The 137486-nt window shown below is 53.0% G+C and overlaps 5 protein-coding genes across 30 annotated transcripts; 2 read left to right on the top strand and 3 right to left on the bottom strand.

Moving 5' to 3' along the window:
• Positions 1–16459: 16459 nt before the first annotated feature.
• On the top strand, positions 16460–49132 carry SCAMP2 (secretory carrier membrane protein 2). Of its 4 annotated transcripts, XM_021940739.2 has the most exons (10): positions 16460–16766; positions 37535–37603; positions 38065–38163; positions 38694–38822; positions 40003–40120; positions 40699–40824; positions 41503–41662; positions 43435–43536; positions 47304–47424; positions 47680–49132. In XM_021940739.2, exons 1-10 carry the CDS (start codon positions 16710–16712, stop codon positions 47812–47814), a joined length of 1116 nt encoding a protein of 371 aa, XP_021796431.2. In that variant the 5' UTR covers positions 16460–16709; the 3' UTR covers positions 47815–49132. The 4 variants fall into 4 exon arrangements, with proteins under 4 accessions (XP_021796431.2, XP_021796430.2, XP_009208908.2 ...); XM_021940738.2 differs by lacking the exon at positions 38694–38822; XM_009210644.2 differs by lacking the exons at positions 38694–38822; positions 43435–43536.
• A 540-nt stretch (positions 49133–49672) lies between these two features.
• Positions 49673–56713, top strand: ULK3 (unc-51 like kinase 3). 10 transcript variants are annotated; one of them, XM_009210640.1, is made up of 17 exons: positions 49741–49861; positions 50189–50328; positions 50443–50583; positions 50669–50789; positions 51356–51460; positions 52222–52365; positions 52549–52631; positions 53150–53305; positions 53491–53596; positions 53807–53847; positions 54114–54216; positions 54356–54420; positions 54521–54599; positions 54673–54713; positions 55068–55115; positions 55397–55463; positions 55589–56713. In XM_009210640.1, the coding sequence occupies exons 4-17, from the start codon at positions 50696–50698 to the stop codon at positions 55603–55605; spliced, it is 1149 nt and encodes a 382-aa protein (XP_009208904.1). In that variant the 5' UTR covers positions 49741–49861; positions 50189–50328; positions 50443–50583; positions 50669–50695; the 3' UTR covers positions 55606–56713. The 10 variants fall into 10 exon arrangements, 9 of the variants coding, with proteins under 9 accessions (XP_003901261.1, XP_003901263.1, XP_009208906.1 ...); XM_003901212.3 differs by lacking the exon at positions 50189–50328 and having other exon boundaries at positions 49673–49861; XM_003901214.3 differs by lacking the exon at positions 50189–50328 and having other exon boundaries at positions 49709–49861; positions 50746–50789.
• A 4660-nt stretch (positions 56714–61373) lies between these two features.
• On the bottom strand, positions 61374–66598 carry CPLX3 (complexin 3). 4 transcript variants are annotated; one of them, XR_002523126.2, is made up of 5 exons: positions 66278–66561; positions 65034–65121; positions 64675–64866; positions 63393–63411; positions 62926–63043 (listed from the first exon to the last, which is right to left on the bottom strand). XR_002523126.2 is itself a non-coding variant. In XM_009210638.1 (3 exons), the coding sequence occupies exons 1-3, from the start codon at positions 66439–66441 to the stop codon at positions 62819–62821; spliced, it is 477 nt and encodes a 158-aa protein (XP_009208902.1). In that variant the 5' UTR covers positions 66442–66598; the 3' UTR covers positions 61374–62818. The 4 variants fall into 4 exon arrangements, 2 of the variants coding, with proteins under 2 accessions (XP_009208902.1, XP_021796427.1); XR_002523125.2 differs by lacking the exons at positions 62926–63043; positions 63393–63411 and adding an exon at positions 63468–64544; XM_009210638.1 differs by lacking the exons at positions 63393–63411; positions 64675–64866 and having other exon boundaries at positions 61374–63043; positions 66278–66598.
• Positions 66599–66602: 4 nt separating this feature from the next.
• Positions 66603–80925, bottom strand: LMAN1L (lectin, mannose binding 1 like). 9 transcript variants are annotated; one of them, XM_031668470.1, is made up of 13 exons: positions 79966–80925; positions 76685–76839; positions 76462–76569; positions 76307–76365; positions 74190–74289; positions 73744–73864; positions 72914–72968; positions 72245–72378; positions 71787–71938; positions 70392–70459; positions 69427–69550; positions 68655–68782; positions 67382–67664 (listed from the first exon to the last, which is right to left on the bottom strand). In XM_031668470.1, exons 1-13 carry the CDS (start codon positions 80177–80179, stop codon positions 67535–67537), a joined length of 1548 nt encoding a protein of 515 aa, XP_031524330.1. In that variant the 5' UTR covers positions 80180–80925; the 3' UTR covers positions 67382–67534. The 9 variants fall into 9 exon arrangements, with proteins under 9 accessions (XP_021796419.1, XP_021796418.1, XP_021796417.1 ...); XM_021940729.2 differs by lacking the exon at positions 79966–80925 and adding an exon at positions 75501–75653 and having other exon boundaries at positions 72245–72365; positions 72913–72968; positions 76685–78217; XM_021940728.2 differs by lacking the exon at positions 79966–80925 and adding an exon at positions 75501–75653 and having other exon boundaries at positions 67382–67667; positions 72245–72365; positions 72913–72968; positions 76685–78217.
• An 8745-nt stretch (positions 80926–89670) lies between these two features.
• On the bottom strand, positions 89671–111481 carry CSK (C-terminal Src kinase). Of its 3 annotated transcripts, XM_021940723.2 has the most exons (14): positions 111395–111481; positions 110846–110898; positions 94589–94668; positions 94173–94286; positions 93963–94075; positions 93409–93628; positions 92377–92470; positions 92134–92199; positions 91956–92055; positions 91776–91866; positions 91276–91349; positions 90981–91176; positions 90787–90873; positions 89671–90538 (listed from the first exon to the last, which is right to left on the bottom strand). In XM_021940723.2, the coding sequence occupies exons 3-14, from the start codon at positions 94601–94603 to the stop codon at positions 90356–90358; spliced, it is 1353 nt and encodes a 450-aa protein (XP_021796415.1). In that variant the 5' UTR covers positions 94604–94668; positions 110846–110898; positions 111395–111481; the 3' UTR covers positions 89671–90355. The 3 variants fall into 3 exon arrangements, with proteins under 3 accessions (XP_021796415.1, XP_003901257.1, XP_017816263.1); XM_003901208.4 differs by having other exon boundaries at positions 110846–111481; XM_017960774.3 differs by lacking the exons at positions 110846–110898; positions 111395–111481 and adding an exon at positions 105239–105400.
• Positions 111482–137486: the final 26005 nt, after the last annotated feature.

Raw genomic sequence — 137486 nt, forward strand, 5'->3', positions numbered from 1 at the left:
TGACATCCAGACCTCCTCAGTCAACAGCCTCCTAGGAGGAGGGCAGTCAGTGGCTCAGGCCTGTAATCCTAGCACTTTAGCAAGCCGAGGCAGAAGGATTGCTTGAGGCCAGGAGCACAGCAGTCAAAGCTCCGGGGAACCCAGAATGAGGAGTTATAGTCCTGACTCTACTCTCATCACCCTTGCAATACCCTGATTCCCACAGCCTCTACCACATGTGCCCAGGGGAAAGAGGGGTTGTTGTTTTCCCTGTAATCCTCTGCCCAGGTGTGGGTATCTGTCTCACCTCCCCTGGGGTCCTCTGGCTCAGATAATTCAGCCTGCATTTCAAAGGAAGCTTTACCATGCACTAAGGAATAATAAATGGATAATACAAGACTCATGAAACAATGTACTCAATACCTGCTGCTTTGGAATACCACTCCCCTCATCTCCACTCTCCCAGTGATATGATTTGGCTCTGTGTCCCCACCCAAATCTCATCTTGAATTGTAATCCCCACATGTTGAGGGAGGGACCTGGTGGGAGGTGATTGGATCATGGGGGTAGTTTCCCCCATGCTGTTCTCATGATAGTGAGTGAGTTCTTCGGAGAGCTGATGGTGTTAAAATGTGGCACTTTCTCGCTGTCACTCTCTCCTGCTGCCATCTAAGACATGCCTTGCTTCCCCTTTGCCTTCTGTCATGATTATAAGCTCCTGAGGCCTCCCCAGCCATGTAGAACTGTGAGTCAATTAAACCTTTCTTTTTTTTTTTTTCTTTTTGAGAAGGAGTCTTGCTCCGTTGTCCAGGCTAGAGTGCAGGGGCGTGATCTCAGCTCACTGCAATCTCCGTTTCCCAGGTTCAAGTGATTCTCCTGCCTCAGCCTCCTAAGTAGCTGAGTGCACACACCATGTCCGGCTAATTTTTGTATTTTTAGTAGAGGTGAGGTTTCACCATTTTTCCCAGGCTGGTCTCAAACTCCTGACCTCAGGTGATCCACCCGCCTTGGCCTCCCAAAGTGCTGGGATTACCGACATGAGCCACCACGTCAGGCCAAACCTCCTTTTTTTTTTTTTTTTTGAGATGGAGTCTCACTCTTACCCAGACTAGAGTGCATTGGCACGATCTTGGCTCACTGCAACCTCCACCTCCTAGGTTCAAGTGATTCTCCTGTCTCAGCCTCCCAAATAGCTGGGACTACAGGCACGTGCCACCATGCCTGGCTAATTTTTGTATTTTTAGTAGAGACGGGGTTTCACCACGTTGGCCAGGCTGGTCTCAAACTCCTGACCTCAGGTGATCCACCCACCTCAGCCTCCAAAAGTGCTGGGATTACAGGCGTGAGCCACCGTGTCTGGCCCAAACCTCCTTTCTTTATAAATTACCCAGTCTCAGGTGGTATCTTTTTAGCAGTATGAAAACAAACGAATACACCAAGCAATAGGAACCTTCTCAGATAAGAATGAGGGATTAATGAGGCCCAAGGACTTCTTGGAGCACTCCCCACTACCACTACCACAGAAAACATAGTCAGGGTTACTTGCTCATAGTATCCCTGCAAAGTGAAGGAAGAACTTAGATTGTTGGGAGATACAGACCTCCCCCCAACCCCATGCCACCCTCCTCCAATACAGAAAAACTTATCTGTAAGGGAAACTAGGGTGTTTGGAGAACCTAGAATCTTCTACTTCTTCCCTCTTGCTGGTCTATCTTGAGAAAAGCGATTTTATCTGAGGAATGTGCATCCTTTTATACAATCAGGCCCTGAGAGACATTGATATGGAGGACAGACCCTTCTTAGGTGCCTGTCTGGCCCGCAAGTATGGAGATAAAGGAAAACTTTTGAGTCCCTTCAAGGGAGATTCGGGAACCTAGCTAGCCCTGCACCCAGCAATTAGGGAAGTAAATGAATAACCCACTAAGGAAGAAGGTAATAATAACTTAAACAGCCATCCAAGTAAGCCAGAGTCACAAGATGTTTAGTTCCCTATAAAAACTGAAGATAGGGGCCGGGCGCAGTGGCTCACTCCTGTAATCCCAGCACTTTGGGAGGTCGAGGCAGGTGGATCACGAGGTCAGGAGATCGAGACCATCTTGGCTAACACGGTGAAACCCCGTCCTTACTAAAAATACAAAAAATTAGCTGGGCGTGGTGGCGGGCATCTGTAGTCCCAGCTACTTGGGAGGCTGAGGCAGGACAATGGCGTGAACCCGGGAGGCGGAGCTTGCAATGAGTGGAGATTGTGCCACTGTACTCCAGCCTGGGTGACAGAGTGAGATTCTGTCTCAATAACAACAAAAAAGCTACAGATAGGGTGCACCGGCTCAGGCCTGTAATCCTAGCACTTTAGGAGGCAGAGGCAGAAGGACTGCTTGAGGCCAGGAGTTCAAGACCAAACTGGCCAACATAGCAAGATCCTATTACTATTAAAAAAAAAAAACTGGGCCGGGCACGGTGGCTCAAGCCTGTAATCCCAGCACTTTGGGAGGCCAAGATGGGCGGATCACGAGGTCAGGAGATCGAGACCATCCCGGCTAACACGGTGAAACCCCATCTCTACTAAAAAATACAAAAAAACTAGCCGGGCGAGGTGGCGGGTGCCTGTAGTCCCAGCTACTTGGGAGGCTGTGGCAGGAGAATGGCGTAAACCCGGGAGGCGGAGCTTGCAGTGAGTGGAGATTGTGCCACTGCACTCCACCCTGGGCGACAGAGCAAGACTCCGTCTCAAAAAAAAAAAAAACAAAAAAACCTGAAGATAATATCTTGGCCAGGTGCAGTGGCTTACACCTGTAATTCTAGCACTTTGGGAGGCCAAAGCAGGAGGGTAACTTGTGTCCAGGAATTCGAGACCAGCCTGGGCAACATAGCAAGACCCTGTCTCTAAACATACTTTAAAAATTAGCTGAGTGTGGTAGCACATGCCGGTAGTCCCAGCTACTCTGGAGGCTGAGGTGGGAGGATTGCTTGAGCCTGGAAAGTCGAGGCTGCAGTGAACTGTGATTGTACCACTGCACTCCAGCCTGGGCGACAGAGTGAGACTCCATCTCTAAAAACAAATAACACCTTGACTTGTCTTCTGGTTTTGTTTTTTTTTTCAGAGATGGGTTCTCTCTGTGTCATCCAGGCCTACTGCAGCCTCGAACTCCTGGGCTCAAGCTATCCTTTCATCTCAACCTCCTGAGTAGCTAGGACTATAAGCACATGCCACCACACCTGGCTAATTTTAAAATTTTTTGTAAAGACAGGGGTGTTGCTATGTTGCCTAGGCTGGTCTTGAACTCCTGGGCTCAAGCTGTTCTCCTGCCTCAGTCTCCCAAAGTGCTGGGATTCCAGACTCCTACCAGATGGAAAATGCCCACTGCTGTCACATTGACCTCAGATAAGGGGGAACTGAAGACTGACCTCTGACCACCATCCTTTGTTCCAAATTATCCCTGAGGGGTGTGGAGAGAGTCATACTCATGGGCCAAACCTTAGCATTCCTTTCTGCTGACCCCAAGTTTTTAGACAAAGCCTTGCTTACTTAGCCAATTACAAATCAAACAATCTCTGAATCCACGTGAGCCCCCGCTTCAAGATATCCCACCTTTTTGGGGCAAACCAATGTGTAACCTCTATGTATTGATTTATAATTTTGCTTTCCTGAAATGTGCCCCTGCTTTTAAAAACCCTTGCTTGTAAGCCATTGTGGAGCTCAGGTCTTAAGCCTTAGCTGCCTGGTTCTCCTTGCTTTGGCACCTGCAATAAATTATCTCACTTTCTCTTGCTGGAAGTCCTGGTGTCACTGTTTGGCATTTTTGTTTTGTTTTGTTTTTTCTTTGAGACGGAGTCTTGCTCTGTTGCCCAGACTGGAGTGCAGTGGCACAATGACAGCTCACTGCAGCCTCTACTTCCAAGACTCAAGTGATCCTCCCACCTCAGCCTCTCGATTAGCTGGGATTATAGGCACATGCCACCACGCCCTGCTAATTTTTTTATTTTTTATTTTAAGAGATTGGGTCTGACTATGTGGCCAGGCTGGTCTCGAACTCCTGGCCTCAAGTGATCCTCCTACCTCAGCCACCCAAGGTGCTGGGAGTATAGGCATGAGCCACTGTGCCTGGCCAGTGTTTGGCTTTTTCTGTACACTAGGAAAGCAGACCCGAGGTCAATTCGGTAACAACATTAAAATGAGACAGCAACCACATTCTACTCCCTTCCTTTTGAGCTATTTATTTATCTCTTGAAACTGCTTGCTATGCCACAACTAGGTATAAATTAACCTAATAATGCCACAATGGACACTGTAACCCATACCCTACAGCTTAACAATGTATCGCCAATCACTAATCAGTGCTATTTCAGTAAACCAATGAGAATTCCTGACGAAAGACTGTATCAGCCCACTCCTTGTCCCTGCCTTTTACCTTTAAAAACATACTTGTGGCCGGGCGCGGTGGCTCAAGCCTGTAATCCCAGCACTTTGGGAGGCCGAGACGGGTGGATCACGAGGTCAGGAGATCGAGACCATCCTGGCTAACACAGTGAAACCCCGTCTCTACTAAAAATACAAAAACTTAGCCGGGCGAGGTGGCGGGCGCCTGTAGTCCCAGCTACTCGGGAGGCTGAGGCAGGAGAATGGCGTAAACCCGGGAGGCGGAGCTTGCAGTGAGCTGAGATCTGGCCACTGCACTCCAGCCTGGGTGACAGAGCGAGACTCCGTCTCAAAAAAAAAAAATACTTGTGGCTGGGCATGGTGGCTCCTGCCTGTAATCTCAGCATTTTGGGAGGCCAAGGCAGGAGGATTACCAGGTCGGGAGTGCAAGACTAGCCTGGCCAACATGGTGAAACCCTGTCTCTACTAAACATACAAAAAATAATTAGCCGGGCATGGTGGTGCATGCCTGTAGTCCCAGCTACTCAGGAAGCTGAGGCAGGAGAATCGCTTGAACCCGGGAGGTGGAGGTTTCAGTGAGCTGAGATTGCACCACTGCACCCTAGCCTGGGTGACAGAGCAAGACTCTATCTCGAAAAAAACAAACAAAATAAAAACACTTGTAACAAAGGCCTAACAGAGCTCATATCCGAGGTTACTTGGGTCTGAGTCTAAGTCTTGTGGACAGTTGTCTCACTGTGAATCAAGCAACTTTAATTTTGTGACTCAGCCTCTTTCTTTTAGATTAGCAATCTCTAGTAGAACTGATCACACTCTATTATCTAGTGACAATACGCTTTCCTCACTCTCTTCCCTTCTAGACCATATGTCTAAATCAGCTTCACATTTCTGCCAGTACCCAGCTTAGGGTTCAAGCTATAATAGCAGCATTTTTTTTTGAGACAGTCTCCCAGACTGGAGTGCAGTGGCAAGGTCACAGCTCACTGTAACCTCCACTCCTGAGCTCAAGTGATCTTCCCATCTTAGCCTCCTGAGTAGCTGGCACTACAGGCACACACCACCATGCTTGGCTAATTTTTGTATTTTTTATAGAGGCGGGGTTTTGCCACATAGCCCAGCTGGTCTTGAATTCCTGAGCCCAAGGAGTCCACTGGCCTCAGCCTCCCAAAGTGCTGGGATTACAGGTGTAAACCACCACACCTGGCTGCAGCTAACTTTTATTGTTAGATAGTGGCAGGAGGCAGGCAAATCCTAGGCAGACAGGGACAGATCCCCAGTGAAAACCAACCTTCAAACCAGAGACAGTTTAAAGCCTGAAAGCCAAGCTACAAGTCCTGGGTAAATCCATGGACTGGATCGAGAACTTCTCTTCCTGTTTGGTGCATTTTCCTCTGATTGATCCCCACCCCTCACCTATTTTACATATACCTACCCTTCCCTAATTGGTTTCTTACACTGTCGTGCCTACCTTTGGGTGATGACTTTGTTTTAGCCTGTTTTGCATATTCACAAAGCCAATCAGCATGTACTCCCCCATTCTGAGCCCATAAAAGCCCCAGACCCAGCCACATTGAGTGAGAGACTATCCAACTTCAGGTGGGGGAATGCCTCACATCCTCCTCTCCACTGAGATCTGTTTTGTCACTCAGTAAAGCTCTTTGTCCCCCTCATCATTCAATTGTCAATGTAACCTCATTCTTCGTGGACGTAGGACAAGAACTTGGGACTACCAAATGTGGGTAAAAAGAGGCTATAACACTGGTCCTCTGCCTTACACTGGCTGAGGTCAGGTGCCTCATGTGATGGGAAGCAGTAGCAGGGCCAAGCCAGTACTGGAGCCATAGGCTGGAGTGGGGCAACAGGACTGACAGAGCTGTTAACACACCCGCTGCTGTCCATCAGGCTGCAAACAGTGGGACCAAAAGAACTATTAGCATGCTGTAATACCTACTCTGGGGCTCTGGGGTCATAGGCATCCCTGTTCATACACCACCACTTTCCCCTCAGTGCAACACACTTGGTCCAGCCGCAAGCCCTGCATGGAACCCACTCCTGTGTCTGTGCTTGGTGTGGTGGCCAGACCCCACACTTGCTTACACCTCCTCCCTCCAGGGGCTGAATGCAGGGATCTGCATTGGAGTGGAAGCCAGGCGTGGCTCAGGCGTGACCTGAGCAGATGGGGCATCTCCTGCAGCAAGCCTGGGCCTGAGCAAGGCCCAGGCAAGGGTGTCGCCAGCTGGAGCTGAGGATGACAAAATTCCTGCCTCAGTTATACACTGGGTAAGGCCAGAGTTCAGTCCTCAGTTCTCCCTTATCTGGGGTCTATGTGACTGCAGTGGATGTTTTCCATCTGCTAGGGGTCTGGGTTTCTGGAACACAACTCAAGGGCATGTGTCAGCCAGGTGCAGTAGCTCACGCCTGTAATCTCAGCACTTTGGGAGGCTGAGGTGGGCAGATCACTAGAGCTCAGGAGTTCAAGACCAGCCTGGGCTACATGGCAAAACCCCATCTCTACAAAAAAATACAACAATTAACTGGACATGGTGGCACATGCCTGTAGTCCTAGCTACTCAAGAAGCTGAGGTGGGAGTTTAGCCTGAGCCCAGGAAGGTTGAGACTGCAGTGAGCCAGGTCGCTGCCACTGCACTCCAGCCTGGATGACAAAGCAGACCCTATCTCAAACAACAACAACAATAACAAAAACAAAAACAAAAAACAAGAAACCAAGGCTGGGCACGGTGGCTCATGCCAGTAATCCCTGTAATCCCAGCACTTTGGGAGGCTGAGGCTGACAGACCACTTGAGGTCAGGAGTTTGAGACCAGTCTGACCAACATGGTGAAACCCCATCTCTATGAAAATACAAAAAAAAATAACTGGGCATGGTGGTACGTGCCTGCAATTCCAGCTACTTGGGTGGTTGAGGCAGGAGAATCACTTGAACCCAGGAGGCAGAGGCTGCAGTGAGCTGAGATCATGCCATCGCACTCTAGCCTGGGCGACAGAATGAGACTCCATCTCAAAAAAAAAAGAAAGCTTTGAGATAGCTGAACACATGGTCCCTGGAGGTCACTGGAGGGTAGTCCTCCAGACAGGGCATGGAAACACAACACCCCTTCCCATGGGCCTTGCTCCATTCATCTCTTCCATCTGGCTGTTTACCTGTATCATTTGCAATGTCTTTTGTTGACCTAAAGAGAAAAGAAACTTAGACAAATTTATTTTATTTATTTATTTATTTTTTTTTTTTTGAGATGGAGTCTCGCTCTGTCGCCCAGGCTGGAGTGCAGTGGCCAGATCTCAGCTCACTGCAAGCTCCACCTTTTGGGTTCACGCCATTCTCCTGCCTCAGCCTCCCGAGTAGCTGGGACTACCGGCGCCCGCCACCTCGCCCGGCTAGTTTTTTTTGTATTTTTTAGTAGAGACGGGGTTTCACCAGGTTAGACAGGATGGTCTCGATCTCCTGACCTTGTGATCCGCCCATCTCGGCCTCCCAAAGTGCTGGGATTACAGGCTTGAGCCACCGCGCCCAGCCGACAAATTTAATACAAGTAGTGTTTATTTGGGCTAAATTTGAGGCCTGTGATCAGGAGCATGGATTCAAGTTGCCCTTAATATATGCTCTAATTAGCAACAGTTACTAATGGTTTTTTGTTTGTTTGTTTGTTTTTTCTTTCTCTCTCTTTTTTTTTTTTTTTTTTTTTGAGACAGAGTCTCACTTTGTTGCCCAGGCTGGAGTGCAGTGACACGATCACGGCTTACTGCAAGCTCCGCCTCCTGGGTTCACACCATTCTCCTGCGTCAGCCTCCCAAGTAGCTGGAACTACAGGTGCCCGCCACCACGTCCGGCTAATTTTTGTATTTTTAGTAGAGACAGGGTTTCACCGTGGTCTCGATCTCCTGACCTCGTGATCTGCCTGCCTTGGCCTCCCAAAGTGCTGGGATTACAGGCGTGAGCCACTGCACTCAGCCTTTTTTTTTTTTCTTTTTCTTGAGACAGAGTCTTACCGTGTTGCCCAGGCTGGAGTGCAGTGGCGCCATCTCAGCTCACTGCAACCTCCGCCTTCCAGGTTCAAGTGATCCTCCTGCCTCAGCCACACTAGTAGTTGGGATTACAGGCATATGCCATCATGCCCAGCTAATTTTTGTATTTTTAGTAGAGACGGGGTTTTGCCCTGTTGGCGAGGCTGATCTCGAACTCCTGAACTCAAATGATCTACCTGCCTCAGCCTCCCAAAGTGCAGGGATTACAGGCATGAGCCACTGTGCCCAGCCACTAATGGGTTTTTAAAGGAAAAGAAGAGGCAGTTCCTATGTTGTTTACCAATAATTTGCATTAGGCCGGGCATGGTGGCTCACGCCTGTAATCCCAGCACTTTGGTAGGCCAAGGTGAGTGGATCACCTGAGGTCAGAAGTTTAAGACCAGCCTGGCCAACATAGAAAAACCCTGTCTCTACTAAAAATACAAAAGTTAGCCAGGCATGGTGGCATGTGCCTGTAATCCCAGCTACTTGGGAGGCTGAGGCAGGTGAATTGCTTGAACCCGGGAAGTGGAGGTTGCAGTGAGCCAAGATTGCACCATTGCACTCCAGCCTGGGTGACAGAATGAGACTCTGTCTCAAAAAAAAAAAAAAAGAAAATTGTTTTAAAATGACATAAGCTATTGATTGGCTGTACATTGCTCGCTGTATCACAAATTTCAGAAACTTGAAGACAATGGTACAAAAATGCCTTCAACAATGGCCCCAGGCATGTGTCCAGCACCTGACTGAAGTCCCACACTCATCTCTCTCTGGGCCTGATAAATTTTGCATACTTCACATAGCTTACAGTGCTCTGAGGTATTTTTCTTTTTTCACTTTAATAATAAACAGTTAAATGTTAGTTTCTCTGAGTTCTCTGAGCTCAGATAAATTAATTAATTAGTCAGACTTATGGGAGTAGCCATAGGAATCCTGATTTATAACCAGTCGGTTAGAAGAGACAGGTCACAACCTGGGGCTTGGAATTGGCATCTGAAGTCGTGTGGCAGCCTTGTAGGACCTTGTGAGATCTTGAAGCTGTCCTCACAGGGTTAACAAGAATTCTGGACATAAAAAACAAATATATTTAAAATTAAGCATTAATCAGTCTGGGCCAGGTGCAGTGGCTCACGCCTGTAATCCCAGCACTTTGGGAGGCCAAGGTGGGTGGATCATGAGGTCAAGAGATTGAGACCATCCTGGCCAACATGGTGAAACCCTGTCTCTACTAAAAATATAAAAATTAGCTGAGCGTGGTGTTGCACGCCTGTAGTCCCAGCTACTTGGGAGGCTGAGGCAGGAGAATCACTTGAACCCGGGAGGCAGAGGTTGCAGTGAGCTGAGTTCGCACTACTGCACTCCAGCCTGGCAACAGAGCAAGACTCAGTCTCAAAATAAATAAATAAATAAATACATACATAAATAAATAAATAAAGTAAAATAAAATTAAGCATTACTCAGGCTACACTTAGGGCCACCTCCTTGTAACCAAAAGTCACTGCAGCCCTAGATACTGACCGTCTGCATCCACACTGTTCCTATAAATAGGATGTCTGATATTAGAATCAATATAAAGTTTTGATAATGAAAGCCCGCCTCTGTCGCCCAGGTTGGGAGGCAGTGGCCGGATCTCAGCTCAATGCAAGCCCGGGCCCAGGTTTACGCCATTCTCCTGCCTCAGCCTCCGGAGTAGCTGGGACTACAGGCTCTCGCCACCTCGGGCTCGCTGTTTTGTATTTTTAGCGGGAAATTACCGGGTTAGTTGTGATGTTCGATCTCGCGATCCACTGCTCGTTCTCAGTTAGATTACATGCGGAGCCAATACCGCCTAGCTTTGTTTAAGAATTGCTTAAGATGGGCCGGGCGCGGTGGCTCACGCCTGTAATCCCAGCACTTTGGGAAGTCGAGGAGGGCGGATCACGAGGTCAGGAGATGGAGACCAACCTGGCTAACACGGTGAAACCCCGTCTCTACTAAAAATACAAAAACAGTAGCGGGGCATGGTGGCAGGCGCCTGTAGTCCCAGCTACTTGGGAGGCTGAGGCAGGACAATGGCGTGAACCCGGGATGCGGAGCTTGCAGTGAGCCGAGGTAGCGCCGCTGCACTCCAGCCTGGGCGTCTCAAAAAAAAAAAAAAAAATTGCTTAAGATGTTTTTCAGATCTTTAATTCCGGGGGAACAAGTGATGCCAAGCAGTTTAAAGACTCCTGACCAGGTTCAGTGGCTCACGCACTTTGGGAGGCTGAGGAAGGAGGAACGCTTGAGCCCAGGAGCTTGAGACCAGCCTGGGCAACATGGCGGAACCCCATCTCTGCAAAAATTAGCCATGCATGGTGGGCGTTCTCTTGTGGTCCCAGCTACTCAGGAGGCTGAGGTGGGAGGATCGCTTGAGCTTGGGAGGTTGAAGCTGCAGATTGCAGCCTAGGCCAGAGAGCAAGAAATACCCTGTCTCAAACAAACAAACAAACAAACAAACAAACAAAAAACCCAAGCTGGGCGCGGTGGCTCACACCTGTAATCCCAGCACTTTGGGAGGCTGAGGCAGGCGGATCATCACCTGAGGTCAGGAGTTCAAGACCAACCTGGCAGGCCGGACGCGGTGGCTCAAGCCTGTAATCCCAGCACTTTGGGAGGCCGAGACGGGCGGATCACGAGGTCAGGAGATCGAGACCATCCTGGCTAACACGGCGAAACCCCGTCTCTACTAAAAAATACAAAAAAAACTAGCCGGGCGAGGTGGCAGGCGCCTGTAGTCCCAGCTACTCGGGAGGCTGAGGCAGGAGAATGGCGTAAACACGGGAGGCGGAGCTTGCAGTGAGCTGAGATCTGGCCACTGCACTCCAGCCTGGGCGACAGAGCGAGACTCCGTCTCCAAAACAAAAAAAACAAAAAAACAAAAAGACCAACCTGGCCATCATGATGAAACCGCATCTGTGCTAAAAGTACAAAAAATAGCCAGGCACGGGGGCAGGCGCCTGTAATCCCAGCTACTCGGGAGGCTGAGACAGGAGAATTGCTTGAACCCGAGGGAGACAGAGGTTGCAATGAGTCGAGATCGCACCCCTGAGCGCCAGAGTGAGACTCCATCTAAAAAAAAAAAAAAAATCCCTAACCCTAAACACTTTGGGAAAATATATTTGGGGTTTTCTCCCATCCCCTCTTTAGGTTCCCCTACGATTAAACAAACCTTTTTCTTTGCTGCAACCCGGTGCCTTAGCGTATTGATTTGCACATCTGGCAATGAAGTTACTGCAGTTACAATCTGACACTATCTCCAGGTAGAAAGTGTTGGAATTAAATTAAATTGAAGGACACCCAGTTAGTATCTGCTGCAGAATTGCTTGATGTGTGGAGAAACAACCCACACACATCAGGTGTCAGAAGTATTATGCTGAATGACTGTTGAGGGAGTCTGTAGTTGTGAGGGAGAAAAAACACTGCTTTTTTCATCAGTTCTCAAGATAACCCTGTGAGATTGTAACCGCCTGACGGCTTCACCTTGCCTGCTGCCTAGACAGAGCAATGTATCAAGACAGAGGAATTACAATGGAGAAAGAGTAAATTCATGCAGAGCCAGCTGTGGAGAAAACCGGAGTTTTATTATTACCCCAATCAGTCTTCCTGAGCATTCGGGGATCAGAGTTTTTATTTTATTTATTTATTTGTTTGTTTATTTTTGAGACATTGTCTTGTATTGTTGCCTGGGCTAGAGTGCAATGGCGTGATCTCGGCTCACTGCAACCTCCACCTCCCGGGTTCAACCGATTTCCCTGCCTCAGTCTCCAGAGTAGCTGGGATTACAGGCACTCGCCACCACGCCTGGCTAATTTTTTGTATTTTTAGTAGAGACAGGGTTTCACTATGTTAGCCAGGCTGGTCTTGAACTCCTGACCTTGTGATCCACCCGCCTTGGCCTCTCAAAGTGCTGGGATTATAGGCGTGAGCCACCGCACCTGGCCTATTTATTTATTTATTTTAGATGGAGTCTCGCTCTGTCTCCCATGCTGGAGTGCAATGGCGCGATCTCAGCTCACTGCAACCTCCACCTCCCGGGTTCAAGCAATTATCTACCTCAGCCTCCCGAGTAGCTGTGATTACAGGCACTTGCCACCACGCCCAGCAATTTTTTTTTCTTTTTTTTTTTTTTTTTAGTAGAGATGAGATTTCACCATCTTGGCCAGGCTGGTCTTGAACTCCTGACCTCATGATCTACCCGCCTCGGCCTCCCAAAATGCTGGGATTACAGGTGTGAGCCACTGCACCCAGCCTCAGAGATCAGAGTTTTTAAAGATAATCTGGCTGGTAGGGGCTAGACAAGTAGGGAGTGCTGATTGGTCAGGTTGGAGATGGAATGATAGGGGGTCGAAATGAGTTTTTCTTGCTGTCTTCTGTTCCTGAGTGGGATGGCAGAACTGGCTGAGCTACATTACTGTCGGGGGTGGTGTCAGCTGATCCATCGAGTGCAGGGTCTGCAAAATATCTCAAGCACTGATCTTAGGTTTTACAATAGTGATGTTATCCTCAGAAGCAATCTGGGGAGGTTTAGACTTGCAGCTGGAGGCTGCATGGTCTCTAAACTGTAATTTCTGATCTCGTAGCTAATTTGTTAGTCCAGAAAGGCAGACTGGTCTCCAGGCAAGAAGGGTTTTTTTTTTTTTTTTTTTTTTTTTTTTGGGTGGGGGAGGGCTATTATCAATTTTGTTTCAGAGTTAAACTATAAATTCCTTCCCAAGGTTAGTTCAGCCTACACCTAGGAATGAACAAGGACCGCTTAAAGGTCAGAAGCAAGATGGAGTAGGTTAGGTCTAATCTCTTCCACTGTCATAATTTCCTCAGTTATAATTTTTGCAAAGGTGGTTTCAAGATCAAGATGAGAAAAATGGGTCTTGGAGAGGTAAAATAACTGGTCCAAAAGCAAATAGCTGCATTCTCTATATCTCCTCTCTTGTAGCATAAATGAATGATGTCTCTCTTATAGGGAATTAGACAGATAGGTGGGCAGCCACCACATTGGTTATAATTAAGTTCTTCTTTCTTCACCAGCCCAGCATTGTACTTGGCTGCAGCAGACCCAGAGAGGCAGGACAGCCCTGTGGGGTGTGGACTGTTTTCCTGTGAGGCTGCAGATAGCAAAGATCTGTCTGCTGCCCTTGGAGGGGTGGCCATAGAGGCTTGGGGACAGGCAGTTTCTAAGGGGATACAAAATGGATCCTTCCCCATCCTCCCACTTGCGTGCAGTCATTTCCTGAAGTAAAGCTGAGCTAAACCCTAAAGGATAGTCAGGATTTAGACAGGGGAAAGGAAGGTGAAAGAAACTGATGACCAGGTGCAGTGGTGTGTACCTGTAGGCCCAGTACTTTGGGAGGCCGAAGTGGGAGGATCAGTTGAAGCCAGGAATTCAACACCAGCTTGGGCAACAAAGCCATACTCTGTCTCTAAACAACAAACAAACAAACAAAATGAATGGATGAGGAAAACAGTAAAATAGTTACTAAATGTGTATCATGCATGTGGGCTGGGCACAGTGGCTCACACCTGTAATCCCAGCACTTTGGGAGGCTGAGGCAAGCAGATCATTTGAAATCAGGAGTTCAAGACCGACCTGGCCAACATGGTGAAACCCAGTCTCTACTAAAATTCCAAAAAAAAAATAAATAAAATAAAATAAAATAAATTAACAGTGTGGTGGTGCATGCTTGTAATCCCAGCTACTTGGGAAGCTGAAGCAGCAGAATCGCTTGGACCTGGGAGGCGGAGGTTGCAGTGAGCTGAGATCATGCCACCATACTCCAGCCTGGGTGACAGAACGAGACTTTGTCTCAAAAACAAACAAACAAAAAACAAAGCAAAACGCAAACCCACAAAAAAAAATAAATGTGTATCATGTGCTTTATACTATGTTAGTGACAGAAACACAACAGTGAGCAAAACAGACCTTAACCCTACCCTCATAGAGCTTCCAGTCTAGTGGAGGATACAGGCATAAAGAACCACCTATACTAGTATTAATTACAATCTGCAATAGGTATTGTGAAGGAAAAGTACAGGGCAATAGGAGAGCTTACGTTGGGTGTGAGGTGATGATGTAACCAAGAGAGCGAAGGGAAGCTACCCCTGAAGAAAGACATCTGAACTTGCATTTGAAGGTAAGGAGAGGTTAACCAGAGGATGATAGTGGGGCATGGGTTAAGTGATTACCAGGTAGAGGGAACACATGTGCAAAGGCCCTGAGACACGAGGGCACAAGGAAGGTTTGAGGAATTGAAAAGTACTTGCATGGATGGAACATCAGGGGTTGGGCACCAGAATGGGCCAGAAGGAGAGAAAGGTAGGGACAGATCCTTTAGGACCCTGAAGACAAACTAAGAATTTGGGCGTTTATGAATTTTTTTTTTTTTTTTTTTTTGAGACAGAGTTTCATTCTTTTTGTCCAGGCTGGAGTGCAATGTTGCAATCTTAGCTCACTGCAACCTCCGCCTCCCAGGTTCAAGCAATTCTCCTGCCTCAGCCTCCCAAGTAGCTGGGATTACAGGTGTGCACCACCACACCCGGCTAATTTTGTATTTTTAGTAGAGATGAGGTTTCACCATGTTGGCCAGGCTGGTCTCGAACTCTTGACCTCAGGTGATCTGCCTGCCTTGGCCTCCCAAAGCGCTGGGACTACAGGCATGAGCCACCTTGCCTGGTCTGATTTTTTTTTTTTTTTTTTTTTTTTAACTGAGACAGGGTCTCACTCTATCACTCGGAGTATAGTGGTACAATGATGGCTCACTGCAGCTTCGACCTCCTGAGCTCAAGCAGTCCTCCTGCAGCCTCCCAAGTAGCTGGGAGGACAGGTGCAGGCCACCATGCCTAGCTAATTATGTGTTTGTGTGATATATATGTGTGTGTGTGTGTGTGTTGTGTGTGTGTGTGTGTGTATATATATATATATATTTTTTTTTAGAGACAGGGTCTTGATATGTTGCCTAGGCTGGTCTCAAACTCCTGGCTTCAAGTGATCCTCCTACCTCTGCCTCCCAAAGTGCTGGAATTACAGGCATGAGCCACACACCTGGCCCGTTATGGAAATTAATTGAAAAATTTTAACAAAATTTTGTGACAATTTTGCCCCCTTTAAACAGATCTTTGATTACAGCATGAGGAACAATACACCAATTAACAGCACTCTATGAGTCCAGGGTAAAAATGACAGTGGCTGGGATTCGGTGACAGCAGAGATGAATACCAGAGAGATCCAAATAAATAAGGTGGATTTGGCCAGGCAGTGGCTCATGAGTATAATCCTAGCATTTTAGGAAGCCAAAGCGGGAGGACCACTTCAGCCCAGGTGTTTGAGACGAGCCTAACATAGTGAGATCCTTATTTCTACAAAAAAAAAAAATCCATAAATTAGCTGGGTATGGTGGCGACCAGCTGTAGTCCCAGCTACTCAGGAGGCTGAGGTGGGAGGATTGCTTGAGCCCAGGAGCTCGAGGCTGCAGTGACCCATCATGGCGCCACTGCACTCCAGCCTGGGAGACCGTGAGACCCTGTCGCAAAAAAAGAAAAAAGAAAAAAGAAAAAAAAGCGGAGTTGTGGAGAGTGAAGCAGCCACCTCCCCCATGATTGAGGCTCTGTCGCTGAATTCCTTCATTCACTTAATAAATGCTTGATGGCCAGGTTCAAGTCCCAACTCAGGTCCCGAAGCTGATGGACCCAGGAACCCTCGTTCCTAAAACGATGAAATGACATCAGAGGGCGAGCAGCCCTAAAAGAAGCAGGCTCAGCTCTGGTGGAGGACTGCTGGATGATCCTGGCACTTCTCTCTCCCGGAGCACGTTCTGCAGAGGAGGCGCTTTCCTAGTTCTCCCAAGGCCTCTGGCCTCACCTGTCACCCCTGTCCTCTGGCGGGGAATCAGTTTGGACTTCTTCCCAAACTTGGTCTACAGGGAAGTGAAGGGGCCGTTTCCTGTCCCACTTTTGAGAGTTCGCTGTAGAAACATAAAATTGGAAGGTGTCAGATTGATAGGCAGTGGGGAAGGACTCCGGCCACGCCTCTGGCTCCGCAGACCCTCCAGGCAGCCGAGATCGCTGAATCCCCGGCAGAGCGAAGATGTGGACGGAAGCCAAAAGCCCACCCGCCGCACTATTGTGGGCAGGGCGGGGGGGGGAGGGCCGGAGCGGACATCGGTGACGTCATAGGGTCACGCCCCTCGGGGAGGGCACCGCGCCTGCGCCAGAACCGCTGCCTCGCTCCCGGAAGTGGAGGGTCTACACGAAGCGCCGCTGGGTCTGGGTGCCCGGAGGCAGCAGCGTTCGCGGAGTTCGCCCGCCGGCCTCCGATCGCCATGTCGGCTTTCGACACCAACCCCTTCGCGGACCCAGTGGATGTAAACCCCTTCCAGGTAAACCCCCCTCCCGCCACCCAGCTCTCAGATTTCCCTAGGGCCCACGGCCGCCGCCCGGGCCTCTTTTCGCCAGAGCCGGGAGACGTGGCGTAGGAGGGACGGGTCATCTGCCCAATGGGAGAGCGGGCTTTGAGGCCTGGCCTATCGTAACTCGTGGGGGGCGCGACTAGCAACAGGTGGAACTGCAGAGGAGGCGGGGCGCTGAAGTCTTGGAGAGAGTGGGGTCTTCTAGCACCCGGAGACTGGGCTGTGCTAGGGAAGGGGACTGGAGCAGGCACGGTCGGACCCTTAGGGAAGTCCCCTAGCGTCAGGGGGAAGCGAAATGTGGCTATCACATTCCCTCATTCTTGGATAGACACCTGTCCTGAGTCACCTTAGAAGAGGGGATGACAGCAATATATGAGGAGGTGGTGAAGCCTGTGGTGGGGTGGAAAAATGTGGGAAAAGCCCAGGACACCTGCCACCGCTCCACCACCTGCCAAACTAGTGTATACAGTACAGGAGAGCCCCTGAGATTTGTCAGGGAAAGAAGGCTGGGAGAGGGTGGGAAGGTAGCCCAAGTTGAAAAATGTCCTTGATAAGAATTCCGCATTTTGGCCATGGGTCTAGTTTGGAGTGGATTTTGACCAGATAGGAGAGTCTGGGTTAGGGAGGGAGGAGAGGTGCGCGGGGCTCTGAAAAAGTCTGGACCAGGGAACGTTTGTCTGATGGACCTATGTGTGGTGGCAACATAGTTGAGATGCACTGACCTGTGAGCTGGCTTTTCTTTTTTTTTTTTTTGAGACGGAGTCTCGCTCTGTTGCCCAGGCTGGAGTGCAGTGGCCGGATCTCAGCTCACTGCAAGCTCCGCCTCCCAGCTTCACACCATTCTCCTGCCTCAGCCTCCCGAGTAACTGGGATTACAGGTGCCCGCCACCTCACTCGGCTAATTTTTTTTGTATTTTGAGTAGAGACGGGGTTTCACCGTGTTAGCCAGGATGGTCTCGATCTCCTGACCTTGTGATCCGCCCGTCTCGGCCTCCCAAAGTGCTGGGATTACAGGCTTGAGCCACCGCACCCAGCCTACAGATGGGGTTTCACTGTGTTAGTCAGGATGGTCTCCATCTCCTGACCTTGTGATCCGCCCGCCTCGGCCTCTCAAAGTGCGGGGATTACAGACGTGAGCCACCTTTTTTTTTTTTTTTTTTTTTTGAGACAGAGTTTCGCTCTTGTTGCCAGGCTGGAGTGTAATGGCGCGATCTTGGCTCACTGCAACCTCTGCCTCCTGGGTTCAAGCGATTCTCCTGCCTCAGCCTCCTGAGTAGCTGGGATTACAGGCATGCACCACCACGCCGGGCTAATTTTGTATTTTTAGTAGAGACGGGGTTTCTCCACGTTGGTCAGGCTAGTCTCGAACTCCCGACCTCAGGTGATCCGCCTGCCTTGGCCTCCCAAAGTGATGGGATTACAGGCGTGAGCCACCGCGCCTGGCCCTCTTTCTTTCATTTTTAAGACAGGGTCTCACTCTGTTGCCCAGGCTGTATCGCAGTGGAGGTCATGGCAGCCTTGACCTCCAGGATTCAAATAATCTTCCCACCTCAGTCTCCTGAGTAGCTGGGACTACACGCATGTGCCACTGGGCCTTACTCCTTTTAAAAAAAATTTTTGTAGAGAAGGGGTCTCACTGTGTTGCCCAAGCTGGTCTCGAAATCCTGGTCTCAAGCAATCCCCCGGCGCCAGCCTCTCAAAGTGCTGTGATTACAGGCATGAGCCACAGGACAGTCTTCCTACTTAAAGCCCACACCTTTCTGCCTTTGAGCTGAGAGCACAGGGATGATCTTTTTCTACCATGAGGGGCTGAACTGTTAGCTCCAGAGCTCCTATGCCTCTTGTTTCACATCTGCTCAAAACCTGTTCTAGGGAAGCTTGTTTGTGCTGACTGGTGAATGATGAGCCCTGATGTTCTGCTCTGTCAGGATGTCATCGGCACGTTAACTCACCCTGCTTGTCCTTTATTTTGGTCACTGGCAGCTTTTAAGTTTCCTGCAGGTGTCAGAGAAGTCCTTGAAGTAATCCTTCCTGCCATTCACAGCATGAGTTTTCCCACTTTGAATTGCTTCAAGGGTCAGAGCAAAATCAAAGGAGACTTGAACTAAATAATTATACGCTGTTAGGAGAGTGAAAATGTTTCGCTTCTTTCTTGGTCTCAAGGTGTCTTAGCCAACAGGAGCCCTCAGGGCAAATTCTGATAGCTTGTTCCTTAGAACATCAGGAAATTCTGAACATTCCTCTTGTAGCTTAATGTTTCTTGACAGAGCCTTTGCAAGGACCTTGTCTCTTATGTAAGGCAAACGGTCATCTCTATTCATCGAATAAAGAAAGATTTGCATTTTTTTTTCTGCCAATGTCTTCTGGTAACAGACTTTAATTACAAAACTGCTGTATACTGGGGTTTGGGTTTTAGTAGGATCTTGTAGCCTTATGGTGTATGCCATATGTGATGATTTTCCATTTTTTATGTGTTTTTTTTGGTCCTGTCAGAATCAGAAATAAAAAGTCTGATGCTGTCTGACAGAGAGGAAGTCAGTTGTCTAAAGATGCAGAGAGCTTTGCTCTAGTGCTAGCAGAGGGCAAGATAGTTCTACCCTGTATTAATAGCTGCTTGACAGTCTTAAACCTCATCTCTGGCTCCAAAAATGACTGTGCAAACTGTGGTAGAAGTAACTTCTGCATTCTAGCAAGACAGTCTGTCCATCAGGAAGCCCCAGGAAATGGCATGACAGGAAGCAGCTGTGGTCCTGTCAGCCACATCTGGTGGGGAGTCCTGGGTGGGAAGGAGAGAGCTGGCTGGCTGGCTGCGATTTGCTCCTCCTCATCCTGGGCTGGGCTTTTCCTCTTGGCACACAGTGGTATGGGGAGAAACAGCTTTGGATGTGAGGCCTCTGAGTCTTCTCCTGGTCAGAGCTACCCGCCCTTTCCTTGAGATGGTGGTGTCTGCTTACCCGCCCTTTCCTTGAGATGGTGGTGTCTGCATTCCCAGGGCTGGGATGTTGGGAGGTGCAGCCCTTGGGTGCCTGGGTGTGAGCCCAGCTTCATTTACTCAGGGTGTTGGCACCAAGCTCAGGAGAGAGCAGGTGGAAAAGCGATAGACTCAGAAACTGTCACACCTAGTCACACTCCAGAACAGTCGTTTTTATTTCCGTCATGCAGTGTAATGGTGGATTGCAAAAATATACCTGGTGTTTAGAGTCCATGGTTGACTGTTAGAGCTGAGAACATTCTTAGAACTCTATTCTAACCTCTTCAGTTTAGAGATGAGGAAACCAAGACCTCAATGAGGATGGTATGTGCCAGAATCATCAGCTATTTAGCAGCTGGAAGGGGCTGACCTGGGTCTCATTCCCAGGACAGGGCTGTTTTAAAGGTTTTGAAGCTCAGACGTTGGTGTTAAACTGCACTGGGACTATTTTAGGCTGGCTAAGGAAAGAATGGAATGTAGCATCATCCTGTTGTCACCATTCTTGAGAGTACTGGGAGTGGTGAAAGTAACAAATTAGTATTAGCTAAGCTACCTTTTTTCTCCAGTGTGAGGGGATGGAATAATACAGATCTTGTGCTTTTGTTTTTTAAATGTTTTATTTTTTATTATTGTTTGTTTGTTTTATTTTATTTTTTCCACTGGAGAAAATTCTTGGGCTTTTTAAGACAGTTCTTTAAAGCAATGCCAGTCCTGAAAGGTGCTCAGGGTTCTATGGTCAAATAGGTTTGGGTTTGCTACCTATTTCATTTTTGTTTGTTTGTTTATTTATTTATTTATTTATTTATTTATTTTTTTTTTTTGAGACGGAGTCTCGCTCTGTCGCCCGGGCTGGAGTGCAGTGGCCGGATCTCAGCTCACTGCAAGCTCCGCCTCCCGGGTCTACGCCATTCTCCTGCCTCAGCCTCCCCAGTAGCTGGGACTACAGGCACCCGCCACCTCGCCCGGCTAGTTTTTTGTATTTTTTTAGTAGAGACGGGGTTTCACCGTGTTAGCCAGGCTAGTCTCGATCTCCTGACCTCGTGATCCGCCCGTCTCGGCCTCCCAAAGTGCTGGGATTACAGGCTTGAGCCACCGCGCCCAGCCCCTCTTTATTTTTTTTTGAGATGGTGTTTCACTCTTTTCGCCCAGGCTGGAGTGCAATGGTGCGATCTTGGCTCACTGCAACCTCCACATCCTGGGTTCAAGCGATTCTCCTGCCTCAGCCTCCCAACTAGGTGGGATTACAGGCACCCACCACCACACTCAGAATTTTTGTATTTTTACTAGAGACAGGGTTTCACCATGTTGGCCAGGCTGGTCACGAACTCCTGACCTCAGGTGATCCACCCGCCTCAGCCTCCCAAAGTGCTAGGATTACAGGCATGAGCCACTGTGCCCAGCCTATTTGTTTTTTCAAAGATTCACAAAGATTGGCCAGGCACGGTGGCTCATGCCTGTAATCTCAGCACTTTGGGAGGCCAGGGCAGGTGGATCACTTGAGGTCATGAGTTTGAGAATGGCCTGGGCAACATGGCAAAACCCCATCTCTACAAAAAATACAAAAAATTAGCCGGATGTGGTGGCATGCACTTGTGGGCTTAGCTACTCGGGAGGCTGCGACAGGGGGATCACTTGAGCCTGGGAGGTGGAGGTTGCAGTGAGCTGAGGAGTGCCATTGCATGCCAGCCTGGGTAATAGAGTGAAACTCTGTCTCAAACAAAGAAACCAAAATAAAGATTCACAAGGCTTGTTAGTTTGTTGAAGACTGAGAAATCCTACAAAAAGACATTGGCTCAGCTTTATTTGACCCAACATTTCTCACAGTTATTCGACCATGGAATCTGTTTTCTGCTCACTCGTTATATCCTTTGAAACTCCAGTGCACCATTTAGTTGACTTCCTCATCCAAGGTTCTTTATTAAGTGCCTGCTTCCACCCTGCACTGTGGGCGTGGGCTTTTATGACCTCTTCCTTGCATGTGGTTATAATTGGGATGATTAGAAAACTTCCTGCACAGAAAGAGCTGTGAATGGGAAGTTAAGATATGAGTGTGCCACAGGGGTTTGCCCACCTCCTAGGAGGAAGCAGGAAACTGCAAGCCAAGTGCTGTTGATTTCACAGCCTCCACTGGCACACCCTAATTCCTCTGTTGGTTATGGTGGCTGCTCTGTACCCTCTGAGTATTTCGGTCTCTGCTTCTGAATGATCCAGGGTGTCTGCTCCCAAAAGTTTCTCATTAAGTCCTGTCAGGTGATGAAGGGGTGGAAAGCTAAAGGGAGGCATTGTACCATCCATTTTTCAGCAGAAATCAGACCACCCAGGCAAGTGCTAGGGCTGCTTTCCCACTTGGCACTTTTGCCAGATTATCCCAGGCAGACAGCATTGATCTCAAGGAGAGGAAGTGGAATAGGTGGTGGCATTGAACAGAGAAAACCTTTCAGTATTTGTAAGTTGCCAAGTCACACAATATCACTTTCACACATTGCCTCATTGCAGTTAAAAGATAATCTCGGTGTTGTGGCTGCCTCCCAAGGATTTGAAATACTTCTCTCCTGTGGGAGGAGAAAGTGGCAGCAGAAACGTGATTTGGGTGTGAACAAAAGTTGCTTGAATTTCCCTGTGCAGACACTGGGACCTTCGCAGAGAGGGTCGGTCCCAGCTTGACTGTAACTTTGGGAATTCTTGGAACCACCAGATGGACCTGGTAGAACTTTACTGTGTAACAGCTCATTGTCTCAAGAAATTTGAAAATGGCAAGGTTCTTACAGCTTCACTGTGACTGCAGACAGCTGCCCAGACGGGAGGATTCCTGCCTTTATTGTTGGCACCTGGACCAGGCTGGGTGTTAAAACTTGGGTTAGAGAGACAGATGAACTTTGACTCTTCTGTTAAGTCTTCTTGGAAACACTTGGGGTAGGATAATCTTGTGTTCAGAGAAATGGTAATATTTAACTAGGACAAACAAGGGGTACTTGCTACTCATTGAGAGAAGAGTGCTGTGCACATTTGCAAGCTGTGACCCATCCAGCAAGTGCTGCTTTGAGATGTTCACGTTAGTGCACATCACTAAGGTTGTGCTGCTCCGCAGGCCTGTGCAGGAGACCATGGTAAATGAGCATAGTATGTGGTCAATGGCTTCTGGCAGGAGAGCTAAGAAATACTCACTGAGGCCGGGGAGCGGTGGCTCATGCCTGTAATCCCAGCACTTTGGGAGGCTGAGGCGGGCGGATCACAAGGTCAGGAGTTCAAGACCAGCCTGACCAATATGGTGAAACCCCATCTCTACTAAAAATACAAAAGTTAGCCAGGCATAGTGGCGGGCGCCTGTAGTTCCAGCTACTTGGGAGGCTGAGGCAGGAGAATCACTTGAACCCAGGGGACAGAGGTTGCAGTGAGCCAAGATTGCACCACTGCGCTCCAGCCTGTGCGACAGAGCGAGACTCCATCTCAAAAAAAAAAAAAGAAAGAAAGAAAGAAAAGAAGTGCTCACTGAGAGTGACAGCACATCACGAGTGGGATCAAGGCAGTGTCCAAAGGAGCTGGGAGGGCTCTCAGGAGGAAGGGCAGAGCCCTATGGCACAGAGGGCTTGGGCTGAACACAGAAAGCCTGGCAGTTGGGAAAACAGGGTTATTCATTTATTTTTTGAGACGGAGTCTCACTCTGTCACCCAGGCTGGAGTGCCGTGGCACGATCTCAGATCACTGCAACCTCTGCCTCCTGGGTTCATGAGATTCTCCTGCCTCGGCCTCCTGAGTAGCTGGGATTACAAGTGTGCACCAGCATGCCTGGCTAATTTTTGTATTTTTAGTAGAGATGGGATTTCACCACGTTGGTCAGGCTGGTCTCAAACTCCTGATCTCAGGTGATTCACCCACCTCGGCCTCCCGGAATGCTAGGATTACAGGTGTGAGCCACCACGTCTGGCCAGAAAACAGTATTTTTGGGTGAAGGACTGCCAAGAACCAAAAGTCACTCCTGCTTGCTTTCATCCCTGCACTCCTGTGTCGACCCTCACCCCTGCACCCCAAGGCACATCCTCACTCTTAGATCTTATGGTCTCTTGGAGAGTCATGAGCCTGGAATGCATCTGCTGCTTGTGACTGACATGCTTGTTTGGCCAGTCTCTTGAAATTCTCTCCATCCTTGGCCTCTTTTATCCTGGTAATTCTCACCTTCCTCAGCCTGTTTTCACTTCCTGTCTTGTACATTTAGGAGTATTCCAGAGTTCTTTTTTTGTTTTTATTCATGCTATTGGAAGTTCAGAAGTTAAACTTTCTCTTTCTTTCTTTTTTTTTCCTTTTCTTTTGAGACGGAGTCTCGCTCTGTCACCCGGGCTGGAGTGCAGTGGCACGATCTCTGCTCACTGCAAGCTCCGCCTCCTGGGTTCACACCATTCTCCTGCCTCAGCCTCCCAAGTAGCTGAGACTACAGGCGCCTGCCAACACGCCCACCTAATTTTTTGTATTTTTAGTAGAGACGGGGTTTCACCGTGTTAGCCAGGATGGTCTTGATCTCTTGACCTCGTGATCTGCCCGCCTCGGCCTCCCAAAGTGCCGGGATTACAGGCGTGAGCCACACACCCGCTTTTCTTTTTTTTTTTTTTTTGAGACAGAGTCTCACTGTGTTGCCCAGGCTGAAGTGCAGTGGCACAATCATGGCTCACTGCAGCCTCCATCTCCCAGGCTCCAGCAATCCTCCCATCTCAGCCTCACAAGTAGCTGGGACTACAAGCAAACGCCATCATGCCTGGCTTTTTTTTTTTTTTTTTGGAGAGATGAGGTCTCACTTTGTTGCCCAGGGTAGTCCTGAACTCCTGGACTCAAGCAATCCTGCCTCACCCTCCCAAAGTGCTGGGATTACCCTGTTCTCACTTTATACCTTCATTTCTATGGCTTCAGAATAGCATCCACATTCCAGTGATTCCAGGTCTAGATCTCTAGTTCTCAGCTTCCTCCTGAGCCTCAAGCCACTATTTCCAACTCACACCTGCACCTTCCCAATCCTTCCAACCAGAAATATTCCACAGCTATCTCCAACCTGACTCAATATCTTCTCAGATCCTCTCTCTACCCCACTACACCCACCCTTGAAAAACCTGTTCCTCCTCTCCCACAATCACTTATTTTGGGCACTCCTTTCTTTCTTTCTTTTTTTTTTTTGAGACAGAGTCTTGCTCTGTCGCCCAGGCTGGAGTGCAGTGGCACTATCTTGGCTCACTGCAACCTCTGCCCCCCCGGTTTAAGCGATTCTCCTGCCTTACGAGTAGCGGGGAATACAGGCTCATGCCGCCATACCTGGCTAATTTTCGTTTTTGTTTTTATTTTTGTTTTTGTTTTTTTTTGAGACGGTGTCTCGCTCTGTTGCCCAGGCTGGAGTGCAGTGGCACGATCTCCGCTCACTGCAAGCTCTGCCTCCCGGGTTCATGACATTCTCCTGCCTCAGCCTCTCAAGTAGCTGGGACTACAGGCGCCCACCACCACGTCCAGCTAATTTTTTGTATTTTTAGTAGAGACAGGGTTTCACCATGTTAGCCAGGATGGTCTCGATCTCCTGACCTCGTGATCTGCCCACCTCAGCCTTCCAAAGTGCTGGGATTACAGGCGTGAGCCACCGCGCCTGGCCATGCCCGGCTACTTTTTGTATTTTCAGTAGAGACGAGGTTTCATTATGTTGGCCAGGCTGGTCTCAAACTCCTGACCTCAGGTGATCCACCTGCCTTGGCCTCCCAAAGTGCTGGGATTACAGGCATGAGCCACTGTGCCTGGCCTCAACTCTGTTATTTCCCTTCCCTTCCCTGCCCTATAGTCTTTCCATTCCCAGGCCAACCCAAAGAGTTGCTGAGCCCATGGCATTGACGTGAGGAAGGTCTCTGAAGCCCTTCTTGTTCCTCTTCTCCATCCCTAGCTGCTGTCCCCCAATTTGGTCCTCCCTTCACCCATGTTGACAGTTGTGTCCTAGCCAGTCTTTCCACTGTTGTCCTCCCATGCTGTTGCACTCCCTTCACTGCTGTTTGATCATGGCACCCCTGCCTGCAAATCTCTAGTTTTTCCCCGTTGCCTGTAGAGCCACATCCAAAGTCCTACAGTCTGGCCCCACCCTTTTCAGACTGGTTCACTGATACTCCAGACTTCTCTCCACACACCCCTCTACAGCCTCCATAACCTTCTCTCATCTTCTGAACACATGCAAGCTGTTTTTAAAGATTCTCGGCCGGGTGCGGTGGCTCAAGCCTGTAATCCCAGCACTTTGGGAGGCTGAGGCGGGCGGATCACGAGGTCAGGAGATCGAGACCATCCTGGCTAATACGCTGAAACCCCGTCTCCACTAAAAATATAAAAAATTAGCTGGGTGTGGTGACATGCACCTGTAATCCTAGTTACTCAGGAGGCTGAGGCAGAAGAATCACTTGAACCCGGGAGGCGGATGTTGCAGTGAGCGGAGATCGCACCACTGCACTCCAGGCTGGGCGACAGAGCGAGACTCCATCTCAAAAAAAAAAAAATATATATATATATATATTTTATATATATATATAAAATATATATTTTTTATATAGAGACATCCACTCTGTCGCCCAGGCTGGAGTGCAGTGGCCGGATCTCAGCACACTGCAAGCTCCGCCTCCCGGGTTTACACCTTTCTCCTGCCTCAGCCTCCTGAGTAGCTGGGACTACAGGCGCCCGCCACCTCACCCGGCTAGTTTTTTGTGTTTTAGTAGAGATGGGGTTTCACTGTGTTAGCCAGGATGGTCTCGATCTCCTGACCTCGTGATCCGCCCGTCTCGGCCTCCCAAAGTGCTGGGATTACAGGCTTGAGCCACCGCGCCCGGCCAATATATATATATATATTAAATAAATAAAGATTCTGTGGTTTTGCAAATGTGGTTCTTGCCTTCCTCTTTACTGTTTGCTAAGTTTCTTTCATCTCTCAAGATCCAACTCAGATTCCAGCTCAGTAGAGCCTTTCCTGACTCTCCCAGACAGCTTAATTGCTCTCTCCTCTATGATCACATTGTGTCTGCCCTCACCCTGTCACAGTGCCGATCATGTGCCATCACCTCTTGCCCTGGTTTCTGTGTGATTCTCTGTACTATTGCTTCTCGAAGGCAGGAATCAAGGCTTTTTCTTGGTTTCCCTAGCCCAGTGCTTGGCATGGAATGGTTTGTGTATGGAGAGACTACACAGAGGTGGGAGGAGATAGTAACTGTCCCATTTTGAGGGTAGACTCCTTTAGAGGAGTGGTGCCGGGTCCTGGAAGGCCTTGAATCCCAGGCCAGGTGACTCAGACTTGCTTTTCTGGATGGTTCCACACATCGCAGCTAGTGGCAGGGAGCGAGGCCTGAGACTGTACCTTGCTCACTGACTGCTTTTTTTTCTTTCTTTCTTTTTTTGGAGATGGGGTCTGTCTCTGTCCCCCAGGCCAGGGTGCAGTAGCACAATCATGACTCACTACAGCCTCGACCTCCTGGACTCAGGCAGTCCTCCTGCCTCAGCCTCTGGTATAGCTGGTACCACAGGTACCCACCACCACACCTGACTGATTTTTTTTTTTTTTTTTTGAGATGGAGTCTCGCTCTGTTGCCCAGGCTGGAGTGCAATGGCGTGATCTCGACTCACTACAACCTCCCCGCCTCTCGGGTTCAGGTGATTCTCTTGCCTCAGCTTCCTGAGTAGCTGGGATTACAGGTGCCTGCCACCAACACCTGGCTAATTTTTGTATTTTTAGTAGAGACTGGGTTTCACCATGCTGGCCAGGCTGGTCTCAAACTCCCAACCTCAGGCGATCCCCCCACCTCAGCCTCCCAAAGTGCTGGGATTACAGGTATGAGCCACTGCGCCTGGCCTAATTTTTGTATTCTCTGTAGAGACGGGGTTTCACCAAGATGCCCAGGCTGGTCTCAACTCCCGGGCTCAAGCGATTCTCTCGCCTCAGCCTCTTAGAGTGCTGGGATTACAGTCATGAGCCACTGTGCCCAGCCTATTTTTTGTTTCTTTCTCTGTTTAAAAATATGCTTGTGTGTGTGTGTGTGTGTGTGTGTGTGCGCGCGCGCGCATGTGTGTGTGTATGGTGTATTTTTGTTTTGTTTTGTTTTTTCTTTTTTTTTTTGAGATGGAGTCTCACCCTGTCACCCAGGCTGGAGTGCAATGGCACGATCTCAGCTCACTGCAACCTCTACCTCCCGGGTTCTAATGGTTCTCCTGCCTCAACCTCCCGAGTAGCTGGGATTATGTATGTGTGTTTTTAAAATCAAAATAACATGATCACATTATAGAAAATTTAGAAAACAGAAAATAAGTCTTCCATATTTCTACCAGTCATTTACAACCATTGTTATTTATTTATTTATTTATTTTGAGACGGAGTCTCGCTCTGTCGCCCAGGCTGGAGTGCAGGGGCTGAATCTCAGCTCACTGCAAGCTCTGCCTCCCGGGTTTACGCCATTCTCCTGCCTCAGCCTCCCGAGTAGCTGGGACTACAGGTACCTGCCACCTCGCCCGGCTAGTTTTTTGTTTTTTTTAGGAGAGATGGGGTTTCACCGTGTTAGCCAGGGTGGTCTCGATCTCCTGACCTCGTGATCCGCCTGTCTCGGCCTCCCAAAGTGCTGGGATTACAGGCTTGAGCCACCGTGCCCGGCCTTATTTATTTATTTATTGAGATGGAGTCTCACTCTGTCTTCCAGACTGGAGTGCAGTGGTGTGATCTCGGCTCACTGCAGCCTCCGCCTCCTGGGTTCAAGTGATTCTCCTGCCTCAGCCTCCCGAGTAGCTGGAATTAGAGGCACATACTACCATGCCTGGCTAATTTTTGTATTTTTAGTAGGGAGGGATTTCACCCTGTTGGCCAGGGTGGTCTTGAACTCCTGATCTCAAGTGATCTGCCCACCTTGGCCTCCCAAAGTGCTGGAATTATAGGTGTGAGCCATCGCGCCTGGCCTGTATTTTTTTTTTTTTTGAGACAGAGTCTCACTCTGTCACCCAGGCTGGAGTGCAGTGATATGATCTCGACTCACTGCAACCTCCACCTCCCGGGTTCAAGCGATTCTCCTGCCTCAGCCTCCAAAGTAGCTGGGATTACAGGTGCATGCCACCACACCTGACTAATTTTTGTATCTTTTTTTTTTTTTTTTTTTAGTAGAGACAGGGGTTCTCACCACGTTGGCCAGGCTGGTCTCAAACTCCTGGTCTCAAACTCCTGACCTCAAGTGATCCGCCCGCCTTGGCCTCCCAAAGTGTTGAGATTATAGGCATGAGATACCGGGCCTGGCCCATAATTTGGTATTGATGTAACAAAGCCCCTTTCCTTCCCTTTCCCTTTCCCTTTCCCTTTCCCTTCTTTCCCTTCTTTCCCTTCTTTCCCTTCCCTTTCCCTTCCCTTCCTTTTTTTTTCGAGACAGACTCTCGCTCTGTCGCCCAGGCTGGAGGGCAGTGGCGCTATCTCAGCTCATTGCAAGCTCTGCCTCCTGGGTTCACACCATTCTCCCACCTCAGCCTCCAGAGTAGCTGAGACTACAGGCACCTGCCACCACGCCCGGCTAATTTTGCTTTTGTATTTTTAGTAGAGACGAGGTTTAACCGTTAGCCAGGATGGTCTCAATCTCCTGACCCCGTGATCCGCCCGCCTCGGCCTCCCAAAGTGCTGCGATTATAGGCGTGAGCCACCACGCCCGGCCAGAAAACCTTTTCTGTATTGCTGCACCATCTTCATAGCTGTGATTCTTAGTGGCGGTGTGGGCCTTCAAGGAGATGTGTACCAAAATATACCTGTGCTCTCTGTCATTGGATGTTTGTGTCCTGCTTTTTTCTCCTATTGTAAGTCCTGGTCCTATGAATATCATTGCAGGCACAGCATTTTACATGTTTTTGTGATATTTTCTTAGGACAGATTCTCAGGTACCAGGTCAGAGAGCACCAAGGTCAACCGTGGCTCTTTGTGCACTGGGACCCAGCTAGCCACTCTGGAGATGATTGCTTTTTCTTGCTCTGTCACACTCAGCCTCATCTCCAAAGCCCGTAGGACTTCACAGAGGTTCCAGAGTGTTGCTGACTCTCTGCCTCTCAGCGTGACTCTGAATTTTAAATTTTTTTTTTTTTTGAGACGGAGTCTTTGCTCTGTCGCCCAGGCTGGAGTGCAGTGGTGCCCACTCGGCTCACTACAAGCTCCGCCTCCTGGGTTTACGCCATTCTCCTGCCTCAGCCGGGCGAGGTGGCGGGCGCCTGTAGTCGCCAGCTACCTCGGGAGGCTGGTTTTTTGTACTTTTAGTAGAGACGGGGTTTCACCGTGTCAGCCAGGATGGTCTCGATCTCCTGACCTTGTGATCCGCCCGTCTCGGCCTCCCAAAGTGCTGGGATTACAGGCGTGAGCCACCGCGCCCGGCCTGAATTTTTAATTTTTAAAAATTTTTTATTTATTTATTTTCCCCTGAGTCGAGTCTCGCTCTGTTGTCGAGGCTGGAGTGCACCAGCACGATCTTGGCTCACTGCAACCTCTGCCTCCCGGGTTCAAGTGATTCTCCTGCCGCAGCCTCCGGAGTAGCTGGGATTACAGGCACCCGCCACCATGTCTGGCTAATTTTTGTATTTTTAGGAGAGACGGGGTTTCACCTTGTTAGCCAGACTGGTCTTGCACTCCTGACCTCAGTTGATCCACCTGCCTCGGCCTCCCAAAGTGCTGGGATTACAGGCATGAGCCACCATGCCTGGCCAAAATTTATTTATTATTATTATTGTTTATTATTTTTTTGAGACAGAGTCTTGCTCTGCTGCCCAGGCTGCAGTGTGGTGCCGTGCTGCGATCTCGGCTTACTGCAACCTCATCCTCCTAGGTTCCAGCGATTCTCCTGCCTTAGCTTCCCAAGTAGCTGGGACTATAGGCGTGCAACACCACACCTGACTAATTTTTTTTTTTTTTTTTGAGATGGAGTCTTGCTCTGTCTCCCAGGCTGGAGTGCAATGGCACAATCTCAGCTCACTGCAACCTCCGCCTCCCGGGTTCAAGCGATTCTCCTGCCTCAGCCTCCCAAATAGATGGGATTACAGGCACCTGCCACCATGCCCAGCTAATTTTGTATTTTTAGTAGAGACGGGGTTTTGCCATCTTGGCCAGGCTGGTCTCGAACTCCTGACCTCAGGTGACCCACCTGCCTCGGCCTCCCAAAGTGCTGGGATTACAGGCGTGAGCCACCACGCCTGGCCAATTTTTGTAATTTTAATAGAGGCGGGGTTTCACCATGTTGGCCATGTTGGCTGGTCTAGAACTCGTGGTTTCAAGTGATCCTCCTGCCTTGGCCTGCCAAAGTGCTGCGATTACAGGTGTGAGCCACCACACCCGGCCAATTTTTGTATTTTTAATAGACATGGGGTTTTACCATGTTGGCCATGTTGGCTGGTCTGGAACTCCTGTTCTCAGGTGATCTGCCTGCCTTGGCCTCCCAAAGTGCTAGGATTACAGGCCTGAGCCACCATGCCAGGCCTAAACTTATTTTTTATTTTTAATATTAAAAAAAAGAGACAGGGTCTCGCTGTGTTGCCCAGGCTGATCTCAAACTGGATTCAAGCCACCCTTTCACCTCAGCCTCCCAAAGTCCTGGATTACAGGCTTGAGCCACCGTGCCCAGCTGGCCCTGAATTTTTTTTAGTGCATGAGATGATATTTATTTAATGTGTTTTTTGGAGCCTGAAATAAACCTCACACTGGGAGCCTGGGTAGAATACGGGAAGGGAAGGCAAGGAAAAGTCACAGAGAGCTCAGACAGCCAGCACCTGTGAAAAGCATAGAAAGAGGTTTCCAAACCAGTGACAAGTGTGGTTTTCAATTAGCTGGGCGTGGTGGTACGCACCTGTAATCCTAGCTACTCCAGAGGCCGAGGCATGAGAATCGATTGAATCTGGGAGGTGGAGATTGTAGTGAGCAGAGATTGCGCCACTGCACTCCAGCCTGGGCAACAGAGCGAGACTCCGTCTCAAAAAAAAAAAGGTGTGGTTTTCATGGCCCTTCCTGGCAGAGCTGCAGCCTAACTCTGCCTTCCTCTCTTCCCTCACTGCCTTTACCCTCCAGCTATGAGGAACTGCCCCACTGTCCTGCAGTGGTGGGGAGCCTTACTGATCTGGGCCTTTGCTCTCTGTCTTCCTTCTGCAACCTGGCCTTTCTTGAAGCCCACTGAGGTGTCTCCCCTTTTTCCTGTTTTTGCTCTGCACCTTGCTGTGGTCCCCAGCACCCCCTCAGGGGGTGTCCACTTGTCTCAGATACCAGATTGTGGACTCCAGAAGGGTGAGAGCTGTGTCTTATTCACTGTCGTATGTTCCTCACACTATAGCTGGTTGCTGAATGAAAATAACTAAGGTTAAGAGCCTTTTATTTGTTATAAATTCAGTAAAGGGCATTAGCCATTCTGAGTGGCACTGCAAGGGGTTTTAGGTTACTCCTCCTTGTAGGTGAAACTTAGCCCTCACCATCCTAGGGCCGGGCACAGTGGCTCATGCCTGTAATCCCAGCACTTTGGGAGGCCGAGGCGGGCAGATCACAAGGTCAGGCAATCGAGACCATCCTGGCTAACACGGTGAAATCCCGTCTCTACTAAAAATACAAAAAAATTAGCTGGGCGTGGTGGTGGACGCCTGTATTTCCAGCAACTTGGGAGGCTGAGGCAGGAGAATGGCATGAACCTGGAAGGCGGAGCTTGCAGTGAGCCGAGTTCGCGCCACTGCACTCCAGCCTGGGTGACAGAGTGAGACTCCATCTCAAAAAAAATAATACTAATAAATAAATAAGAGCCAGTTAGTTGATGCTCAGTTAGTGGGAAAGAAAGTTTATGCTGTTGATTTCCTATTTGTAACTTGGAGTAAAAGCTCATGGTGCTCATTTAGGCCAGTCAGCGTGATCCTTATTCAAAAGACTGTGCATATGTCTTACCAAAAGTGTTCCTCAAGAACCAGCTCTATGGCTGGGCGTGGTGGCTCACGCCTGTAATCCCAGCACTTTGGGAGGCCAAGGCTGGCAGATCACAAGGTCAGGAGATCGAGACCATCCTGGCTAACACGGTGAAACCCCGTCTCTACTAAAAATACAAAAAAATTAGCTTGGTGTGGTGGTGGACGCCTGTAGTCCTAGCTACTTGGGAGGCTGAGGCAGGAGAATGGCGTGAACCCGGGAGGCGGAGCTTGCAGCAAGCCAAGATCGCACCACTGCACTCCAACCTGGGCAACAGAGCAAGACTCTGTCTCAAAACAAACAAACAAACAAACAAACAAAAAAACCCAGCTCTTTGAAGGAAAGAAGAAAGCAAGGAAACAAGTGGAAGCCCTTGTCAGTGTCTTCCTGGAGTGGGGTTCATTCATTCAGCCACATATTCACTGAGTGCCTTCAATTTGTCAGGCTCCGTACCAGGCTTCGAGATGCTTTGCCCACTCAACTTTACCATCTTGTGTCCCTGGAGACAGACTTGGATTCACTGACTACTACCCCTGAGATCTTAAGACAAGCTACTTCCCCTCTCTGAGCTTGAGCTTTTTCAGCTGCAAAATATAAATATTCCTCCCTCGTAAGGCTGTTGTGAGGGTTAAATGAGGAGCTGTATTGTAGCTTTTCTCAGCCAGGGTCCCGAGCTGAGCCACACAACAGAAAAGCTGATTGGAGTGACTCTCTCAGCTCTCTCAAGTACAGAGTATAACTAGTACCATCCTAGATAACAGGAGAGAAGTAAAGCCATTGTAAATAGTGGATTAGGGGGTCATAAGTCTCTCGAAGAACCAGGTCAAGGAAGGCCAGTACAACCTTCTTTTCTGACAGCTCGACATAGTGGCCAGTTTTAGGGCAAGTAGAATTTCACAGTAGCATCATTGTGTGGTGAGTTTGGCACACTGTAGACACTAAGTAAATGTCAGCTTCCTTCTCCAGTCCCTCCTCCTCCCTCCCTTTCTTGCCAGGACTCAGCTTCTCTTAAAGCCATGCACATCTTTCAGAAAGAGCCTAGGTTTTCTTAAATGGGAAAATATCCACTTGTCTCAGTGTTTTAGGTCACTCTTCCTAGGCAACGTGCTTCCAGGCCCTTGGGCTACTGCTGTGATGCAGGTGCCTCCTGTTTGCTGTGCCCTGGCACTTGGGCAGTGCTTCCTAGAGAAGGGGGAAGCCCTACAGCATGCTGCATGTCTTCTCAAACCACTGAGCTGCTGTGCTGCCGCAGGCCCTTCACCAAGCACCAGGGAACTAAAGTATGAACTAGACACAGATGCACATGGCTGCAGGGAGTTTCTAGCTTACTAATGGAGATCAGATTTGTTTATGAGGAGCCCAGTGAGGGGTGCCAGGCCATGTCTTTAAGATTTTAGGAAAAGGGGGAGGATCAGAGTGAACAGGGCAGTCACCCTATCATCCCCATCATAGTCCCCTGCTGTCCGCCATTCATAAAGGAAATGGCATCTCTTTGTGGGCCTGGAGGTCACCTGTTAAACATGTGCACCTTGGCCAGATGTCTGTATGCTAGCACCTGAAAGTGCTACCAGAGCGGCCCCTTTTCTTCTGTCCTCTGGTGACTCAAGACTCGAGGAGCCAGTTCTGTGGATGGTAGATCCGATTTCAGTGACTTCAGCGGTGGCTAGGTTCTGCTGAGTCTGAAAGGGGAACAGATACCAAGCCCCAAATCTTCCTTGCAGGAAGCCAGATGATTCTAGTAGTAAACCACTGGTCCTTCAGGCATGAAATAACCTCAGGGCCAATTCCTCAGCAACACAGAGCCTCCTGAACTTCACCTGGTCACTTCGTCCAAGTTGCAGGAGCCATCAGGGCAGAGTTGGTGTTCAGCAGGAAGGACACAGCCAGTCTGTCACAGAGGAGGTTGGAAGGGGTGGAGGCTATAGTATGAGGCACGTCCAGACACAGTGAGTTCTGGCTGTATGCCTGGGGACAGTCAGTCATACCCTCTATGAACTGGTGACTCAGGTGGGAAGATAAGAGGTAGTATCTGTGATAAAACCAGAGAATATTCAATGCTGACCCTCAGCTCTATGAATGTTTAGAGTAAGGAGAGAGCTCCCATTTTGGGTCTTTGGATCACGGTGAATATCAGTTTCTACATCTGTAAACTGAGGGGGTCACTCTGTGGATGCATCTCATATTAGCATTGTATTTAAGAATTGGATCTGGACAAGGTGAGGTGGCTCACGTTTGTAATCCTAGCGCTTTGGGAGCCCAAGGTGGGAGGATCACTTGAGCCTAGGTATTCAAAACCAGCCTGGGCAACAAGGCAAGACCCCATCTCTACAAAAAAAAAAGCTTTAAAAATCAGCCAGGCGGCCGGGCGCGGTGGCTCAAGCCTGTAATCCCAGCACTTTGGGAGGCCGAGACGGGTGGATCACGAGGTCAGGAGATCAAGACCATCCTGGCTAACACGGTGAAACCCCGTCTCTACAAAAAAAAAAAAAAAAAAAATCAGCCAGGCCTGGTGGCTCATGTGTGTAGTCCCAGCTACTCAGGAGGCTGAGGTGGGAGGACTGCTTGAGCCCAGGAGTTTGAGGCTACCATGAGCTATGACTGCACCACTACACTCTAGCCTGGGCAACAGAGTGAGACCCTGTCTCTTTTTTTTTTGAGACGGAGTCTCGCTCTGTCGCCCAGGCTGGAGTGCAGTGGCCGGATCTCAGCTCACTGCAAGCTCCGCCTCCTGGGTCTACGCCATTCTCCTGCCTCAGCCTCCCGAGTAGCTGGGACTACAGGCGCCCGCCACCTCGCCCGGCTAGTTTTTTGTCTTTTTAGTAGAGACGGGGTTTCACCGTGTTAGCCAGGATGGTCTCGATCTCCTCACCTCGTGATCCGCCCGTCTCGGCCTCCCAAAGTGCTGGGATTACGGGCTTCAGCCACCGCGCCCGGCCGAGACCCTGTCTCTTAAAAAAAAAAAAGAGAGAAAGAAAAGAACTGGAGTCCAGGTGCAGTCTTGCCCAACATGGTGAAACCCCATCTCTACTAAAAATACAAAAATTAGCTGGGCGTGGTGGCAGGCACCTGTAATCCCAGCTACTCAGGAGGCTGAGGAACGAGAATAGCTTGAGCCCAGAAGGCGGAGGCTGCAGTGAGCTGAGATCGCGCCACTGCACTTCAGCCTGGGCGACAGAGCGAGACTCCGTCTTAAAAAAAAAAAAAAAAAAAAAAAAGAACTGGCTGTACAGAGGCTTCCGGTGGAGGTGAGGCTGGGCCTGAAGTATGGGAGCATCTGGTTTAATAATTAGGGGTGTGGGGTGAGGTGTGGAACCCAAGCAGTGTCTCCACAGGCAGGAACAGCCCTGAATTTGGCCACCCTCAGGGCTGTTCCTCATGGAGCCCAGGCATGGCTGTGAAGCTGGACCTGAGCCCTGCATCTGTTACCAGGAAGGGGAGGGTGCGGAGGAGCTCTCCTGGGGGCGGGACAGGATGAAGACAACTGCCCCAGGCCAGCAGAGGCGCAGGAAAGAGGATGGCAGAGCCCTATGCAGAGATCAGATGGGAAAAGGAGACAAGGTTGTGTTCTGAGGACATTCTTGGATTTTATGAAAAGACTTTAAAAAATCCCCAAAACCCAAAAACAACATTTTCTTGGATTTTCATCTGAGCCTATCATATCTCTGCTCTTAGCAAGTGTGCCCGATTTAATAAAATCAGTACTGGCAGCCAGCAGCATGTTTTTGTTCTAGAACCTTAGACTATCTTTTTTTTTTTTTTTTGAGACGGAGTTTTGCTCTTGTTGCCCAGGCTGGAGAGCAATGGTGCGATCTGGGCCCACCACAACCTCCACCTCCCAGGTTCAAGTGATTCTCCTGCCTCAGCCTCACGAGTAGCTGAGATTACAGGCATGCGCTGCCACACCCAGCTAATTTTATATTTTTAGTAGAGACAGGGTTTCTCCATGATGGTCAGGCTGGTCTTGAGCTCCTGACCTCAGGTGATCCACCCGCTTCAGCCTCCCAAAGTGCTGGGATTACAGGCATGAGCTGTGTCCGACTACCTTAGACTATCTTTTGGAAAATAAGAGGAATGGCCAGGCACGGTGGCTCACGCCTGTAATCCCAGCACTTTGGGAGGCCAAGACAGGCGGATCACGAGGTCAAGAGATCAAGACCATCCTGGCCAACGTGGTGAAACCCTGTCTCTACTAAAAATACAAAAATTAGCCGGGTGTGGTGGCGGGCACCTGTAGTCCCAGCTACTCAGGAGGCTGAGGCAGGAGAATCGCTTCAACCCAGGAGGCGGAGGTTGCAGTGAGCCAAGATTACGCCATTGCACTCCAGCCTGGGCGACAGTGCAAGACTCTGTCTCGAAAAAATAAAAAAAATAAAAAATAAGAGGAATAAATGAATGATAAATAAAACAGTACAGAAAGGTTATAAAGTCAATAGTAAGTCTCTGCCCTCACCACCCCATTCACTTGCCCCTCAGCACCCCACCCCGCAAAAAACAAAACAAAACAAAAAAACACAAAAACCCCCACTCTCTAGAGGTAAATACTATGAACCATTTTGAATCTGTACAGGGTACCAACAGGAGCCTGTGTGATGTGTACTCTCAAGCTTCTGGGTAAAGCTTGCTCTGGGTCTCTCCTGGGCTGAACCTTTTCCAGGAAGGGAGAAGGGACTGCAGCTGTGGTGTGGCAGGGGCGGGCACAGAACCCTTCCAGAGAGAGGTTTCTCAGGGTCCCGGGAGCGTGGTCAGCAGCCCCACTTCGGTCAGGCGTCACCGGCTCGCCCGCCGGCCCTGGCCAGGGTTTTCTCCTCTGTGTCTGAGGACTCTTTTTCACCTTCTCAGGATCCCTCTGTGACCCAGCTGACGAACGCCCCACAGGGCGGCCTGGCGGAATTCAACCCCTTCTCAGAGGTTGGTGAGCAGGCCCTCTTTCCAAGTCCCGTGACCCTCTGGGGTGGTGCTGGGGTCTCCAGGGCAGGGAGCCTTGGCAAGGACAGAAGCAGCTCTGAGAAGCGGCAGTCCTCAAAGGGACAGTCCTCACATGAACCCGGGAAGCAGGGTAAGGATGGGAAAGCCACCAAACGCTCTGTGAAATTCTCCCCTTGAGATCTGTGACCAGGGCCCCTCCCCAAGGAGGTCAGGGCAGTGCCCAAGAGTGCTGGACCCAGCGAGCCCAGGGGTGCTGGGTTAGGGATCAGATGGCCTGAACCTGAGGCTTGTTGGCTAGGAAGCCACAGGGGAAGGCCCAGTGCAGGCCCCAAGGGAGTCCCCTCACAGTCAGGGGCACATCACCCATCCTGCTGTGGGTTTGCCCCCTCGTCACCAACTAGTGGAGTCCCACTCACTTCTGTCCTTTGATTTGTTCCATGTAGACAAATGCAGCGACAACAGTTCCTGTCACACAACTCCCTGGGTCCTCGCAGCCAGCGGTTCTCCAGCCATCAGTGGAACCAACCCAGCCGACCCCCCAGGTACTGCTGACAAAGAACTCTGGTCTTTTCTCTCCAGTGAGGGAATCACCCAGACCAGTAGTAGCTGAGCCCTGAGGCTCGGGGCAAGCAGAGAGCCTTCAGCCTTGGCCCCCTAAGGACCCTTTTGCTAATTTGTTTGGAGCTGGTCACCTACAAGTAGAGGGGCTGCTCTGCCAATTAATATCCTTACTCCCTGCATCCCATCCACCACCACCACTGAGAAATAAGCTCTACTCACCAGGCTGGGCTCCTTGGTGCCTCCAGAGAGGGCATTTGTCCCTGTTGTACCCCTCCAGGTCCTCCTCAGGCCTTTGACTTGTTCTCTCTTCCTTGGGGCCCAGAATCTCTCTTTTTTTTTCTTTAACTTCATTGATTCTCACCTTCCTTCCTGTCTTCCTTTGTCCCTTCACCAAATACTGTGAATCTTTTCTGCTTTGTGCCTGGTGCTCCACTGCACTGCCTCACTGCCCTCCCGCCGCGCTCCTCGCTGCCCCTATGAGCGTGACCCACGGTGGAGTTGTGTGTTGCAGCTCCTGCTTAGACAGGCCGGCAAGTTCCCGCCTGCCCAATTCCTGGCAGCGAGCGAGCTCTCAGAGAGGCAGATGCTCCTAGGAGGAGAAAGTATTCTCAGAGACAGCTACATGCGAAAGCTTCCCAAGGTAGGCCTAGTGTAGATGAGCAGGAAGAAGGGCAGGGCACCCAGAGCCTGCCCAGCGCTCCTCCCAGGCCCCAGAGCCCTGTGGAGGTGAGGCAGCCCTTACATGCGGAGGTGCCTTTCTGTGCAGCTGGGTGGTGGGCTGTAGGGAACTGGGTCCTTCTCAACTGACGTCACAGACTTGGAGGAGGTCAAGACCCCCAGCGTGGCACAGCAGGGTCAGTTCTGCTCCTGCTTCTGCCACCAGTGCCTGAAACTTCCCTCCCCAAGGCAGCCTTAGGTCTTTGAAGAGTTTTTGGAGAGGTTGGTGTGTGTATACATGTGTGTGTACACATGTGCCTGGTTTGTCATCCTGTGAGATGACCAGTTTTAGATCTCTCCCTAAAAAGGACTGGAGTCTCATCTATCAGGAGGAACCTGGCCCTAATGGCAGCAGCTACCAGCAGGTGCAGGGCCCCGGGGCCAGGTCTGTTCAGCCTCATGTACAGTCAGTCCCTTACTGTCACTCAGAGGCTCTGCCCTGCCTGAAGAGGAGATAAGCGTGGACTCTGCACACCACTAAAGCCAGGCAGGGCAGGGCCACACCTAAGGGGCTGTCCTGGGGTATAGCCAGTCGCAGTTTAGGGGGACCTCAGGAGGCAGCTTCTGGGGGCAGGCCAGGGGACAGGCTGCTTGTACAGATCCTGAGGCTCAGGCACACGCCATCTGCCCTCACATGTCTCCCCTTTCCACTCACTGCTAGCAGGCTTGCACTGTTTTCCTTCTCATACATACACCCAGGCTCTTCAAATGAGGCTTGGGTCTGTGGGTTTCTTGTTATAGTTTAGTTTCTTGTGAGGTCTTTTTCCCAAAGGTCACAATCACTGAGCTCTGCCTTGACCCAGTATGAGGAGGAGGTGGAGAAGCCACTGGGGATAGTTTTCCCAACTCAAGCTTAGGGATGAGGGCAGAGGAGAATGTAGTCATGGCCAAGGGACCAGGAAGGTGCGGGGGCAGTGGAAGACAGGTTGGCTTCTCTAAGGTGGTCTCTGGTACCTAAGACACTCTGGGAGGTGGGGACTGCTTCTGGGACTACTTGCTGGCTGTCCCTGCCTGGGACAACGCCTCTCTGCCTGCCCACCCAGGCTGACACTGTTTCTGTTTGTTGTGTCTGGCTGTCCCTGTACCTCCCCTGTTCTCTCCAGGCTGCGGTGTCTGCAGCCCAGGCAGGCCTGCTTCGGCAGCAGGAAGAACTGGACAGGAAAGCTGCTGAGCTGGAACGCAAGGAGCGGGAGCTGCAGAACACTGTAGCCAACTTGCATGGTAAGGGAGGCTGCTGGGGCCTGGGGCTGCCCTGCCTGGCATAGATGAGTATCCTGAACCCTGTGTGGAGGGCCTCCCAGCGTTCACCCTGAGCTGCCTCAGAGTTTTGTGGGGCTCTTCTCGTCACAGGACACTGGTCCTCGGAAGAGCAGTACGTTGCAAGTCAGGAGACCTGTAGTGTGGTTGTAATGGCTGTAGATTACTTCTGTACTCCTTCCTAGCTCTAAAATGACTTGATTCTTTGATAGCATAGGGGCATTGGTCCCACAATTCCTTGCTAATGGTGATGAACTGAGTTATCACACTTGTGGGCTGCTTGTTAATAAAAATAATCACTTAGGCCGTTTAGCTCTCTGTATTTCCCAGTGCATTTGGGATCTATTATCTCAGTGTGAGCTTGGTGGTATCTCTTTGGGTTCCATTCCTGTTCCGTCCCACTCCATGCAGACTCCAAGCCCTGCTTGCTGGAGCCCCTCTGGGAACCCTGGTTTGGCCCATACACTGTGCTGGCGTGCACGCACCTCGATGCCCCTTCTGAGGCTGGGCCCTCACCTCGTCACTCCTTTTCCCCCACACAGTGAGAGAGAACTGGCCCCCCCTGCCCTCGTGGTGCCCTGTGAAGCCCTGCTTCTACCAGGATTTCTCCACAGAGATCCCTGCCGACTACCAGCGGATATGCAAGATGCTCTACTATCTGTGGATGTGTGAGTCCCGCTCCTGCCCTCCAAGCTTAAGGGCGAATTGGGTGTGACTTCAGAGCCCCATCTTGGCCCTGGCTGCTCCTCCCTGGTATACAGGCTTTTAGCAGACTCCAGCCTTCCTCAGTGCCTGGGCTGGGTTGGGGAGGTGCCTCTGCCCACAGGCTGCCCCCTGTCTGGAAACCTCCTTGAAAGGGGCAGTCCAGACCACAAATCACGGAGGGTGGGACTAACTAGAGGCTTCCAAGTTCCTTCAGAGTTCACTGCACTAAAAGGCCCTCCTTAGGTGAAGGCCTTCCCTGTCCACAGGCCTGTGGATTCTGAAGGGTGAGGAAGAAGACTTCTCCTGCAGCTCCATCGGGGGCCATCCAGGGCCAGGGAAAAGCATTGCTAAAGGAAAGACTTCCTTCCCCAAGGACCAGCTCTGGGTCTGCATCTTCCCTCCACACCCCTCAGACACCCGGGCTGTCCCATCACCTCTCAGGAATGTAGTTTGATCCCTGGTTTTGAGGTCCCATAAAACCAGGATTTGGGAGCTATCCCTGCCTAGGTACAGAGTGGGCTCCTCTGTCTCTGCAGCTGCCTTCGCAGCATGAACCTCACCTCTCCTAGGGAGTGGCCGCCACACTGGAGCCCCTCAGCCACCGTGGCGCAAGTCATAACTCTGTCCTGTCCCCTCCCCAGTGCATTCAGTGACTCTGTTTCTGAACCTGCTTGCCTGCCTGGCCTCGTTCTCGGGTGACAGCTCCAAGGGAGTGGACTTTGGCCTCTCCATCCTGTGGTTTCTGATCTTCACTCCCTGTGCCTTCCTTTGTTGGTACCGACCCATCTATAAGGCCTTTAGGTGAGTGAGGCCGGGGCAAGGGGTGAGATTTTATGGCTGGCACCCCAGGTAGCAGGCTAAGGGCTATAGGCCCTGGGACCCCATCCAAGTCTTAGAGCAGAACAGAATGTAGGGAAATCCACTTTCCCTACATTCTGTTCCTCTGTTCCCACCCAGAGCAGAGACTGGGGGCCCTGTTCTTCAGTTTCTGTACCTGAGGTCTACTCTGGGCCCTGTCCTTGGACCAGGCACAGGAGACTTAGAGAAGGGACCTGCCATCCCACTGCTCCCAGTCTAGCTGATGCCGTTACTGGGAAGAGGGAGGGGACGCTCTTTGGGAACTCCCTTCTGAGGCTCTAGGGTGTGCTTCTCTGGTAGTGTCAGATGAGTGCTCTCCAGCGCTCTTCTCCATGACTATTGATGCTTCCCAATAACTCAGAGTGCCAACACCGAAGCTAGATACTGGGAACATAGCTGGATACACCTTACAGACCCCCAGGGGTTCTGGAATTGTACCTCAGGGTTGATGCTTTCAGGGCTGGGAGGCCAGCAGGCCCTGGGAAGAGGGGATAGGGCAGTGGCTGAACCATCCCTGTACCATTGGAGGCCCTGAACCCTCATTGTTCTAGCCCTCAAGGACACAGAGATGGAAGTCCTCAGCTCTTGAGAGAGTTTTGTCTGGTGTCCCCTATTCCCCAAATATTTTTTTCTTCCACTCAGATGTACAGGTTTTGTTTTGTTTTGTTTTGATTATTCTTTGTTACTACGTATCCTTAAGTTCTATTGTTTTTGTTTTTTTGTTTTGAGAGGGAGTCTCACTCTGTCACCCAGGCTGGAGTGCAATGATGCGATCTCGGCTCACTGCAACCTCCCCCTCCTGGGTTCAAGTGATTCTCCTGCCTCAGCCTCTGGAGTAGCTGGGCTTACAGGCACACACAACCACACCTGGCTAATTTTTGTATTTTTAGTAGCGATGGGGTTTCACCATGTTGACCAGGCTGGTCTTGAACTCATGACCTCAAGTGATCCACCTGTCTTGGCCTCCCAAAGTGCTGGGATTATAGGCGTGAACCACCGTGCCCGGCCTGTTCTGTTTTTTTGAGACAGAATCTCTCTCTGTCATCCAGGCTGGAGTGCAATGGCACAGTGTCAGCTCACTGCAACCTCCACCTCCCAGGTTCGAGTCTCCTGTCTCAGCCTCCCAAGTAGCTGGGATTACAGGCACACACCACCATGCCCAGCTAATTTTTGTGTTTTTAGTAGAGACAGGGTTTTGCCATGTTGGCTAGGCTGGTCTCAAATTCTTGGCCTCATGCAGTTTTATTATTAGAGATTTATGCCTTTGGCTTAGTTTTTCTTGCCTGTTATGAAACGCAAGTACTCCAGAAGATGGAGTGTTAGGCTCTTTATTTTTTAATTTACTTATTTTTCTGAGACAGTGTCTTACTGTGTTGCCCAGGCTGGAGTGCAGTAGCACGATCTTGGCTCACTGCAGGAGCGTTAGGCTCTTTATATTGTCCTTTGGGGGAGCAACTTTATCAGCTCTTTGAGGAAGGGGTCAAGCACTGACCCCTTAAATTGGAAGGCAGTGAAAGGCAAGCTCTTCTTGATTATGGTGGGGTATGTGTGTGTGTGTGTGTCCCTGTGGATGGTGTGGCTGGGCCCCTGGAGCTCTGTCTCTTGCCCATGCTGCCTCCTGGCTCCTAGAGAAAAGAGATGTCACACCAAGTAAGGATGCTGAGGAACATGGCCCAAGCCCTCTTGTGACTTCTCATTTCTCTCTCTCTCCACAGGTCCGACAACTCTTTCAGTTTCTTTGTGTTCTTCTTTGTATTTTTTTGTCAAATAGGGATCTACATCATCCAATTGGTTGGCATCCCTGGCCTGGGGGACAGGTGAGACCTGGGCATCACAGAGGGAATTAGGCTTTGGATAGGGGACTCAGCCTCTCTTGCCCTGTTTTCTAGCTCCCAGAGAGCCCCGCCAGTGCCCTGCTTTTCCCGTGGCGGGGAGCGGGTGAGTGGGCCAGCTCAGATCTGCTTTGGGCCTTCTTTCCAGTTCTTTATCAGTAGCCACTCACTTTTTTTTTCTCCTTGATACTAAAGGCATCAAAAGACACACATTATTGGTCGGGCGCAGTGGCTCATGCCTGGAATCCTAGTACTTCGGGAGGCCAAGGCAGGCAGATTGTTCAAGCCCAGGAATTCGAGACCAGACTAGGAAACACAGGGAGACCTTGTCTCTACCAAAAATAAAAAAAAATTAGCCTGGTGCAGTGGCATGCACCTATATAGTCCCAGCTACTTGGGAGGCCCAAGCAGGAGGATCGCTTGAGCCCAGGAGGTTGAGGCTGCAGTGAGCCATGATTGCACCACTGGACGCCAGCCTGGGTGACAGAATGAGATCCTGTATCAAAAAAAAAAAAAAAAAAAAAAAAGACACTATCTTTCCCTGCTCTCCACTTTCTAGGGTGTTGTGGGTGAACTTGGTTTGACTCTTTAGGCTACCATGACAGTGTCTTGCACTGGATTGCAGCCTCTTCCTTTTCTCCTGCCACACCCTCCTGGACGCTGATGGATGCCCAGGCCTTTGCAGACTGGGCTGCGACTTTTTTCAGATGCCTTGTAACTTAAGGAGACAGGTCCCTCACCTCCCCTGGACAGGCTTCTTCTGGCTGCCCTCTTTGAGCATACAGCTGGTTTGAGTTTCCAGGATACCTCAGTCCTCAGCTCAAAATTAATCTCAAAAGAAAAGCTGATGGCTGATGTTTTCCTTTCTGCTCCAGTGCACAGGGAGCATTGCAGAAAGGTCAGACTGGCACTTGGCTGACAGCCTGAGCCTGGAAGGGCGGTGCTATTTTGGTCCCCTCCCTCCGGCAGAGCTGGCAAGTCCAGAGCAGTGGGGAGAGAAGGGCTGCCTCCCCTTACCCTCCAAGCAAGTGCACGCTGCCCTCCCACCACCCCTCATGCTTCTTGCCCTGCTGTTGTTAATCTGGTCCCTTTTGACCAGTGACCCAATTTCATTACTCATTACCTAAGACAGACCCTGGTAGAAAAACTGTGATTCATGATGGCCGTTTGCACCTGGACTGGGAATCAGAAGGCTTGAGTTGGCTGGGTGCGGTGGCTCACGCCTGTAATCCCAGCACTTTGGGAGGCCGAGGCAGGTGGATCACTTGAGGTCAGGAGTTCGAGACCAGCCTGGCCAACATGGCAAACCCTCATCTCTAAAAAAAAAAAGAAAAAAAAATACAAAAAAATTAGCCGGGTGTTTTGGTGGGAGCCTGTAATCCCAGCTGCTCTGGAGGCTGAGGTAGGAGAATCGCTTGGACCTGGGAGGTGGAGGTTGCAGTGAGCCAAGATTGCGCCACTGTACTGCAGCCTGGGCGAAAAGAGTGAAACATCATCTCAAAAAAAAAAAAAAAAAAGTGTTGCTGTGTCACTCAGACTGGAGTGCAGTGGCAAAATTATAGCTCACTATCACCTTGACCTCCTGGGTGCAAGTGATCCTCCTGCCCCAGCCTCCTGAGTAGCTAGGACTACAGGCATGCACAACCATGCCTGGCTAATTTTTAAAATTTTTTGTAGAGACAGGGTCTTGCTAGCCGAAGCTGGTCTCAAATTCTGGCCTGAAGTTGTCCTCCTGCCTTGGCCCCTCAAAATGCTGAGATTACAGGCATGAACCACCGTGCCTGGCCTACATTAATTTTTGTATATGGTTGAAATAAGTATTTAACTTCATTTTTCTGTATGTAGATATCGTTGTTCCAGTACCATTGGTTGAAGAGACTATTCTTTCTCTTTGAGTGGTTTTGGCATCCTTGTCAAAAATTAATTGACCGGCCGGGCGCCGTGGCTTATGCCTGTAATCCCAGCACTTTGGGAGGCCGAGACGGGTGGATTACCTGAGGTCAGGAAGGAGTTTGAGACCAGCCTGGCCAACATGGCAAAACCTCATCTCTACAAAGAATACAAAAATTAGCCGGACGCATTGGCAGGTGCCTATAATCCCAGCTACTCGGGAGGCTGAGGCAGGAGAATTGCTTGAACCCGGGAGGCGGAGGTTGCAGTGAGCCGAGATCATGCCACTGTTCTCTAGCCTGGGCTACAGAGCAAGACTCAATCTCAAAAAAAAAAAAGAAAAAGAAAAAGAAAAATTAACTGACCATAGGTGTATGGGTTTATTTCTGGAATCGCAGTTCTATTCCATTGATCTATTGATCTATATGTCTATCTTTATGCCAGTCCTACACTATTTTAGTGACTGTAGCTTTGTAGTAAGTTTTGATGTCAAGAAATATGAGAATATCCCTTTTACAGATGAGGACATGGGGCTCAGACAGGTGACAGCAAGTTGGCCAGTGATCCTCCTTCCAAGAAGGTGGGTCCTCAGGAGTGAGCAGCCACGCTTTCCATACTCCCCACCAGCAAAGCATCAGAAAAAGGCCCAGCCCAGTGCTACTTTATTTATTTATTTTATTATTATTGTGTTTTGAGATGGAGTCTCTGTTGCACAGGCTAGAGTGCAGTGGCGCGATCTCTGCTCACTGCAAGCACCGCCTCCCAGGTGTTCACAACATTCTCCTGCCTCAGCTTCCTGAATAGCTGGGACTATGTAGACACCTGCCACTACCACGCCTGGCTTATTTTTTGTATTTTTAGTAGAGACGAGGTTTCACTGTGTCAGCTAGGATGGTCTCAATCTCCTGACCTCATGATCCGCCTGCCTTGGCCTCCCAAAGTGCTGGGATTATAGGCGTGTGCCACTGCGCCTGGCCCTTTTTTTTTTTTTTTTTTTTTTGTGAGACAGGGTCTCACTCTGTTGCCCAGGCTAGAGTGCAGTGGCGTGATCACGGCTCACTGCAGCCTTGAACCTCACAGGCTCAAGTGATCCTCCCACCTCAGCATCCCGAGTAGCTGGGACCACAGGTATGTATGACCACAGCCAGTTAATTTTTTTTTTTTTTTTTTTTTTTTTTTTGAGTCGGAGTCTCGCCCTGTCACCCAGGCTGGAGTGCAATGGCATGATCTCGGCTCACTGCAACCTGCACCTTCCAGGTTCAAGTGATTCTCCTGCCTTGGCCTCCCGAGTAGCTGGGATTGCAGGCGTGTGCAACCACGCGCAGCTAATTTTTGTATTTTTAGTAGAGACAGTGTTTCACCATGTTGGCCAGGCTGGTCTCCTGATCTCAAGTGATCCACCTGCCTCAGCCTCCCAAAGTGCTGGGATTACAGGCACGAACCTGGCCTTTTTAAATTTTTTGTGGAGACAGGGCCTCCCTCTGTTGCCCAGGTTGGTCTTGAACTCCTGGGCTCAAGTGATTCTCCTGCCTCAGCCTCCCAAAGTGCTGGGATTACAGGCAAGAGCCACAGCACCCAGCCCAGTGCTACTTCTGACTCTGTGAAGGCAGCAACCACATCCTCCCTTTCAGACCTCACATAACCAGAAGATTCCCCTTGTGAGTGGCGTAGTGTGGGCCCGTCAGCCTTCATGGAGGTCTGGCCTCACAGGCCAAGGGCTTCTGGCTCATAGGGCTCCCTGTGCTGTGGGGAAATGCCAAGGTGATGGTCAGGACACAGTGGCCAGTTGGAGAAGAGCCCCTTATGCTGACTCTTGGGGCCCACTACCACTTTGCTCCCTCTGGCCTCTTCTTCCCTTACAGCGGTTGGATTGCAGCCCTGTCTACACTGAAGAAAGGGTCCCTGGCCGTATCAGTCATCATGATGGTGGTGGCTGGCTTCTTCACCCTCTGTGCCGTGCTCTCAGTCTTCCTCCTGCAGCGGGTGAGTGGTGTGGGCAGGGCTGACAGCAAATGGGAGGAAGCAGGCAACTGTTTTCTGCCCTTGCCCCGAGATGTTCTTCACCACTGCAGTTGGGTCTCCTAGGCTCCCAAAGGTCCAGCACCTTTCTCCAGGGATCTGGGTGGGGGGTCAGGCAGTGCCGGGCTTCTGGTGACCCCTTTGGGAGTATGTCCTGGATGGCTGGGTTCCTGGTGGGCCCAAAGGGCAGGCTCCTCTCACCCCACCCCTCTTCGCCAGGTGCACTCCCTCTACCGCCGGACAGGGGCCAGCTTCCAGCAGGCCCAGGAGGAGTTTTCCCAGGGCATCTTCAGCAGCAGAACCTTCCACAGAGCTGCTTCATCTGCTGCCCAAGGAGCCTTCCAGGGGAATTAGTCCTCCTCTCTCTTCTCTCCCCCTCAGCCTTTCTCTCGCCTGCCTTCTGAGCTGCACTTTCCATGGGTGCCTTATGTGGTGGTGGTTGTGCCCAGCACAGACCTGGCAGGGGTCTTGCTGTGGCTCTTCCTCCTCCCTCAGCGACCAGCTCTCCCTGGAAGGGGAGGGACAGGGACTTTTTTTCCCCCTCTATGTACAAAAAAAACAAAGCTCTCTTTCCTTCTCTAGTGATGGTTTGATAGGATTCTTTTGTCTCTGGAAGCAGTGGGACTGAAGTTCTCTTCGTCCTGTGCACACACAGACACCCCCACACAGTTGGGATCACAGGCTGACCTGGGCCCACCCCAGCTGGAGTTTTCTGCCAGGGTCCTGGGCCTTGACTTCCCCACCCTGCAGGCCTGGCCTGAATCTGGCCGCTCAGACACAGCCCAGCCCTTCCTGCCCCGGCTGGGGATAAGCCTCTCACAGGCTCTGGTGGACAGATTTGTTCTCCAGGTCACTCCAGTGGTCTCCAGGCTTCCAGAGAAGGCTGGTTGCCTCAAGCTCTTGCCTGCCTCATAAATGGATCCAGAGAAAACTGGCTGCCTTCGGCTCTTCCCTGCCTCACATTCCTCATAAACGGATTCATAGCCCTTTAGCCCCCTGCACCCTCCTGCAGGGGACTGCACTTTGAGCCCTCTGAAGCCCTCCTTTGCTGAGCCTTACTCTCTTCAGACTCTGAATGTGCAATGCGGTTGGCTGGGGTTTGGGGACGGGAAGGGACCAAGGACACTGACCCCAAGCTGTCCTGCCCAGCATCTTCCAGGAGGGCGGGGTCTGCCTGTGCTGGTGTGGTTGGTTTGGCCCTGTTTACTGTGACTTCCCCTCCCCTGAGGGACGGCTGCCTTTGCCTCTGCCTCAGATGCCACCTGCCCCACCCATGCTCCCCATCAGCGGCATCCAGACTTTCAGGAAGGGCAGGGCCAGCCAGTCCAGAACCGCATCCTTCAGCAGGAACTGATGAGCCATCTCTTGGAGGGCCCCCTAATACCTGGTGGGGGGTGTCACTGTGATGGACAACTAGGAGTCCACCTTTAAAACCAGCACCCTGTTCCCCCAGGCTGCCAAGCCGGTGTGTGGACTGGGGGGGGGCCTTCCCACAAAACTAGCCTCCGGCTCTAGGCCCCAGGCAGCCGCAGGCCCCGAGCCACTGAATGATACTGGCAGCGGTTGGGGTTTTATAAACTCCTTTCTGGTATTTTTTCCCCTCTATGTACAAATGTATATGTTACGTCTCAATTTTGTGCTTAAATAAAAATAAAAAGACATTTTCAGACAACACTGGTCCACATGTCTGGTGGACTTGGGAGGACGGGGCAGCCCACAGGATTAGGGGCTGGGCGCTGCTGCTAGGATTGGAGAGCCGGCACAGTTCAGATGCAATAAATAGGTCCTCAAGGCCCTTCCTCAGAAAAGTGAAAAGCAGCTGGGAGGCCCGGGAAGCCAACGCGGCCTCTTCCAAAGAGGCCTTCTCGTTCCAGTACCTCTGCTTTCAGAGCTGCGGGTCCTGGGGAGGGGCCCTGGAGGTCTCCCGGACGCCGTCTCCCCCACACACGTCGGCTCCTCTGGAGCCCGCGTCCTCATGTGGGCGATCTCTAGACGCCTCTGCGCCCGCTGGGAGTCCCCGGAGACCGCGCCAGCAGTCCTCCGCTCACTTCTAGGCTCGCGGGGCCTCTGTGTCCCCACGTGGGCCCTGCAGGAAGTGGCGGGGCGCATGACCCGGCGAGGTGTGGGGACAGGGGAGGGGCGCCGGGAGCAGGGCGGAGCCGCGTCTCCGATGCGCGCTGCATTTCCGGCGGGCGGCGCTGGGGGCAGCGTGGAGCAGCCCCGTGCTCGGCCCGTCCCCCAACCCGCCGGAACCGCCGCCCGCAGCGAGGAAGCGCCTGCGCGGGCGCGGGCGGCCGGGATGGCGGGGCCCGGTTGGGGCCCCCCGCGCCTAGACGGCTTCATCCTCACCGAGCGCCTGGGCAGCGGCAGGTACGCCACGGTGTACAAGGCCTACGCCAAGGTGGGTGCCGGCCGGTGGCCCCGTGCCCGCCCGAGCTAGCCCGGCTGGTGCTGGCCGGGGAGACTCCGAGAGGTTAGCGACAGTGTGGGAACAGTTAGGGGCGGGAGGCCAGCTTCGCCCCAGCCAGACCCTCGGCGGAGGTTGGAGCCGACCGCCACGCTTAGGTCTTAAAGGGCGCACCTGCACCCACCTGCAGGGTCAGTGGCTGAACAGGCTCAAAACAGGTTACTTGGTGGGCTGGGAGGAGTCTGGGACTGGAGCCAGTTAGGAGGCAGAGTGGGCGGTTCTGGAACTCTGAGTGACATGCCTCTGCTGGGAGCACTCCAGAATGCAAAGAAATGGATCATCTAGCTGAGGGCTGGAGAAGACCAGGCTGAGGCTGGGTCGGGAAGCCAGGACTCCAGAATCAACATTCCTCACTGACCTCACAAGGGAAAGCTGGGAAGCCCGTTGCTGGTGTGCAGTAGGTAGACCCGGGGAGGGGGCGGAGTCGGGGGACCGAGGGAACCAGACAGAGCCTTTCCAGTCAGGCAAGGTCCTGGCCTCCTCAAGGCAGAGCCCCCAAATCTCCTGTCCCGCAGAAGGACACTCGTGAGGTGGTAGCCATAAAGTGTGTAGCCAAGAAAAGTCTGAACAAGGCATCGGTGGAGAACCTCCTGACGGAGATTGAGATCCTCAAGGGCATTCGACACCCCCACATTGTGCAGCTGAAAGACTTTCAGGTGCGAGCCTTGGGCGGGGCCGCTGCCAAAAGGGAGCTGGAGAAGGGACACTCTCTTCAGGCTGCCTCTCTACCTCTAAACACAGTGGGACAGTGACAATATCTACCTCATCATGGAGTTCTGCGCAGGGGGTGACCTGTCTCGCTTCATCCATACCCGCAGGATTCTGCCTGAGAAGGTGGCGCGTGTCTTCATGCAGCAGTTAGGTAAAGGACTGTGACCCCAGGTTGATGCTCCGTCCCTTGTTCTCTGCCCCCCGCCATCCCACCCCTCCGCCAGGCTTAGAGCCTTGGCACACATTGCAGCTGCCTCCTGCACAGTCTGAAATTTTAGGGTCCTGTTTATCTCATACACTCAACCCTTGCTCAGGGATGCTGTGGGACAGATGAGGGAGTAATCCCCCTCTGTGGGGTGTTGAGGCTTCCATACATAGAACATAATATAAGGACCTTGTAGAACATTCCAGAGTCCTGTAGGTAGGACTCAAGTGCTGTGCCAAGGAAAAGAGCAAGATTCTCTAGCACTGGGGCATCCAGAGAGGCGTCTGAGAGGCGGGGAGACTTGTGAAGGGGCAGAGGGGAGGAGGGTGGGCACTCGGGTGGGGTGGCAAACTCCTAGAAGTGGTGGGATCTTGGTGCTTATATGGAAAACATTAGACTAGCCAGGCAGGAACTGGGGCTGTGTAGGCTTGAGGAGGCAGATGTGAGCCGAGCAGACAAGAGGCAGGCGGGAATGGGCTCTGAACTGTCTCTTTGTGGGTCCCACTCCTCAGCTAGCGCCCTGCAGTTCCTGCATGAACGCAGTATCTCTCATCTGGATCTGAAGCCACAGAACATTCTGCTGAGCTCCTTGGAGAAGCCCCACCTAAAACTGGCAGGTCTGTGTCTGAAACAGCAGGGATGAGGTTTGGAGAGTGCAGAGGCCTCCCTCTCCCTGGGCTCACTCAGCAGCCCTAGTTCTCATGGAGCCCTCTATAGAGTCCTCAAAGCGTAACAGGCTGCGAAGTCTGGGGTTGGGCCCTGCCATCAAAAGGCAGAACCTTTCTCAGGCTACCCATGCTCAAGTCCAGCAGCATAATGGGTGGAGTTAGGGCTCAGTCTGTGGCCAGAGTTGGGACTCACTGTGTGTCCAGGTTTGGGGGTCAGTCTGGGAACAGTGCTGGGGTTCAGTGTGTGACCAGCATCAGGGATCACTCTGTGGTCAGGGACAGGACTTGGTCTGCCATCAGAATTGGGGCTCAAGTCTGTGACTCCATCTGTGGCCACATAGGAGAGTGTGTGGTGGAGGAGTAGGAGGTGGTGACCCTTGATAAGATTTGGACAAGAATTGACGCTGAAGGCCAGAGACTGTGGTAGAACCTAAGCCTGGGGGACAGTAAGAGGGTGGGGGCTTATCCATGTAGCTAGTGTGATCAGGTGGGCTTCCTAGGAAAAGGTGCCCAAGGGAGCTGTGCAGGATGGGTAGGTTTTACATCCCAGAGGCAGATATGAGAGGGTGTTCCAGGCTAATGATGAGCAGACGCTTGGAAATAGGGTTGATCGGGTCTGGAGGGTGGAGAGGAGCCTGGGGTGAGGCTTTACAAGCCAGGAGTGGAAGCAGCTAGAATTCAAACCTTGCTGCCTCACCTCTTGCCTGCAGACTTTGGTTTCGCACAGCACATGTCCCCATGGGATGAGAAGCACGTGCTCCGTGGCTCCCCACTCTACATGGCCCCTGAGATGGTGTGCCAGCGGCAGTATGACGCCCGCGTAGACCTCTGGTCCGTCGGGGTCATCCTGTATGGTGAGACCTCTTTTCCCTGCTTCTCACCCTGAGGCCTACAGTGTTTCCTCAGGCAAGGCCTCTCTGGGCCACTCCTGAAGGGTTCTGATGAAAACTCACTGCTGGCCCACGACCCCTGCTGAGGGGCTTCAGGCCAGGCTTGACCTATTCCCTCCCAGCCTCCGCTCTGCCTCCCTTCCACAGAAGCCCTCTTCGGGCAGCCCCCCTTTGCCTCCAGGTCGTTCTTGGAGCTGGAAGAGAAGATCCGTAGCAACCGGGTCATCGAGGTGGGTCTAGCAGGCCCTTAGCAACCATTGGGGGGCAGAGGGAGTCAGGGCCCTGAGGGTTTACACCTCGCTCTCACCTGCAGAGACTGGAGTGTGGGCTCCAGGCTGCCTTTGTAGTGGAGGGGCATGCTCTAGACTGGAAGTCGAGGTGCCGGGCTGTCCCAGGGACTTAAGTCAGCCCACAGCAGGCAGCACAGTGCCTATTTTGCAGGACCTTGTGGGGAGAAAGCCAAAGCAGAGCCAGACCCAGCCTTCCCAGGAACATAGTCCAGGGAGGGAAATAAGGACCCAGAAACACAATTCTAGCTCAGCTCAGGGCTCCAGCGAGGGTGCGCCAGGAGTCCAGGGATGGAGGCCTGGCTCCTCACTGGCTCCATCATCTTGACCCACCTGTTCCTCCTCAGTCTCAGGTTCCCCACCTGTCCAACGCATACCTCGGGTTCCTCGCCGACCCCTGGGCTAGAGGTTGAGGGGCTGGAGCCCAGTGTGATCTGTCCCTGCCATTCCCTTCCCTACAGCTCCCCCTGCGACCCCTGCTCTCCCGAGACTGCCGGGACCTACTGCAGCGGCTCCTGGAGCGGGACCCCAGCCGTCGCATCTCCTTCCAGGACTTCTTTGCGCACCCCTGGGTGGACCTGGAGCACATGCCCAGTAGGGAGAGTCTGGATCGAGCAGTGAGCAGGCGGATGGGGCTGGGGTGGGCTGAGGGTGGGCTGAAGGTCTCGTTGACCCCTTTGGTGGTGAATAGGTGACTCGCCCAACAGAGACAGAGGGTGGGCTCAGGGGAGCTGATCTCCCATCTTGGTGAGCGTGGGAGGGTAGGGAGGTGGACCTGACCCCTGATCTGCCCATCCCCTAGACCACCCTGGTGGTGCAGGCTGTGAAGAAAGACCAGGAGGGGGATGCAGCAGCCGCCTTATCGCTCTACTGCAAGGCTCTGGACTTCTTCGTACCTGCCCTGCACTGTGAGTCCTAGGCCATGCCTGAAGCCCCTGGGTGCAGCAGGGATGGGAGTCGTCTGTGGCTGCAATAGGTGGATTCCAGTTCTCTATCCAGAGTGTTGTAGGCAATAAAGCAGAGCATAAACCTGGAATATTGTGTTTGGAGGGATTCCAGAGGGTTCGGTGTGGGGCAGGGGTTCTCCCAGACTCCTCATATGACCTCACTTTCTGCAGATGAGGCGGATGCCCAGCGGAAGGAGGCAATTAAGGCGAAGGTGGGTGAGAGTCCCCATGAGGAAGTGGGGGGGGGGCAGGGGGTAAGGCCCTGAGATCTCAGGGCCCCTGGGGCATGGCTGTCTTAGAATTGGAACTTCCTCTCCTGCAACACAGAGCTTGGAATGGGTCAGGCCAGCCTCATTTGCCCCCTGACATGTTTATAGCTTGCGGCAGTCACTAACAATGCAGAGGGAGAACTTGGAGGTGGGTTCTGGCAAGGGCAGCGGGTGAGACAGCACCTCCTCAGGCCCTTTCCCTGCTACAGGTGGGGCAGTACGTGGCCCGGGCCGAGGAGCTCAAGGCCATCGTCTCCTCCTCCAATCAGGCCCTGCTGAGGCAGGGGACCTCTGCCCGAGATCTGCTCAGAGGTAGACTTCCGGTTCCTGGCTGACCCCAGGGGCCCCAGCAAACCTCCCCACAGCCTGAGGGGGAGGCGGGTGGGGAAAGGCATCCTGCAGGGAACAGGCAGGCTGCTTCCCCCACCCTGAGCCTTTCCTCTCATCCTAGAGATGGCCCGGGACAAGCCACGCCTCCTAGCTGCCCTGGAAGTAGCTTCAGCTGCCATGGCCAAGGTTTGTGCCAGTGAGAAGGGTCTAGGTGGGACAGGATGGGGCGGGGTGGGGAGATATCCAGGCCATGACCCTAAGCAGCCTGGTGTCCTTGTGGCTGCAGGAGGAAGCTGCTGGTGGGGAGCAGGATGCCCTGGACCTGTACCAGCATAGTCTGGGGGAGCTGCTGCTGCTGCTGGCAGGTGAGGGCCCCCATTTCTGCCCCCCAGAGGGCCCCTGGCTGCCCTGCCCTCACCACATGCCCTCTCTTTACAGCGGAGCCCCCGGGCCGGAGGCGGGAGCTGCTTCACACTGAGGTGCCCACTGAGCTTGAGAGGGTTGGGAGGCTTCCTCTTCCCCTTTCTTTGCTCTTACCTGTGGGGATCTCTTTGGGTTTCCTCTGGAATGTCCCACTCTCAGGGTGTTCCAGGTCTGCAAGTCAAAACCATAGGGCTGGGGTACTCAGACAGGGCAGTGGAGGATCTGGGAACCCAGCAGCAAAAAGTCTGGGAAGGCTTCCTGGAGGAAGGAGCAGATAAGGGACTCAGGAGGCAAGTTGTTCTGACGGGGCAGAGGGTTCTAGAGAGCATCAGGGTTGAGGAGGAGTTCCCTTTGAAACCCCACCCCCCGCCACTCTCCCCCACACCCAAGGGCATATCTTTCCTTGGCAGGTTCAGAACCTCATGGCCCGAGCTGAATACCTGAAGGAGCAGGTCAAGGTGGGCACATGGGGCCACGCTGGGGCTAGGGTCTGTGGGTTCTGTTGCTCTCTGCTTGTGGCTGTCATCCCTACCCTGCTGGTGTATGTCTGCTCTCCTGCCTCCTCTGCAGGCCTCCCTGTCCCTGTATCTGCCCTTCACTTTCTCTCTTGCTTAGCACTGTGCACTGTGGCTCGTGTCCCCGTCCTTCACTCTCTCTCTTGCTCAGCACTGTGCGCTGTGGCTCGTGTGTCTGCCTCCTGGCTGCCTCTCATCCCTTGTGCTGCCTTCACATCCCACAGATGAGGGAATCTCGCTGGGAAGCTGACACCCTGGACAAAGAGGGACTGTCGGAATCTGTTCGTAGCTGTGAGTCTTGCCCTGGGGTCGATCCTCCATCCAAAGAGGGGTGAGGGCTGGGGGCCCTGGGTTCTGCTTCCCTTACCAAAGACCTGAGACTGACCCTCCCCCATTGCCTCCCTCCCCCCCCATAGCTTGTACCCTACAGTGACCCCAGAAGAATGATTGGACAGACGTGAGCCATCTGGGGCAGAGTGGTACTAACCCAGGCTGATGCCAAGAATGAAGTGGCCCACTGCAGCCCTGGCAAGCAGGCTTCTTGGATAGACAGTGCTGAGACCCCCACATTCCAGAGTCCCCAGCCTCCCTCAGGTTACTCTGCACCCCACAGACGGTTTGATGGCTGTGCTGGATGCTGGAGGGGAGGGCAGGACTCTGGGAGAACAGCACTTCTTTCATGAGACCTTTGTTATTCGGTGGTTACTGGATCCTGTGCCTGTCAGTTTTGGAGCATGCAGCCGTCTATCATTTTTTGCTCTGAGAAGAGGGCAAGGGGCCCCTGCAGGGCACTTCTGTGCTTGCCCTCGCCCTGCCAGTAGGCAGCTGTGCCCCTGGCCTGCCCTTCCCGGGACCCCTTATTCCAACTCAGCTCCTCCTTGCACTGGAATGGGGGCACTCCAGCACCCCTCAGGGACCACCCACCCCACAGTATGCACTCAGCCCCATAGAACCCACCAGTCTTTCTGGGAACTCACACCTGCCCGCCATCTCGGTACTTTAAATTAATCCTTCAAGCATGAAAGTTGTATCTTTCGGGGTGGGGCAAATTTAAGAAGACCATTTCTTGTTCCTGCCCTGGCCTAGGGAGCACTCAGGAAGGTTCCTTGGTCCTCATCTCTCCCACCTCCGTTCCTCTTTGGGCCCCACACTAGCCACAGCGCGGGCCTTGTGCTGGAATTTGAGCCTGGGAGATGGAGACGGTCTGACCCAATGCACTCCAGGCTTCCCACTTCTAGGCCTGCTCTGCCGCTGTGGAGCCCTGGGCAAACCCTTTCCCCTTTGTGGGCCTGGGTCTCCCCATCTCTTCAATGGGGGCTGATACCTCCACAGCCCACAGCATGGGCACTTATGAGTACAAAGTGAATTTAACCTGGAAAATAATGTATTTGAGAGTTTCTTTTAAATAATCAGCGGGTGTTGGTGATTTCTAGCCCTTCTGCCCTTAAATGCCTCCTTGGGCAAGAGTTGTCTGTCCTCCCTGCAGGAGGCTGGGTGTGAAGAGTATAATTCACTGTTTCTCTATTAAATTATTTTCTCTACTTGGGCATCTGTTCTTGCCTTAAGAACAACAGGAGGGGGGGGCTGCTGCCCACAGGCTGGGGCAAGAAGGACTGCAGCAAAAGCTGGGGAAGCTGAGGTAGGGTTGGGGAGGTCACAGGTTGGAGGGGAATGCTGAGAATGATAGCCACATCTGCCCTCAGCCCCCAGGGATCCAGGAGAAAGGCTGACCAGGGTCATTCCTGCCCACACCCAGGCGACCAGTGGGGAGAGGAGCACAGGCCTGGGAGCTGGGAAGGCCTTTTCCCTCTTTGCTCCTCAGCTCAGCTCCAGGAGTGCAGTCTTCCAAAATGCTCTGCCCTCCACACTGCACACTGTCTCACCCCAGACAGGATCTCCTGGCCTCCTACCCCTTCTTACCCTGGGCTAGTGAGGGAGCAGTGGGCTGGACTGGGGAAAAGGGCATCTTTTAAGGTATCATGCTCACACCCAGCCCCCAGAGGCTCCGTTTCCAGCAGACTCTGTACCCTGGCCTTCCCCCAACCCCACACACACCCCAGGTGTCAATCTGATCAGCACTTGTTGGGAGTAGGAGGGGAGCACATCCCCTGGCTGCCAGCAGGGGAGCAGTTCCTTAGACTTACCCATTCCCTGCCGGTTGCTCAGTCATCCCAGGATTTTCCATACCTGGATGGGAACAGACCCTGGGAACTATTCTCCCTGAAGCCCCTGGCCTGGCCATCGGGGGGCAGTGGGGAGCAGTGTCCCAGAGGGCAGGAGGAGCTGCTAGAATTCTGGCTCTGCTACTTGGCCTTGAAGTTTGGGATCCATCCATTAGCCTATTTCTTCATAAAATGAGGTTGAGGATAAGGGCCCCATGGGAATTTGTAATGAGGTATTGCACATGGGCATGACATACAGTAAGAATACAATAAAATGTGACTTTCAGATCTAGGGAGAGAAATGTACTTCAGATTATCTCTGGAAATGGGCCAGACAAAAAAGCCTCAATATATAAAGTGAGGGAACAGGAGGGGAATGAATGGACCTGGTGGGGTGGATGAATTGAGAAGATGGGAGGGGTTGGGCGTGGTGGCTTACACCTGTAATCCCAGCACTTTGCAAGGCCAAGGCAGGCGGATCACGAGGTCAGGAGATGGAGACCCGCCTGGGCAACATGGTGAAACCCTGTCTCTACTGAAAATACAAAAATTAGCTGGGCGTGGTGGCAGGCTTCTGTAGTCCCAGCTACTCGGGAGGCTGAGGCAGGAGAATCGCTTGAACCCAGGAGGCAGAGGTTGCAGTGAGCCAAGATTGCGCCACTGCACTCCAGCCTGGTGACAGAGTGAGACTCCGTCTCAAAAAAAAAAAAAAAAAAAAAAGATGGAAGGAAGAGTGGAAATGTAAGATGAGATGGAAGACTAGAGGAGAGACTTGAAGGGTGATAGAGTGAGGATTGGCCCATCAACCCCAGTTGCTTATTTGTGATCACTGTATTGGCTGGCTGAGAACAGAGGCCTGAAGTTCTTATTCAAGTAGTTGTGGAGAGCAGTGGGCCCCCACAGGGAGGACTCAGTACTGGAAAGGCCTGGGGACTGAGGCTGCTGGAGGAGCCTCTGGGAAGGGGCCCTCCTTGAATAAAACATCTAGATGGCCTCTAGGTTTCTCCTGTGTCCAAGTCGCCTGCCAAGCAGGGAGGCAGCCCAGTAGGAGGCTGGGGCGACTGGGGGCAGAGCTTGCTTCTAACGGCAGAAGCCTGTAGGAAACGTGCAGATCCACTTTCCAAAGGTCATGTTTTCCTTCTTAGGAGACAGAGTTGTTTTCGCCTCTCACTTTCAACGCTCTGAAGGTGCCCAAAGCAGGATGGCTACCTCCCAGCAACGTTCAGGGGACTGCCCTGTCTTCCTACCTCCATCCCAGTCATCCAAGCACAGAGCCAGCCCTGGGCCAAGCTAGGGGAAGCACCCGAGCCTTCTCCTACGGGGCCAGCCCTGGAAGACACAGATGGGCCTCAGGAGCAGATAGAGGTACCCAGGTGTCCAGCTGGCCCTTCTTTATCCTCTTTACCTGGGATGTGGGAAAGGACATAGAACCTTTGTTCCTGTGGAAGGTCATCTAGAAGGGCTCTTGTCCCCAGAGGCCGGGTTGCTGTCCCAGCCCTCCCTGAAAGGGCAATGGCCCAACGCCGAGGCTGGGGCCTGAGGGAAGGAGCACACCAATGACAGCTTCCCTAGAGGAACTCATCCCCGCACCTACACACAGCAGATCCCACAGACACAAGACAGCCGTGTGCAGGCTCATAAACCCCCGCAGGCCCCACACACACGCTCATGAGCACACATGCAGGCGCAGCTCCTGCTGAATGAGGCTGAGGCCTCCTCAGTGCTGCTGCTGCTCCCCTGATCTCAAACCTCAAATGGCCTCTGGGGACAGCTCTGCCTGGCAGGCACTGGGTTGGAGGCATGGCCGTGGGCCCTGTGACTACACCCCCAGCCCCACCTCAGGTCTGTGGGATAGAGGACAGAAGCCCCAGCCTCACGGCTGAGTGTCAGCTGGGTCAACAGGCAATGTCAGCAGCTCGGCTCAGCTAACAAGCATGTCCCAGGTGTCCTTAGTGCCTGCCTGGGGCCTCTGGTGTCTGAGGAGGAACCATCTGGCTGTCAAGGGAACAGGAGATCCTCCATGCTCCAAACCCTGGTCACCCTCCCCAGTTCTTCCCGGGGGACCAACTGGCCTTGGGAAAGTCACTTGTTTCTTGGTACCCTCTTCCTGCTGGCAACTGGGCCTGAGCTGTCCGGGTGGGTAGAAGGTAGGAGTGGGGGACTGCAGGCTTCTTGGGCAGGGTTTCCCTGAAATCTTTTAAATTGTGGAACCAGAGCCTCTGAGGGTGAGAGGTGGCGGGACAGGCAATCATCTTTGCCTCTTCCCTCCTGCTGAAGGGGTTTGGGGAAGTGGGAGGGGCTCTTTTAACTACCTTTTAACATTTTTTGTATGCTCACACTGCCCACAAGGGTATGAAGGAGGAAGGAAAGGGGAAAAGAAAAGGAGGGAGGGGGCCAGGCGCGGTGGCTCACGCCTGTAATCCCAGCACTTTGGGAGGCCGGGGTGGGCGGATCATGAGGTCAGGAGATCGAGACCATCCTGGCTAACACAGTGAAACCCCATCTCTACTAAAAATACAAAAAATTAGCCGGGTGCGGTGGCGGGCGCCTGTAGTCCCAGCTACTCGGGAGGCTGAGGCAGGAGAATGGCGTGAACCCGGGAGGCGGAGCTTGCAGTGAGCCGAGATCACGTCACTGCACTCCAGCCTGGGTGACAGAGCAAGACTCCGTCTCAAAAAAAAAAAAAAAAAGAAAAGAAAAGAAAAGGAGGGAGGGAGGGAAGGGAAGGAAGGAGCAGGCCATAAACATCAGAGTCATAACTGCAGGGTACTAATGGGGTTCTAGGCAGAGGGTGAAATGGGAAGTTTTGGTGGCAAATGACTCTGTGGCCCTCATATCACACCAGGTGGGTGGACCAGTCACAGGACAAATATGTGAATATCCTATTTAGACATTGGATTGTCTAAATAGGAGAGGGTAGGAACAGCTTGGGAAGACAGTAGTAGTTGATGTATTCAGGGCCCAAGGGCTTGGGAGTTGGGGGCAGGTGCAGAGGAGGAGCTCCAGTTGGGCCAAGTCAGCCCCCAGCTGCGTGTGGGTACAGGACAGGCACTGAGTCAGCAGAGCGGCAGTGGGTGAGGGCACACAGGTGAGAGGGGTGCAGACTGACAGAGACCCAGATTACAGGGCTGATGGGGAGGGGGAAGGAAGAAGGGAGGCCAGGCATGCCCAACAGAGCTGGGGACCCCTCAGCCTGCCCTCATTGTCCATCTCTATCTGAGCCCCACAGCCTCCTCCACCCCATTCCAGGGGTAGTGCAAACCAGTCAAGGTTTCTTGGGGTTCCATTCCCAGGGTGAAGGGGAAACAAATGTTTCCCTTTCTTTAATCCAGCTCCTGATCTTTAATCCAGGTTCCAATCAGCCTTGCTTTGACAGGGTTCAGGGAGTGCACGTCCCCCAGCCCCCACTGCCCACCACCCTCTCGGCCCTCTCCCTCTCAGCCCTGCAAAACACTGAGGGGGAAGGGGTCTGTCCAATCCCATTAGGCAGAAGGCCCCGGAGGGTGGAGTGCTGACGTAAGCCTTGCTGCTGACACTGCGGAGGCAGCCCATGACCCCCCTACCCGGCTTGGGGCTCTGGCTTGGGTCTCCTCCAGCTCTGAGAAGGTCAGGAGGAGGCCCTGGCCAGGGAGAAGCCCAGGAGTAGCTCAGAGGCCCAGGCCCATTCCCTGGGGACACTCCAGGGCATGGGCCTGTGTCTCTTCCTGCCCTGTCTCCCCTCTTCCAGCCCCCCATGACCTCCTGTACAGGTTTGATGGGCTTTGTTCTTATTTTACAAAGCAGATCTCATGGAAACTTTGCCCTTGAAACCCAACCCTCAGATGGCCGCTCCTGCCTGTGAACCTTGGCTGGCTTCCTCACAGGCTGGGCCCTGGACCTCGGGGTGGGGCACCTGGGGTTGGCCCCGTAGCACCTTCCTCCTGCCCAGGCCCCGGGGGTGACCTGCTTGGGGAGCTTCCTGGCTGGTTTCTGAAACCTCCCCTGCCCCCTGCCCCTCAGCGCCTGCCACGGGTGAGCAGGATAAGATCTGGGCTCTTCGTTTTTTTAAAAGAATGAGTTACATTTATTGATAGTTTGTCACATGCTTTATAAATGGTCACTGTTTGAAACATGTATTATTACTATTTTGGGGAGGGAGGGCTCTTCATTTTACAGGGGACAAGCAAGACAGGCTCAAGGAGGGAAAGGACAGGCTCAAAGTCATCAAGTGTGGGGCTGGAATGCAGTTGCCCTGTCTTCTTTCTTTTTGCATATCTTCCATCTCCAGGGTGAGGAGGGGTGTAGGCACAGGCACCCAAGACAGCTGCGGTCCAGCCCTGGCCCCACCTGTGGTCTCAGTGACGCCCCAGAGGTCCTATCTTCCCCACATAATGAGGCTGCGCCATCCTCCTCAAAGCCAGACCTATTTCATAGGCCCCAGACCCCACCTTCACCCAGGGTCCCCAGAGAACAGAGCTGGAGACACTTCCACTCCTAGCACTGGATGCCTCCTCCCTCCTGTGAAGCTGTAGGTTGTGGGGTGGAGGACACCCCTTTAAGGCAGGCTCGGGGGGCTGTGAACTCCAAGACTGCTGGAAGCCAGTAAGAAGTGGGAAGGTAGGCACACCATTTGGGATTTTTATTTTTCACTGAGCTAGGAGAGGAGATTCCAGCTATGGAATCCAGAGAAAGTTCTACAGGAACAGAACAGAAATTGGCTGGGCCCTGGGCCCAGAGAAGGCCTGGAGCCGCTTACTGTTCAGTGCCAGCTTCATCCTTGGCACTCTGCCTCTCACACAGCATCACTCCGGCTCCCAGAGCCCACAGTGGCAGCCGCTGTAGGCTGTGGTGGTAGCTGCTGCCCTGCCCAAGGAGGGGTGTGGGCTTGGCTCTGAAAGTCTAAACCAGAAAGAGCCTTAGAAATCATTCAGCCATTCCCATTTTACAGGTGATGAAACAAGGCTCAGAGAGAGCAGGGGCTTTCAAGAACAATAAAGGTGGAGACTAGAACTCAGGCCTCCTGTCTGCCCAGGGTATCTGCCCAAGCTCTCTCTGAGAGTATCTCAGTGTTGGTGTCTAGAGGGGCTGGACACGCAAGGGAGCTGGCCTGTGTGTGCATGTCTATGTGTGTCGGGATGCATCTGTGGCTTCTGTCTCTGAACGTGCCAGGGGTTTTGTGTGCTGTGTGTGTCTTTCTGTGGGTGCTCCTGTGTGCAGGAACTGGGGGCCACGGCCAGAGAGGGATGGGCATATTCCTGCAATCTTGGGAGGCCTCCACAGGCTGAGCTGGCAGGGAGGGTCCTGAAGGGTAAGGTGAAGATGGGGGCTTTGCTCCCAGCAGAGAGGAAAAAACCAGAAGATAGGGTTGGGGCATGGATGGGAAAGGTCTTGGAACTAGGATGGGGCAAGGAAAACAAAGCCCCAAATGGAGTATGGGTCTCTGGAAGTTGACACACACTCAGCCCTCATGGGGGCCCAGCCCAGTGGGTAACTCCGGGGAAGTGGTCACATTACGTGACACTTCTCAGCTGATTGCTTGAGGTCCCCCAGTGTGGCCTGGGCCTTGTCCTTGAGTGAGCCCAGGTCCAAGCCAGGAAGGCTGGCCAGCTGCCCAAGGACTGAGGCCTTCTCCTCCTCCTCCTCTGTGTCCTCCTCGATCATCTTGGCCAACTCCCGGGGCAGCTCCACGTCTCCACCTGCCATCTGGATCTGGCTCTCATCTGTCTCGTTCTGAAGGGAAGAGAGGGTGGGGTGGAGTGGAAGTCTGTGAGAACCCAGAGTTGAGAGGACAGGGAGGAGGTTTGGTCTAGGTTCCAGGCCCCTAGATTCTCTCTCTCTTTTTTTTTTTTTTTTTTTTGGTAGAGATGAGGTCTCCCTATGTTGCCCACACTGGTCTCAAACTCCTGGGCTCAAGTGATATATGCCCACCTTGGCCTCCCAAAGTGCTGGGAATACAGGAGTGAGCCACCGTGCCCGGCCCCCTAGATTCTTGAGCCCCATGTTCCAGTGAGCTCAGCTCCCACCCCCACATCCCAGGATCAAGCATTGGATGCTTGGACATGGAGACCTTTCATATTACCTTATTTCACTCTGAGATACTGAAGGACCAGCACAGCGAGTAAAGACAAAATGAAAATACTTATGAGTCACACTGTTACAGTCATCTAAGTCATGTTTTGACTCTTGTTATGCTTAAGGGTATAACCAAAAATAGTGATGGGTACCATTTATGAAACATCTATTACATCTATTACATGGCAGATGTTGAGCTGGGTGCCTTTACTTCTCACAGTGACCCTGTGAGGTAGGTAGGTATTGTTACTCCCACTTCACAAATAAGGAAATTGAGGCTTACAGGATTTAGGTAACTTACTTTAAATTTAAGTTACTTAACTAACTTAAGTAACTTAAATTGTCCAAGGTTACACAGGTAGGATGTTGGGGAGCTAGATTCAAACCTATGTCACTGATTCCAACATCTGTGTTTTTTGGCATGGCACCTACGATGGCCATTGCCCTTCACTGTTCTTCTGGGGGGCGCCTCATGTCCTACTCAGTTGCATCCAAGTCTTTGTTCTTCTGCTCAACTCTGACTTCCCTGATGGCAGGTGTCTCTTATATGCCTAGCACAAGTATCTGAGGAATGACTTTATTTCCAGGAGAGTTTGCAGTGAGGCAGGCTTTCTGGACCGGTTTTTCCCCGTGAGAGATTTCCAAAAGATTGGTGGCCTGTGGGCAGTCAGAAGCAGCTGGGGACTTAGTAAATATTTGTTGAATAAGTGAATGTGATGTTCATATATTTGGTCATTCAATTCAAGTGGAAGATCAAAATCAGGAGCACTAGAGCCCTGTGCTATTTTCCCGAGTCCAGCACAGTTCTGGGTGCACTAGGGCAATATTCTGGGAGAGATTTGTGCTTCAGTCCCCTCCTTAGACAACAGGAGCAGCACACTTACATGCCCATCTGGTGCTGCACTGCTCAGGGGAGCATGGGGGCAGGGATCTCCTGAGACATACTCTCTGGCTGCTTGGCCAGCCAAGGGGATACTTGGCTCTCTACAGGCAGACTCCATACCCTGGAAAGCAGCCTGGGGCCCTGGAGCAAAGGCAGGCTCATATTCACCGGCTTGAGGGCTGGTCCCAGCTCCATGGCTCACTGGCTGTATGATCTTAGCCAAGTCCCTCCATCTCTCTGAGCCTCAGTTTCATCATTTGTGGCTGTGGGTGATAGCTGCCCGGCAGCATTATTGGGGGTTAGATGAGGACATGAAGGTCAAGTACTTGGCACACACAGGGCTTCTCTCCCCCACCTTAAGTAAGTTCTACCCTCCAGTAGGTTCAGAAACCCCCAGAGCACTCACTTCTGCAGTCAAATCTGCTTTCTGCCTCCCCTGTGTCTTCCTCTGCCCAGGCCTGGCCTAGGCTTGGTGGCGGTACCGGGGGGTGGAGGAGAGAAGAGGCCTAGATTGGCTCCAGAAATACAGACCTGTCAGTTTCATGAGAACTGGGGTCCCCTCAGCACAAAGCCCTGGCCCTTGGTGGGCACAGATTACCTATGAGTGAGTGAATGAATAAATGAACAAATGAATGAGAAGGAAGGATCTAACCAAGCACCCTGTGAGTCTTATAACTGCAGGCTGTGGTGCCCAGAATGGGACGAAGGAGTTGAGAACCCAGAGCTCAGGGTCCCAGATGTGCCTTGCAGCCAGGGCCAGCTTACCTTGGGTAGCCGGTATTTGTCTCGGAAGTGGCTCCGCAGTGTGGCCCGCTCTGCCTTCCTCTGTGTGAACTGTGCATCCCGCTCCATCCTGCAGGGTCACCGGGGGCAGAGTCACCATGAGGGCAGAGAGAAGGGAGTTGGAGTCTTCGAGGGAGGGACAGAAGGGGTCTCTGAGTCCTGGCAGCACTGCTGTATTGGTCCCTGTGTGTAGCAAAGGCAATCCAACCAGGACAGCCAGGTCTCTGCTGCCTCTCCCCATCACAGTGCCCTTTGTTGTCTCTGCTGCTGGATGGAACTAGGGGCCAAGGTGGCAGTCTGTCTGGCTCTCTCTGCAGACCCTAATTATTTGTCCCTCATGGCCTCCAACTTGGTCTGTTGTTCCCTCACTGAGAAGCTATGTTGTGTAGGGAAAAGTATTCAGGACAAACTTGGGTTCACACCCCAGCTCCACTACCATTTTAGGTATATCCTTAGGTAAGTCACTTACCTTCCTCTTCTGTAAAATGGGGATAAAGTTTTGCAACTCACAAAACTGGTATCAGGATTAAGTGAAATAATAGCTATCATTTATGAGACTTTATCATGTGCCAGGTGCTGCTAAACAGTTTACATGCATTGGCATTTAATCTTCATAAATATACAAGACATGTATTATGATTACCATCCCCACTTTCCAGAAAAGGAAACAGGCACAGAAAGGTTAAGTAACTTGCCTAAAGTTACCCAGCTAATAGGCAAAGCCAGGCTCTGAACCCAAGTAGCCTAGCAGCAGAATCCAGCCCCAAACTCTGTCCCAGCACTGCAGGCACACAAGTAGGCTCAATGTCTGTGAGTGCCCCCATCTCAGGGTCTGCCTCCGCGATTCTGAGCCTCCTCGGCTGCACCACTTTTTTCAGAGCCTCAAGCTCAGAGGAGCCCCAGTTGGAAGACACAGGCAGCTGGGACCAGATCGGATTAAGGGATTATTGTTTCGTCAGAAACGCACGTGCATCCCCCTCCTCGTCCCAGACTCCGGTCGCCCCTTCCCCCACTCCCCCTTGACCAGAGTATGAAGCTGGAGCGGGGTTTTGGGTTTGAGATGGGATGGGTCTGGGGGCAGTGTAGAGGACACCTCCCGGTCTCTTACCGTGTCTAGGAAGGTAGGGGAGAGGGGATTGGGACCTGAGGCTGGCCCGGGGATGGACTGAGCAGCTGTGGGGTTGGGGAGGGGGAGGTCGTTGGAGCCAAGAAGGGATCCCACTCACTTCTCTTCCACCAGTTGCTTCTGATACTCCTCGTACTCCTCCCGGCTCATGCCCTGAGCTTCGGCTGCCGACTTGTCCCCATCCCCCTTGTCCTCGCCGCCTCCCAGGCTCCCAGTGAGGTTCTTCAGCTGGCCGCCCACCATGGTCTTCACCATAAACGCCATGGTCTTCGCCGGCTGGGGCACTGGGCGCCTGCTACCACGCGCTAGGCACCGGGCACGTCCGCGCCTACTTCAGCACTAGGTCTTGCGGACAGCTCCCGCCGCGGGCCCGCGCCCCACGCTTGGCGCCGCCCGCCGCCCGCCCCCGCCCGGGCCCGCCCCCACCTCCCCAAACCCCTCCTCACGGGGGGCGGGGGGCAGCACGGGGCTGAGAAGGCTGGACCACGTGCCTGCTCCCCACTCCCGCCTCCCCCACGTGCCTCCTTCAACGCCGAGCTCCGCTGGGCTCTGCTGACAGCGGATTAGGGCCTGCGGTGGTGGGGTCGCTCTCCCGGGAGAGGGGTTGAGCTGATACACTCCTGGAACCCTGTTCCCTAGGGTCTTCCAACTTTCTCCTCTCCTGGGCCACTAATAACTGGAATTTCAGCTGGGAGATCCAGGTAGCAGCAAGGGGTAAAAACCCAGCCTTGGGCGCCCCTCATTCTCCCCACCCACCCAACTCACTGAACCCAGCAGCTGCCCAAAGAGCTTGACGCTGGAAAAGGGAGGGAGACCTGAGGGCGCAAGCGGGAATCCCAGTTATGGTTCCGCGAGTTGGCCTCTCAGGGTTGCTCTGTCACGCGCCTCCCCTGCTGCCCCTGGAGCAGTTAGGAGTGGGGAGGGAGAGAGCTGCTCAGTGATGCTGGCTGAGCTGGAGGGACTCAGGACGGACACTGCTCTCTGTTCTGGGTGAATTTGAGGACAGAATTATATACAGTCATGGCTCTCTTTTCCTCCATAGTCGAGGGTTCAAAGCCCGTGGGGTATCTGGTCTTTTGGAGGTTAAGCCAGGCCTTGGCCTCCTTGCCTGCTTGGAGCGCGCTCCTAGCCAGCTACTCAGAAGGGGTGGAAGCCTTCACAGAGATTAGGGTGAGGCTGGAAAGAAGACCAGCATATCACAGCATGGGGAGAGGGAAATCACCTTTAATAAGATGGGAGTGTGCTGAAAGCTCAGGTGTGGGTGGGAGCTGGGCACCCAGACGAAGAGGATGCTGATCAAGCACCCACCCCAGACACTGCCTGCTTCCCAGTGATGCAAAGCAGGCTCTGAGGTGGGTCAGGCAGGCATGCTGGCAGGGAGAGGCTGCCTCCTGAGAATCCCCGGGGCCCTGGGGATGTATGGTGCAGGACCCAGAGAAAGGCTGCCTGTGGACAGACACTCCTGCAGGCTCTCGTTCAGCTCCTGCCTGCTGCGAGAGAAAAGGTTACAGGCTACTTGCATCTCTCCTTTATGGGCTTTTGAAAAACCAAGACTCTCGTGCTTGTCTTGCTACACTCACTGCACCACAGCCTCCCCTGTTCTTGGACTTTCTGCGGCTCTTTGGCCTGCTGCATATGGTCCACGCTTTCCCCCCCGGGCATGTAAGGTCTGTCCTAGTGGCTCCAGGCTGATTGCCACCACTGCACTCCTGTGCATGTGCTGAAGCCTGTGAGCATTTCCACCTTATGCTTTTTAAAGCTTAGCTCATTTTACTACTCCTCCAGGACCATCCCAGCCCACACGGACTCTTCTTGTCTTGAAATTCCACCAACAAAGATTGTCAGTCTCATTGCTGAGGCCCTTAGCACACCCCACATCTCTAAATGGTGCACGTTCATTCAGCAAACACACACCAGGCAAAACTAGTGACCTCCTCTCACTTTTTCAGATCTCTGCCCAATTTCACAAAGGTCCTGCCCTTTGCTCCAACACTACTGAACTTGCCACTTTTTCTCTAAAATATTATGTGTTTCTCATACCTCCCTGCCTTTTCTCATGCTGTTCCCTCTGCCTCTATGCCTTTACCTATCTTGTCAGGGTGGAAAACTCCTAGTCACCTTAATGACCATATCAAATGTCCCTTCCAGGTTGATTCCCTAACCAAGGGGGGTCAAGTGTGTTCTGCATTCTTGTAGCCCCTCAGCTTCCTGACATCATGGCATTGACTACACAGGGTCAGTTAGACCTGTGTGAGTGAGCTCCATGAGAGCAGGACCCAGATGGGGCTGGGGGATGAGCAGGTGGTCAGTGGTGCTTGGTGAGAGAATGGGCCCTATCCTGCACTGTGCTCTTTGTGATTTGGGGACTGGGCAGGTCCCCTCTGGGCTGAAGTGTCCCCTCTCCTAAATCCAATGGCTATAGCTGAGAACCAGGAGATGCCAGTGCTGTGGGAAGTCCTACTCACGGGGTGGCCCACCTGAAGTGCACGTAGCTGAAGAAGCCTACAGTCTGAATGAGGAGGAAGAACAGGAAGATGCCAGGATGCAGGCACGAGGAGGCCCTTGGGGGCTGGCCAGGTGGGCGGGGGGCCTTGGCCGCTGCCTTCTGAAAGGGGAAAGTCTAAGGTCCTAGCTTAGTTTCTTACTCAAAAGGAGGGGGAGGACCTGGAATCTAGGCCATGTGCATGCTCCGTTTCCTTTCCCCAGGCTTGGGGTGTCCTGGCTCTCATCCAGGGAACTTGGAGAGGGGGCAGTGTACAAAGCTGCCTCCCCCACCCCAGCTCCCATGGCTGCATTTGTGGGAACAGCTGGGAAGGCCTGGGATCATCAAGGGGCCCAGGGCTCAAGAGAAGAGAAAGAGAGAAGTAGAGAGCCAAAGACAGGGTGAGCAGGGTGAGGGCGAGGGAACGAGGATGGGACAGGGCATGGGGAAGATCCGATTCCACCACTGGACTCAATGATCTTGGACACGGCCCACCCCATTTGGATTGAGGGGTGTCCAGGGCCCTGCTGGTGCTGAGTCTGTGGGACTCTCCAGAGAGCAGAGAGGGCAGAGAGAAGATGAGATGTGTGCTGGCATGTATGCATGCACATACAGACACTGACACAGGCACAGATGTTCTTGCCAGCAGTCCTGGGAGGGGAGGGCAAAGGCAGGATGGCTCGGGGCTGCCAAAGTGCTAGAAGAAGGGTGGCTGAGCCCAGACATCAGGGTTGGGGACCCCATGCTCCCCACTACTTCCCCCTCACCGCCGGGCCCTGAAGCTCCTTCTGCAGGAGGCCCAGGATGTGGTCCAGCTCTAAGAAATGATGCTCAGTGCCCACAGGCAGGTAGGAGACCTGGGCTTCTGCGGCCATGCGGACAGCTGCATCCCTAATCGGGGGTGGAAACCAAGTAAGATGACTCATTACCTCTTTTGCTTCCACGCAAATGGCCTAATCATTTCCCATCTCCCCAGGGGCAGCACATGGGTGAGGAACAGGTACCATCCATGGGGCCCCTTCTTGGGGACTGGTCTTTTCTCCTCCAACCTTCTTCCTAGATCCTGAGACTTTAGCTCAGATAAAGATCTCCCTAAAGCTATCTGTGTCAAGCCCAGGCTCCCCGGCTCTGCCTTCCATCCTGGATTTAACTCCTTTCCTTCTTCTCATCTAGGTGCCTCTCCACCCCCAACCCTAGCCATCTAGCTCTGTGTGTACAGGGGGGCTTTAGGCTTCAGGTTGGGACGCATGCCTCCTCCACGGCATCCCCAGAACTCCCCCAACCCCCAGGGCTCCAGAGATCCAGCCTAGAGTGGGATAACAGGAAGCTAATGCGGGCACAAAACCAAGTCAGGGACTGCCTCCTCCAGCTGGTCTGGTCTTGGCTGTGCTCCCTCTCCAAGAGCCCCCATCAAAATGCCCCTCATCCCAGGAGCTGCCACTGAAGGAACGACGCTCAGATTTCTTAACCCTCCTGAGGGTGGGAGTGTCTGAGGCGGCCTTCATGATGGGCTTCTCCTGGAGAGAATTGCTTTTCAACAAGGACTTGCAAAACATTAAACTTGATTCAGTTAAATTCAAGTCAACTCAACAAACCTAACTCCACCCCCAGCCCTTCCAATTGACAGGCTGTGTGCTGGGCGCTCAGGAAATGATGGAAGGAATGAAGGGCTAATGGAGGAACTTCAGGCAGAGAAACAAGGTAGTGGAGGGGTCCCCACCGAGTCCCTTACCTCATCTCTTGCAGGGCCTGGAGCAGAGTCCTCTGTCCATGGAGCAGGGCATCGACCTTAGCAGAGTCCTGCAGGAGGGCCAGCCTCTTGTCTAGGGCCCAGGACATAGCCCCTCTCTTGTCAGAGCCCACCTTCCCAGGTTCACTGCAGCCTCTTCCTTCCAGAGGCCTTCCCAGATTGCCAGGCCTTCCTTATTTGGGCACACTGTGTTTCTCTGACCTCATCCACAGGGGCTTCCCGCATTCCCCCTCCACTCACACCCCTCTCCCCAGGGGTGGTGGTTTCCTCCCAACAGTGGCCACTTCAGGGTTTTCTCAAAATACCTCTCCCTTCTTATTTATTTGAGATGGAGTCTTGCTCTGTCACCAGGCTGGAGTGCAGTGGCACAATCTCAGCTCACTGCTACCTCCGCCTCCCAGGTTCAAGCGATTCTTTGGCCTCAGCCTCCCAAGTAACTGGGACTACAGACACATGCCACCATGCCCAGCTAATTTTTGTATAATTTTTGTATTTTTAGTAGAGACAGAGTTTCACCATGTTGGCCAGGATGGTCTCGATCTCTTGACCTCGTGATCCGCCCGCCTTGGCCTCCCAAAGTGCTAGGATTACAAGCGTGAGTCACCACGCCAGGCCAAAATACCTCTCCCTTCTAAAAGTGGTTCTGTCCCCTGAAGGAGGCAGAGGCCCAGCCCAGTCCTCTCTTTCCTGGTTCGCCCAGGGCACTATCCAAGCTGGGGCCAGTGCTGGTCAACACCCAGTGTTTGGGTCCCTGCCTTACTGAGTGGTGTCCAGGGCCTGAGGGTAGGATCAGAGAGGCTGGCCCTGGAGTGTGAGTCCCCTCCCCTTTTCCCCACACTAGCAGCCCAGCCTAAGCTGCTCTGACACAAGATTAAAACCTCGAGCTGTCAGAGTCCAGCAAAGCCCGCAAGAGCTGCTGGCCTCCTCTGCCCAGTATCTAACACCTTGGCTGAGTTTAGCTCTCAGGCCCCCAGGCTGGACATGACCCGAGGCATGACTCCCTGGGGGAGGAGCCAGATGGCAATGGAGATGAAATGAGGCTTCTGGTGCAACTGAGCATTAAGCAAGCCGTATGCAAATTGCATGTGAAGCTACATGCAAATTAGCACCTAGTCTATTTCTGTCATTCATCTACAGAGCCGAGTCCAAATATCTGGCATCTCCTCTCCCCAGCCCCAGCCTCAGCCCCAGCCCCATGCGCATTTGGTTGTGCAGAGATGCCATCCCGCATTCTGCCGGACCCCATCCTGTGACCTGCAGCATTTCATCCCTGCCCTCCTTTCCCTCCAGGCCTTAGGGAGACTAGTTGCTTACTACAGTGCTTGCTCCTATTTCAGGCCCGCAGGTGGAGCCTTGGAGGCCTGCGGGGCTACTCACCCAGCCTCCATCAGGCCTGGCTTGGCCTGGGGGCCCCAGCTGCTGCTTCCATTGCCTCTCAGCCTGGGCCAGCTGCTCGGAGAGACCCCGCAGAGCCTGAAGGATCTGGCTGTGTCTGCCCAGCATCTCCTCCAGGTCAAAGAGCCTTTCCCCTGGGGATTAGGGCAGAGCTGGGATGGGCAGCCAGCCATGGTGGCATAACACAGCCTATCTTATCTTTGGGGGGGCTTCTTGGAGGGGGTGCCAGAAGGTGTGGCTGCTGCCTCTAAGACCCTCTCCTGGAAAATGAGTCTGAGTGGTAAGGTGGGGATAGGACAGAACAGTTGGGCCCAGGGCCTGCTTAGATATGGCCTCCTCAGGCCTCAGTTTCCCTTCTGATTAAAGGACTCCTGGTCATAAGGGTGGAGGATGCTGTGACACTCAGATGGGCGCCACCTGCCTGCTCTCTCAGTCCCTACCTTCTCCTTGAGCTTCAGAGCCTGACTTTGGAGTTACATCCTCCCTGGTGCCCAGGCCCAGCCTTGCCCGCAGCCCTTCCAGCTGCCTCGCCAGACGGAGCTGCTCCATCTCCAGGAAGGGCTGAGGGGGAACCGGGGGGAGGAAGACAGAAAGTCGGGCCCCAAACCCATGGGACATCCAGAGGCGAGGGGAGCCTTCCCACAGGCTTCCCCACGAGCCCAGTCTCCCTCCCTGGCCATCTGGCCCTGCAGTTTCCAGCCCTCTGAGTTCTGCCTTCACACAGATCCCCACCCTCTTCCCTCCCTGCTGTGGCCTCAGGCCTGTACGTGCTGATCCGCGGCTCCTTTAAGCTCATCTCCTCCAGGCAGCCTTCCTTGACCCCCTAGCTGGTTGGGACCCCTCCTCTGTGCTCCCACAGCCCCCTGTGCCTTTTGAGACCTGGCACGGATCACTCTGAACTGTAATGTCACAGCCTGAGCCAGCCAGCCTGTGAGGCCTTGCAGACCGGGCCTGGCCAACAGCACTGCCCAGCACAAGGTCTGGCCTGAGCAGAGCTCAGAGGCCAGGTGGAGGTAAGGGCTGGAGTGGCAGGTCTGAGGGCACGATGACATGGGCAAGGGCAGGGTCCCTGGGCTGCCATTCCCAGGTAGGCCAGGGCTGGCATCACCTCTGGGCTGGACTCACTCGGGCTGAAAGTCAGGAAGGACAGGACATCATGATCATCTGGAAGGGGACAGATGAAGGAGAAGTAAGACCCCTCCACCCAGCAGCCCCCTTGCTCAGCCTCCACCTTCACTGCCATGATATCCCACTGAGGCAAGAGGGGTGACTTTGGGCCATCACCTGATGCTTGTCTTGCTCACTTCATAGGAAAGATGTGAGGGTTGACAGGTAGATGGGTGGGTGGTGAGGGCTGAACCTCACACTCAGTCAGAGGCAGGCCCCTGTGAGTGTCAGAACTGGATGATCCCAAAACATCCTGGGCTACAGCCATGGCAGCAAACCAAGTGACACCCTCAGGCCCCCAGAGCACAGTGGCTACTGGTAGTAGCAACTGCGCGGTGGCCACCTCTCCAGCATAGCTCTGACCATATCACTCTCCTCCTCAGAAACCAGACTAAGGTCCTGGCATTCAAGGACTCCCACGCTCTGGTTTCCCTCAGCTTTCCCACTGTGGGATCCTCTGTGGACTCTCCATGGCATCACATCTCTTTGCTCCATTTTCCTAAATGTCCCTCCTTGCTGTCTGTCTTCTACTTGTCCCACAGCTCCCAGCTAGGGGCACTTATGGGGACAGCACTGAAATCAAAGTTTCTCTTGTTTTATCCCATTTGAGACTTGCAAGTCTCAAGGCAGACATGACTTCTCCCAAGGGTCGTGGAGGCCCAGGTCATGTGGTGAAGTGGCTGATGCCACCCCAGTGCGCTTTAGAAGGTGTGCTCAGGGTGATTCATTCATCACTGCCCTTCTGCTCTTACCTGACCAGTGGGATCCTCACCTGCCAGGATGCCGGTGGCTGCTGAGACCCCAAAGAAACCTCCAGGGACCAAAAGCAGGGGCCCCACATCCACACAGAACTCATCTGGATCACTGGGAGTGAGGCCGCTGTTCAAGGACACCTGAGGGACACAGAGGGAGTGAGCGGTAGGGGGTCGTCCCTACCTCTGACTCCCTGGCTCCCCTGGCCATAGGAGGGCAGGTGGCCCTACGGCTTGGTATCAGAATGGCATGGAGGTGACCAGCACTCCTGGTCTCATGTGAGCCCTTACATGTATGTGCTCTGGGTGAGTGTTAGGATTCTGTGTAGGGATCCCCTGTGGATGTTGGCCCTTGTGTGCTAGGGGCCTCAAGTGGTGTCACAGGCACTGGTATGTTGGGGCCATGGGCACGCACACACAGCAGCTCTGTAACTCAGAGCCCTGTCAGAAGCAGGAAGTGACTCACGCACAGCCTCTGCCCCCAGTAGGTGATCCGTGCTCTGAAGGGGTGTGGCCGGTTCCGGAAGTCCCAATGACAGGAGCCCAGCACTTGGCTGGCTCCATACCTGTGGGCAGTTTGTTCATTTGTTTGTTTTTGAGAAAGAGTCACACTCTGTTGCCCAGGCTGGGTGCAATGGTATAGTTGTGGCTCATTGCAACCTCTGCCTGCTGGGCTTAAGTGATCCTCCCACCTCAGCCTCCCAAGTAGCTGAGACTACAGGCATGCACCACCACACCTGGCTCATTTTTGTATTTTTAGTAGAGATGGGGTTTCACATTGTTGGTCAGGCTGGTCTCGAACTCCTGACCTCAAGTGATCCACCCATCTTGGCTCCCAAAGTGCTGGGATTGTAGGAGTGAGCCACCGTGCCTGGCCTTTGTGGGCAGTTGGAATCCAGCCAGGATATACAGGACTCAAGGCCTGGCCAGTGAGGGCAGTCCCAGAAGCCACTCTGCCCAGATCTGCTGTGCCACCTCCCTTTCCGCTGGGTGAGCTGGCATGGGATAGGTACCTTGTCTAGCTTGAGTCTCCCTTCTTGTAGCCTGCTCCCTTGGCAGAAGAGAGAGGGGCAGGGGAAGCAAGCCCTGCCTGGCAGAGTGTTGGGACTTGGATTTACAGAAGGGACCAGGGGACTCCCTGTGGCCCGTCCTCAAGGGGACAAAGGCCTGGACTAACAATGCAGTTTCTGCCCTCCATCCCTCTGACCCACCTATCACCCTCGTCCTATCACCCGTCCCTCCCTTCTTCTTCTCTCTCTTTCTCTTTTTTTTTTTTTTCTGAGATGGAGTCTTGCTCTGTTGCTCAGGCTGGAGTGCAGTGGCACAATCTCAGCTCACCGCAACCTTTGCCTCTTGGGTTCAAGTGGTTCTCCTGCCTCAGCCTCCCGAATAGCTGGGATTACAGGTGCTTGCCACCATACTCGGCTAAATTTTTTTTGTTTTTAGTAGAGACGGGGTTTCACCATGTTGGCCAGGCTGGTCTCAAACTCCTGACCTCAGGTGATTCGCCCGCCTCAGCCTCCCAAAGTGCTGGGATTATAGGCGTGAAACACTACGCCTGGCCCCTCCCTCCTCCTTCTCTTAAACTCCAAGTCCCCTGTGCCTCTGGCTTCCCCTTCCTCTCCCAGCTGACTCAGGACGGATGACCTGGACATGTCCTGGCAGCCAAGGACAATGTGACCAGGCTGCCTTCCTGACGGGTCGGCATGGCAGGCTCTGGGGAGTCAGGAGAAGAGTGTTAAACGCTGAGTGTCTCTGGACACCTCAGGCTACTCACAGCAGAGCGTCTGATAGTGCCGCCTTCCGCCAAGAGGGAGGCAGCACAGGGCAGGGGAGAAGCCAGCACCAGAGCAGCCACCTGGGTTTGTGCCCCGAGCTGTGTGACCTTGGGCAAGCCATCTCATCTCTCCAAACCCCAGCGTTGCCATCTCTAAAATGAGGACGGTAATTGGAACGACCTCATAACAATGTTATGAGGGTTAACTAAGACAGTAAATGAGAAGGACGTGGTGCTGGGCCTGGCATACAGTCAGCTCACTCCGTAAATGCAGGCAATTACTCTAATTGTTATGAGCCGAGAGAAGGTTGCTGAGAGACACTGACAAACCGGCCCAGCTACTGAGGAGGCATGGGGGCGACTGGGGAGGGACAGAAGCCAAATCATCTGGGAAAGCGAAGGGACAGCTAAGCAGGGAAGAGCGGGGACCCTTCAGGAGTAAGTCTGGGCTCAAAGTTCAGCTCTGCCCACAGCACGTCCCTTCCCCTCTCTGGGGCTCAATGTCCTGACCTGTAAATGGGACGAATAACCCCCACTTATGGAGGGTATTGGAGATGGGATGAGATCATGGGAGTGAAGATACTCATCATAGGCCACAGCCTGTGTCATTTCACCTGGGGCTGTTGGGTTGCAGGAATCAAGCCCCATGGGTGTGGGCTTCGCCTGAGTGAGAGTCCAGCAAGGATGGCAGCTCTGGGAGGGTGGGCCCCCTGCTGGAGTAGGCTGGGGCAGGGGCTCGGATGGGGGGAATGGGCCCCTCCCAATGCAAAAATGGAGGTGAGGGGTCAGTCTAGACAGGCCCTTACCCAGGCTGCTCAGAGGGGATGTGCCCATCGCTGGCCAGCACACGGATGGCAGGACTGTTCTGCAGGGAGATGAGAAGCAGCCAGAGCTGCGGCCACGGCGGGAGGGGGAGGGTGTGGGCGGGAGGGGGGCTGGCAGGCAGGAGACAACTACGCACCTGAGTATCCTCTGCCGAGGAGTCAAAGAAGATCCCGATGCCGTCCCATGAGGCCAGCCCCCGGAGGATAGAGCCTACATGGCCCCTGCCCTGGGTGTACCACACGGCCTGTAGGTCGCCAGCCCCTCAGCTCAGGGAACCGTGTGAGATACTGGGACCCCAGGGCTCATCACCTGCCTCCCTGACCCACCCTGCTCTGTCAGCTCTGGGAGAGGACACTCACCATGCCCTGGGCTCCCCGGCGCCCTAATCCCGTCACCCTCATCTGCACCTCTACTTCCCAGGCAGAGAAGAGGACAGAGGCCCTGCTCCACACGGCGCCACTCCGGTTCCTCATGGATGGCGTCAGCCGCACTTCCTCCAGGCCCAGGATGGCGTCTGTGGACCAGGGCAGTTCAAGCCCCAGGCCCCACTATACCCCAGTTCCCCTTTCACTCTCTCTCACCGGCCTGGGCTGGGCTCCCGGAAGAGGAAGAGACAACGCCAAGGCCTGCCATTAAATAACCAGCCAGCCAGGGAAGCAGGAGTCAGAGCCCAGCACAGCCGGAGGGGCCTTTGCCGGGGAGGGCAGTGAATGCCAGCACTGTCCACGTCGTCAGTGAAGCCTCACTGCAGTGTGTGTTGTCTGTTTTTATAAGACCCCATCTAACAGATGAGGAAACTGAGGCTCAGAAAAGTTAAGGAACTAAGTGGATTGGATGGAATTCAGCTCCCTATGACTCCTAAGTGCAAGCTTTTTCCACCACGAGAGAGATTTGTGTCCAACTCTTCCCATTTCTCAGATGAGGAAACTGAGGCCTTGTGACAAAAAAGGAAGTGCCTGAGACCACAGAACACAGGAGAGCACTTTAGGAGAAGTAACTGCAAGGGGGCCCAGGACTCTAGGCTGTGGCCAAATGAGGCCGGAGCTTCCTGGTGGACAGGACCTAGGGGCATTCCAAGGTGAGGAAAGCAGGAAAGCAAAGTTGCGGAGGTGAGAACCGGCCTGCAGAATGGCGATGAAAGAGTGCAGGACGGAGTGTGTGTGTGAGAATTGTCACTGGCGGTGGTGGGGTAGGACGGAGGAATGGGAGAGAAACTGAGGCAGTCTTGGCAAGAACTGGGGGCAGGGAACTCAGAGGCCCTACTCCAGCGCGCTCCCCACCCTCCAGCCTGCCAGCCTGGAACCTGGCCCAGGGCCCAGACTCTGCCAGGACGTTCTGGAGGCTGCTAATCCCGCCTGTTTGCTCTATAAAGGCCAGGGATGGGGGTAGGGAGGCTCAGAGCTGCAAGGCCACAAGTCCCAGGGCCTCTGGAAGCTGTCACTGCCTCTGAAATCCTTGCAGGAGGCAAGGATTGCCCACTGTCTACTACGCTTTCAGCCTTACGAGGCCTGTGGGTGAGACCTTGCCCCAGACCATGGGCTCCTTCAGCCTGGCTCTACCCTGTGTCTTTGGGCTGGGAACAGAGGAGCATCAGGGTGAACCAATGAATGCATAGACAATGCACACATCACTGGATGATCTTGGAGAAGGTGCCTCTGTTCCCTTACATGATCTGTGACACCCAGACTTGGCAAGGCCCAGAGCAGTGAGCGTTGTATAAGCTTGCCATCCTGGTCTTGAGGCAGGGGCCGGTATGGTGTTGTGAGAAACAGCCCACTTTTTTGTTACCTCCTGTGTCTTTATGAAAGAGGACTGAAGGCCGGGCGCGGTGGCTCACGTCTGTAATCCCAGCACTTTGGGAGGCCAAGGCGGGCGGATCATGAGGTCAGGAGATCAAGACCATCCTGGCTAACACGGTGAAACCCCGTCTCTACTAAAAATACAAAAAATTAGCCGGGCGTGGTGGCGGGCGCCTGTAGTCCCAGCTACTTGGGAGGCTGAGGCAGGAGAATGGCATGAACCTGGGAGGCGGAGCTTGCAGTGAGCCGAGATCGCGCCCCTGCACTCCAGCCTGGGCGACAGAGCGAGACTCCGTCTCAAAAAAAAAAAAAAGAGGACTGGAAGAAACCCTACTGATAGGGCCTATCATCTTAAAGGGATATATTTTGGGCTGGGCGCAGTGGCTCACGCCTATAATCCCAGCACTTTGGGAGGCCGAGGCAGGCGGATCATCTGAGGTCAGGAGTTCGAGACCAGCCTGGCCAACATGGTGAAACCCCGTCTCTACTGAAAATACAAAAATTAGCTGCGTGTGGTGGCACGCACCTGTAATCCCAGCTACTCAGGAGGCTGAGGCAGGATAATCACTTGAATCTGGGAGGTGGAGGTTGCAGTGAGCAGAGATCACACCATTGCACTCCAGCCTGGGCAACAAGAGTGAAATTCCATCTCAAAAAATAAATAAATAAATAAAAAGGGATATTTTTTCCTGGCCTTAGTCAGGAATCATGCCATTTCTCAGAACTAACTTTTTTTTTTTTTTTTTTTGAGACAGAGTCTGGTTCTGTGGTGCCCAGGCTGGAGTGCAATGGCAGGATCTCGGGTTCAAGCAATTCTCCTGCCACAGCCTCCCGAGGAGCTGGGACTACAGGTGCGTGTCACCACGCCCAGCTAATTTTTGTATTTTTAGTAGAGACGGGGTTTCACCATTTTGGCCAGGATGGTTTCAATCTCTTGACCTCTTGATCCACCTGCCTCGGCCTCCCAAAGTGCTGGGATTACAGGTGTGAGCCACTGTGCCTAGCCAAGAACTCACATCTTATAGACAGAAATCCACAGCTGATCTGCTTTCTATCTTTGCTTTGCCTGCTAAGAGGCTCAGAATTAAATTTATGGCCTAACTCTGAGGTGGACAGACCTCACAGCGTATGTGTTGGAAGCCATGCTCCTAGACTATTTCATGCTCCACTCTAATCCTCATTGTCCTTGCTCACTCCTAATGTAAGCAAGCTCCCTTCTATCTTGTAGTTCCATCATCACAAATCCTTTTTGGAACAAGATCTGGTAGAAGACACACTCTTTGTAGGTCCAGGTTTGGAAGTCCCTGAACACAAACCTATGGGCTAAGATGCTCTCATGCCTGCTTCCACCCACAACACACATACAGGGAAAGGCTGGTGCCCACTCGCCTGGAATGAGGATGCCTCCCTCCAGGTAGCCCCCAGTTCTCATGGCCAGCCACAGGCCTGCTGGGATGGAGCCAGGAGAGTGGAGGTTTGTGCTGGTCCACATTGCCTTCTGTGTGTCTGGGACTTAGTGTGTGAGCATGTGTCTGTGTGTTCACAGGTCAGAGAGACAGAGGAAGGGCAGGGATCCAAGGAGAGGCAGAGGAGAAGACAGAAGTCCTGGCACAGGGAAGCAGAGAGGTAGAGGAGAAACAGCCTGGGCAGGGGTCGGGGGTGTTGAGGGGGTGGAGCAGGAGACAAGCCTGGAAAGGGTCCTGGGGTGCCTGGCACTGTCCCAGGCCCTACCCCACCCTGGACAGAGGATGGCTGTGACAGACCCACTCCCCACCAAGTCACAGCCCCTCCAGCACTTTGAGGGACCCTGGGCATGGCTGGTCCCCATCCCTGCCCCTCACCTCCATGATGGCTCCAGAAGGGTATTCCAGCCCCAGGCAATGCCAGCCTTGGGCCTTTGAAGCTGAGCTTGTATTCAAACCTGCGCAGAGCAGGACATGCCGTCTCAGGACTGTGGGGTTCCAGGAGCAGGAGGAGAAGGCAGAACAAGAGACCTGGACCATTGACCACCGGCATTGGGAAGGCGCCTGATGTCTGGGCCCTGGGGTAGATCATAGCTGAGAGGCTGGGGAGGGGATCCTGGGATAGGGCCAGGCAGGGAGGAGCTGGGGACTGGCCAGGAGCTGGGTTTTGGCACTGTCCTCTCTCTCCCTCTCCAGCACAGACATCCTGTTCCTTCCAGGCCTGCTGTCAGGCCCCGCCCCTCCCTCACCTCCAGTCTGACGTGAGCAGCGGGACCCCTCGACAACCCGAGCTCTGCCCCTGCTCCTGACTCAGGCCGTCTTTCTATCTCCCCTCACATCCAGCAGCTGGATGTGGTGGAGGGAGGGGGGCACCCAGGGTTGGGCTCCACCCTTCAGCAGCCCTGGCCTCACCTCCCAGTTAGGGAGACAGGCCTCCACATCCTGCCTGTGTCCCCCAGCATGGGTGGCACGTCTATCTGGACACCCATCCTTCTCTCCTCCCTGCCCCCTCTCTTCCTCGCCCTCATTCCCCCAGGCTTATCCTTCCAGGCAGCCTGGTTTCCTCAACAAATGCATTACATGAAAAAAAGAAAGGGAGTCTTTAGAGACAGCACAAAAACGCAACGTGCAGACCTTGTTTGGAGCCAAATTTTAACCCAACTGGGGAAACAAAAAAAAAAGATATTGGGGAAATTTGAACAATGGATATTTTTGAACAATGGATATTTGACTATACTGAAGAATTGTTAACAAATTTTAGGGCCGGGCACCGTGGCTCATGTCTGTAATCCTAGCACTTTGGGAACCCAAGGTGGGTGGATCACCTGAGGTCAGGAGTTCAAGACCAGCCTGGCCAACATGGTGAAACTCCATCTCTACTAAAAAAAAAAAAAAAAAAAAAAAATTAGCCAGGCGTGGTGGTGCATGCCTGTAATCCCAGCTACTTGGGAGGCTGAGGCAGGAGAATCACTTGAACTCGGGAGGCAGAGGTTGCAGTGAGCAGAGATTGCTCCATTGCACTCCAGCCTGGGTGACAAGAGTGAAAATCCATCTCAAAAAAAAAAAAAAAATTAAGGACTAATATGGTATTGTGGTTGTGTTTTTTATTTTTTATTGTATTTATTTATTTATTTATTTGAGACTGAATCTCGCACTGTCGCCCAGGCTGGAGTGCAGTGGTGAGATCTGAGCTCACTGCAAGCTCTGCCTCCTGGGTTCACACCATTCTCCTGCTTCAGCCTCCCAAGTAGCTGGGACTACAGGCACCCGCCACCACGTCCGGCTAATTTTTTGTATTTTTTAGTAGAGACAGGGTTTCACTGTGTTAGCCAGGATGGTCTCGATCTCCTGACCTCGTGATCAGCCTGCCTCAGCCTCCCAAAGTGCTGAGATTACAGGCATGAGCCACCGTGCCTGGCCTTTTTTTTTTGGGGGGGGGGGGGAATAGGTGGTGTCTTCCTATGTTACCCAGGATGGACTCAAACTCCTGGGCTCAAAGGATCCTCCTGCCTCCTGAATAGCTGGAAATAAAGGCATGAGCCACCACGCCTGGCTTGTGGTTATTTTATTATTATTATTATTATTTTTTTGAGACGGAGTCTCGCTCTGTCACCCAGGCTGGAGTGCAGTGGCGCGATCTTAGCTCACTGCAAGCTCCGCCTCCCAGGTTCACGCCATTCTCCTGCCTCAGCCTCCTGAGTAGCTGGGACTACAGGCACCCACCACCACGCCCGGCTGATTTTTTGTATTTTTTTTTTTAGTAGAGACGGGGTTTCACTGTGTTAGCCAGGATGGTCTCGATCTCCTGACCTCGTGATCCACCCGTCTCGGCCTCCCAAAGTGCTGGGATTACAGGCTTGAGCCACCGCGCCCGGCCTGTGGTTATGTTTCTAAAGTGTTGTCTTTTGGAGAAACATACAAAAGCTTTACAGATGAATTGCTGTAATGTCGGGGATTTGCTTGTGGGGAGCAGGTGGGGTAGAGATGAGACAGAACTGACCTTGAGTTGGTAAGTGCTGAAGCTGGATGGCAGGATGCAGGGGTTTCTTATATCCTCTCTCTACTTTTATTATTTTTTTAAACAGGGTCTCAGTGTCACCCAGACTGGAGTGCAATGGCAGGATCGTAGAGGAGCTAAGACTATAGGCATGCACTACTGTGCCTAGCTAGCTATTTGTTTTTGTTTTTTTTTTTTTTGAGACAAATTCTCACTCTGTCGCCCAGGGTAGAGTGCAGTGGCGTGATAAAAGTTGGTTTTCCAGAATGACTCATTTGCCAAGAATTCTGGATAGCTGAAATTTTACTGTGCTTTGGAGGTTCCCAATAGAAGTCAGTGACTGAAGCTTTACAAATGGATTAAAATCAAAGTTGTGAAATGTTAAATGTGAAATGTTAGGACATGCTATAAGAAATCATTTCACAGGCCGAGTGCAGTGGCTTACACCTGTAATCCCAGCAATTTGGGAGGCCGAGGCAGGCGGATCACCTGAGGTCGGGAGTTCAAGACCAGCCTGACCAACACGGTGAAACCCCGTCTCTACTAAAAATACAAAATTAGCCAGGAGGCTGAGGCAGGAGAATCGATTGAACCCCTTGAATCCAGGAGGCAGAGGTTGCGGTGAGCCAAGATCGCGCCATTGCACTCTAGCCTGGGTGACAAGAGTGAAACTCTGTCTCAAAAAAAAAAAAGCCGAGTGCGGTGGCTCAAGCCTGTAATCCCAGCACTTTGGGAGGCCGAGACGGGCAGATCACGAGGTCAGGAGATCGAGACCATCCTGGCTAACCCGGTGAAACCCCGTTTCTACAAAAAATACAAAAAAACTAGCCGGGCGAAGTGGCGGGCGCCTATAGTCCCAGCTACTCGGGAGGCTGAGGCAGGAGAATGGCGTAAATCCGGGAGGCAGAGCTTGCAGTGAGCTGAGATCCGGCCACTGCACTCCAGCCCGGGTGACAGAGCAAGACTCCGTCTCAAAAAAAAAAAATAAATAAAAAAAATAAAAGATACTATTTTGCAACACCAAGCCTTTACCTGCCTCCATCTGCTCCTCCTGCCTTGACAGCCATGCTGGTGGATAGGTGGTCCATTCTGTCCCCGCCTCCTCACTGGATCCTCAAGCCCCTGGCTTCCCGCTCCTGTCCCCACCACTCCATGGAAAATGCCCTTACAAAGGCCTGAGCAGTGATGCCTGTTCTTTGGTCCTCGGAGACCCTTCTCAACCCAGTCTCTGCTACTTGAAATGCTGCTGACATCCACCTTTTCTCCATGACCCCTCCTGCACCCTGAGTCCCCCCAAGGCCCACCTGCTTCTCCCCCTGCCCCTGGCTGCTCCCTTCACTACTCCCTTGCCAGCTGCTCTCCCTGCCTACCTGCATAAGCTTCAGGGCTTGCTTCTCCCCAACCCCACACTCCCTGACCAAGCTGCTCCATGCCCTGACTTAAAGCACATCCCTGTGCACACCTTCAAATCTACTTCTAGCCAGCCTCTCCTGGAAGACTTGAATGAATGTGTCTCTTTGCAGGGGATATCCCTGCTTGGATGTCACTAAGGCCCCCAGGAATTCCAAACTGAATTCCTCTTCTCCAGCCCCTTCATCTTCCTCCAGGCCTCAGGTCTCCCAGGCGGCACCACCCCCTTACACCAGAGTGGAACTGCTCCCATATCCTTCCCTCTGCCTCATCCCCGCATCTAGCCGTAGGCAGGCTCTTATATTTGTTCTTGCCATTCATACTGTGTTACCTGGTTCCTTAATCTTGTCAAGTCTTAGTTTTCTTATCTGTAAAATGGGAGCATTAATGGCATATACCTCCAAGAGTTGTTTGAAAAGTAACATGGAACGTATTTAGAACAGGGCCTGGCAGACAGTGCTCAGCTCAGTAGGACAGCAGCTCCTTCATCCTCCTCTTCCCCACTACCTGCTGACTGCAGCCTCCTCACTGTCTCCCAGACTGCAGTGAGAAAGGTCTTTCTAAAATGCAGATCTGGGCTGGGTGCGGTGGCTCATGTCTGTAATCCCAGCACTTTGGGAAGGCCAAGGTGGGTGGATCACCTGAGGTAGGAGTTCCAGACCAGTCTGACTAACATGATGAAATCCCGTCTCTACTAAAAATACCAAATATGCATGATGGTGCATGCCTGTAATTCTAGCTACTTGGGAGGCTGAGGTAGGAGAATCGCTTGAACCCGGAAGGCAGAGGTTGTAGTGAGTCGAGATTGTATCATTGCACCTGTGCAACAAGAGTGAAACTCTGTCTCAAAAAATAAAATAAAATAAAATAAAATAAAAATAAAATAAAATAAAATAAAATAAAATAAAATAAAATAAAATAAATAAATAAAAATACAGATCTGGGCCGGGCGCGGTGGCTCAAGCCTGTAATCCGAGCACTTTGGGAGGCCAACACGGGCGGATCACGAGGTCAAGAGATCGAGACCATCCCGGCTACCCCGGTGAAACCCCGTCTCTACTAAAAAATACAAAAAACTAGCCGGGCGAGGTGGCGGGCGCCTGTAGTCCCAGCTACTCGGGAGGCTGAGGCAGGAGAATGGCCTAAACCCGGGAGGCGGAGCTTGCAGTGAGCTGAGATCCGGCCAGTGCACTCCAGCCTGGGTGACAGAGCGAGACTCCGTCTCAAAAAAAAATACAGATCTGGCCATGCCACACCTCTGTCCTAAGCCCTTCAATTGCTCCTGGCTATCTTCCCATAAAGTTGAGCACCTCATTGGGCCTACAGAGGCAGGTGAGGTCCAGGCCCCTGCTTTGGCTTCAGCCTCACTGGCTCCCAAGCCACACCCCTTGGCATCTGAGCCCCAGTAAGCTGGTCAGCTTGCTGTCGCACCTCACCACCTTTGGCCGGGCAGTGCCCTTCCTTTGCCAGGAAGGCCCTTGCTGTCCCTGCCTGTTCTTTGAGTGTCTGAGAAGCCTCCCTGCACTTCCCACCACCTCTGCCCCATTGGTGGAGTGCTGGTAGCAGGTATTCCCCCCCTTTTCCAGCCAGCAGACTGAGTCCTGAGAAGGCTCCCCATCAGTTCACAAGCTCCTTAAGGGTAGGATCTATGTCTTGCTCATCTGTGATGAGCCAGTGGTCAGAGCAGAGAAGGGAGAGATGAGAGAAAAAAAGAGGAAAAAACAAGTAGAAACAGAGAGAGAGGCTGGGTACAATGGCTCACACCTATAATCCTAGTACTTTGGGAGGCTGAGGCGGGCAGATCACTTGAGGTCAGGAGTTCGAGACCAGCCTGGCCAATACGGCAAAACCCTCTCTCTACTAAAAATACAAAAATCAGCCAGGTGTGGTGGTAATCCCACCTGTAATCCCAGCTACTGGGGAGGCTGAGACACGAGAATCGCTTGAACCCCGGAGGCAGAGGTTGTACTGAGCCGAGATCATGCCACTGCATTCCAGCCTAGGTGACAAGAGCTAGACTCCATCTCAAAAAAAAAAGGAAAGATGAATGGGAACATCCAGCCACCTGGGCCTGCAACCCTCAGGGTCTCATTGGCTGAGCCCTGTCCTTTCACTCCTGTTTGTTTTATGCCTGGCCCATCTCTCTTGTGTTGCTTGGCTGGCCCCTGTTGTGACCCTATAGCCACGGGCTTCACTGTAGGTTTCTGAACCCTGGCTAGCTTGGACCAGCTGTGAGAGCTGATTGATGGAATCCCCATCCCCCGCTGTATTCAGCGAAGTCAGGTTGGTAGCTTGAAATTGACCAGAGTGAGAGTATTAACTCCACGGATATCAGCAAATGCTATAAATCAGAGCTACCCCACCCAGCCCGTGTCCTAGATTTGGATATTAAACATTCACCAGTGCACCACTGCCTGAGTCTCTCTCCTCTGCACTTTCGGAGGGACTATCCCTCTCCCATCTCAGGTTGGTTCCCTCATGTTCTGGCTTCCCACCACCCACCCCCTGCTCTAAGGAAGGCTCTACCATCTATATACCACCCCTCCTGTCTATATCTCTTGCCTTACTCTCAGTACTCAGTACGATTTGAAGGTCAATGTCCTTCCCTTTGGCAGCCAAATTTGCTCAAGACTCTGCTGTCTTAAATCTACCAGCTGGGTGCGGTGGCTCATGCCTGTAATCCCAGCACTTTGGGAGGTCAAGAGATCGAGACCAGCCTGGCCAACATACTGAAACCCCGTCTCTACTAAAAATACAAAAAGTAGCTGGGTGTAGTAGCGGGCACCTGTAGTCCCAGCTACTCGGGAGGCTGAGGCAGGAGAATCACTTGAACCTGGGAGGCAGAGGTTGCAGTGAGCTGAGATGGCAGCACTGCACTCCAGCCTAGGCGACAGATTGAGACTCCATCTCAAAAAGAAAAAAAAAAGAAAAAAAAACTAAATCTACCACATCCTTCTGTCACTCTTCCTCTCTCATCTCCATTACAACTTCATTTCCCAGACTGTCCACCTCTTGCGTTGCTCACACCCTTCTCTAGTCACTGTGGAATCATCCCTTATCAACACAGGCGTTGTGGCTAAACCCGAGGGGCAGTTTGACCAGGCACAGTGGCTCATGCCTGTAATCACAGCACTTTGGGAGGCCGAGGTGGATGAATCACTGAGGTCAGGAGTTCAAGACCAGCATGGCCAACATGGTGAAACCCTGTCTCTACTAAAAATGCAAAAATTAGCCAGGCGTGGCGGTGGGCACCTGTAATCCCAGTTACTCGGGAGGCTGAGGCAGGAGAATTGCTTGAATCCAGGAGGCGGAGGTTGCAGTGAGCTGAGATTGTGCCGGTGCTCTCCAGCTTTGGCGACAGAGTGAGACTCCGTTTCATAAATAAATAAATAAAACAAAACCAAGTGGCAGACTCAGCCTCCATCTCTGTGCCTTCTGGGAGGCAGGGACCCTGGTGGCTTCCTCCTCTTGAAGTTCTTTTCCCTTGGCTTTTATGACATGGCACTTGTGTGGTCAACCTCCTCTTCTTTACCTTTTTTTTTTTTTTTTTGAGATGCACTTTCGCTCTTGTTGCCCAGGCTGGAGTGCAGTGGCATGATCTCGGCTCACTGCAACTTCTGCCTCCCTGGTTCAAGCAATTCTCTTGCCTCAGCCTCCTGAGTAGGTGGGATTACAGGTGTGCCCCACCACCCCTGGCTAATTTTATATTTTTAGTAGAGATGAGGTTTCACCATGTTGGTCAGGCTGGTCTCTAACTCCTGACCTCAAGTGATCCACTGGCCTTGGCCTCCCGAAATGTTGGGATTATAGGTGTGAGCCACCGCGCCTGGCTTCTTTGCAGTTTCAAAGCTTCACTTAAAACTCAATGTGTGGCTGGGTGTGGTGGCTCACGCCTGTAATCCCAACACTTTGGGAGGCTGAGGCAGGAGGACCGTTTGAGCCCAGGAGTTCAAGGCTAGCCTAGGCAACATAGGGAGACCTCGTCTCTACAAAAAATTTAAAAATTAGCCGATCATGGTGGCATGCACTTGTAGTCCCAGCTACTTGAGAGGCTGAGGCAGGAGGACTGCTTCAGCCTGGGAGGTCAAGGCTGTAGTGAGCTGTGTTTGCACCACTGGACTCTAGCCTGGGCGACAGAACGAGACCCTGTATCAAAATAACAAAAACCTTAACATGGTCTTAACAGAGCTCGTGATGCTCCCTCCTAAGCATGAGTCTCCCGTCCTCGCTCAGCGGATGCCCCCTGCTGCCCTCCCTGCATCCGTTCTGCTCAGTCAGGCCTTGCTGTGGCCCCTCCCTCTCCTCCACCCTCACACAGAATCCATAGCCAAGTTCGGTCAATTTTAGCTCTGGGGCTAAATCTCTCTGGAGACCGTCTCTCATCTGGACCAGTCCTCACTGTACTCCCTGAAACTCCTCTACCATTAGCTAGGGTGGTTTCAAAAACACATATCTGGGCCGCGTGCAGTGGCTCACGCCTGTAATCCCAGCACTTTGGGAGGCTGAGGTAGTGGGTCACTTGAGGTCATGAGTTTGAGACCAGCCTGGGCAACACGGTGAAACCCCGTTTCCACTAAAAATACAAAAATTAGGAAGGCTGTGGTGGCGCATGCCTGTTGTAATTCCAGTAACTTGGGAGGCTGAGGTAGGACAATCGCTTGAACCCAGGAGATGGAGGTTGCAGTGAGCTGAGATGGCACCACTGCACTCCAGCCTAGGTGACAGAGTGAAACTTCATTAAAAAAAAAAAAAAAGATTATCTGACATGTCACCCTCCTGATGAAACTTGTTGGCTTCCCATTATTCTGTTTGATAAAAGCCAAGTCTTTGCCACAGCCACAGTCTCACCTCTCAGGCCTGGCTGTTTGTACATCCGCACCCACCTTCTTGGAGATCTGACAAAACTGCCCTCCGTCCAGTCTCAGCATTTCTTCCTGGAATGCTGCTAACTCCTGCCGTACAACCTGTTCATTCCGCTTCAGATCTCAGCTTAAATGCTGCTTCTTTCCAGAAGCCCTCCCTGATCTACAAAGATTCCCATGTTTTGGGTTCCTCATGTAGCACTTAAGTTTGTCACCGCCTATATGTGACTATTTGATTGTCTTCCCAACTGTGGACTCCACAGGGTGTGTTTTGCTTACTGATGAACCCCAGTCCTAGCAAACAGTAGGTATTCAAATATTTGTTGTTGAATGAATGGTGTAGTTTTAGAAAAATTAGTCTGGCAGTGTGCAGAGAAGATGGAGGGGAGGTGGCAAGGAGGCTGTTGCACTGGGCCAGGAGAGATCATGGTGGATGGAACTACAGCGGGGCTGAGGAACAGACACAAGGTAGACTTCAAAGTCAGATCTCCCTGGATTTCAGGTCCTGTTGGCTGGTAGAGGAAGCGTCAGGGCCACAATAGGACAAGGGGAACACCCCACCTGCCTGCCTCAGGGAATACATGAAGCCTCCTCACACCTTCAGAGGTTCTGTACTGACCACTGCCCCTGGACAACCTGAGTGAGGGGAGAAAATCTCATGGCTGGTCCACATTCCCTGTATGTGCCCTGACAAGGTGGGGTGGGGAGGGAGTCCCCCTGACTGGAAGGTGCCAAGATTTCCCCTCTGCCCTGCATCCTCAGCCCCTGCCAAGTCTGGTATGACATAAGGCCTGGCACATGGCAGGGGTGGGGACAGGGCAAAGCTGTGACATCATGGGTGAAAGTGGAGAACCACCAGGAGCTTTCTTGTACCCCTCCGGGTCAGCATCTTCTCAGGCATGAGACACTTCTCTTCCTACCAGAGGAAGCCCACCGGGCCCACCATTGCTTTTTTTCTCTCTCGCACAGGGGGCTTGACTAGAATCCCGTTGCCATCTGTGCAGGCCTGGGCTCCCTCCCATCCCTGGCTCTAGCCCTCCTTGTGCTGCAGGCTTGAACAACACACCAGGGGAGGCAGCTGGAACCCCCAGGCAGCATCCTGTGGACGGGGCTCCAGAGCTGGGCTCGGCGGTAGCTGGACAGTGGGGCGGGTGGTGAGCACTTCCCCGAGGGCAAACACAGGACACTCACTCGTGCAGCTGACACAAAGCGGCGGCTACATCTCCCGGCCATGCTCCCCACCCAGCCCCACTCACAGAGACAGGGGGATGGACAAGATGGCATGGGAGGGACGACCGGGCAGGACAGGCAGGCTCGGTGGAGGAAGCGCCGAGGCGGGCGGCGGTGTCCTCATGGCGTGGTTTATTACGATTCCATCTCACAAGGCGGGTGGGTGGGTGGCAGCGGCACACGAAATCCAAGCCCCTGACAGACGTCTGCCTCGGGCGCATGCAAACAGTGCAACATGGTCAAGCGCAAACACGGGGCGACCGAGGAGACACGGGACATGGGACACGGAATGGGGAATGAGGCTGGGGCGAGGGGTCCCTAGAGAGGGGCCCGGTCCCCCCCACCCTCATGGGCAGGACAGGAAAAATAAGATTCGTACTTCTTGTAAAATGCCCATTTGCTGGGTACTTTCTTTCTCCTTATCTTGAAAAATAATAAAAAATAAACACACGGAAAAAAAATCTCAAAAAAGGAAAGGAATAAAACTCTTAAGAAGGCGAGCGGCGGGAGGCCAAGGAAGCCCGACGTGGTGGGGCGCTGCCTCCCGCTCCGTGGCCTCCTTCCTCCCTGGCCCCTCAGTGGGCTCCCCAGGCCCCACACGTGGGTCCAAGAGAGACGGGGCCGGAGGGATGCAGGCTGGGACGCAGGAAAAAGGCCCACCAGCCCGCTGGGGCTCAGTTCAGGCTCGGGCCCAGTGAGCAGGGGCACCAGGTCCATGATCTTCCAGGTTCAGTCCCCACAGGCCCATGACCCGGGCGGAGGCCAGCCGTCACAGGTGCAGCTCATGGGTTTTGATGTGCTCAAGCTGCTCTCGGAGCTGTAGGAAGGATGGCCGCATGGCGGCGTCCAGGTGCCAGCAGTTCTTCATGACCTCATAGACTGCAGGCGGGCAGCCATCGGGGGCATCCATCTTGTAGCCCTTCTCCACCCGAGGGACGACGTCCTTCAGGGGCTGTGGCCAGGAGGATGGCAGGAGTCAGTCCAGGGCCTGGCCCCAGAGAAGACATCTACCCAGCAGCCTCTCAGGGATGCCCATCAGCTCTGCCCCAGACCCAGGCCCGGAGAGTGGCCTGTGAGCTCCCCAGGGCAGGCCTGAGGCTTCCAGGCCTTGACTGGGGAGGCAGGGCCCAAGGAGGCTCATGCCCCTGCCAACCCCTTCGTTGCTCCAAGAGCCACCCTGATCCCAGTACCTATACTCACAATTCTTGGATAAGGCACTCGCCCAAAGGAGTAGATTTCCCAGAGAAGGATTCCGAAACTCCACACGTCAGACTTAGTGGAGAATTTCTGCCATGTGGATGGAAAAAGCAGCGTCAGATCCCGGGACTCTAGGGGTGGGGAGCGACCCAGGACTCCTGCCCACCTCTGTAGGCCCCAGGGGAGGCCTGCCCCACCTTCTCTCTCAGGGCCTCAGGGGCTGTCCACTTGACTGGCAGCTTGCCCGTGTCCTGGGTGCTGGACGCCTCCTTGGTGAGACCAAAGTCGCTGACCTTGGCCACGTTGTCCTCAGACACCAGCACGTTGCGGGCAGCCAGGTCTCGATGCACGAAATTGTTGCCCTCCAGGTATTCCATGGCCTCGCAGACATCTCTGGGGGTAGGCCAGGCACACGTCCCCTGAGACTGGGGCCCCCATAGCAGGGCAGGGTACCCCTCAAACCCTACCCATCCAAGAGGCTGCTTCACTCACAGCGAGAACTTGAGGAGACAGTCTCCGCCCAGCACTGACCGACCCCGAGACCGCAGGTAGTCCACGAGGCTCCCCTGGGAGAAGGAAGGACAAACCAGGCCCAGAGGTCAGATGTGCCCTGCAGCCCTCTCACACAGCAGGCTGGGGCCGGGTGGGTGTTGACACTCCAAGGAGGTGTGAGACAGGGAAGGAGTGGGGAGGGGCCAGGACATCCGTGCTGGACACTGCTCTGTGTTATTCCTGCCTTATCCCTTGACTCTCACAAATCTCTGAGATAAGCTGTTATTATCTCCATTTCCCAGATGTGATGCTGAGGCTTGGAGGTGACATGATTTGTCCAAGGTTACAGTCAATAAATGGTAAACCAGGACAAAAGCCCAGCCCTGGTGACCTCAAAGCTCACTTGGGGTCGGAGGACCGAGGGAGCAGGGGCCCCAGAGCACAGTGGGGGTTTCAGGGCAGTTGGAAAACCCGAGTGCCGGGTCTCAGCAGGTGCCCACCTTGGCCATGTACTCAGTGACGATGTAGAGCCCGCCCTTCTCCTCCACGATCACGCCCAGGAGCTGCACCAGGTTGCTATGCCGCAGTTGCCTGGGGCAGGACGAGAGTGGTCAGAAAGGGGAAGCCGGAGCCTCACTCCTAGCTTAGGCCAATCTCCCCCCTACCCCGCCCCAACTCACGTCATGACTGAGGCTTCAGCCAGGAAGGCCTGGGCGGTGGCGTCGTTCTTAATGCACTTGACAGCGACTTTGTTCCCTCGGTAATCGCCCAGCATCACGTCTGGGGGCAGAGAGGTCGGCTTGTTCCCAAGTTCTGAGTCCCTTGGCGCCCCCCCTCAGGCAGCCCAGCCCAGCTCACCTCCGAACTCCCCCTTCCCAATGGTCTGCAGTAGCTTCAGCTCCTTCATGTTCAGGGCCCAGCCACCTGTGGGGAGGGGCCAGTGAGGGCCTGAAGGCTGCTAGGGACATGGCTGGGATGACAGAGGCTGACTGGACTATCAAGCACATGGGGTTCTCTGGAGGTTCCTGGATAAGGGCAGTGCCAGGAAGCCTGCGTGGGAGGAGGTGGGTGGGCAAGAGGTCTGGAGTGGGGTGCACTCACTGCGGTAGAACTCATCCTGGGCCGCCACCGTGCCCTCCATGACCTTTGGTTTAATGAGGCGCGTACAGAGTCCATCTGCGTCTGAGGTGTAGTGCTGCAGGGTGTGGGGGGCAGGGTGCTCAGAGACAGCCCAAGGTGCCCCATATGCACCGTCCAGGCCTGACCACCAGGGGGCGGCAGAGGCCGGCCCCGCCCAGCCTGGAGTCACTGAGTGGGGAGGGCTCCCCATTTCTGGTAGGGCAGGGGTTAGGGAAGTCCCGGATTATGAAGTATGGCCCATTTCCCATGCCACCCTACATGTGGCTGCTGGACACTCAGCTGTTGCTACCACTCTGGACCCCACAGGTATCCAATGCAGAGGGCAACCCATGGCTCCGTCCTGACACCAGCCTCTAGCCAGGAGAGCCCAGGACCCCACCCTCACCTGCCACAGGCCAAGCCAGGCTAGCAGGGGAGGAAGATGAGAGTAAATACAGAGGGACACGGGAGGCTGTCTGTGGCTACCGGATGCCAGGTGTGGCCTGGCCAGGACTGGCAGAGCGGGCCTGGGAAGCTGCAGGGACCCGTGGGCATGTCCATGCAGGTTGCGAGAGCCTCAGGGGCCCTGGCGATCAAGGCGCATGGCTCATGCTTCTGCACACACTTCTGGGTATGCAGGTCTGTGAGTGGCTGGAGGAAAGTTAGCTCTGGGATCAGACAGACTCAGAATCCAGTCCTGGCACCAAATTATAGCTGTGTGACCTCAGGTGGGTCCCCTAACTGCTCTGAACTGTCGACTCCTGGTCTATAAAATGAGGATAAGGCTCCCCTCCTCGGGGTGGCACTGTGGGGTCAGAGGTGAGTCCTGACACACAGCAGCTGCTCCACCAAGGTGTGAGGAAACGAGGGCTCACAGAAGTTGCCCCACATGCCTGGTCACCAGGCAGAAGCAGTGGGGCTGGAGCCAGAAGCCAGGGCTATGTGCAAAGGCCCCAGATGGGTTTAGGGTGTGTGAGGGTGGAAGTGAGGACTCACGGATACCCCCCAGCTCACCTCCACCAGCTGCATGAGATTCTCAAAGTACACCTCCTCGTCGATGCTGAGCTTGCTGGCATGGTACATGATGCGGTAGTGCTCCACCTTGCCATCGCAGCTCACGCACAGCGTGTAGTCCCCAGGGTAGTTGGTGCTCTCCCGCACCAGGAACAGGCCTGTCTCCGGCGGGTACAGAAGCCGCTCAGCCTGCTCCCGTGTGATCTTGCCGTGGAACCAACTGGGGAGCAGCAGGGCCGGAGGTCACGGTGGCCCAAAGGTACTGACCCTGGCTCCCGTTTCTGAAGGGTTTCCCTCTGCTTGGCACCCGTGGCTCACACTCGCTCAGTCAGGCATTTGAGGCCCTCCTCTTCTGCTCCCTGTCCCTTCTTCGACACCCTCCTGCCTCTGCTCCCAGCCCTGCTCTGTGAGGTCCCGCACCCGTGCCCTATACCTCCCTCCTGAAGCCCTCCCCAACACCCCAGCCCCTCACTCTGGCCTCCCTGCTTGTTCCTGATGCTTCTCCAGGAGGACCAGGGCCCCTTCCCTCCCCAGCCCCTCCTTGTAGTACTCACGGCATGAGGCTGAGTTTGGTACCCGCCTTCACGCCCTCTCGCTTCTGGACGTAGTTGGCTGGGATGATGCCCTCACGGCCCACCTTGTTTTTGGCTTTGTACCAGTTGGGGTCCTGGGGAGAGGGCAGCCCAGACATGCTCTCAGGCCCACCTCCCCCTGCAGAGGGAAGGCCCAGCAGTGAGAGGGTGGGGTGGGCGCCACCTGATTACCTTGGTGACGGCCACAATGGTGAGCACGTCTCCTTTGCAGAAAGGCAGGTCTTGCTCGGCGGTGCCGTGGAAGTTGTACTTGGCAATACATTCTGTACCGGATGGCCAGGCGGCCTGCAGGACAGGTGACAGGTGGGCAGGTGCAGCCTGGGACCCCTCCAGCCACCTGCCCGGACACCCTCGTGGTCACAGCCTTTGAGCTGGCCTCTGTGAGCCTGGGTGAGGTGCTCTGCCCGGAGAACGAGCCCTGGGTCCCTTCCTGTTGAGACTCCCCCACTTCCCCCGGCCTGTGTCTGACTGGGTGCTGGGAAAAAGGGGAGTGGGTTGATCTAAGCTGCATCCTCTCTCCTCCACTAAGCACCCCACCGGGGCCGGTGGGAATGCTTACATGTCCCAGACCCTCACCCTTGTGGTACCTGTATTGCTGACATCTTCTCAGGAGCTCTGGCGTCCCCGAGTCACAGTAAAGCCGACCCGTCACTTGGTACCATTAGACCTGTGGGGAAGAGAATGAAGAATGAGGAGGGGTGTGAAGAAATGCCCCCCAACTGCTGAGATCTGGCTCCTCACTGGGCGTAAACAGGTGCCAAGAGCGTCCTGTGCTGGAATTTGACACACGGGCCATTCTCTCCAGTCCTGGCAGGCTGACGGTACTGGGTAGAGGAGCATGAAGGCTGAGGACCCCCAGGGACAGAGGGAGCCACCAACCCTAAGGCCACAGGGGCCCTTCCAGGACTGACAGAAAGGAGCCAAGGGGGCTTAGAGGGCTAGCAGGACTATGGCCACCTGCCCATCGGCCCCATCAGCCCCGGGCCTAGTTCCAGCTATGGTTCTGTGGGGAAAAGGGCCCTGGGGCAGCTCTAAGAAGGGGCTGTGTGATCTGGGAAAGTCCCTTATGTTGTGGGCCCTCGGGTCCTTCACCTGCAAAAGCCTGCCTGGGCATCTCTAAATGTATACCAACCCCACTTCTAGGTACACACCAAGAGGACACAGGGCATGTGTCCACTTAGACAGACATAGGAGGGCTACAAGCGGCATGCTTAGTAATAAACCTCAAACTGGGAGCTGCCCAGATGCCGATCCAGAGGAAAATGGATAAACAGTGGCATATTCACAAAAGGGACTACGAACAGCAGCAAACTCCAACCATCAAATAAACTCCAACACAAACTCCAACCATTAAATAACCCTGATGAATTTCTTTTCCTTGCTTTTTTTTTTTTTTTTTTTTTTGAGACGGAGTCTGGCTCTGTCGCCCAGGCTGGAGTACAGTAGCACAATCTCGACTCACTGCAACCTCCACCTCCTGAGTTCAAGTTATTTTCCTGCTTCAGCCTCCTGAGTAGCTGGGATTATAGGCACGCACCACCACACCTGGCTAATTTTTGTATTTTTAGTAGAGATGGGGTTTCACCATGTTGGCCAGGCTGGTCTCAAATTCCTGACCTCAGGTGATCCACCCACCTCGGCCTCCCAAAATCCTGGGATTACAGGTATGAGTCACCGTGCCTGGCCAATCCTGATAAATTTCGAAACATAATGATGGCCAGGCACAGTGGCTCACACCTGTAATCTCAGCATTTTGGGAAGCTGAGGCAGACAGATGGCTTAAACCCAGGAGTTCAAGACCAGCTTGGGCAACATGCTGAAACCCAGTCTCTACTAAAGATACAAAAATTAGCTGAGGGCGGTGCTGCGTGCTTTTAGTGCCAGCTACTCAGGAGGCTGAGGTGGGAGGATTGCTTGAGCCTAGGGAGGTCAAAGCTACAGTGAGCCAAGGTCACACCACTGCACTCCAGCCTGGGTGACAGAGTGAGACCCTGCCTCTAAATAAATAAATACTGGCCGGGCCCGGTGGCTCAAGCCTGTAATCCCAGCACTTTGGGAGGCCGAGGCGGGTGGATCACGAGGTCAGAGATTCAGACTATCCTGGCTAACATGGTGAAACCCGGCCCCTACTAAAAATACAAAAAAAACTAGCCGGGCGTGGTGGCGTGGGAGCCTGTAGTCTCAGCTTGGCTCTGGGAGGCTGAGGCAGGAGAATGGCGTGGAACCCCGGAGGCATGGAGCTTGCAGTGAGCCGAGATCACGCCACTGCACTCCAGCCTGGGAGCACAGCGACCCTACCTCAAAAAAAAAAAATAAATAAATAAATAAATAAATAAATACTGTAATCCCAGCACTTTGGGAGGCCAAGATGGGCGGATCTACGCAGATCAGGAGATCGAGACCATCCGGCTAAATACGGTGAAACCCCGTCTCTACTAAAAAAATACAAAACTAGCCAGGCGAGGGTGGCGCATGCCGTAGTCCCCTCCCAGCTACTGGCAGGCTGAGGCAGGAGAGCGAACCCAGGAGGCGGAGCTTGCAGTGAGCTGGATCCCGCCACTGCACTCCAGCCCAAGGACAAAGTGAGACTGGCCTCAAAAAAAAAATATATATATATATAATGTTAACCAAGAAGCCAGACACAGAAAAAGTACATATTATAATTCTATATGAATTAAAGTTCAAAAATCTGGCCAAACTAATCCATGCTGTCAGGATAGCTGCTCTTGGGACAGGGAGACTGGAAGGAATGCAAGGGGACCTGTGGGTTGGTTGTTCGACTGTCTGAGCCGACCATGAAGTGGGTCCACTCTGTGACAGTTCACTGAGCTGTACCCCAGGATCGGGTAATAATTTTTGGTGTACAGTTGACTGAACAACTCGGGTCTGAACTGGGCAGGTCCAGTTACATGGATTTTTTCCTTTTTTCTTTTGAGAAAGGGGTCTCACCCTGTTGCCCAGTGCAGGAGTGCAGGACGTGACTATGGCTCACTGCAGCCTCAAACCCCTGGGCTCAGCCAATCTCCTGGGCCCAGCCTCCTGAGTGCTGTTACTATTGGCATGTAGCTCACCACACGCTGGATGTTTTCAATACATACCCAGTATGCCTGGCCTTTCGCCTCCCTTTCCACCTCCAAATTTCCACCTCCTCAGCCAACTCTGTGGATGGCAAGACCAACTCTTCCTCTTCCTCCTCAGCCTACTCAATGTGAAGGATGAAATATCTCTGCTAATGATCCTTCCACCAAAGAACAGTAGATGTATTTTCTTCCTTATGATTTTCTTTTCTTTTCTTTTTTTTTTGAGACACAGAGTGGTAATTCTGTCGCCCAGGCTGGAGTGCAGTGGTAGTGAGGCTGACGGCTCACTAACCAGCCTTGCCTCCCAGGCTCAAGTGATTCTCATGCCTGATCATCTGAGTAGCTGGGATCATAGGCGCAAGTTCACTGACAGCAGATCTTCATTTTTGTATTTTTAGTAGATACAGGTTTCACCATATTAGCCACGCTGGTCTCAAACTCCTGGTTCATGATCCGCTGTTCTGGTTTCAATGCTGACATTACAGGTATAAGCCACTGCACCCGGCCATAAGGATTTTCTCATTTTATTTTCTACCAGCTTACTTTGGTCAGTAAGAATACAGTAGCCGGGCGCTGCGCTCACGCCTCGTAATCCCAGCACTTTGGGAGGCCGCGATCACAAGCCACGCAAGATCGGTGACCACGTGTCCTCGCCTCTACTAAAAATACAAAATTAGCCGGGCGCGCCAGGGCTTGCAGTCCCAGCTACTGCTTGTGCAGGAGAATGGCGTGAACCCGGGAGGTGGAGCTTGCAGTGAGCCGCAAGATCAAAGGGCCACTGCACTCCAGCCTGGGCGACAGAGCGAGACTCCGTCCAAAAAAAAAAAAAAAAAAAAAAAAAAAGAATACAGTATATAATATACGTAACAAACAAAATGAGTGTCAACTTTATCTACAAGGCTTTCTGACGACAAAAGGCTATTAGTAGTACAGTTTTTGAGGAGTCAAAGTTAATATACGCTTTTTTGATTGCAGGGAGGAGGCTGATGCCCTCAACTCCTGTGTTGTTCAAGGGTCAACTGTATATTTACTTCAATAAAGTTGACTCCCCAAAAAAGCTACCCTAGCCAACCCCATTCCCTAAGAGCAGCAACCCACCGGTCTGCACATACATACTTTGCAGTCCCAGCCCAGGGCCCCCTTGGACCTGTCTCAGGAAGCACATGGGCTGGAACTACTGTTTCCTTTCTACAGGTGAAGAATTTGAGGCTGAGAAAGGGCCAGTGGCATCTTTGTGGTCACAGTGTGTTAGAAGAGAAACTTCTCCATGAGCCTCTTTGCTGGGCTCTTTGATACAATGGATGAGGTCTGGGGGCTAGCCTGACAGTCACAAATACTGCTACCTACCCCAATGGAAGAAGACATTTTATTTTATTATTATTGTTATTACTGAGATGGAGTCTTGCTCTGTTGCCCAGACTGGAGTGCAGTGGCATGGGAGAAGACATTTTAGTGCAAAGTGCTGGGGGTGCAAAGTAGGCAGGGACTGCAGAGCTTAGGCAGGCTCCCTGGAGGGGGAGCTCTGGGGCTGAGCCCTGAAGATTGCAGGGCTTAGACAGGCAGAGGGCAGGCCAGGGAAGGCACCCGAGTTGGTGCAGCAGTCTGAGCAACAGTGTCAGGCAGGGGACTGACACAGTATGAGAAACTGGCCCGGGTGGAAGCCGATGGTGAGGGAAGCGGGGAGGCAGACCCTGCCCATCTGGGGCTCTAGGACCCCACATGCTTCCAGAGTCCACCCTGAGCACCGCTGCTCAGGGGACACTGTAGGGGATGGTTTCAAGTGGGCCTGGCATAAACTCTGCCAGGCAGCAGGGGGGCTTCCACTGCCAATGTGAGGAACCAGGGTTTGATTCTGAGGGTGATGGGGCCTCAGCAGGGGAGCATGTGATCGTGGAGAGCAGAAGGAGCTGGAGAGGAGACAGTCAGGAAGAACCAACACTTCCAGGCCACACACCTGGCTCTATAGTCAGGCCTGGGCTTAATACTTGGCTCTGTTGATTGTGCGACTTGGGGTGAGTGACTCAACCCTTCTAAGTCTCACATCCCTTACTTACACTGAAGGGGAGGACAGGGATCCCCTGCAAGCTGGTTGAGGAGGGGCTGGAAAGAAACCCTGAACTTGGAAGTATCTGGTGCGCCCCTGCCCCATCCTCTGGACGAAAGAGCTTCTGTTCCTCCCAGAACACAGGCCCTTCCTATTCCCAGAGGCCAGGCCATCAACTCCTGCTGTTTAGGCAGGGACACTGAGGCTCAAGGAGGATGAGCCTGAAACCTGACTCCATCCACATGACTCAGTCACCACTGAGTACAGGAACCACCCCTTGCCTCCCGTGAACTGTAAGCTGTGGAGGTAGGGATGGCAGGGACCCCTTGCCCCTGCCTCCTGTGGACTGTAAGCTGTGGGGGTGGGGGTGGCGGGGAGGGAAGGAGGATTATGAGCTCTTCTAACCCTCTTACCTCCATTTTACAGAAGCAGAAACTGAGGCTCAACTGGTTGAACAATTTGCCTGAAGTCACATAGCTAGTTAGGGGTGACAGAGCTTGAATTAGGGTCCCACTAGGGCTGGCTGGGCCCCCAACCTTTAGGTCCTTCTGAATAGGGGCCCTGCTAGCATTCCATATCCCCATGCCTCCCTCTTCCTCCCCAAACTCCCTGCCACCACAGCGGGGCGCGGAGGCTGCTGCGCTGTTAGTCACCCTTCCAGCTGTCAGTTTGCAAACACTCCCTTCCTGGCCTACAGCTGCTGCCACCGCCGCCTCCCCACTGCCTTGATGATAATAATAAAAATAATAACAGGCCCTGTTTTCTGAGCACTTATTCTGTGCCAGGCCCTGTCCTTGGCACGTTATGGCTCATCATATCCTCTAACAACTCTGAGACAGAGAAGCTATTATTATCCCCATTTTGCAGATGAGAACCCCAAGTTCCCATCTGGGGTTCTTGCCCCACAGGGGCAAGGCGCGCGTCCCTAGGACCACACCTTGAGTGAGCATCCTGTCCCACTCAGGTGTCAAACTCCTGAGCTGCTCAGCCAGCCCTCCCCACAGCCCCGTGCCTCCCTGCCTGACAGGCCCCAGGAGTTGCCATGGGGACCACACTAGCCTAGGGGGAAGAGAGAGAGGAAGGAGGAGGGAGGAGGGAGAAGCAGCCAAGAGGGGCACAGGGGCAGCACTCAGGGAAGGGTGAGCCTAGGAGTGGTCAGGGTGGGCCGCCTCAAGGAGCTGGGTTCTGAAGGCTTCAGAGGGTCTCGAAACAGGGAAGAGGGCTAAACTCATCACCTTTACTCTGCTGGCTGTGACTCTAGGACCCAGCTTCCCCATCTGTGCAATGGACTGGTGATAACCCTTGGCTCCGGGGGCTGCTGTGAGGACTGGAGTTGGGCTCTCAGCACCAGAACGGTGCATGCCTTGCCACAGACATCCTGCAAGTGGGAGCTGCTAACCCTCTTGGACGGCTCCTCCCTGGTGGGGTCACGAGCCCCCTGAAGGAATGAATAAATGAACAAACAAAAGGGGGAATCCAGTCTGGCTACATTACACTCAGGTCCCATAACCAATGAGACTACAGTTAACTCCAAAGTTAACCCCAAAGGGATAGCAGCTATCACCCACCCCCACAGAGCTAGGGAACAAGGGGCTTGGGATGTGGCAGGACCGGTGCTTCACTTTGACTTCCTACCCCAAACCTGGCTCCCAGTAGCCCTTGTGCTGGGGTCCTGGAACAGGCTGGCATTGTGCCCAAGTGCTGACGTCAGAGACCGCAGCCAAGATGGCTCAGTGGCCTCCCAGCCAGTGCCTCGGCTGGGGTCCCCTTCTTAAAACATCTCCAGAAGGTGAGAGCACCCTCCCACTCCAGGTCAGAGGCTGAGAGCCAGAGTGGCTGGGAGGAGCTACTGCAAACTTAGGCTTCCACAGCTCAGCAGGGCTCAGGCACAGAGAGGGCGTCTTTCCTGGGGTTATTTAAACTTAAGAGTCGGGCTCCTCTATGGAGCAGTGCAGGAACGTCGTCCTGGGTGTCAGAGGCTCTGAATCCTGCACCTGGCTCTGCCATCAACTTGCTGTGTGACCTTGGGAAAGTCACTTGACCTTTCTGGGACTTGCTGGCTTCTGGTACCTTAGCCAGACCTATTTCCCATCTGCCGTTTCCAGGACACCTGTGCCCTGTCTCCCTCCCCGCCTTGCCATTCCCTTCCCACTCTCTCCTCCTTCTTTACCAAGGGACTTCCACTCAACCTTGGGGGTGCAGCTGAGGAACTGCTTCTGGAGCACCCATGCCTTAAAAAAAACACAGCAGGACAGTCCCTCCAGTGCTGTCTGTAGTAGCAGGAGATGATGGAGAGACAGCCCTTATGTCCCTCAGTGGGGGGGCTGGTTGGATAAATTACAAGATGTCCCTAAAAGGGGACAGCATAGCTCTAGCTGTGATGGGGCCAAGGGAGATCTCTAGGTGCCGATACTGAACACTCCCCATGATAGAGTATGGAAAATGGCAAAACACCAGCTCAAGTCATTGAAGAAAAAGTTGCCAGGGGAGCAGAACAGACACAGCTTCCAAGTCCCATCCCACAGGCTAATCGGAAAGATGAAGGAGCACCTGCTCTACACAGAGACGTGCAGACACCCTTGGAACCAAGTGATCCAGTGAAGCATCACCAGCAAGGCGACGCGTGGACACTAAGTGCCTCCTGGAGGAGGACTCTGCATCGCCCAACGGGGCGTGCCGGCCAGTGCTGTTCCACTTGACTCCAACTAGGGAGAAGCAATCAGACAAATCCACAACAATTGGACCGGACTCTTCATGTCAATGTCATAAAAGAGCAAAACAAAAAAAGGGCTGGAGAATGTTCTAGATTAAATAGGACACTAAAGAAACATGACAACAAGATTCAATGAATGATCTGGAATTGAATTCTATATCAAGGGGTGGTTGGGGAACAGCTATAAAATCACTTGGGGACAGGGGAAATGGACATAACAGATAATATGGAATTCATGTCAATTTTCTTAAGTGTGATCATGACGTGATTATGTAAGAGATACACGCTAAAGTTCTTACGGTGAAAGATACAATGCGTACAACTAACACTCAAATCAGCAAAAAATACACACAAACGCCTATGTAGATAAAAGAAGAGCTAGAGTAAATGTGGCAAAATGTTAAGAACTCGCAAATCTGCATGAAGGATATATGAATATTCATTATACTATTACTTCAACTTTTTGGTAGGTTTGAAATACTCAACATAACAGGCTGTGAAAAAAAGCCACGTGCAGGTTCTCTATGGAATACTACAAGTTGTGTTTTTAAAGAGGTATTAATACAATACCTCCCTAAACTCAAATATGCTTTGATTATCTTTGGAAAGACAGAGGAAACTGGTAACAGAGATTGCTTCTAGGATGGGAAGGGCAAGTGAGATCAAGTTCAAGGGAAACTTACTTTTTACTGTTCATTTGCTATTCTGTCCTTCTGGGCTTTTTAAAAAAGTATTATTATTTTTTTAAAGCCACATGCATCTATTACCTTCCCCCTTAAAATGAAACTGGAAATAAGAAACTTTTTGTAAACCACCTCTCCCTGGAGCCTTCCTTGGGTCCCCAGCTGTGTTGGGTGCCGAGGCCTCCAAGGCCTCTCACACATCCCTGTGCTCCAGTGAGAACCTCACTGGTTGTGGCCTGTGGTTTAGGGTGGACTGGGAGCTCTGCAGGGGGAAAGTGAGGATCTGATTCACGTCTGCATGGGCTGGGCCCAAAGTGGCTGCTCAGGAAATGAGTGCTGAATGAATGAATGAACCAACGAACAAAAGGGGACGTCAGGCTTGTGGTACATGGCTGTACCACACAGAGGTCTCATAACCAATGGGACTATAGTTAACCCCAAAGGGACAGCAGCTGTCACCCCATTCTCGCAGGGCTAGGGGACAAGGGGCTTGGGATGTGGCAGGACCAGTGCTTCACTCTGACTTCCTGCCTCAAACCCGACTCCCAGCAGCCCTTGTGCTGGGGTCCTGGGAACAGGCTGGCATTGTGCCCAAGTGCTGAGGTCAGTGGCTGCAGCCTCAGGCAGGCCTTTCTTGGGAGCCCAGGCTGACAAGGAGTGGGGAGAAAGAACTGGGAGCCCAGAAACTCCCAGGCTGCCCTTTTCCTACCCTGGAAGCAGCTGTAGACCCCCAAGGCCAGGCATGTGCTGAGGGCCAGGGGAGGTCAAGGGGCTCCCTTGCCCTTCCCCCGTTGCCAAAACTCTGCTGCCTAATGGGGCGTGGGAGCCTTCAGTAACTGTTTACACCCAGCTAAAAATACCCACTGAAAAGGGAAGTGCACAAAAGACCTGGGGGAACTCAGGGCCATGGCCCCCGGAGACTCTGGTGCTGCCACAGGACCCAGCTGGATGCTCTGGGGGATGGGGACAGCCACTGCAGGCAACAGGCAACAGCAAGGTCCACCTTGCCTTCTCATTCTTTGAGCCAGTGTTTTGGAAGCTTTCCTGTGTGCCCAGAGCCATGCTTGGTGGGCCAGGATATCCGGGTGGAGAAGGAAAGGACTCAGGAGATCCTGCCTTTGGGGACCCAAGGTCACCATTCACCTGCCTCTTCTCTGTGCACAGGCCAGGGCTGGATGCTGGGAACCCCCATAAAATGCAGACCTGGCTCCTGTCCTCCTGGTTACTGGATGGTCAACCATGGCCTGGTGTGCTCAGTGCCTCCATAGACTGAGACAGGGGCTACCCAGGAAGGCTTCCAGGAAGAAGGGTGAGGGGAGCAGGAGCTAGAAGGCTTTTAGGGGAAAGTGACTGAGAGAGGGGTGCCTTGGAGTAGACCAGGATTAAGACTGCAAACTGTGGTACAGAGCGAGTTAATGAAGACCGAAGAAGGTTCAGGATAGGGGCCCAGGGAGCCTCTGAGCAGGGCCTACAGGTCATAGTACAGATACAGGCAGAATTAAGTTTCAGATCTGGGCCCGCCCCTCCAAAGGGCAGTGCACCTGAGGAGGGCGGGGCACGCACCAGCAGTTGGGCAAGTTTGGGAGCAATAAAATCAGCCCCACCTCTGGTTCTGCAGAGGACACCAGGCTGATGCACTGTGACATTCCCCACTGCACATCAGGCAAGGAAGGGTGCTGGAGGGCTTCTACTGACCCCTGCAGCCTGTGCTGGTGGTCCCTCAGCACCCCCACTGCATAGGTGTCTCAGGGTGGGCAGCAGCAGAATTGGGCGCCAGGACCTTGGAGATGCCTACACCTCCCGGGGGGTCACGAAGGAACAGAAGAATGTCTGCTCTGGCTCCAGTGCACGCTGCCCTACCCCCATCCCGGGGCTCCCGTCAGCACCCTGACCGAAGGAGAGGGGCGGATTTAATGGATAAATACCAAATTACAGCAACTCACTGGCTTTTTTTTTCCTGCCCCCAATGGTTCAGTAGGACCGGAAATCCCGTCTAGCGGTTTGGGAGAGGTGGGGGCTGGGGTTAGAGCAGGCTAATGGGGAGCCTCCTCCCCAGGCACCACTGCGGCTTGAGGCTGCCATTCCTGGCCCAGAAAGGTTTCTAATTACCGCTCAGGAGCCTAATTACCTACGTGTGCTGGGCAATGGGGACTCTGGGCCTCCCCAGGGCCCTAACCCAGGCCTCTGCTCCTCCACCCCCTTAGCACAGGATGTGGTCTTTGCATCTTCATTTGCCTGCATTTACATATAGCCTCTCAGCACTAACCTTCAACGAACCCTTCAAAGTCATGTTCTTGTCCCTCACCCCAAAGTCTCCTGGCCACATTCTAGGTGGGGAGACTGACGGCTGGAGGCCCATGAGCTGTCTAGAACTTTGGCCCCCAGATTTCTGGCCTCCCCACTTCAGAACCACGACCCGCAGAACACACAGCTCAGAAGGTAAAGCTGTGGGGACCAACACAAAGGACAGACTTGCTACTACTTAAGGGAGATGGGGCCGTTACCAACACACTGCTCTAGCAAGAAGGGCTGCAGAATGAGAGCACGGGAGTTACAGCCTACTGACCCAGCCGGGTTTGGGGCACTGCATTAGTTACTTAATCCTTCAAACACCCCATGGGGCAAGGACCGGTGATCTCTCACAGAGGAGGAACAAGCTGTGCGGGGACTTGAGCTCAGAGTTGTCTGAACCTTGGTTAGGGGACCTTTCTTCTCACCTTTCCTTGTGCAGGACAGATGACATCCTGAAAATGGATAGGTGGGGGGCACCAAGGGAAGGTCTGCCCAGAGCTTGGCTGTTCTGCTCTGGGAAGAAGAAGTTCTTCTGTGCCCACTTCTTGCTTGTCTGCACACCTCGGCCTCTCAGAGAGGCCAAGAGCCTATCGAAGGACACACAGAAAATAGCCAGCAGCCCCAGAGAGGGAAGAAGCTCCAAAGAAGGACCTCTCTCCCTACCATGCTTCTTCTTCAAACGCTTCTTGACTTTCACAGGCCCTTCCCCTCCGGGAGGCCCTCCAGGCTGCCCCAGCCCACGCACAGCCCCAGCTTCAGAGCTCCTACCAGCCCTGCCAGGAAGTGAGAACCACAGGCCTCCCCTCACTGACTCCTGGTTTCCTCCACCCGCCAGCAGAGGCGCTCTCAGGGTTTGTTCTTCATCCTTCCCTCCTGTCTCCCTGCAGCATGGACAGCACAAGCTGCAGATAGACGAGCGAGTCTGCATGAGGACCAGGTGTCAGGCTGGGCTGAGAAGCAGCAGCCAGGGTCCAAGGGGGGCAGATTATGCCCAGGTTTTCACCTGGCCACAAGGCTTACAACCATACCACGATCAGGACAGCCAGGGAGGCACCAAGCAGCCTCTTCTACTTGTTCCTTCGACTCTGGGCCCAGACCACAGAAGAAGGGGTGGAGGGAAGCTGCGGTTGAAGGGTGTGTGCACAGCTAGTGTGTGATGAGAAGCTGCCTTCATCTTAGCACCTTAAAACCAGGAAGAGAAACTGAGCAGGCAGAAAGGGCACGCTGGGCTGCATAGAGCCCTCCAGTCCCTGGGGGCCTGCTGAGGGGAACTCTCAAATAGTCACTGGACAAACCACTTATCCTTTCTGGGCCTCAGTTTCCCCATGGGAAAAATGGGATTTTTTTTTTTTTTCTAATGGGTCCTGCCAGTCTGCCCTGATTGATGCTGTCTACACCTAATGGGCCACGTCATGGTAGATAAAAGAGCACCCCCTCAACTGGTGGAGTACTCCTGATCCCGAGGAGCAGGGGCTCAGCCACCCAAAGCCAGCCTCTCCCTGCTCACTTCTCCCCTCAGTCATGCAGGGAGCACCAGCTCTTCCTTCACCAGCTTTTTATTTTTAGGTCTGAATTTGACTTTAATCATTACTTAGCGGATTCTATTTCCAGCCCTTGGATGAAGGGACCCAGAGGGGAGGAGGAAGGGAGGCAGTGCTCCCTGCCGGGCGCTGGGGGTGGCCTGCTCCTCCACCCATCCTGTCCCCAACCAAGGGCGGGGGAAACTGAGAAACACCCAAAGGGCTCTCATCTGAGCCAGGCCAGGCCAGCATCTTGGGACGGACCCCACCCTGTGACCTCATCCCATCCCAAGCTGTGGGACAGGAGGGCAGCTGTCATGCCCACTTCCCTTACACTAAGAGCAGGGAGGAGGGAGACACTCCACAGACCAGAGTATGGCAGCTGGAGTCTGAGGTCGTGTGCCCAAGGGACCTCTGCACTGAATGGGCCACCTGGGGGAGGACCCCTTCCCTAGGTTAGTCCTGGGCCACCCTAGGGTCATCTGGGGCTACAGTCTCTTAGGCCCAGGGTTGCCAAGCAAAGACCGGTATCCTGCTACTGCCCACAGGGTGGCTGTAGGAGGGCACTCCCAGTTACTCTGGTCTCCATAAAAGCAGAACAAGAGGAAGCAGGTGTGTCACAGTGAAACACACTCAGGTTAGACCTGGGGAACACCTGCTGAGAAGGGGAAGGCTAACACATGAGTTTCCTAATGTGTCCAACTCCCTCCTGGGAAGCTCTGGGAGGCTCCAGAATCCCCCTACCCTCAATCTCCCAGCCTGCTTCCCTTCCTTGGCTACTGGGACAGGGTGGGAAGATGAGGCTGGCATGGCTGTTCTCGGGCTGGGGTTCGGGATGCCTAGGTTCCTTGTCTAAGTCTCAGGCTAAGCAGGCCTCTATTTCCTCTGGGAAAATGCCAAACTGGGCTGACCTAGCCAGAGCTGGGAGGCGGGAGGCAGCCAGGCTCTTAAGAGGCCTTGTCGGCCGGGCGCAGTGGCTCACACCTGTAATCCCGGTACTTTGGGAGGCTGAGGTGGGCAGATCGCCTGAGGTCGGGAGTTTGAGACCAGCCTGACACGGAGAAACCCCGTCTCTACTAAAAACAAAATTAGCCAGGCGTGATGGCACATGCCTGTAATCCCAACTTGGAAGGCTGAGGCAGGAGAATCACTTAAACCCGGGAGCCGGAGGTTGTGGTGAGCCAAGATCACGCCATCGCACTCTAGACTGGGCAACAAGAACAAAACTCCATCTCACCAAAAAAAAAAAAAAAAAAGAGAGAGAGAGAAGATGCCTTGTCTATTCAGCTCTGATGTTGGGAGACTGGAAGGGGAAAGGGTGGAGTCAGGTCCTGGACCCTAACCAGCAGCCCATCTTCCCAGGGCCAGCCCCATGCTGTAGGCCAGGCAATCACATGGTAATGGGGAGAGGGGAGGGCAGGGAAGGGCACTGGCCATAGTATTCTAGAACCTCAGGGCCAGGGGGTTTCAGAGGGGCTCCCCAGGCAGAGACCACCTCTTTGCCGGGTGAGTGGTCAGCCAACGTTGGCTCGTGGCTCAGGCACCTTCCCCACAGGTTGAGGCAGCCAGCAGTGGACACTCCTTCAACAATGCCAGTCCTACTCATAGAGGAAGTGGAGGAAGGCCTGTGCCAGGCACTTTAGAGCCCCTTGGTTAGTTAGTGGACACTGTCCTTACACCTTCCTCTAAAGTAGGTGTCACCATCCTGTTAATTATATAAAGGCAGCTCAGCAGGTCAGTGACCTGTCTAAGGTCCCTCCACCCTGGGTCTAAGTGGCATGTCTGAGCCTGGAACCCATATTCAGTTGGGTGCCAAGTTGCCCGTGCCCTCCAACACCCTGGCTGCTTTTGGGACTCACAGTAATGACAACCACAACAGCAACAGAGGGGAAAAATGCACACGCTCCAGTGTATGGGTGATGGCGCTGCAGCAGGCCAGCCTGGAATATTCTGTGGCTTTTTAGAAGCAACATTACTTAGACCATGTAGCACCATGAGAAAATGCCCACAGACGCAGTATTAAATGAAAAAAGGTGTCACGGTACACACACTCCAGTGACAACGGCGACGAAGGAAAAAGACGGGGAAAAGACCAGCAGGGAACTCCAAAATGCTAACACAGTCACTGCCTGCTGAAGAAATAGTGGGTGATTTTTGTTTCGTTTTCTAAATTTCCTGTAGCGCTGTTTTGTTATTTTCTAAATCAAGAAAATGAGTGCATTCAGTTTCCCTAGAACGAGCTCAGATTCACTTCCCTGGGACCCGCCTGCTCCCTAGCGCTGGCCCAGGTGTCTGGGACAACTTCTGCCACGGGATGCCTTTCTCATTTGGGACAGTCCCTCAGACATAGGAGAATCTGTCTCTACTTTCTCTTTTCCCAGACTCAATCAACATCCTTGGTTCTTTGAAGACGACTTGTCAAGGTTTTAAAATCCTTCAAAAGATGGAGCCCAGAACTGCACCCAGACAGGTCTGCCCCCTTTGGGGGGCAGCCACATCACACTGTGGATCATGGGCCTCAACCCCTACCTATATTTGTTTGGAGGAAGCTGCATTCTGTCTCCAAACTTTCCAACCCTTGCCATGGGCCACTCTGTGTGGCTCAGCCTTTTGGGGTCTGGCCCCCCTGCAGTGGTAAATGGGAATATTTTCTGGTCTTTCCTTGCCCCGACCCAATGCAGAAAGAGCAGCCGCTTCTGAGAGGGAGGAGGGCACCAAGCTCACTCCCTCTCAGAATGAACGAAAAGCACATCCCCGCACACGTGCTAGCCAGAAGCCAGACTCCTTTCTTCAAAGGCCCTGGACCCTGGGTCGCACCCTCACAGCTCACAGTTGGTAAAAATTAAAATAAAATAAAAATTAAAAAGGCTGGCCTGGGGTGGGAGGGAGCCAACCATGTCAGGCTCCAGCCCGAAGTCCCTCAGGGTGGAAAGGAAGTTAGGGCTGGTGTGGGGCCATGTGAGGGGAGTCTCACAGGCCCAGGACATCTGGGTCCCCTCCACTGTGCATGTCAGGACAGCCAGAAAAAAACTGAAAAAACAAAAAAACCTAAACTGTGAGCAGGGACCCAGCAGGACAAAACTGCCAGCAGCTCCAAGGGAGCCCAGACACCACTCAACACCCGCCAGGGCACTGCCTGCTCTCCTGGGCCAGAGGATCCTGCCAGGCCCCGACTTCACCCCTGCTGCCCTTGCCCTGTTCCTGCTGTGGCCACAACCAAGAAAGACATTGGAACGGCCAGGGTACTAGGAGCTTGAAATAGGCCCCCTGGGTGTCCCCACTCTGTAGCCTGCTGCCAGTGGAGACAGGGCTTCCACGGTTCCCATCTGACCCCATTTATATTCTGAACTTGGCTGCTCCTGTGCCAGCTGGGCCATAGGTGTGGGGAGCGCTGGGTCAGGACTGACCACCAGGTTGTTTCCACTCAGAGCCGGGGCCAGGAGCCGGCCTTTCTGCCACACCACACAGATGGCCCCACACCACACATTCCCCACATCTCCTGCTAGCTGACCCAGCCACAGCTGGGGCCGGAAGCCCTTTCACTCCCTCCAGCCCTCTGCAGGGAAGCACGTGCTCAACCAACAGTCCCTCCCGGGCCAGGCTGGGGGGCCTGTATACCCAGTGGGTGAAGGTGCCTGCCTGGTTTCCTTCCACCCACAGCCATCCAGCCCTGCAGAGCTGGGGATGAAAGGATAGCCAGCCTAACTCCACTAGGGGCCTGGGGTAGCAACTTCTCCCTTTGAGCCTCGGTTCGCGGGTGTACAAAATGGGCGGGGAAGTGAACTGGTAGTTAAGCTCCAAAAATCTGCTGGCTGGACACACCCCTTCCTGACACCTGGTCTGGACCACAAAAAGCCTAGGAGAATGGGTGCCCCAGGGTGCCAGAAGGTGGGGGCATGGTGCTAACGCTCAGTCACCTCCACCCCGGGCGGAAGGCCTGCCCAGTTTCCCACCCAAAGGTCAGAGGTCCCTTGGCTTACGCCTGGTCTTCTGAGAGGCCAAGGGTGACAGTCTCAATCCCAGGACCTGGGCTTCTAACTGCTCACCCGAGGTGGCTGGGCCCTGGGCTTGCTTGCAGCCCGCAGGGTCACGGTGGGATAATGAGGGAAGGATCAGAACCAAGCAAGTCAGGGCACCTGCAGGGAGGTCCTGGACAGGGAACGGCAGGGGAGTCCAGCACTCTCTCTAGGGACCTGGCCCATACGGATCCTCTTCCTCCAGACTCCAGCCACCTCCTACTCTGAGCTCCACAGAGCGGGGACTCGGGATGACCCGAGAAGACAAGTCCGTGGAGCTTAAGGGCAGTACGTCCCTCGTGCACTCCCTTCCCATTTGGGTTCCGACAGTGGCTCCTGGGAGAATTCGAACCCTTGCAAGGGAGTAAAGGAGAGAGGGGAGAGGGGGGAGAAGGGGGGAATGGGAGTGGACGCGACAGTGGCAGCAACAGAGACCAGACGCGCGACCTCCACCCTCTTCCCTCCAGGGGACACTCCGGGACGGCCGGGCACTCACCTCGCTTGGGGCACTGCGGTCCAGGCCACCCCGCCGCGGGCGGCATCAGCGGCCTGCGGGACGGTCCATGCGGTCAGGGGGGAGGGGAGGGGCACAGGGGTCCCCAGGGGGTACGGTACAAAGAGGTATGAGTGCGAGGCGAGGGGAGGAGGGACCGCCAGGCAGAGGCAGGGGGACGGCCGCAGGGCCCGGGTAGCGGAGGGAAGAAAGGCGGGGGAAGGGGGCGGGAGGGAGTCGGGGGGAGGAAACAATGTAGCCGGCGCGGACCCGGCAGAGTTCCGCTTCCGAGAGCCGCCACTGAGGTTCGATTTTGGAACGTCGCGCTGGCTGCCGGGGGCCGCCCCGGACGCTCGATCCCGGCCGCGAGGCTCCTCGCGCTCCACGCCCCGCGGGCTCCGGCGGCCAGAGACTGGCTGGGGCGGGAGGGACGGCGGGCCGGGGTATGGCCCCGACGGCGGCGCAGGAACCCGCCCCGGCAGGATCCCCCGGGCAAGGCGCGGGTGGGGCAGGAGCGGGAGGGCAGCAGCGGGCTCGGCGGCGGCGGCCAACCTCGGCTCGCCCGGGGCTCCGCTGGGAGGAAGCTCGCAGGCCTGGCGAGAGGAAGCGCGGCCCGGATCCTCCGCCCGCGGCAGCGCGCCTGCGCGAGGGGGCCTGCCCGGCGCGCGGCGGGGCGTGGGCCGGCGGGGCGGCGCCCCCTGCCGGGCGCCGGGGGCACTGCGGGGGGTGTGTCCGCGCCCACGCCCTGCCCCCACTTGCCTGCCTGGCTACGTTGAAGGCTCCAGGGTCTCCCCCACAGCGCACACCAGCCGGCCTGGGAGCAACCTCCCAGCCTTCTCTGGACGCAGCTCTCCCGCTGCCGAAATGCTGGGGGCCGGGCCTGGGCCCCTCTCCTCAGGTCTGTGGAGAGTGGGCCTGACTCCCGGCAGAAAGCCTTCATTCATTCATTCACCAACATTTCCTGGCGCTGACATCGTGGCGGAGCCTGCTCTGGAGTCTATTGGCAAGATCATTTCACTACCGTCAAGGCGTTCTCGGTCGGGTGGGGGTAGGCTGACAGGCCAACAGACAATCGCAAGGAAATAATTGATCAAAGTGGAGAGGTGGCGGACACGGTTCCCAGGAGGCAGAAGGAAAGCGAGGGCTAACGGGGAGACCTCACAGAGCCGGGACTGGGCAGAGGGAACTGCACGCACAAGGGCGGGGAGTGCGGAGGGAGCTTGGTGGCTTCTGGGATCTAAAAATAGCTCAGGCGGCTGCCGCTTGCAGTGTGGGTGGGGGAGAGTGGTGGGAGATGGGTTCCTGCAAACAACAGGGGCAAAAAAGATCTAAAGAGCCTCATGGGACTTTCTTGGAGTTTATGTTCAGCCTGGAGGCAATAAAGAAGTTGTCAGCAGCTCCGTGACCTTGGGCAAGTTACTCAACCTCTCTGTGCTTTAGTTTCCCCGTTTGGTAAAATAGGTGATATATAATGGCACCGACTTCTTAAGTTTTTGTGGGGAGGGGAGGAAATTAGTTAATACATTTAAAGTGCTTGGTGTGCAGTAGCTGGCACGTGAGGAGCCCTCCGTTAAGCAAGGGCTGTTATATCATTGTTAACAAGAAGCAGGGAGATGACCTGCTCTGAGCCACAGGAGAGGACAGCGTGCTCAGGCATGATGCAGGTGGGAGAGTGCAGGGTGGCGGGGGAACAGAATGGGGATACAGTGATGAGGAGGAGACCAGAGACTCCAGCGTAGGGAGGAGGTGAAGGTGGGGGACTTTCTAGGGACTAGACCCTGAAGCAAGGGTCAGGCTTATGTGGACAGAGGGAAGAGGCACTCTTGGGGTTGGTGGGGAGGAAGTGGGGCATGCTGACAAAGTCTTGTAACACAAAATAAGCATGAAGAGGCCCAAGGGAGCGAGAAGAGGGCAAAGAGCCCTGTGGGAGACAGAGCTGGGAGACAGTATGGCTGCAGTTGTTTTAAAGAGCCTCGGATGCCAGGAGCAGGAGCTGCCCCCAAAACCACAGGTTGGCCCTCTGACCCAGGGCACCCTTAGGCCGGTTTCCCAGCTGAAGCCAGCCCTTTGGGGAGGGATGTCCTTTGAGGAGACAGTCATGAATTTCAGCGATAGGTGTGGTGTGATAGAAAAAAGATGAATTTGGGGTTGAAGTCTCCAAATTAAATTTCAACCCGTTCACTTACTAGCTGTGTGACTTAGGACTAGTTACCTAAGGTCTCTGAGCTGTTTCCTCTTTTGTAAGATCAGACTCAAAATACTCTTCTCTCATGATAGATAGTGCAGATTCAGCAAGATAACGGCCGGGGGTGAGGGAGTGGAAAGGGTGCTCAGCAGAGCTGGTTTCCCTTTCTTTCCTCTGAGGTCAAGATGGAATGATAATATGGGGTGGGATGGGGGGCCGCCTCTCAGCCTAAAAGAAAGCACTTCAGCAGCTCTGCAAAGGCTTCTGGGAGGAAGAAATTGACATCTCCTCTCCTCTGGCTGAATCAGCTAGCAGAATGGGAAAGAAAGGACTAGGGATTTGGGGAAAATACTCTAATCCCTGTTCCAGTTTTGTCACCAACCTTTCTTTATCCCCAAATACACTTGACTTTTTCCCCTGGGTGTGCTGTGGCCCAGCTGTGAACTTTGGAGTCAAATAGACCTGCATTTGAATCCTGGCTCCACCTCTTCTCAGCAGAGTGAAATAAATTTTTTAATCTTCCTGTACTCCAGGCACTGGGGATAAAACCATAAACAAATCGATAAACGGCCCCACTCCCACAGACCTGTCCTCTGGTGGAAGAGCCAATTAACTTCTAACATCATCATTCATTCATTCACTCATTCATTCTCTCAACTAATGCGTATTGAGCACCTACTAAGTGCTAGGTGTGAAGTGCTAATTAGGGAAAGGGAGTCAGGTCAGTGGGAGCAAGGGAAAGCAAAAAGAGAAATTCGATAAGCTATGAGTCTGCCTTTCTTCATGTCCAGGACATAGGTCTCTTCATGTCCATTGCAGAGAGCTCTCCTGTGCAAGCAATTCACAATCTTCCTGTGCCCAACTATCACCAGTCTCCTGCAGGTTAGCTCACTGCACCCTCGGCGTCGATACTGCACAAAAACCTTCTCAACAGATAGCATAACACTATTCTATAAAATCTCCAACAACCTTTTGTTTCCTGGCAGTCAGCTTCTCTTCTACCTTCTTGCAATGTATTTTCCTACTTTTTCTAATAAGTCTGCCTTTATCTACAACTGTCTTGGCAAGTTTTTTGTTTTGTTTTGAGACGGAGTCTTGTTCTGTTACCCAGGCTGGAGTGCAGTGGCATGATCTCGGCTCACCGCAACCTCCCGCTCTAGCATCCAACCATTCTGTCTTAGCCTCCCACATAGCTGGGACTGTAGGTATGTGCCACCATGCTCAGCTAATTTTTTATTTTTAGTAGAGATGGTTTTCACCATGTTGGCCAGGCTGGTCTCAAACTCCTGACCTCAAATAATCCACCCGCCCTGGCCTCCCGAAGTGCTGGGATTACAGGCGGTAGCCACGACGCCTGGCCTCGGTAAATTCTTTTACCTCCGCACCACCGGTCACCCGCTACACTAGGCGTTGTTCTGGATGCTGGAGATGAAGGGGTGAGCAAGACTGCCAAGGTTCCTGTCCAAGAGGATATGGAAATAAAGAGAGCAAGCAGACACATGTGTGAAGGCAATGAGCTATCTTCATCCATGGGTGAGAGACGTGGAGACATGGATGAGAGAGGACTAGGGCAGCAGAGCTCAGCCTCCAGACCTCAGGAAGAGGTCTGGGCCAGTGTGGGAGGAGTGGGGGAGGGTATTCCAGGTAGAGAGGAAGATAGTGAAAGACCCTCAGGCACAGAAAACCTCAGTGGCTCAAGGAACAGCCAGAAGGCCAAGGTGATGAGACTGGCAAGCAGGGGGGAGTGGTGTTCCAGGAAAGGACAGATCCTATACGGTGTTGTGGGCCAGAGATTTTTATTACAGGAATTTGGGTTTTATCATATGAGCAATGGGGAGCCATTGAAAGATGTTTATAAGCAGGGTAGTGATGTGATAAAGAGTGAAGGTCAGCCGGGTACTGTGGCTCACGCCTGTGATCCCAGCACTTTGGGAAGCTGAGGCAAAAGGATCACTTGAGGCCAAGAGTTTGAGACCAGCCTGGGCAACACAGCAAGTCCCTGTCTCTACAACAACCACAAAAAAATTTCTAATTTCTAATTAGCCAGCCTCCAGGAGGCTGAGGTGGGAGGATCACTTGGGTTGGGGAGGTGGAGGCTGCAGTGAGCAACTTCGGCCTGTGCAACAGAGCAAGACCCTGTCTCCAAAAAAAAAACAAAAAACAAAAAACAAAAAAAAGAGTGAAAATCAAAGGTCAAAGCCCTAGTGAGGAGGCTGTTGCATGGCCTGGACCAGGGCTGACAGGTCTAGCCCTGGTGGAAGCAGCGGGATAGAGAAGTGAATGGACAAAGGCAAGTCCCAGGACAGCTCTCCATGAGGGGTTGTTTGTGGGGAGTGAGGCCACAGGAGAAATCAGACATGACTTCTCAGTCCTCAGGTGTGGCTGGAGCACTTGTGGAGATGGTGTGAGATGGGAGAACCTGGGTAGAGTGCCAGGCTGGGGGAACACTCAGGAGTTCGGTTTTGGACAAACTGAGTTTGGGATGCCTGCGAAACGTGGAGTCAAGGCAGTGTTGGGAACTGAGCACTAGCTCTCTGAGGCTAGGCCACTTCTGCCTGGTTATGGGGCCTGCCCCAGGAGAACAGAGAAGAGAGGAGAGGTTGGAGGCCCACTCCTGGATGTGGGGAACCAGACAGAAGCTTCTGGTTGCATTTTGATGACACAAGCGCCAAATGGGCTACCTCCATGCAAAGTTGGGTTGGCCTCCAGCAGTCTGGAGCTTATGCACATGTATGTGCATTTATACACTTACAGGGTCCCCTGGGAAAGGAAGGGCTGCTCCTCCCTCCACCCAGCCTCCTCCCCTCCCCCAGCCTCTTTGCATGGAGATGACAGTTTAGAGAAGCTGGTGTGAAATAGCTTGAAACTCGGACAGTCTGGGCAGTCCCCCAGGGCAGAAAACAGGAAGCCAAGATTAAAGGCAGATTTCCAGCAAAGTCCCCTTCTACTTCCTGCAGAGCAGGTGCTCAGGCTGAGCTGGCTGCTAGAAGAGGGGCAGGGCAGCTTCCCTTGCTGACAGCACCTCCAGGCCTTCCGCAGTGACCGCCTTTCCAGCTTGGGGAGCTGTCCTTTGGCCCTGTCATCACCATCCCCACCAGGCCCTTAAGGAATGCGCCTGCTCGGGAAAGAGGCTGTGGTGGGAGTCGTCACTAGGAAAGACTCTTTTTTTTTTTTTTTTTTTTTTGAGACGGAGTCTCGCTGTGTCTCCCAGGCTGGAGTGCAGTGGCGTGATCTCGGCTCACTGTAAGCTCCGCCTCCCGGGTTCATGCCATTCTCCCGCCTCAGCCTCCCAAGTAGCTGAGACTACAGGCGCCCGCCACCACGCCCGGCTAGTTTTTTGTATTTTTAGTAGAGACGGGGTTTCACCGTGTTAGCCAGGATAGTCTCAATCTCCTGACCTCGTGATCCACCCGTCTCGGCCTCCCAAAGTGCTGGGATTACAGGCTTGAGCCACCGCACCCGGCCAGGAAAGACTCTTAATAGTGGCACAGACAGGAAGCAGCACTTGGGGGCACCTGGCAGGCAATGGACCAAGCAGAAAGGGCATGGGCCGTGGGGTCACTGAGGCCTGGCATGAATCCAGGGTGCAGGGTGCAGGGTCTCACTGAGCTGTGGGGATGGGTTGAGAGGTGAAAGCAGGGGAAAAGGGGCCTTCAGGGAAGGTGGCCAGGGAGATCCATCCAGTGCTGGGGACTGAGAGTCTCTAGGGAGAAACAGGGAGAAGCCAAGAGGCCACACTAGCCCCTGTCATCTTGTTGCAAGGGGCCTGTTGGCTGAGTGCCAAGCTCAGGCCCACAGATATCAAAGACTCAGGGAACCAGGGGCCAGAACAGGCTCCCCTGTGACTTCTGCCCCTTCCTGACCCACGGGAGAGCGGGCTCTTGGGGATTCCATCAAGTCAAGCAGCTGAGACTTCCTCATGCAGAGATAAACCTTGGCCTTCCCAATAACCCCCCTTGCCTTCCTTAGGAGGCCTGAGTTCCCATCCTTCCAAAGCTGTCCTTTGGAGGAAACATGTCTGCCTGAATCCAGGCACAGAAAACCTCCCTCCTAAGGCTGGACAAGTTTATTATGAGGATGAGGCATTGGCCCAGGAGACCCAGGTCCTAGGGACACTGCTTTTTTTCTTTTTTTCTTTTTTGAGATGAAGTCTCGCTCTGTCACCTAGTCTGGAGTCCATGGCGTGATCTCGGCTCACTGCAACCTCCGCCTCCCAGGTTCAAGCAATTTCCCTGCCTCAGCCTCCTGAGTAGCTAGGATTATACGCGCCACCACCACGCCAGGCTAATGTTTGTATTTTTAGTAGAGATGGGGTTTCACCATATTGGCCAGGCTGGTCTTGAACTCCTGACCTTGTGATCCACCCTCTTCGGCCTCCCAAAGTGCTGGGATTACAGGTGTGAGCTTCTGTATCCGGCCGACACTGCTTCTTACTTTGGGCCAGTCCTTCTCCTCTAGGCCTGTTTCCCTACCTAGGAACTGAAGGGTTTGGATTTGGCGATCCGTAGGTCTGAATCCCTGTGTACAAGTGGAGGGCCTTGAGAGTAAAGTGGGTGAGGGGCTATTGACTGCCTCTAATTTCTGTCCCCCTGGGACCAGAGAACTACCATTTACTGAACATCTGCTATGTGCCAGGTACTTTATTATTATCATTGATAATAGCAGCTAATATTTATTGAGCACTTACTATGCACAACCACTTTTCATGTCAGACCAAGGTCGGCTCTCTCCACTGCACCAGTTTGCTCCAAGGGGATTTCCTGGGAAGTTAGTTTTTGTTTCTGGTCATGATGGTGGTAGAAGTCCTGATCTGGTGGCTTGGTGGCTTGATTGGTGTGGTGGTGATCTAACTGAGAGGCCATTGGGAGCTGGAGGACCCCACCCTCGGGGCCTGAGGCAGCCAGCACTCAGGGGTTAACTGGCAGACCCCCTGATGGCAAAGGTTGTGGGTCCTGGGCTTCCTGATTTGATATCTTCCTGGAGAGGGCAGATCCAGAGCCAAGTCTATGATAAGAGTTGGCCGAGGTGCCTGGGATCCCTGCAGGCTGTCCCAGCGCCTCCCCCATGCACACAATTCCCTCCTCCTTGGTTCCTATCTTCTTGGAATGTTCTGTCTTGTGGGGGCAGAGGTGTTCAACAAGGCGATGAAGTTCCCAGAGGGTTGTGCACGTGCAGCGTGAGTGCGGAGCAGAAACCTCTCCTTGCCTGAGCACTCAGACCCTGCAGGAGGAGAGGTGGTGCCTGGGGGCCTGGCAGAGGGGGCAACAGGAGCAGAGGCCCTGGAGCTGGAAGGGATTAAGCTTTGGGCAAAAGGAAAACAGGCCAGGATGGGATGGGGTCAGAGCCTTGGAAGCAGAGGCACAAATGGCCAGAGCCTGTAGGATCCCCTGTGGAACAGGGGAATCTTTGGACTTCATCCTTAGGGCATTGGGGCCCTGCCCCCATGCTATGTGAGGGTTCACCACAGCCTTAGCTGATCAGCTTTACATGTTAAAAATATTACTTCTGCTTCTGGTTGGAGAATTGACTAGCTGTCTTCGAGAAGCTTTGATGACCTCTTCCCATATCCCAAGGCTGGAAGCCTCCCCTCTGCTATTGTCCCTCACTGGCCCGCTTCTTAGTATTATAGCACTGACTACCCCCTTTGTACTTGTGTCCTGATCTGCTGCTGGAGGCTGAAGCCTGGTACTCAAACGTTTGTTGAATGAATGAGTGATATAAATTTCAATTAATAATAATAATAGGCAATGCTAATGTAGGTGTTACATGTGCTAGCATCATTCTAAGCATTTTACATGTCTTTTTGTTTGTTTGTTTTTGAGACGGAGTCTTGCTCTGTCACCCAGTCTGGAGTGCAGTGGTGTGATCTCATCTCCTGCAACCTCCACTGCCACCCCCCTCCCCCTGCCCTGGGTTCAAGCGATTCTCCCACCTCAGCCTCCCAGCAAGTAGCTGGGACCACAGGCACGTGCGTGCCATCACACCCAGCTAATTTTTGTATTTTTAGTAGAGACAGGGTTTTACCATCTTGGCCAGCCTGGTCTGGATCTCCTGAGCTCAAATGATCCCCCTGCCTTGGCCTCCCAAAGTGCTGGGATTACAGGTGTGGGCACTGCACCCTGCTGTTTACTTTTTTTTTTTTTGAGACAGGGTCTCGCTATGTTGCCCAGGCTGGTTTCGGAACTTCCAGGCTCAAATGATCCTTCCGCCTCAGCCTCTCAGAGTAGCTGAGACTACAGGGGCCTGCCTAGCTATTCTACATGTCTTCGGTGTCATTAGATCCTCCCAATCTCTTTACAATGTAGGTATTATTATTACCTCTATTTGCAGATAAGAAAACTAAAGAGGGATTTAAGGAGGAAACAGTCACCAGATCCCAGCTGGGGGAAAAAGGACCCCGGATGCCATCACATCATTCTTGCTCAATTTATTACAAAGGCTTCCAAGGTTACAGTCCTGGCTGCACCCCCTTCCCAGCCTTGTGACCTTAAGCAAAAGTCACTGAACCTTTGTGAGCCTCAGTTTCCTCATCTCTAAAGTGGGACTGAGAGGACCCATGTCACAGGGGATTTATGCTAAACTGAGATGATGTAAAGTTGCTTGCTTAGCAGGATTCTTTGACACAAGGCAGACTTTCCCGCCACGGCAGTTAGATGAATATTTTTTCTCTCACTCCTGAAACAGGCTTTGTAGTTCTGGCTCTCCCCTGCTGGGTTCAGTCGGGCTTTCCAAGGGTAGGGCCAGGCCTTTTGTCTGTTCCTAGGCCTACAGTTTCACAATGGCCGATGAATTGAAAACCCTCATTCATCCATTCACTAAATATTGAGGGCATGTTTACTACTTTCCAGGCACTGGAGCAGCTGGAATTGGGCAGGGCCAGAGCTAACTGGTTCCCACCTGGAGTCCTGGGCTCACAGCAGGCTGACACATCTCCCTCTGTGCTGTCAGGGGTCATTTTTGTGCTGGACCCAGTAGTCCCCTGGCTCTGCCTTGCTGACTGGAAGCTGCAGTTGGTACTGTTCTGGCTTCCTCCTGGGAACTCTGGGCAAAAGCAAGAAAAGCGGCCCTGGGGTTCTCTGCAGTGCAAAGGTTAGAGACCTGGCCCAGGGTGGGGCAGGTGAGGAGAAGGAGCAGGAGGGTTGCTCTGCGAGGGCTGGGAAGAGAGAGCAACTGGGCACTGGTGAGCCTCAGGCCCAGCTTTTGCAAAACCCATGCAAATGCCCCCGCCCAGGTGTTACACCTGTGAAGAAACCTGTGTGCCAACATTGTCCCTGTCAGAGATCAGGGGAGCTTTTGAAAGACCTCCTTGCCTGATTGGGGGTGGAGTGGAACTGGGCTGGGGGCTGGGGCCAGGGGTAGATCCTCCCTGAGCTGGAGGAGATTTTGGAAGCCCCTGTGAGTCAGGGCGAGGCCTGGAGGGCCGTTCGTCAGGGGACTCCAGAGGACCTGGAGGGAAATGCCCCTTCCTTTTGGCCCGTATGCCCCCCAGAATTTCCTTCTAAAGAGTGTGTGTTTGGGTGAGGTGAGCTCCGTGAGGACAAGGACTGGCTCCCTTTCCCCTGTCTCTCCATGGGAAGGCACAGAGCCTGTAGCCATAAATGTGTGCTGAATGAATACGTGAGTGATCGAATTCTCCCCAGGGGTCTCAGGGCTCCCATTCCAAGGAGAAGCTCTTTGCCTGCATCCCTATTGCCTGTCCCCCAGTCTATCTTCTCGAATCCCTAACTGGAAGCTTTGGGTCTCCAGGAGTGTTCTCCTGACATTGAGGTAGCCCCGGGAGGTCCCAGTCACCTCTCCCTCCAGCCAGGGCTGGTTCCTTCTTTTTTTTTCTTTTTTCTTTTCTTTTCTTTCTTTTTTTTTTTTTTTGAGACAGAGTCTCGCTCTGTCGCCTAGGCTGGAGTGCAGTGGCCGGATCTCAGCTCACTGCAAGCTCCGCCTCCCGGGTTTACGCCATTCTCCTGCCTCAGCCTCCCGAGTAGCTGGGACTACAGGTGCCCGCCACCTTGCCCAGCTAGTTTTTTAAAATATTTTTTAGTAGAGACGGGGTTTAGTAGAGACCGGGTTAGCCAGGATGGTCTTGATCTCCTGATCTCGTGATCCGCCCATCTCGGCCTCCCAAAGGGCTGGGATTACAGGCTTGAGCCACCGCGCCCGGCCTCTTTTTTTTTTTTTTTTTGAGACGGAGTCTCACTCTGCTGACCAGGCTGGAGTGTAGTAGAGCCATCTTGGCTCACTGCAACCTCCATCTCCCAGGTTAAAGTGATTCTCCTGCCTTAGCCTGCTGAGTAGCTGGGACTACGGCTATGTGCCACTATGCCTGGCTAATTTTTGTATTTCCAGTAGAGATGGGGTTTTACCATGTTGGCCAGGCTGGTCTTGAGAACTCCTGACCTCAAGTGATTCACTCACCTCGGCCTCCCAAAGTGCTGGGATTACACACGTGAGCCACTGACACTCTACTCAAGTGATCCACCTGCTTCGCCCTCCCAAAGTGCTGGGATTACGGTGTGAGCCACTGAACCCAGGGCCGGTCCTTTTTTTTTGTTTTTTTTCTGAGTCAGGGTCTTGCTGTGTCACCCGGGCTGGAGTACAGTGGTGCGACATCAGCTCACTGCAACCTCCGTCTCCTGGGCTCAAGCAATCCTCCTACCTCGGCCTCCTGAGTAACTGGGACTACAGGCACGCACCACCATGCCCAGCTAATTTTTGTATTTTTGGTAGAGACAGGGTTTCACCATGTTGGCCAGGATGGTCTCGATTCCTTGACCTCATGATCTGCCTGCATTGGCCTCCCAAAGTATTGGGATTACAGGAGCGAGCCACCGCACCTGGCCTGTGGCCAGTTCTTATCCCCCAAAGATTTCCACCCTCACCCCGCAGCCAGGCTTGGCTCCTGCAGCCTGCAGCCCTCAGCGACTCCAAGTCCACTGCAGCCGGTGGTGTAGCCAGCTCTCAATGCCCGTCTCCACTGAGCGACCAGCCAGCAGTGTGCTTGGCAGCTTACTGAGGAGGCCCACCAGGTGGGCTGCTGGGGGCCAGCCCCTTGTGTGGGGCCTGGCGTGGGTGCTGACACCCACTCCCCACCCCCACTTTGCTGAATGAGTGAGGATTGATGTTGGGGTAACAGGACCAAAGCTTGGGAGGAGTCAGGACAGCTAGAGCCAGGGTGTGTGACTGGGGCCCAGGGAGATGATGTTTGGTGGCAGTGCCCTGTTCCAGCCGCACTGGAGCCCTCACCTTCCCTGGGTGACTGCCGTATCCCCAGCTTGGTTCTCTGTCTTTGTGAGCAGGGCATTTATTTTCTGCTAATGTTAGCTGGAGGTCAGTCTCTGTTGTTTGTGACTTAGAAGCCTGACTGGTGCCCCCAGACCCCACCCCCATCGTGGCGGGTGGGAGGATGAGGTCAGGTCTTGCGTGGGAAGTGCCAGATTCACAGTGATTAGACAAAGGCCATTGTCTTCCCTTGCACTCCGGGCGATCACTTGCCTCCTACCTCTTTCAGAATCCAGAATCCAGGCCGGGCTTGGTGGGTCACGCCTGTAATCCCAGCACTTTGGGAGGCTGAGGCGAGCGGATCACTTGAGCTCAGGAGTTCAAGACCAGCCTGGCCCACATGGTGAAACCCCATCTCTACTAAAAATACAAAAAATTAGCCAGGTGTGATGGCTCACGCCTGTAGTCCCAGCTACTCAGAGACTGAGGCAGGAGAATCGCTTGAACCCAGGAGGTGGAGGTTGCAGTGAGCAGAGATCGCGCCACTGCACTCCAGCCTGGGTGACAGAGTGACTCCATCTCAAAAAAAAAAAAAGAGAAAATCTAGAATCCAGTCTCGTCTCTGGTGGCGCTGGCCTGTTGGTCTACTCGGGTCTGCGGGAGAACAGCCCCACCTGGTGGCCACAGCACAGAGCCCAAGGGGAAGGGATGAGAGAGCCACAGAGAGGCAGACAAGGTCACACCGCCCTGTTGGGCTGGCCCAGAGGCACGCCTGGAGAGCAGGCGCATGTCTGCTCTGGGAAAGATGAGCTGTTTGGCTCCTGGGAGGACCATGTCCCAGACTTACCTACGGCTGGAGCCACAGCTGACTGTTCCCGATTGGGAGCATCACAGGGCAGGTGCTGGGTGGGTGAGGGCAGGGAGCTGGAAGGTGCCCCATCTGGCTATGGAAGAACTTTTCTAGGTGAGGTGCTGGGGAGCGGGTGAGCCAGATCAGCACATGGCTGCTGGGACTTCACAGGGCCCCGTACCGTGGGCTGCTCCCTGATTTGAAGGCCACCACCACACTGGTCCCTGGGGATCCTGGATTGGCCTCAGTGTTGCTGACATCCTCAGATTTTCCTGAGCAATAAGAGCAAAGTGAGAACAGGTAGGAAGGCACACTTTGTTGAACACCTACTGTGTGCTGGGTGTTTGCACATTTGCTCTCATTTGATCATCTCCCTTCAAGGAAAACAGTAGCATCTAGATCTTATCTGTAGGGTAAGGGAGACCCACAGAGGGTGGTTTACAGAACCACCCCAGAGCCTGAACTCTTTTTCCTGCCCCATGAGGAGGTCACCAGATGGCAGCTGCAGAGACCCCAGACCCCAGGTCCTAGGTTTGCTCGGCGGTGAAGGGCTGCAAGCTGCGGGAGATGTTTGCCTTCTGCCTGCTAGCCCTCCATCTAGACCTTCAGAAGCTTCTGGTGCAGGGACCATCTCCTGCTGGACATGGTTGGGGTAGGAGGGTCTGGTTGCAACAGTCCTGGACCTCCAGGTGGGAGGCAGAGATAGGGCACAGGTGGAGGCAGGGCCAGGAAGGAGGAGCATGATTTGGCAGACTGGGGTCAAACTCCTGACTTCACAGTCTGCCCTGAGCCTTGTCCGAAGCTTTCAGCTTGGCCCAGGCCCTTTGAGGGGAAGCACAGGTATTGATGCCAAGTCGGAGGGTCATGTGTTGCCCCAATCACTTCTGCATGGGCTCCAAGAGCCACCAGCAAGCTTGAGGCCAGATACAACTCTGCAAATGACTAGAGGTGTCATCCTGGGCAAGTGACCTCCTGCGCCTCTGTCCCCATCTGCCCAGTGGGCATTAGCACGTCGCTATTCCAGTGAGCTGTAAGGACTAAGTGGGGCTAAGTGCCAGGAGGGACCTGGCATAGAGCAGGTGCTCGGGGAACTTTGGCTGATTCTCAAGTGAAAGCAGAAGCAAGGGGACAGCTGGACTGCAGTCATCTCCAAGATCCTGGAATTTAATCCCTTTGAATATAAGATCCCTGAGGAGAGGCAGGTGGGGGTGTAGGTCCGTGAAGAACTGGCTGCTCTCATCCCTGTGCCTTTGGCGCACTTGCAACCCTCATTTTCTCACCTGTTGCTCCAGCTAAGTGGGCAGTGTGAGAGTCCCAGGAAGTTACAAATGGATCTGTACCATCAGTGTTCCCAGTGCCCCAGCACAGAAAAGATAATGGATCAGCCTTGAGGGTAGTGAGCTCTCTGTTCTTGAAAGTATGAGAACAGAAGTTGAACTCCTGGCAGGGAGTTGGATGAGGAATATTTATTTATTTCTTTATTTATTTGAGATGGAGTCTTGCTCTGTTGCCCTGCCTGGAGTGTAGTGGCGTGATCTTGGCTCACTGCAACCTCTGCTTCCTGGGTTCAAGCAATTCTCCTGCCTCAGCCTACCAAGTCGCTGGGATTACAGGTGCCTGCCACCACGCTTGGCTAATTTTTTTGTATTTTTAGTAGAGACGGGGTTTTACCATGTTGGCCAGGCTGGTCTCGAACTCCTGACCTCAGGTGATCAGCTCGCCTCAGCCTCCCAAAGTGCTGGGAAGCCACCATGCCTGGCTTCACGAGGATTTCTACTCCAGGTGGGTCTATGAGGACCAGGCCAGGGAATGAGGGAGGGGAAGTGGGGGGCTGTTCTCTGGCCACTCTTAGTGGCTTCTCTAGAATTTCTGCATAGGACGGACTTGAGACTTGTCTTGAAGTTGTATTTGCAAAACAAAGTCGCTTATTCCTTAGATTGCCTTTTTATTTGGGGTGGGGTCCCCAAGACACGGGATAAAGGCCAGCAGCTATGAGAAGCATGTGCTTCTCTAACTGCCCAGAAGAGGGCAGCCTACACTGCATTTTCGGCTCCTGTTCTTGGCTGGGGAGAGTGACTCGGGCAGATCCTGGCCTGAGGACAGGGCTGGGGGCCGACGGATCGGGAAGAATTGGGCAGCAGATGGGTGTGGGGGCGGGGGCTGTTCTTCTCCCCATAGATCACAAGCCCGACTTTTTTGGGGTTAGGAGGAACAGGCAAGGTGGGAAGCTTTCCTTTCAACAGTGGATCCTGCCACTGGAAAAATTTAGTAGAATTTGAAGACCACAGTTGTAGCAAGTGTCCGGGAAGCCTTTCAGCTTGACGTTTCGGGACAGATGCCTGCTCCCCCGGGGCAAGGAACACGTGACAGCATGGCTGCTGGGAGGAAGGGAGCCTCCTGCACAGGAAAAGAAAAGCCCCCGGAGGGCTGCGCTGAGCTCACACAGGACAGTTAAGCAGGGCACTTGAGGCACGGTCCTCTGTCATCCCCTGGGTGGGAGGACCCTGGTGCTGGCTTGTGTGTAGTGCGTATTTACCCACTTCAACCTCCCAAAGGGCTGGGATTACAGGCTCACTGCGGAGCTCCTGGCCTTTTCCCCGGGCAGCCACTCGCAGCAGGCCTAGTGACATCCTGGGTGGATGAGGGGAGGGAGAGCGGCTGGAGGGCCAGGAGATAAGAAAGGACCATTTCTGGAAAGCATGGGCGGATTGGTCACTCAGAGAACGGCTGAATCCAGCCCTTCCAGGAACCATCCCCAGAAGCCCCTTCTGGCTCTGGAAGGGCTTTTCTAGATGGGGTGCTGCAGGGGTGAGCCTGATCCATATGTGGCTGCCAGGACTCCCCACAGTCCCCTGAGTCTGAGTCCCTGTGCATCCACAGCTTATGCATGTGGCATTCTCAGCACAGGATGCTCACACTGGTTTAGCACAGTGCACCTGTAGGCACCAGGAAGTTCTGACCCTCTCTTGGAGTGCGGCCTGAAGCCCCTCTCTGGTTGAGGAGATGGCCTCACCTCTCCCTGGGTGAGAAGGCAGCCCCTTCTCAAACTTATCAGGTGCCTCCCTGGGGACACAGGGCAGAGAGAATGGTGACCCCCTTTGGGCTCCAAGTTGGGGGGTGCAGGGCAAAGGCCAGAGAGCTCAGCCAGAGCCTAGCAGACTCCAGGCAGGCAAGGAGGAAATCGTGCCCAGTCCCACCCACTGCCTGTTTGCCTAGCTGCAGGGGAGCCTGGCAGGACCCAGGATAGGATTCCGCAGCCCTGGGGCAGCAGTGACTAGGAGGGGCCTGGCCTGGCAGGATGAAGGCTGGGTTTAAGCCTTGCTCATACACCACCTTCCTGGGTGCCTATCTAGACCTCAGTTTCCCCATCTGTGCCACGAGGCTTACTCACTCATTTATTCATTGCACATTTACCTAGTGTTCAGCTAAGCACAGGGGCCTTGCCATTTTACACCCCTGGCTTTGATCCCTCCTCTGCTGCTTACTTTCTGGGCAGTCGTTGGCACTTTTTTGTAACGTCTCTGAGCCTCAGTTTCCTTACCTGTAAAAAGGAGTGTGTGCCTCATAAGATTGCTGTGAAGATTAAATTGTTGTTATTATGGAATAAGGAAAGTGAGACCTGGTTACTGTCCTCAGGGAGCACTCAGTGCAAACACACTGAGAACACCAGGCACGTAAGCTTGTAGATGCACAAGAACATACATATTCAGGTTTTACATCAAGGAAGCAGCATTTTAAGAGAGGTACATTTCTTTTTCTTTTTGTTTTTGTTTTTTGTTTTTTTTTTTTTTTGAGACGGAGTCTTGCTGTGTTGCCCAGGCTGAAGTGCAGTGGCATGATCTGGGCTCACTGCAGCCTCTGCCTCCCAGGTTCAAGCAATTCTCCTGCCTCAGCCTCTAGAGTAGTTGGGATTACAGGCACCCACCACCTCACCCAGCTAATTTTTGTATTTTTTTTTTTTTTTAGTAGAGACGAGGTTTCGCCATGTTGGCTTGGCTGGTCTCGAACTCCTGACGTCAGGTGATCTACCCTCTTCAGCCTCCCAAAGTGCTGGGATTACAGGTGTGAGCCACCATGCCCAGCCAAAAGAGGCATATTTCTTTTTTTTTTTTTTTTTTTGAGACGGAGTCTCGCTCTGTCACCCAGGCTGGAGTGCAGTGGCCGGATCTCACCTCACTGCAAGCTCCGCCTCCCGGGTTTACGCCATTCTCCTGCCTCAGCCTCCCGAGTAGCTGGGACTACAGGCGCCTGCCACCTCGCCCGGCTAAGTTTTTTTTTTGTATTTTTAGTAGAGACGGGGTTTCACTGTGTTAGCCAGGATGGTCTCGATCTCCTGACCTCGCGATCCGCCTGTCTCGGCCTCCCAAAGTGCTGGGATTACAGGCTTGAGCCACCGCGCCCAGCCAGGAGGCACATTTCAATGGCTAGGGTGCAGGTGGGGCAAAGAAGAAGAGGGCCTGGCTGGGCGCAGTGGCTCACACCTGTAATCCCAATGCTTTGGAAGGCTGAGGTGGGTGGATCACTTCAGCTCAGGAGTTCAAGACCAGCCTGGGCAACATGGTGAAATGCTGTCTCTACAAAATACAAAAAAATTAGCTGGGCATTGGTAGCATGCACCTGTAATCCCAGTTACTTGGGAGGCTGAGGCTGGAGAATTGCTTGAGCTCGAGAAGGGCGGTTGTAGTGAGCCAAGATTGTGCCACTGCGCTCCAGCCTGGGCAACAGAGTGAGACCCTGTCTCAAAAAAAAAAAAAAGAAAAAAGAAAAAAAGAAGAAGAGGAGGGTTCAACTCTAGGTGCAAGGTAACCCAAGGTAAGTTAGGGGCTCATTTGTCTGTAGCCATGGTTGGTGCTCATGGCATGTGTGTAGACATTCAGATATACATGCAGCTTCTGATGTTTTGCTCTCCCTCAGTCCTTGAGATGGGGAAGACAGAGCCAGGAGTCAACTTCTTCCCCTCTTTCCTTCTCGTCCAGGTCTTAACAATCCTGCAAAAGGTCCCCAAATGCATAGCTGGAATACTGCTGAGTTCATAGAGCCAAAAAGATCTAGGTTTCAGTTCTGGCTCTTCTGCTTTCCTGAAGAAGCCATCTTCCCTCTCTGAGCCTCTGTCTCTCCATCTCTAAATTTGGGTTATTTCACAGGTGAGGCTACGCCTTTCCTGAGAGGGGTGATAATTTGTCTACAAGCACACAGTAACCCTTTTCCTGCCTCAGGACCTTTGCACAGGTTGGTCCCTGTTCCTTTTTCCTCTTTTCTTCTTTCAGGCAGACTCACTCCGTCACCTGGGCTGGGGTGCAGTGGTGCGATCTTGGCTCACTGCAACCTCCGCCTCCTAGGTTCAAGCAATCCTCCTGTCTCAGCCTCCCAAGTAGCTGGGATTACAGGTGCATGCCAGGATGACCAGCTAATTTTTGTATTTTTAGTAGAGATGGGGTTTCACCATATTGGTCAGGCTGGTCTTGAACTCCTGACCTCAGGTGATCTGCCTGCCTCAGCCTCCCAAAGTGCTGGGATTACAGGCGTGAGCCACGCGCCCAGCAATGTGCTCTTCTTTAATTTTAACTCTGAGAAGCCCGTCCTAATTAACCCATCTAAAGTCTTCGTCTCTGGGCCAGGCACTGTGTGGCTCACACCTATAATCCCAGCACTTTGGGAGGCTGAGGTAGGCGGATCACCTGAGGTCAGGAGTTCAAGACCAGCCTGACCAATATGGTGAAACCCCATCTCTACTAAAAATACAAAAATTAGCTGGGTGTTGTGGCATGCGCCTGTAATCCCAGCTACTTGGGAGGCTGAGACAGGAGAATTGCTTGCACCAGGGAGGTGGAGGTTGCAGTAAGCTGAGACTGCACCACTGCATTCCAGCCAGGGTGACAGAGTGAGACTGTGTCTCAAAAAATAAAATAAAATAAATACAAAATAAAGTCCTCACCCCTGTTTATCCCTTCCTAGTAGCCTTGCTGCTTTTTTTTTTATAGCACTCTTTATACTTTGTAATTGGGTATTTCTTTGCATGCTTACTGTTTTAGTGTCTGTCTCTTCACTAGACCATAAGCTTTGTGAGAGCAGAAGGTATTCATGTTGATCTTGTTCATTGTCACATCTCCATCAGCTGGCACAGCACAGCGTCTGGTATGTAATAGATGTTCAATCAATATAATGTAAATTGCTTTTTTTTAAAAAATAGAAAAATCGGCCGGGCTCGGTGGCTCAAGCCTGTAATCCTGTACTTGTAGGCCGAGACGGGCGGATCACGGTGTCAGGAGATCGAGACTATCCTAGCTAACACGGGTGAAACCCCGCCTCTAATACTAAAAAAACATGCAAAACTAGCCGGGCGATGTGGCGGCTCTGCAGTCCCAGCTACTCGGAGCTGAGGCAGGAGAATGGCGGAACCCGAGGCGGAGTTTGCAGTGAGCTGAGATCTCGGCCACTGCAATTCCAGCCTGGGCGACAGAAGACTCCTCAAAAAAAAAAAGAAAAAAAGAAAAATCTATATACATGTACAAAAGTTACAAAAGGATAAATCTCCCTCAAACCCATGTCCCCCCTCCCCTACACATCTATTAGCTTCACTAGAGATGAAACTTACTCTTTATAGTACAGCCTTCAGGATAGTCCCTGCATATATATATATATATATATATTTATATTTATGCATATATATTATATATTTATGCATATATATTAGCACATACTTGTGTTTAAAAACAGAAATGGTAACAAACTATATAGCTTGCTCTCATTCCTTTAAGCTGCTTTATTTTAAAAAATATATTATTTTTTTTGAGATGGATCTCACTCTGTCGCCCAGACTGGAGTGCAGTGGCATGATCTGGGCTCACTGCAACCTCCGCCTCCTGATGCCCAGCTAATTTTTGTAGTTTTAATAGAGACAGAGTTTCACCATATTGGCCAGGCTGGTCTCAAACTCTTGACATCAGATGATCCTCCTGCCTCCGCCTCCCGAAGTGCTGAGATTACAGGTGTGAGCCACTGTGCCCAGCCAACCTCTTTTTTTTTTTTTTTTTAAATGGGCTGTCGTTCTGTTGCTCAGGCTGGAGTGCAGTGGAGCCATCTAACTCAATGCAACCTCTACCTCCCAGGCTCAAGCAATCCTCCCACCTCAGCCTCCCAAATAGCAGGGGTTACAGGCACCCGCCACCACACCCGGCTAATTTTTGTATTTTTAGTAGAGATTGGGGTTTCACCATGTCGGTCAGGAGGTCAAACTCCTGACCTGAACTGATCCACCCACCTCAGCCTCCCAAAGTACTGAAATTACAGAAGCGAGCCAATGTGCCCAGCCTGCATCTTAACCATTTTTTCTTTTCTTTCTTTTTTTTTTTTTGAGATGGAGTCTCGCTCTGTCGCCCAGGCTAGAGTGCAGTGGCTGGACCTCAGCTCACTGCAAGCTCTGCCACCCGGGTTCACGCCATTCTCCTGCCTCAATCTCCGGAGTAGCTGGGACTACAGGCGCCCACCACCTCGCCCAGCTAGTTTTTTTTTTTTTTTGTATTTTTTGGTAGAGACGGGGTTTCACCGTGTTAGCCAAGATGGTCTCAATCTCCTGACCTCGTGATCCGCCCGTCTCAGCCTCCCAAAGTGCTGGGATTACAGGCTTAAGCCACTGTGCCTGGCCGATCTTAACCATTTTTAAGTGCACAGTTTAGTGGTATTAAATGTACTCATAATGTTGTGCAACCATCACCACTATCCATCTTCAGAGCCCTTTCCATCTTGTAAACCTGAAACCCTACTCATTAAACAGTAACTCCCCATTCCCCCTTCTCCCCAGCCCCAGGCAACCACCGTTCTACTTTCTATCTGTATGATTTAGACAAACCTAGGTACTTCGCAAAAGTGGAACCTTATGATATTTGTGTTTTTGTAACTGGCTTATTTCACCTAGCATAATGTTTAAAGCTTTACTTTTTAACTAAAATTCACTTTCACCAATGATGAATATGAGTGCCTACTTTTCAGCACCCTTGCTAACACCATACATCTTTCCCAATCTAATTGGTTAAAAATTATATTTGTAGAGACAGAGTCTTGCTCTGTTGCCCAGGCTGGAGGGCAGTGGCGTGATCTCGGCTCACTGCAAACTCTGCCTCCCGGGTTCACGCCATTCTCCTGCCTCAGCCACCCGAGTAGCTGGGACTACAGGCGCCCGCCACCACACCCGGCTAATTTTTTGTATTTTTAGTAGAGACGGGGGTTTCACTGTGTTGGCCAGGATGGTCTCAATCTCCTGACCTCGTGATCTGCCCACCTCTGCTTCCCAAAGTGCTGGGATTACAAACGTGAGCCACCGCGCCTGGCTAGCAATGACTTGACTTGAAGAACTGTAAGAGACTGAAAACTTACAAGATAGGAAGTTGCCTCGGGAGTTTTTTATATGTTTTATGCAATTTCTGTCATGGAGTCAGCAGGCATGTGAATAAAACCTAAAAGGGAAAAAAAATTTTATTTGTAGTTTTAAGTTATAGTTCACTGATGCCAGGCATGGTGGCTCACACCTGTAATCCCAGCACTTTGGGAGGCCAAGGTGGGTGGATCACTTGAGGTCAACAGTTGGAGACCAGCCTGGCCAACATGATGAAACCCTGTCTCTACTAAAAATACAACTATTAGCCAGGCATGGTGATGCATGCTTGTAATCCCAGCTACATGGGAGGCTGAGGTGGGAAGATTGCTTGAACCTGGGAGGTGGAGGCTACAGTGGGCCGAGATTGTGCCACTGTTCTCCAGGCTGGGTGACAGAGTGAGACTTCATCTCAAAAGAAAAAGTTATAGTTCGCTGATTGTAAGTGCAGCCAAGCATCTCTTTATATTTTAAAATGTATTTGTGTCTGTTAACAGTTCATGTTCTTCATCTATTTTTTACTGGAATTTTTTTTTTCTTTTTGTTTTTTTGAGACGGAGTCTCGCTCTGTCGCCCAGGCTGGAGTGCAGTGGCGCAATGTCAGCTCACTGCAACCTCCGCCTCCCAGGTTCAAGCAATTCTCCTGCCTCAACCTCCTGAGTAGCTGGGATTACAGGCACGTGTCACCACGCCCGGCTAATTTTTGTACGTTTAGTAGAGATGGGGTTTCACCATATTGGCCAGGCTGGTCTTGAATTCCTGACCTCGTGATCCCCCCGCCTCGGCCTCCCAAACTGCTGGGATTACAGGCGTGAGCCATTGCGCCGGGCCTGGATTTATTATAATTTTTTTAAGTAGGAACTCTACGTATTAAAGAAATTAACCTTTACTCTGTGCATTATTCAAGGTCCCAGCAGGAAACAGTTTAATTCGAGGAAGATTTAATACAGAGAATATTACAAGGGGGTAGGCAAGGAACAGTGGGAGCCTAGTGTCTGAAGAATGCTGCAGGGGGAAAGAGCTGCCTGGAGAGGGCCGCCTCAGAGGACACATCCCCATCTCCTGTGAGAGCCTCTGTTCCATGAACCCATCTAGGAGCCAGAGGGCCAGGGAGCCTGTGGATGGATGCCCTGCAGGTCAGCTTCACCACACGGAGCACAGGATGGAGAGGGACTCTGAAGGGGAGAACTGGAAGCCAACCGGCTTATGTTCCTTGTGTTCCTTGTATGTCTTCTGACTTGGTTATGATTCTTTGGAAGGCAGAAATGATTGATTTTTTTTTTTTTTTGAGACGGAGTTTCACTCTTGTTGCCCAGGCTGGAGTGCAATGGCACGATCTTGGCTTACGGCAACCTCCGCCTCCCAGGTTCAAGCGATTCTTCTGCCTCAGCCTCCCTAGTAGCTGGGATTACAGGCATGAGCCACCGTGCCCAGCCCAAAATGATTGATTTTTATGTAGTGGAATCAATCTTTTCTTTTATCACTTCTGGACTTGTGTCAAACTTAGAAAGGCTTTCTCGGCCAGGCGCGGTGGCTCAAGCCTGTAATCCCAGCACTTTGGGAGGCCGAGACAGGTGGATCACGAGGTCAGGAGATCGAGACCATCCTGGCTAACACGGTGAAACCCCGTCTCTACTAAAAATACAAAAAACTAGCCGGGCGAGGTGGCGGGCGCCTGTAGTCCCAGCTACTCGGGAGGCTGAGGCAGGAGAATGGCGTGAACCCGGGAGGCGGAGCTTGCAGTGAGCTGAGATCCAGCCACTGCACTCCAGCCTGGGTGACAGAGCGAGACTCCGTCTCAAAAAAAAAAAAAAAAGAAAGCTTTCTCCACTCATACTGCTTTAAAAAATCGATTTCTTTCTTTTTTTTTTTTTTTTTGGCTTCTTATGGTTTTATTTCTATTATTATTATTATTTTTATTATTTGAGATGGCGTCTCACGCTGTCACCCAGGCTGGAGTGCAGTGGCATGTTCTTAGCTCACTGCAACCTTCTCCTCCCTGGTTCAAGCAATTCTCTTGCCTCAGCCTCCTGAATAGCTGGGATTACAGGCATGACCAGTGGCCAGGCTGATCTTCAACTCTTGACCTTGTGACCTGCCTGCCTCGGCCTCCGAAAGTGCTGGGATTACAGGGGTGAGCCACAGTGGCTGGCCATGGTTTTATTTCTAACATTTAAATCTTAGATCCATTTGAATTTATTTAGGTAGGTATCCTTTTTTTAACATTAGGTATTCAATAACAGATCATTTCCCCACTGATTTGTTACTTTTAATAAAAACTTCTGAATCAAAGAATGAATTGATGGCATTGCTGGGAATGGCTACTCACTGCTGTATCATCTACCCCACAGCATTGCACCTCATCTTAGCCCTGGGCCCTGCCTGGGGCCCATTCCCAAATCCTGCCCCACCCTCTAGTGTCCTCTGGGTCTCCCAAGTGGCAATGGCATGGGGTCTACCACAGGTGAGGTTCCTGGGGTGGCCCAGCTAAAAGTGCCAGTGGGCCGGTGGGGGCTGGGAGCAGGCGTGGGCACGCATTTTGAACAGTAGTCTCGGGTGTGTCGATAAGGCAACAACAGATGTGAGTGCCAGCTCTCAGTGGGTGCGTGTGTATGGGCAGATGTTGCCTGGAGTGATCAGGAGGATGCCTGTGCGTGAGTTCTCCAGGTGTCAGTTCAGGTGGCTCAGCACACAGGCCAGGTATGTGCGTGTTTGTAGCCAGGCATGTGTTTACAGGTGTGCCTCTATCTCCTGTGCCCTCAGGGCCAAGGGAGCCGCTGGCTTGCGTGTCTGAGAGTCCTTCCTGCCGTGAGAATAGTGGAATCTCAAAGTCCCCAGATTAGTGCTTCCTCCAAGGTGGGGGCTGGAGTGGGTGTGTGGCTGGCCAGGTAATCGGGCAGGTTTGGGAAGCATGCTTCTACTCCTGCTGGCGGGTCATGGTTACATCTGAGGGCTGGGAGACCTGGACTGGTAACACTACCTCCTTGGACAGTGGTAGTGGTGGCTGGGAGCTGAGGCCCTGCCCAGAGTTTTGGGGGTCTGCAGTGATAAAACAAGTAGCTGAGCACAATTGGGCAGATTTCAGCAACCATCACACACCAGACAGGCTGCGCTCTGGGCCAGTGCCTCCACCACACTCCAGGTCAGCAGGGCCCAGGGCAGGGTCAGTTTCAGCCAGACCCCCCAACTCTCCATATTTTCTAGCTGGGGAAATTGATGTCCAGAGTCTCTGGTCGGCAGCCAGCCTCGTGGGAACCCTCTGAGATATCCTGCTAAGTGTGATAGGCACAGTGGGAGAGCAGCTCCTCATCTCCTCCTGGCCTCCTCCCTGACCCCTGCCTCTAAGAACCCCCATCTGATGGTGGAGCTGCTGAGACGCCTGGAATGAGTGTGATTGTGTGTGAGACACAGAGAGAGGAATGCAGGGCTGTAAGGGAAGTGTAACTACACAAATGAAACTGAGCTGAGTGTTCCAAAAAATTTGAGGGGAGAGCATCCCCCAGCCCTTAACAGCATACTCTGTACTCTCCAGAGGCATTTCTAGGACCTCACCACTATCTGCAGCACAGGCGTCTTGGCCACTCTGAGCTGCGCCCTTCTCTCTCTCATGTTTTCTGGCTCAGCTGCTGGGCCCCTGATCACCGCTGGTCTGGCTCCTTTCCCTCAGCCTCTCATGTAGTTGGCCAGCATTCCTCGAGACAACTCTGGAACAGGCTACGCGCCGGGGACACAGAGATGAATGAGAACAGCGCCCTGGACTCTTGGGGGGAACCCAGCTCAGCCCCAGAGAGAGGGCCGGGGACTATCTTCTCTGAAAGAAGGGTGGGGGGAAGCCAGTCCAGGTGGTGAAAACAGGATGTCCCAAGGGTGACAGGCCTGGAGCGCACAGAGGCCCGCCCCTTGAGCAGCATGGGGGTCTCCAGGCTTCCCTGGGGCAGACGTCAGGGGGGCGGTGGCCTGTCCCACTGGGAGGTGAGTTTCCTTCCGGCAGCTCCTTCTCACGCAATGGGCGGGAAGGGGTTGGGGGCCCATTGTTCCCTGGCACGCTAGCACCCCCAGCCCTCCCCAGCTTCTGGGTGGGGGGAGCAGTGGAAGGAAGTGGGCTGAGCCCAGGCCCTGGCAAGACCCCAGTGAGAGAGCGCAGGGTTTGGAGAAATGCTGGCTCACATGTGGGCCTGGTGTGTGCACAGCTGCACATGCCACACATGTGTCGGGGGTCCGTCTTGCCTGGAGACCACCTTTCTCAGGATTTCTGGTGTGCGTGTGCGTGTGTGTGTATGTATGTTGCACCCTGACCTGTACCTTGGCACTTTACACACATTATCTCATTAAACCTCCCACCCAACCTGTAAGGTAAGATTATCATCCCCAGTTGTGAGATGAGAAAGTCTAGACTCAGAAAGTTTGTCACTGGTCCAAGGTTAGTGGGTGAGCTGGGATTTTCTTCTGGATCTGTGAGTCAGCCTCCGGCCTCATCTTCTTTCCCTTTCCCAAGCCCTGTAATTATCTTAATACAAGCCTGGGGTGGAGGGTTAAGTACAGAGGTGAAGGCCTGGGGGAACCCACTGAGTATTACCTACACTGCCATGTTATCCTAAACCCAGAAAAACCCGCTGGGCTGCAGGGCCCACGGGTAGAGCGCAGGTCCCTCGACGCAGAGCAGAGTCTGCTTCCCTTATTTGTGCAGAGTGATGGGCATCGGGCAGGTTCCTTGCCCAAAAGTGCCCCCCTCCACCCCATTGCACTGCTGTACTCCAGAGGCCCCATCGCAGCTGTACTCCAGAGGACTCTAGTGAGTCTGGTGTTATGTCATGGTGGAAGGGTGCAGGGTCTCAGAATTAATTTCAAGGGAGATCATTAAGGAATGGGGAGCTTGGCTCAAGGTATGGCTACCTCTGGTGGCAGTCCTCTCTCAGGGACAGGAGCCAGTGATAGGGATAAGGTAGAGGGCAAGCTCATGGACTGACACTGAATTGCATAAACTCTGGTCTAGCCAGTCTGTGCTTGGTTCCCCCCCCCGGATGGTGTACTCACTACCATTCTTTCAGACAGTCTGCATCCTTCTCAGTTTCCTTTGTCAACTGGAAAATCCTTCCTTGGGAGGCAAGTTACTTTAAGACTGAGATTTGGCTGGGTGTGGTGGCTCACACCTATAATTGCAGCACTTGGGGAGACCGAGGTGGGTGGATCACCTGAGGTCAGGAGTTTGAGACCAGCCTGGACAACATGGTAAAATCCCATACTCTAATAAAAACACAAAAATTGGCCGGGCATGGTGGCGCACGCCTGTAGTCCCAGCTACTTGGGAGGCTGAGGCAGGAGAATTGCTTGAATCCAGGAGGCAGAGGTTTCAGTGAGCCAAGATCGCACCACTGCGCTCCAACCTGGGTGAGAGTGAGACTCCATCTCAAAAAAAAAAAAAAAAAAAGAGAAAGAGACTGAGATTTATCTGGGCAGGTGTGGGTGGGGGGGACCCCAGTGACTGAGTTCATTTGCATAGGAACTGAGGAGATTCTGGGAGGGAGGTCACCCTGAGGGAAAAAAGAGCCAGACAAGACCACCTGACCCAGTGTTCCAGCCTCCTTTAGAGCAGGGTGAGCTGGTTTGCAATAGGAGCTGTGATAGATCTTTCTCTAATTTGTTGTTAGGAGGCCCAGCCTGGGAGTCACAGGGAAGGCTGAGAGCAAGGGTGATTTTCTTTGCAGTGGGCTTGTGAGGAGGGGTGGGCAGGGCAGAAAAACAACAAATGGTGGCTCTTGTGTGTTCTGCTAGCTTTCCACTGTGCCATTGTCTTTCCTGGGACTTGTGTGCAGGGGTCTCCTGCTGAGGTAGCCTAGACCCTGTGACCCTGACCCTGTTAGCTGTGGCTATTTACCAGGGTAAACACTGCTCCAAGGGGACCCAACCACTGACTGACTGTGGCCTCTGACCTGTACGGCCTGGCTGAAAAAGACGAGCTGAGCCAATCAAACCCCTCTCTCAAGAAGCTGAACTAGCTCGGCACAGTGGCAGGAGACTGAGGCAG

The sequence above is a fragment of the Papio anubis genome, chromosome 7 (genome assembly GCF_008728515.1).
Source record: "Papio anubis isolate 15944 chromosome 7, Panubis1.0, whole genome shotgun sequence".
Classification (NCBI taxonomy): Eukaryota; Metazoa; Chordata; class Mammalia; order Primates; family Cercopithecidae; genus Papio; species Papio anubis.

Excerpts from the sequence above, each read along its gene's own strand:
- SCAMP2 (XM_021940739.2), top strand. The coding sequence starts at position 16,710 with ATGTCGGCTTTCGACACCAACCCCTTCGCGGACCCAGTGGATGTAAAC. Across the intron at positions 43,537-47,303 it reads ATCCCTGGCCTGGGGGACAG|CGGTTGGATTGCAGCCCTGT; the intron begins GTGAGACCTGGG and ends CTTCCCTTACAG. Across the intron at positions 47,425-47,679 it reads CAGTCTTCCTCCTGCAGCGG|GTGCACTCCCTCTACCGCCG; the intron begins GTGAGTGGTGTG and ends CCTCTTCGCCAG.
- LMAN1L (XM_031668470.1), bottom strand. The coding sequence starts at position 80,179 with ATGATCTACCCCAGGGCCCAGACATCAGGCGCCTTCCCAATGCCGGTG. Across the intron at positions 76,366-76,461 it reads CCTCGGCAGAGGATACTCAG|AACAGTCCTGCCATCCGTGT; the intron begins GTGCGTAGTTGT and ends ATCTCCCTGCAG. Across the intron at positions 68,783-69,426 it reads AGGAGCTTCAGGGCCCGGCG|AAGGCAGCGGCCAAGGCCCC; the intron begins GTGAGGGGGAAG and ends TTCCCCTTTCAG.
- CPLX3 (XM_009210638.1), bottom strand. The coding sequence starts at position 66,441 with ATGGCGTTTATGGTGAAGACCATGGTGGGCGGCCAGCTGAAGAACCTC. Across the intron at positions 65,122-66,277 it reads AAGCAACTGGTGGAAGAGAA|GATGGAGCGGGATGCACAGT; the intron begins GTGAGTGGGATC and ends GTGACCCTGCAG. Across the intron at positions 63,044-65,033 it reads ACAAATACCGGCTACCCAAG|AACGAGACAGATGAGAGCCA; the intron begins GTAAGCTGGCCC and ends TCTTCCCTTCAG.
- ULK3 (XM_003901212.3), top strand. The coding sequence starts at position 49,760 with ATGGCGGGGCCCGGTTGGGGCCCCCCGCGCCTAGACGGCTTCATCCTC. Across the intron at positions 52,366-52,548 it reads CGTCGGGGTCATCCTGTATG|AAGCCCTCTTCGGGCAGCCC; the intron begins GTGAGACCTCTT and ends TCCCTTCCACAG. Across the intron at positions 55,116-55,396 it reads ACCTGAAGGAGCAGGTCAAG|ATGAGGGAATCTCGCTGGGA; the intron begins GTGGGCACATGG and ends CACATCCCACAG.
- CSK (XM_021940723.2), bottom strand. Across the intron at positions 92,471-93,408 it reads ATCTCATGCAGCTGGTGGAG|CACTACACCTCAGACGCAGA; the intron begins GTGAGCTGGGGG and ends CACACCCTGCAG. Across the intron at positions 91,177-91,275 it reads TGTCTCCTCAAGTTCTCGCT|AGATGTCTGCGAGGCCATGG; the intron begins GTGAGTGAAGCA and ends GCCTACCCCCAG.